Source organism: Mustela nigripes, chromosome 12 (assembly GCF_022355385.1).
Source record: "Mustela nigripes isolate SB6536 chromosome 12, MUSNIG.SB6536, whole genome shotgun sequence".
Lineage (NCBI taxonomy): Eukaryota > Metazoa > Chordata > Mammalia > Carnivora > Mustelidae > Mustela > Mustela nigripes.
In genome coordinates, this window is record NC_081568.1 from 56543645 (window position 1) to 56687823 (window position 144179).

The window sequence follows — 144179 nt, forward strand, 5'->3', positions numbered from 1 at the left end:
CAGTGTGTAAATGCCAGTTCTTTCCATTGCTTTTCCTAGGTGATAAAATGTGTCAACACTGGTAGTAGATGAGGATAGACAAGGACGGCATGGGGGGAGCTGAGAGGGGTTGAGGGTCAAGAGGAAGAAGAATTGCCACAGACACAACAGCTTAACGGTTAGCATACCTCGATGGAAAAGGTGGTTAAAGGAGATGTCCTGAGTAGTATTATGTCTAATGTCTTTTACAATCCAGTTATGACATTGGTCAAATCGGGTTCACTTCCCTCTTCCATTTTGTTTTAAGTGCACGAACATATTAATGTAGACTTGCTAGCATGTATGCATGCTTACTGTGCATTCGGTACTGTGTTAATGCACTATAGAATGGTCTCTCCAAATCTTTATAGTGCTACTCAGTAAAGTGAGGATTATCATCCTCATTTCACAGAACAGTACAGAGAGACTAAGACAGGCTGAGAATTTTGCTCAGGGGTCACGGATAACAAGGGGGATTCAAGCTGGAATTCAAACCCACGTGTTTGGAGTCAGAGACTGAACTCTTGCATATTACCCCGGGGAAAAATGAGCAGACTGAAGCAGAGAACTGAATGTTTTTGCCTCGGACTAGAATTCTGCAGATTCCACCCACCCACCCATTTTTACATATCATACTTAGATTTTAATATATATTCTGGCAATTCCCCATATACTAAAATAATAAATTTTCCATCAATCTTATATTACCAATTCTTGACTATTTCTATAACACCCTTTTATGTGTCAGGCTTCACCATTCTGGTATCTGCTCTCCTGGTTTATAAAACCTTCAGAAATGCTAGAGAATTCTGCTCCTTTTGCAGTGAAGAATGAAAAATGTTTTCTTAGTTTGTACTGCATCTGTGGTGGTTGGGACTAGGTCAAACACAGAATTCCTGGTAGCCTGAGTGTCTATTTTAGATGCAAAATCGAAGGTCTCTCATTCTCCCAAAGGCTTATTTTGCTGAAGGATTGGTCTGAAAATAAAGAGGCTGTGTTTTTATGGTTTAGATATTGTTATTTATTTTGCAGAAAGAATGGAAAAGATTGATATTTGGCTATGGGGCTAGAATGGAAATGTTAAACTTGTGAACTCAGGCTACTGGCCCAGGGGACATGTTCTCTCCCACTTCCACCCACATCCTCAGCTTCTCTTTTTTTTGTAAATCTTGATGTGGTAGACAAGATGGGACATACTTGAAATAATCTGGCTCTTAGTGCATATGGAAATATTCATGAGTGATTTAGGAAATGTGACAGTTGAGTAGTGTGTGTTTTTTTCCTAAACTCTGGGCTGTTTTCCCATGGAGTGTGTGTCACATCCTCCAATTCCCCTGGCAGCTGCAAAGGAATACAAGCCCTCACAGGGATCTTGGATAGGGAATTGCCACACTGTGAGATCTTCCTTATGATTGATGCAAACAAGCACTACGTCAAGACGTTTTTACCTATATGTTTCCTATATGTCTTCCCTTATTCAGAGTGCCGCCGTGCCATATCTTTTCCATCTGAATATTATTTCTTTAGTAGTATATGTATCACAAGCATTTAAGGTTGTTGACATTTGCTTAGCAAGTGAAACTGGCAGGCAGACTTGTTAGAATCATCGAATCGTACGTAGGCATCTAGATGCCCAAGATGTGTGCAGGGTCAGATAACAAATGGATTCCGTGGCTTTTGCAGCTCAAGGCTGTATTCTCTGAAACAACTAACTTTTATGTGAGACAAGTACAAAGGAAAATGGTAAAGACTTCCTAAGAAGATGAAGACAGAGTATGAATAAACAAAGGGAAGAGTGGGCATGACCATTTTAAAAGGGTTTTGCTAGCAGGGTGCTAGCCTATTGGGGATGAAGGGTGGGTTATAAAATTATCAAATAGTTTACCCTCTGTAAGTTCAGGTGATGGCTTCTTAAATTGAACTTTCTGGATTCCAAATATGTAAAACTAACTCAAGCAGGTTTAAGCTGAAATGGGATGATTTAGTTGAAGATTATAGAGGTATCTCTCTGAATCCAGCTGCAGAATTACACCCAGGCCTAGAAGATACTAGAACTAGGAACTGAAAAATTGTGTAGACTTTCCATCCTCTATCTGCAATTGTGTAAACGTCTTCACCCTTTTTTCTTCTGTCACACTGCAAATGGGCTGCTTCTGCATCTGCTGATCTGTGATACATGGATTCGTATGAGTAGGAGTTTCTGATCTCACATTTTCCAGGTATGTACGTCACAGGTCCAACTACCAGAAGATAGCCCTTTGTAATTTATTTCTCCTCTACCTCCAAATATTTCTGTATTCCTGGAGAAGGCACTTTATTCTGATTGGTCCAGCTTGGGTGATGTGGTCAGTTTTGTTCCAGTCAAACTGCAGATACGGGGATTGGGTGACCTTTACAATACAGTTAGTATGGTCTTTCGCATGGAACTGACATTGCAATGAACTTATATTAATGATCCATGTGCTTGGGCTTGGCTCCCGAGGAGTGGGTGAGATCCTTGGAAGGGTCCATGTTTTCTGTCCACAGCATTCAGCATAGTTCCAACTTTTTAGGAGGTATGAAGTAAGTGCTTGTTAAGTGAAAAAGCATAGAGACTGAATGAAGTCAAGTCCCAGTTATGGAATGTCTGACTCTTTTCCTACTTGAACCAATTGAGCCTCTCCTTTCAGCATCTCCTTATTACAACGATCATTTATCATGATTGTGAGATTGCAAATTGTCACTAATCATCTCAAGGAGAGGTGCAAAATTCCCCTGGAATGAATTTTAATTCACATTTAATTTTTTATCAAATCACATAAAAACACTTGGGTATAAGGGAAAGGGGTTAACACAGAAAGAGAGGTCATGGAATTTAACCTTGATTAAGAGTTGGAAAATCAGTCATTTATATTTGAAGTGTCTTCTTACTGGAAATAAAGTTTAATTTTCCAAAGTTGAGATAATAACAAGAGTTAACTTACATCGAGTGCTTTCTAAGTTCTTGAAATTTGAAGTCATTTTTCATATTGAGGAAATTTAACCTGTTGTGAAACAATAATAGAATACACAGAAGAGAAGCAAAAGGGTGTGGTCTTTGTTGGGGAAATCTGGATTTAAAGGCAGATATATGGATTCACATCCAGCCTCTGCTGTTTTTATGTAATGTCAAACTGAGTTTGTTATTTTATTCCTCATCTGTAAAATGAAGACAGGGATACCTGAATAAAATACTTGTGTTGACTGAAGATGTGGGGGATATGAAGTCCCTCATAGGATGCTGTCATTGGGACATTTTCCTTCATATAACTAAAGGGTTTCAGATATCAAGGTTCATAAATGCACGATAATTTGGTATGGAACTCGTGCTTAATGATAAAATGTGAATGTCCCATGATACGTGGATAACCTTTTATAAGTAGTGACAGTTTTCATCCCATCTGCAATCACTTCACCCGAGTTTTATAGGACATGTGTTGCTCTCTTTGTTCTTCCTGCAATATATTTTGAGTTGCCTCTGCTCTCTATCATCAGCTGGTCCTGCCAGCCAAATCAACCTGTTTCTTTTTGAAATCCTGCTGTTTCCATAAAGTGTTATGAAGTTGTATTTGAGTTCCCACAGAAAATTGTACATCATCCTGCTGGTGAATCTGGGAAGGCATTTGATAGAATCTGCTGGCATTCGGTTCTGGTGTGTGCCCTTCTTTTGTTTGCATGTTCATGCATGCCTTTGGTTCTTAGGTATTTTCCTGACAATCCTGACTGCTCAGGGTTTCTCATAACCTCTACTAACGACCAATGTCAAGCATGGGCTTCTTTTCCATTTGCAGAATTAAAGAAGTATATGTCTTTCTAGGGCTTTTGATGACTTCTTTGTGCCTTTCTTCGTCCCCCCACAAGAGTGACCCTCCATTTTTATAATCAAAGACCTGGAAGAAGCTAGATTTACTTTCCAGGCAGTTGTACTAGAACGCAAGCATTTTATAGCACAAGAGATGTTGGTAATTGCTTTGGGAGGGAACATTCCCCTCTCAAAAATCAGAAGCTACCTCTGTATTTTAGGCAGTTCATCACAGCTGTCTCCCGCGGAGGCTTTTATCTGCATATATGGAAGAGTTTACACTGTTGTAACATTTGATACTATATTAGACAACAGAGGATAGTAGGCAAATGTGAGAGACTTTCATTTCCTTGAACCTCTGAGTGATTACACCATTATGTTTCTGGTGAATGGCAGTGCTAATGGCTGTAAAAATATAATAGTATACCTTGAGGGATCATTAGGAAATGCAGAAATGCAAGTACATAATTTTGAGATTGATGTTATTGAGTTATTTTTAAATTTGCACGAAATTTTGTATCAGGCAGACATTTTCTAATCTTTTCTATCAAATCACCTATTGATTTACAAGCAAGCTATAATAGTAAGCCGAGGCTACAAAGACTCCTCTTAATAAAGGTGTGTGTAAATGCTCTCTTAAGCTATTACCCAAATCCTTGCTCCTTACTTCTTGATAAATAATCTTTTCAAGCCAGAAAGGATATGAGCTTCTTTCAGGAGTTTGTGTTCTTCTGGATCTTGAAACTTGAACTATCAATATTTTTGGTCATTTGGTAAATTGATTATCATCTTCTGTCTCATACATGCAGAGTAAGAGAGACCTATAAAACAAACAAAAGAGTGATATAAGAAAATAGTTTGATATCATTATTGGTGCTTCTTATATTCACTAACAAATCTAAATGCCAGAAAATAATTGGCAAAATAATAATTAGCTGGAGCAGTCAAGCAAGAGCTAAACACATATTATACAAAAAGGTCAAATTTCAAACTATTGTCATGAGAGCAGTTAACTACAAGTCTATCATCTCAAGAGATGCCCAGCTTTGGTTTGTAGCCCAAGACACTGTATCAATTTCAAATCAGCAACCTCCTAAATAAAAGCAATTTTCTTTAGTTATATTGTAGTAGTTATTGCTGCCACACGAGAAATATCTTATTTATGTTACTTCCACATTGCAAGAAAATTTCTGGTCAGGATATCTTCCTCTTCTGGGAGATCCTTGGTGAAACATGCTTAGTTTAAAGCTAATAATTGGCCAGAATCCCAAACTTCTTTCTTTTGGTCACTCCCCGTTTACCTATAGCAAGGGCGGGCATACTGTGGTCTGATGGTCAAATCAGGTCCTCTAGATGTTTTTGGAAATAAAGTTTTATTGGAACACAAACATACCCATTCCTTTAAGTATTTTCTATAACTGCCTTTGTACTGTAGTGGTAGTGACTAGTTGTGACAGACCCTAGATGTGGAAAAAATTTACTATTTTGATCTTGATAGAAAATGTTTGTTGACTCCTGACCTAGAGTCATGCTACACCTCTGCACATACTTTCCAAAACAGAAAGATGTTTTAAATGTGGGCTATTGATTCTGACTTCTTGTCATAAGAGGAGCTAGTTCCTACTCCTTGAGTACTATTTTAAAATTTTCAAAGCCATAAGCAATATTTATATTTTGCTTCCTACTGAAAGAAGTAGGGGCATCTTGAAAGTGATCACCTACATTGTATTTGTTTGACAAAGCAGAAGGGTATATGTCACAAAACTTGTATGAAAATTCTCATGTAAATTTTGCAAATTAACAGTAACTTTGAAAAATATGTGCAGAAGAGTTAAACACTAAAAAATACCAAAATGGCCTAAGGCCTTTTAAACATTTATCCCATTTTTTTTCTTTAGATACCTCTATGTAAATGCATAGTTATTTTTAACAGAGTTTTATTAAGTGTTCTTTAATAGTGGTCTCTTCTAGCTCCTGGAGATAGATTACTGACAGGAGACAGGGTCCTTGCCCTCAAGGGACATCTCAGATACAGAACAAAATATTGTCCTTGTTCAAATCCCTTTCTGGATTTCATACCTCATTTCTCATACCATGCATCATTGAAGTAAGTCCTTAATGAATGCTGTCTGCTTTCTCATAGTAGTAAAATAAAATTCTGACTCCACCTCATGCACACATCCTATCAAATTTATAACAAAAATGATGAATGTAGGTTGTGCTGTGAATGCCTCCCCCCAATCTGTTTTTGGGTGAGGGCATGGGGCACAAGGAGTTAACAACACCCAGTTACCATTCTACTCTGAAAGCCCCCAGGGGATAGCTGCATTTTCCACTCCCTCTCTGAATCTGTCTCTTTTACATCCTTCCCTACATGATATCTAGAGTTCTCTGGGTCCAGTTCCTGCTCTTACCTCCTCCCTTAAGGTATTTCCACATCTCTCTTTATTATGTGGAGTACTTTAGAGGCATTCCAATTCTTCAGAGCCTCTCTCTGTATGTCCACCGTCTGGCAGACAACAATTTCCAGTTAGCAGAATCTAGTCTTCTGGACAGGTTGAAGTTCATTATAAACAACAAATCCTTTTTGTGCCATTTTCTCTTTACATGTGTCATCATTTCTGTGATGTACTTAATATGGTCTATTTAAAGTATGGGGCAAAGCATACCTGATTTGCTAAAGAATGGGGTGGTGTTTCATCATCTCAATTTCACATTTTCAGTGGTGGTGAACCTGTTTCATGCAGCCAAGTTTGAATGCTAAATGAGAATATTAGTATCTGTGTGTACATCCTCAGAAAATGCTATAGTACTAACCCTAATAGATACTGTTTGGAATAGTGGTACTTAACTCATACTTTGGTGATTACTAAGTAATAGCTACTATAATTTTTTAAAAAGATTTTATTTAGGGGCGCCTGGATGGCTCAGTGGTTTGGGCTGCTGCCTTCGGCTCAGGTCATGATCTCAGGGTCCTGGGATCGAGCCCTGCATCGGGCTCTCTGCTCCGCAGGAAGCCTGCTTCCCTCTCTCTCTCTCTCTCTCTCTCTCTGCCTGCCTCTCTGCCTACTTGTGATCTCTGTCTGTCAAATAAATAAATAAAATCTTTAAAAAAAAAGATTTTATTTATTTGAGAGAGAGAGGTGTGCACACACAGTGGAGGGGACAGAGAGGGAGAAGAGCATCACAAGCAGACTGCATGCTGAGTACAGAGCCAGATGTGGGGCTCAATCCCATATTCCTGAGTTCAGGACCAGAGCTGAAACCAAGAGTTGGACATTCAACCAACTGAGCCACCCAGGCACCCGCCCCCACCACTATTATAATTTTTAATGGCTTGAAGATATGACGATTAATGGTAGTGATGAGAATGATGGTGATGGTGGTAAAGTCTGCCACAATTTCAACATCTATTATTAGGAGATTCACATGTGCTAGTTTGACATTCTCACATTAACACTTCAGAACAGGCATCTTATTTTCATTGTTCAGATGTGGAAACAGAGGTCTGTCCCTCTCATCTTTCATGAGATTTCTCTTGATGTCTTTCTCCTTTGTTTCCATTGTTCATGATATATAAGAGGTGTTTGCATATATATTGGTCAGCTGATCAGATGTTTTATGTACTTTTCTAAAAGATGTATTTATTTCTTTGAGAGAGAAAGAGCGTGAGCCAAGGGGACAGAGAAAGAGGAGAGAGAGAATCTCAAGCAGACTCCCTACTTAGCACAGAGCTTGATCTCAGGACACTGAGGTCGTGACTGGAGCCTGATCAGAGCTGAGCTGAAATCAAGAGATGCTTAACTGACTGAGCCACCCAGCAGCCCAAATGCTTTTCTTATTGGATACATCGGAATGGTGATGTGGTAGTGAATGTCATGGCATAGTTACATTGGGTTCTCAGACAACTGCAAATCCAATGTCCAAAAGGGAAATGGCAGAACATTCTAAGACTGACCTTTTCTCTGAATTACTAATTTTGAAGGAAGGTAGGCCTCAGAGTCAGATAGTTCTCAGCCCCCATCTCAGCATGAACACCTATTAGGTATATGTAATTAGCAAGTCACTTAGCCTCCTAGAGTCTCCATTTCCCCTTTTGCGAAACATACATAAAACTAACAACAACAACAACAAAACTATGTGGCAGGATTGGGAAATTAGTGATAACTTACATAAAGAGCCTAGCACTTTGTAGTCATTCATGAAATAAGAGCCTGACTTGACAATGATTTTGACTTTGGGGTTTTACCTGGAAATCGGTGGTCCAAGATCCTTTGTACCCTCCATCTGGTGCTACTTTCAGTCTCATGTATAAAAAGGGCACACTCAACAGGATAGGAAGAAGGTGTTCAGTTCTTTCCTTCATTAGGGCTTGAGGCTGCAGGCTCCTGTGCCTGCTCTCCTGCCTCCCTGAGCTCTGCATGGTAGGGAGGAGTAGAGGGGAGGGACTGTCTTTCTGGTTAAGGTAACTTAGCCAGTGCCTAAGGTACAGCCATCTGTTCGACTTCTGATCTCAGGAGACATATAGGAGAATGGGAAGAGAGCAGAGGGGTCTTTGTGGGGGGAAGGTGGAGCTGAGGAGGCAAAGCCTTCACTAAACTTCCGCATTTCACATTGAAATTTTAGCAGGAAGTGTAGCCATGCTGACTTTCTTGAATGTTAAATAGTTTGGACCACTTGAGAGGGGGGAAAAAAAAAGGCACAGAATTGGACTAAATACCAGTCTGGCATAGACTCGGATTTTTCATTGCTATTCAAATAAGGATATACACAAACATGTAAGCTTGTGCTATCATGGCAGACCTCAAGGCTTGTAAGGGTGCATTTTTTGCCTCTTTGTGGTTTTTGTTCATGGAGACTCCTAGCACACAGAATATCTTCTCATTTCACAGTTTATAAAAGTCATAGAGAGCAGATCTTGGTACTCCACTTGCCATTTCCTTTGTACATGATTCCAGGGACCCTAACAGATTCTCAAAGGCAGCAACATGTAGCTCTGAAGCTAGAGAGCAAAATACAATTGTGAATTTGCTTATCCTTTCTTGCTCTGGACATTAACCAGAGTTGGCTTTTTATCCCCAGACATATCAATATAACGGCACAGGGGAACAGAAAGCAAATTGCCTTTGACCTCTTATTTACTAGTGCATTAAATTACTAGGACACTGTCTTCCACTTTTGTAGATTTTAAACCAGATTTTCCGTGGTCTACCCAGAGGTCACAGGGATTTTCTGTCTCTAGATATGTTAGAGTGTATCCATGTTCAGACATTCTTAAGTTTTTTTAGGAGCAGAGACTATAAAAGTCTTTGAGTACACACTCTAGTATTCACACTCTTTGAGAGCCCTATTTCAGGGTCGGGGTGGGGGCAAGTGAATGGGGCTCCAATTCCCTCCCCTATCTCAGCCTTTCTCTCTTTTTTATATGTGAGGTTCTATATTATATTTCATTTGGTACTTTAAATATTTTTATAAATAAAGATTTTAAAATAAATGTCTTTCATAGAAGAGTTCTAATAACACTGGAAATAATAAGAGTTCTAATAAAACTGGAAAATAATCTGTGAATGCATTGTTTTTAGGTTGACTTAGCATTTCTGCTTTTGGTAGTGGGCAAAACTTGCAGAGGAGTTAAGGATAAAGGGATCATGCATTATCCATTACATCTTTTTAAACATAGAAACATGGCTCCTGCAATATTTAAGAAACAAGTAGACAATCCAATTAACATGTTATCGGAGGGAAGAAAGATATTCTACAGGAACTTTCATGTTGAGCTTTTAAAATATATATTTTTTTAACTACAAACATGCTCACATAATGAAACTTTTTATTAGATTTCTAAAGTATCTGGGACACCAGCTCAAATTAGGAAACAAGACTATTTGAAGTTCATGTACTGACTCCCCACTCCATACTAGATAAATTTATTCAGTGATGTATCATAATTTGAAATGAGAAAGAGAGGTGGTCATATTAATCTATATTCAGAATTGACAGAGTTCCAAATCATGTGGACATTTGGAAATGGCTGACTTTCCTGGTAACATCCCTCTCAAAGTTCTGCAGTCAGTTCATGAGACACGCATATTCAAGCACAGAGAAACAATGTCCAAGGTGTGATTAAGGACTAAAGATGTTGAGGGTGAGGCAAGTTTAATCAACTGCCTGCAGTATTAGTTATAACAGGGAAACAGTAGCTCTCCATTGGACGTGCCTAAAATTCACCTATGTATCATTCATGCACACATTTACATACACACACAGGTGCGTTCACAAATACAATAATACACACACACACACACACACCTCAAATACGCTGTCAGTGATTAACAAGCCAACCTCCTTAAGTAGTAGGATAATCTGAAAAGTTAATAGTGAACAGTGTTACAGCTCATAGGATTAGTTAATTAGACAAAGGCTTGCAGGCAAGATCTCTGTAGTCTGTTCTGCTAAAGTGATGGAACCCACTTAGGCAACTGATGAAAAAAGCAGTGTGAACACTCTTCAAGGGAGGAAATGTGAAATGGAACAGAATAAAGCCTCCGCATAGCAGTAACGAGCTGGCAAAGGCATTGCCATCCAGTGATTGCCGTTTGTCAGTGCCGGAAAAAGCAGAGGCTTGGGGAAAAGATTTATAATTTTGGTTACCATCTTTCCTACTGCTTCAAGGCAATTTTAATTACTTTTTAAAATCAGTCTCTAAACTTGCATTTCCCCACATGAATTGTTGACCTTCATTTTCAAGGACGACTATGCAAAGAGTGCTTGTCCATAATAGGAAATACATGCATTTTATTACATAAATGATGGATATTTAACCAGCTCTGGATTAAAACCAATATTCTATTATTTTGGAATTGTCTTAAGGAGGAAAATGTGTTGGCAAATGCTTCTTCTTATACTGTAATTGACTCTTTGTGATTTTTCCCAGTGGCTACAACAACAATATTTCTTTCTTCTTAATACTGGAAGTCATAAACATGACCTGCATTTTCCAAGAAGGGAGTTCAAAGAAGGGAAGCAGACTGGTGATAAAATTAAAAGGATAGTAAAATGATGATGATGATGATGATGATGATGATAATGCTAATAATACTAGCAATGAGTGATCTCACAGATAAGGTATTTGTTTTCATGATGGACTTTGAGCCCAAGTTTTCTGGATTGCCTGATTAAAATTTAAGAAATTAAGCTTTTTACTTGGATGTAACTGAGATTCAGGTACCATTTCAAGAAATAGTACAGAGACATCGCATAGTGCTCTTAAGTCAGTTTCCAATGATGGCAACATCTTGCAAAACTGTAGTATAATATCACAACCAGAATATTGATTGATAAAGCCAAGATACAGAATATTTCTATCACCACAGGATTCCTGGCATTGTCCATTTATAGCCATACTCACTTCCCTCACACACTCATACCCTCTTTAACCCTGAAAACCAGTAATTTCTCATTTCTCTAATTTTGTCATTTCAAGGATATTTTATAAATGGACCACAGAGTAACTCACTCTTGGGTTTGGCTTTTTCACTCAGTATTATTCTCTGGAGATTCATCCTGGTTTTTTTTTTTTTTTTTTTTTTTTTTTGGTATATCAGTAGTTCGTTCCTTTTTATTGTGGAGCAGCGTGTCATATCATGGCTGTAGTAGAGTTTGTTTAACCAGTCTCCCATTGAAGGACATTTGGGTCATTTCTGGTTTGAGACTATTAAGAATATATATTCTTCTATAAACATTTGTGTACAGGTTTTTGTGTGAATACAGATTTTTATTTCTCTGTAATAAATCTCCAGTAGGACAGTAGAACCATGGGTTCTATGGAAGTTGCAAATTCAGTGATTTTAAAAACTACATTTTCCCAAAGAAGACTTATATACAAGTGAAAAAAAATACTCATTATCACTAACCATCAGAGAAATGTAGATCAAAACCACAATCACAGGTGCCTGGGTGGCTCAGTGGGTTAAATATCTGACTCTTGATTTCACTTAGATCATGATCTCAGGGTCATGAGTTTTGAGTCCTGCATTGGACTCTGCACTGAGATTCTGTTTCTCCCTCTACCCATCCCTCCCCTCACTTGCAGGCCCTCTCTCTCTCTCTCTAAAAAATATGAAGATTTAGGGGAGGAGCAAGATGATGGAGGAACAGGAAACCTAAATTTTGTCTGGGTCCAGGAATGCAGCTAGATAATTATCAAACCATTCTGAACATCTACAAACTCAACAGGAGATAAAAGAGAAGAGCAGCAATTTTAGGAACAGAAAAGCAACCACTTTCTGGAAGGTAGGACGTGCGGAGAAGTGAATCCAAGGTGACAAACAGGAAGATAGACCACGGGGGGAGGGACTGGCTGCTGGCAAGTGATAGAGCGGTGGAGCACAAAATCGGAACTTTTAGAAGTCTGCTACATGGCGGGATGGTGCTCCAGTGGCTAAGCAGGGTATGGAATCCTCGCTGGGTCAGTGTGGTCTCAGGACCCACAGGGTCACAGAAAGGCCAGGGGTGTCTGAGTGTGGCAGAGCTTCCAGGTATTGGAGCAGGGAAGCCAGCTGCAGAGATGGAGCCAAGGCGTGGGCTCTCAGCTTGGATTTGCCATAAACTGTGGTTCCCTGCACAGTCAGGCCACTGCTCTCTGAGGAGGGACCCCACAAGTGGTAGATCCACGGAGATCCCTCCTTCCTCCTCTGGGAGGAGCAGTACAGGAAGGCACTGCAGGAATTGGCTGGGTTTGGAGACTCCAAGTGGGGCCGTGAGCCAGAGACAGAAACAGTCAATCACAGGCCAGGTGAACACGAAGCAGCCAGAGACCATGGAGATGGGAGGGATTGACTGCTTTTCTCTGAGGGCGCACTGAGGAGTGGGGTCCCAAGTTCTCAGCTCCTACAGGGCTGGAGATTAGGAGGCCGCCATTTTCATTCCCATCCAGCCAAGACCAAGTTTACTGATCTCAGAGAACTGCAAAACTCCAGTTCTGGGGGAGTATAGCACATAGAATTCATGGCTTTTTTCCCATTAATCTTTAGTCTTTCAAAATTAAGCTTTTTAAATTTTCTTTTTTTTCTTTTTCTACTTTTTTAAAAATGTTTCCTCTTTCCTATTTAATCATCTTATCAATACCTTTTTAGAAGATCGTTTTTAATTTACATTTTTATGGTCATATTCTAGCCCTTCATTGTATTTAACCTTATTTTTGTGTGTGTGCATATATATATATTATATACATATAATATATATGTTTTTCTTTCTTTAAAATTGTGGGAGTCATTATCTTCTAACAAACCAAAGTACACCCAAGATCAAGTGTGTGCCTCTGTTCTATTCACCAGACTGATCATATATTTATTTTTTTCCTTTCTTTTCCTGCCATTTTTAGGTCGCTTCTGATCTGTTAATGTACATTTAGTATATATTTTAGTATATATTTTTCTGGGGTCATTGTTACCCTTTTAGCATTGTGTTCTCTCATTCATCTGTTCTTCTCTGGACAAAATGACAAGGCAGAAAACCTCACCTCAAAAAAAAAAAATGGAAACATGATGCTAGGGACCTAATCAATACGGACATTAGTAAGATGTTGAAACTAGAGTTCAGAATGACGATTATAAAGATACTAGCTGGGCTTGAAAAAAGCATAGAAGATAATAGAGAATCCCTTTCTAAAGAAATAAAGAACTAAAATCTAACCAAGTTGAAATGAAAAAAGCTATTAATGAGGTGCAATCAAAAATAGAGGCTCTTACTTCAAGAATAAGTGAGGCAGAAGAAAGAATTAGTGATATAGAAGACCAAATGATGAAGAATAAAGAAGCTGAGAAAAAGAGAGATAAACAACTACTGGATCATGAGAGGAGAATTCCAGAGACAAGTGATACCATAAGACAAAAATATATTAGAATACTTGGGATCCCATAAGAAGAAGAAAGAAAGAGAGGGACAGAAGGTGTATTGGAGCAAATTATAGCAGAGAACTTCCCTAGTTTAGGGAAGGAAACAGGCATAAAAATCCAGGAGGCACAGAGAACTCCCCCCTCAAAATCAATAAAAATAGGTCAGCACCCCATCATCTAATAGTAAAACTTAAAAGTCTCAGAGACCAAGAGAAAATCCTGAAATCAGCTTTGGCAAGAGGTCTGTAACCTACAATGGTAGAAATATTAGACTGACAGCAGACCAATGTACAGAGACCTGGCAGACCTGGCATGACTAGCATGATATATTCAGAGCACTAAATGAGAAAAATATGCAGCCAAGAATACTATATCCAGCTAGGCTGTCATTGAAAATAGAAGAAGAAATAAAAAGCTTCCAGGACAAACAAAAACTAAAAGAATTTGTAAACAGTAAACCAGCCCTATAGGAAATATTGAAAGGGGTCCTCTGAGCAAAGAGAGAGCCTAAAAGTAACATAGACCAGAAAAGAACAGAAGCAGTATACAGTTACAGTCATCTTACAGGCAATACAATGGCCTGTATTGCCCGTAAAACTGAATTCTTATCTTTCAATAGTTACTCTGAATATAAATGAGCTAAATGCCCCAACCAAAAGAAACAGGGTATCAGAATGGATTTAAAGAAGAAGAAAACAAACAAACAAACAAACAAAAACCAAGACCCATCAATATGCTTTCTGCAAGAGATTCATTTTAGACCCAAAGACAATGCAAGCTTGTGCAACTGCTCTGGAAAACAGTATTTGAGGTTCCTCAAAAAGTTGAAAATAGAACTACTCTACAACCAAGCAATTACACTACTGGGTATTTACCCTGAAGATACAAATGTGGTGATCCCAAGGAGCATGTACACCCTAATGTTTATAGCAGAAATGTCCCAAGAGCCAAACTATGGGAAGTGAGAATATATATTATATTATATTATATTATATTATATTATATTATATTATATTATATTAATTATATTATATATAATTAAAATGGAGTATTATGAAGCCATCAAAACTCCCCAAAATCTTGCCATTTGCAATGGAATGGATGGAACTGGAGGGTATTATGCTAAGCAAAATAAGTCAATCAGAGAAAGACAAGTATCATATGATCTCACAGATTTGAGAATTTGAGAAACAAGACAGAGGATCATAGGGGAAGGGAGGGAAAAATGAAACAAGATGAATCCGGAGAGGGAGACAAACCATAAGAGACTCTTAATCTCAGGAAACAAACTGAGGGTTACTAGAGGAGAAGGAGGAGTGGAAGGAATGGGGTGGCTGGGTGATGGACTTTGGGAACGGTATGTGCTATGGTAAATGCTGTGAAATGTTTAAGACTGATGAATCACAGACCTGTACCCCTGAAACAAATAGCACATTATATGTTCATTAAAAATACATGTTTATCCTACAGTAAAACTGTAGGCCACCCTCACCCTTGGCATTTGTACTGTTCTGGATGAGGCTGCTTGTTTTTTGGTTTTGGGTTTTGTATTTTTTTTTGTTTTGGTTGGTTGGTTGGTTGGTTTTTTTAAATGCCAAAGTCTAATAACAGGGGAGGCCATCATGCTTATGTATGAAATAGAATTTAGTCAAATAAAGATTTAGGGTCATTTAGCATAAATAAATAAATGAAGGAAGGAAGGAAGGGTGGGTGGGCTCTGGGGGGGAAAAAACCCACAAACAAACAAAACCCCAGGATCAGATATCCTCTCACACTGATCAGAATGACAATCAAAAAGACAGTAAGTAACAAGTGTTGGCAAGGACATGAAGAAAAAAGAACACCCATGCACTGTGGGAGGGAATGTGTATTGGTGTGTCTACTATGGAAATGGTATGAGGTGTCCTCAAAAAATTAAAAATAGAACTACGGTACAATCTGTTCCACTTTTAGATATTTATCCCTTCCCCAAATGAAAACACTAATGCATAAAGACACATACACCCCTTTGTTCATCACAGGGTTATATACAATAGCCAAGATATGGAAGGAAACTAAATGTCCCTCAGTTGGTGAATAGATGAAGAAGCTGTGATGTACATACACAATGGAGCATTACTCAGCCATTTGCAACAACATGGATAGACCTAGAGGGTATTATACTAAGTGAAATAAGTCAGACAAAGCCAATGACTTATGACTTCACTATATGTGGAATCTAAAAAACAGAAACAAGACTCATAAAGAACAAACTCATGGTTACCAGAGGAGTGGTGGGTAGGGGTAATGGACAAAATTGGAAATTAATTGCAAAACTTGTTTCCAGAGTGACTTTGCCATTTCATATCAGCAGTGCATTAGTGATCCAGTTTTTCCACATCCTTGTCAGCAGGTCATCTTTTTACTTTTTTACTTATTCTTTTTTATTTTTTTTAGCCATTCTGACAAGTCTGTAGTAATATGTCATTGTGCTTTTAATTTGCATTCCTCTAATGGCTAATGATGAACATTTTTTCATGTGTTTATCATTCATATGTCCTATTTAGTGAAATGTCACTTCTTATCTTTAGCCAATTTTCTAATTGGATTGTTTGTTTTTTTTAACAGTTGATTTTGAGAAATACTTGTGTATTCTCAATACTTATCCTTTATCAGATTATGCTTTGTGGGTAGATTCTCTTAGTCTGTAGATTGTCTTTTCATGCTCTTAACAGGATCTTTTTCAGAGCAAGTGTTTAATTTTGATGAAGTTCAATTTATTAATTGTTCATTTTTTAGATAATGTATTTGATGTGAAGTCTAAAGATTTCCTCCTTTCCACTCTCCAAGTTTTATAATTTTTTCTAAATGTTTTCTAAAAGTTTTATCTTTTATATCTAATCACCATATCCATTTTTAGTAATTTTTGTATTAGTAAGAAAAGAACTCAATTTTCTTTTTTGTTTGTTTTTGCTTCTGCTTATTGATGTCCAACTATTTCAGCACCATTCATTGAAAATGCTACCTTACCTCTGTCGAATTGCTTTGCATTTTTAAAATTAGTGGAGCATATTATCAGTGGGTGTGTACCTAAGTTCTCTATGGTGTTTTCTTTATGTGATGTCTTGCTGCCAGTAACACACAGGGTTGATTACTGCAGCTATAGAAGCCTTAAATTGGGTAGACTGATTCCTTCCTTTCTTCTTATGGAAAAAAAAAAAAAAAAAAAAAAAAAAACTTTTAGCTATTCTATTTCCTCTGCCTTTCTATATAAACTTTAGAATAAGCTTGTCTATATAAATTTTTTTGCTGGGATTTGATAGGAACTTCATTCAGTTTATATGTCAGTTTGGGGAGAATTGATTTTTTGTTTGTTTGTTATGTTGATTCTTCCAATCTTTAAACATAATTTGTCTCTCCATTTATTTAGATCTTTAAAATCTTTCATCAGAGTTTTGCTATTTTCACCATGTAATTTTTGTATGTGCTGTTACATTTCTAAGTATTCCTCTCTTTTAAAAAAATATTAGAAATAGTATTGTTTTGCTTTCTGGCGTCTGTGTTTTCCTTGCTAGTATACTGAAATGCAATTCATTTTTTTTTATTGTGTTTGATGAGCCAACGTATAGTACATCATTAGTTTCTGATGTAGTGTTCAAGGATTCGTTACTTGCGTATAACACCCAGTGTTCATCACAATGTGTGTAATCCATTTTTCTTTTTGTATGTTTATCTTGTATCCTGTGACCTCGTTAAATTAATTTATTCTAGAAGTTTTTTGGGGATTTCCTACATAGAAAACCATGCCATCTATAAATAGGGACAGTTTTGTTTTTTTTTTTTTTTTTACCTTGTAATTTTATTTTATTTTATTTTATAAACATATATTTTTATCCCCAGGGGTACAGGTCTGTGAATCACCAGGTTTATACACTTCACAGCACTCACCAAAGCACATACCCTCCCCAATGTCCATAACCCCACCCCCTTCTCCCAAACCCCCTCCCCCCAGCAACCCTCAGTTTGTTTTGTGAGATTAAGAGTCACTTATGGTTTGTCTCCCTCCCAATCCAATCTTGTTTCATTTATTCGTCTCGTACCACCTTAAGCCCCCATGTTGCATCACCACTTCCTCATATCAGGGAGATCATATGATAGTTGTCTTTCTCCGCTTGACTTATTTCGCTAAGCATGATATGCTCTAGTTCCATCCATGTTGTCACAAATGGCAAGATTTCATTTCTTTTGATGGCTGCATAGTATTCCATTGTGTATATATACCACATCTTCTTGATCCATTCATCTGTTGATGGACATCTAGGTTCTTTCCATAGTTTGGCTATTGTGGACATTGCTGCTATAAACATTCAGGTGCACGTGCCCCTTTGGATCACTACGTTTGTATCTTTAGGGTAAATACCCAATAGTGCAATTGCTGGGTCATAGGGCAGTTCTATTTTCAACATTTTGAGGAACCAACATGCTGTTTTCCAGAGTGGCTGCACCAGCTTGCATTCCCACCAACAGTGTAGGAGGGTTTCCCTTTCTCCGCATCCTCGCCAGCATCTGTCATTTCCTGACTTGTTGATTTTAGCCATTCTGACTGGTGTGAGGTGATATCTCATTGTGGTTTTGATTTGTATTTCCCTGATGCCGAGTGATATGGAGCACTTTTTCATGTGTCTGTTGGCCATCTGGATGTCTTCTTTGTAGAAATGGCTGTTCATGTCCTCTTCCCATTTCTTGATTGGATTATTTGTTCTTTGGGTGTTGAGTTTGCTAAGTTCTTTATAGATTCTGGACACTAGTCCTTTATCTGATATGTCGTTTGCAAATATCTTCTCCCATTCTGTCAGTTGTCTTTTGATTTTGTTAACTGTTTCCTTTGCTGTGCAAAAGCTTTTGATCTTGATGAAATCCCAATAGTTCATTTTTGCCCTTGCTTCCCTTGCCTTTGGCGTTGTTCCTAGGAAGATGTTGCTGCGGCTGAGGTCGAAGAGGTTGCTGCCTGTGTTCTCCTCAAGGATTTTGATGGATTCCTTTCTCACATTGAGGTCCTTCATCCATTTTGAGTCTATTTTTGTGTGTGGTGTAAGGAAATGGTCTAATTTCATTTTTCTGTATGTGGCTGTCCAATTTTCTCAGCACCATTTATTAAAGAGGCTGTCTTTTTTCCATTGGACATTCTTTCCTGCTTTGTCGAAGATTAGTTGACTGTAGAGTTGAGGGTCTATTTCTGGGCTCTCTATTCTGTTCCATTGATCTATGTGTCTGTTTTTGTGCCAGTACCATGCTGTCTTGATGATGACAGCTTTGTAATAGAGCTTGAAGTCCGGAATTGTGATGCCACCAACATTGGCTTTCTTTTTCAATATTCTTTTGGCTATTCGAGGTCTTTCTGGTTCCATATAAATTTTAGCATTATTTATTCCATTTCTTTGAAAAAGATGGATGGTACTTTGATAGGAATTGCATTAAATGTGTAGATTGCTTTAGGTAGCATAGACATTTTCACAATATTTATTCTTCCAATCCAGGGGCATGGAACATTTTTCCATTTCTTTGTGTCTTCCTCAATTTCTTTCATGAGTACTTTATAGTTTTCTGAGTATAGATTCTGTGCCTCTTTGGTTAGGTTTATTCCTAGGTATCCTATGGTTTTGGGTGCAATTGTAAATGGGATTGACTCCTTAATTTCTCTTTCTTCTGTCTTGCTGTTGGTGTAGAGAAATGCAACTGATTTCTGTGCATTAATTTTATATCCTGACACTTTACTGAATTCCTGTATAAGTTCTAGCAGTTTTGGAGTGGAGTCTTTTGGGTTTTCCACATATAGTATCATATCATCTGTGAAGAGTGATAATTTGACTTCTTCTTTGCCGATTTGGATGCCTTTAATTTCCTTTTGTTGTCTGATTGCTGAGGCTAGGACCTCTAGTACTATGTTGAATAGCAGTGGTGATAATGGACATCCCTGCCGTGTTCCTGACCTTAGCGGAAAAGCTTTCAGTTTTTCTCCATTGAGAATGATATTTGCGGTGGGTTTTTCATAGATGGCTTTGATGATATTGAGGTATGTGCCCTCTATCCCTACACTTTGAAGAGTTTTGATCAGGAAGGGATGCTGTACTTTGTCAAATGCTTTTTCAGCATCTATTGAGAGTATCATATGGTTCTTGTTCTTTCTTTTATTGATGTGTTGTATCACATTGACTGATTTGCGGATGTTGAACCAACCTTGCAGCCCTGGAATAAATCCCACTTGGTCGTGGTGAATAATCTTTTTAATGTACTGTTGAATCCTATTGGCTAGTATTTTGTTGAGTATTTTCGCATCTGTGTTCATCAAGGATATCGGTCTATAGCTCTCTTTTTTGGTGGGATCCTTGTCTGGTTTTGGGATCAAGGTGATGCTGGCCTCATAAAATGAGTTTAGAAGTTTTCCTTCCATTTCTATTTTTTGGAACAGTTTCAGGAGAATGGGAATTAGTTCTTCTTTAAATGTTTGGTAGAATTCCCCCGGGAAGCCGTCTGGCCCTGGGCTTTTGTTTGTTTGGAGATTTTTAATGACTGTTTCAATCTCCTTACTGGTTATGGGTCTGTTCAGGCTTTCTATTTCTTCCTGGTTCAGTTGTGGTAGTTTATATGTTTCTAGGAATGCATCCATTTCTTCCAGATTGTCAAATTTATTGGCGTAGAGTTGCTCATAGTATGTTCTTATACTAGTTTGTATTTCTTTGGTGTTAGTTGTGATCTCTCCTCTTTCATTCATGATTTTATTTATTTGGGTCCTTTCTCTTTTCTTTTTGATAAGTCGGGCCAGGGGTTTATCAATTTTATTAATTCTTTCAAAGAACCAGCTCCTAGTTTCGTTGATTTGTTCTATTGTTTTTCTTGGTTTCTATTTCATTGATTTCTGCTCTGATCTTTATGATTTCTCTTCTCCTGCTGGGCTTAGGGTTTCTTTCTTGTTCTTTCTCCAGCTCCTTTAGGTGTAGGGTTAGGTTGTGTACCTGAGACCTTTCCTGTTTCTTGAGAAAGGCTTGTACCGCTATATATTTTCCTCTCAGGACTGCCTTTGTTGTGTCCCACAGATTTTGAACCGTTGTGTTTTCATTATCATGTGTTTCCATGATTTTTTTCAATTCTTCTTTAATTTCCCAGTTGACCCATTCATTCTTTAGAAGGATGCTGTTTAGTCTCCATGTATTTGGGTTCTTTCCAAACTTCCTTTTGTGGTTGAGTTCTAGCTTTAGAGCATTGTGGTCTGAAAATATGCAGGGAATGATCCCAATCTTTTGATACCGGTTGAGTCCTGATTTAGGACCGAGGATGTGATCTATTCTGGAGAATGTTCCATGTGCACTAGAGAAGAATGTGTATTCTGTTGCTTTGGGATGAAATATTCTGAATATATCTGTGATGTCCATCTGGTCCAGTGTGTCATTTAAGGCCTTTATTTCCTTGCTGATCTTTTGCTTGGATGACCTGTCCATTTCAGTGAGGGGAGTGTTAAAGTCCCCTACTATTATTGTATTATTGTTGATGTGTTTCTTTGATTTTGTTATTAATTGGTTTATATAGTTGGCTGCTCCCACATTGGGGGCATAGATATTTAAAATTGTTAAATCTTCTTGTTGGACAGACCCTTTGAGTATGATATAGTGTCCTTCCTCATCTCTTATTATAGTCTTTGGCTTAAAATCTAATTGATCTGATATAAGGATTGCCACTCCTGCTTTATTCTGATGTCCATTAGCATGGTAAATTCTTTTCCACCCCCTCACTTTAAATCTGGAGGTGTCTTCGGGCTTAAAATGAGTTTCTTGGAGGCAACATATAGATGGGTTTTGTTTTTTTTATCCATTCTGATACCCTGTGTCTTTTGACAGGGGCATTTAGCCCATTAACATTCAGGGTAACTATTGAGAGATATGAATTTAGTGCCATTCTATTGTCTGTAAGGTGACTGTTACTGTATATGGTCTCTGTTCCTTTCTGATCTACCACTTGTAGGCTCTCTCTATGCTTAGAGGACCCCTTTCAAGATTTCCTGTAGAACTGGTTTGGTCTTTGCAAATTCTTTCAGTTTTTGTTTGTCTTGGAAGCTTTTAATCTCTCCTTCTATTTTCAATGATAGCCTATCTCGATATAGTATTCTTGGCTGCATGTTTTTCTTGTTTAGTGCTCTGAAAATATCATGCCAGCTCTTTCTGGCCTGCCAGGTCTCTGTGGATAAGTCAGCTGCCAATCTAATATTTTTACCATTGTATGTTACAGACTTCTTTTCCCGGGCTGCTTTCAGGGTTTTCTCTTTGTCACTGAGACTTGTAAATTTTAATATTAGGTGATGGGGTGTGGGCCTATTCTTACTGATTTTGAGGGGCATTCTCTGAACCTCCTGAATTTTGATTGTCGTTCCCTTTGCCATATTGGGGAAACTCTCCCCAATAATTCTCTCCAATATACCTTCTGCTCCCCTATCTCTTTCTTCTTCTTCTGGAATTCCAATTATTCTAATGTTGTTTCGTCTTATGGTGTCACTTATCTCTCGAATTCTCCCCTCGTGGTCCAGTAGCTGTTTGTCCCTCTTTTGCTCAGCTTCTTTATTCTCTGTCATTTGGTCTTCTGTATCACTAATTCTTTCTTCTGCCTCATTTATCCTAGCAGTGAGAGCCTCCATTTTTTATTGCACCTCATTAATAGCTTTTTTGATTTCAACTTGGTTAGATTTTAGTTCTTTTATTTCTCCAGAAAGGGCTTTTATATCTCTCGAGAGGGTTTCTCTAATATCTTCCATGCCTTTTTCGAGCCCGGCTAGAACCTTGAGAATTGTCATTCTGAACTCTAGATCTGACATATTACCAATGTCTGTATTGATTAGGTCCCTAGCCTTCGGTACTGCCTCTTGTTCTTTTTTTTGTGTTGAATTTTTCCATCTTTTCATTTTGTCCAGATAAGAGTATATGAAGGAGCAAGTAAAATACTAAAAGGGTGGCAACAACCCCAGGAAAATATGCTTTAACCAAATTAGAAGAGATCCCAAATCGTGAGGGGCGAGAAAGGGGATAAAAAGAGGTTCAAAAAGGAAGAAAGAAAAAAAGAAGAAAAAAGAAAAGAAAAGAGTTAAAAAAAAAGACAACGAGAAAAATATAAAAAAGAAAATATATATATATTAGATAAACTAGTTAAAAAACGTTAAAAATGCAAAAGGTAAAAGTTAAAAAAAAAATTTAACCAGAAGGTGAGAAAAAAAAACAAAAAATGAAAAATAAAAAAATTAAATTAACTGCAAGACTAAAAAAGATCACAGGGAAAAAGCCATGAGTTCCGTGCTTTGCTTTCTCCTCCTCTGGAATTCTGCTGCTCTCCTTGGTATTGAAACTGCACTCCATGGTAGGTGAACTTGGTCTTGGCTGGATTTCTTGTTGATCTTCCGGGGGAGGGGCCTGTTGTAGTGATTCTCAAGTGTCTTTGCCCCAGGCGGAATTGCACAGCCCTTATCAGGGGCCGGGGTGAGTAATCCACTAGGTTTTGTTTTCAGGAGCTTTTGTTCCCTGAGCGCTTTCCCTAGAGTTCCGGAGGACGGGAATACAAATGGCGGCCTCCTGGTCTCCCGCCCGGAGGAGCCGAGAGCCCAGGGCCCCACTCCTCAGTGCGCCCTCAGAGAACAGGGCCCAGTTACTCCCGTCTGCCTGACCTCCGGCCTTGCTCCGAGCTCACCGAGCCTGCGACCGGTTCAAGGTAACACCGAGCTGTGAGCTTACTGTCGGCTCTGTCTCTGTAGCCGGCTTTCCCGTTCCAATACCCGCAAGCTCTGCGACACTCAGACACCCCCGATCCTTCTGTGACCCTGCGGGACCTGAGGCCACGCTGACCCCGTGTGGGCCTCACCCCGGTTTAGCCTCTGGAGCGATGTCCCTCAGCGGAGCAGACTTTTAAAAGTCCTGATTTTGTGCGCGGTTGCTCTGCCGCTTGCCGGGAGCCGGCCCCTCCCCCCGGGGTCTATCTTCCCGTCGCTTTGGATTCACTTCTCCGCCGGTCCTTCCTTTCAGAAAGTGGTTGTTTTTCTGTTTCCAGAATTGCTGTTCTTCTTCTCTTCGATCTGCCGATGGATTTTCAGGTGTTTGCAATCTTTAGATAAGCTATCTAGCTGATCTCCTGCTAGCTGAAGTAGTCTCAGCCTGCTACTTCTCCGCCATCTTGACTCCTCCTCCAAATAGGGACAGTTTTATGTCTTCTTTCTGCTCTTTAATTTCCCATTCATATGTCATTGCACTGGCTAGAAGTTCCAGTTTTGAATAAGAGTGAGGACAGCAGACATCCTTGCCTTGTTCTCATTCATAGGGAAATGACTTTTGTTTTCACCATTAGTGTAATATTTGCAGTTTTTTGGTTGTTAACTCTTTATCAAGTTGAAGAAATTTTCTCTATCCCTATTTTTCTGAGAGTTTTTATCATGAGTAGGTGTGGGTTTTTGCCATATGTTTTTTCTACATCGATTGATATTATTATGTGATTTTTCTTCTTTAGCCTGTTAATATGGTAGATTACACTGATTGATTTTATAATGTGAGAGCCATTCTTACACCCCCAGAATAACCCTATTTTGTTATGTTATATAATATTTTTATATATTGCTGGATTTTATTTGCTAATGTAAGGATATTTGCATATGTATTAATGGTGAAATACCGGTCTTCAGATTCATTTGTATTTATTTACTTGTTTTTGTTTTTTGGTATTGACTTTGTCTCATTTGGCTATTATGTTAATAGTAGCTTCATGAAATGAATTGTCAAATGTTCTCTCCTCTTTATTTTCTGGGAGAGATTTTGTAGAACTGGTATTAATTCTTCTTTAAACATTCAATAGGATTCTCCAGTGAAATCATCTGGGCCTGGAAATTTTGTGTGTGTGTATGAGTTTTAAAAATTGCAATTTAAATTTCTTTAATAGTTACAAGATTATTCAAATGCTCTATTTCATATTGGGTGATTTGTGATACCTAGTTGTTTGAGAAGTTGATCCATTTCATCTTAGTTTTTAAATTTGTTTTTGTGGTTTTCTTTAACAGTCTTGTTCATGTCATCAGGGTCTCTAGTGATCTCCCATTTCATTCTTGATACTGGTAATTCGTGTCTTATTTATTTATTTATTTATTCTTTTTTAAGCTTGCAAGAAATTTGTCAATTTCATTGAACTTTTCAAAGATAAAACTTGTCTCATTGCTTTTCTGTATTATTTTTCTGTATTCAGTTCCACTGAATTTGGTCCTTTATTATTTCCTTCCTTCTTGCTTTGGGTTTTTTTCATTCTTTAGATTCTTGACATGGAAGTTTAGATTATTGATTTGAGGTTTTTCCCATTTTCCAATGGATGTTTTTAGTTCTGTACATTTCCCTCTGGACACTACTTTTGCAGTTTCTCATAAATTTTGATATATTTTTATTTTCCTTCATTTTAATGTATTTTTTAAATTTCACTTGAGATCCTTCTTTTACTCATGAATTACTTAGAAAAGGGTTGTTTAGTTTTCAAGTGTTTGGAGATTTTCTTATTATTTTTCTGTTACTGATTCAGGTTTGATTCCAATATGCTAAGAGAACATACTCTGTATGATTTCAATTCCTTTAAAATTTTTAATTTTTGTTTTATGGCCCAGGCTGTGTTCCCTCTTTTTTTTTTTTTTTAAAGATTTTATTTATTTATTTGACAGAGAGAGATTACAAGTAGGCAGAGAGAGAGAGAGGAGGAAGCAGGCTCCCTGCTGAGCAGAGAGCCCGATGTGGGACTCGAACCCAGGACCCTGAGATCATGACCTGAGCCGAAGGCAGCAGCTTAACCCACTGAGCCACCCAGGCGCCCTGTGTTCCCTCTTGATATATGTTCCATGGATACTAAAATGGAATAACACCCTTTGTTGGGAAGACCCTGTTGGTTGATGGTGTTTTGGGGATTCTTATATATCCTTCTTTATTTTTTATCTAATTGCATTATCAGTCAGTGGGACTCCAGTGTTCAAATTTCCAGCTGTAATTTTGGATTTATTTTTTTTTTTTTTTAGTTCTATCTTTTTTACTTAACATATTTTAGAACTCTGTTTTTGGTGCATACCTATTTAGAGCTCCTGTTTCTTCATGGAGGATTTATCCTTCTATCACTATATATTTTCCTTCTCTGTCTCCACTAATTTTCTTTCTGTAAAGTCTACTTTATATGGTATTAACATAATCCCTCTTGCTTTCTTTAATGTTTGTATTAAATATAATTTCCTTAGTTCTACTTTCAGTATGCCTACACTATTATATTTAAAGTGACTTTCTTAGTGACAGCATAGAGTTGGGTCATATTTTTTAATTTAATTTTTAATTTTAATTTAATCTGCAGGTCTCTGTTTCTTAATTTGTGTGTTAAATGGTAATATAATTATTGCTATGTTAGGGATAAGGCTGCTGTTTTACTTTCTGTTTTCTGTTTATTCTTTCATTTTATTTTTATTTATTTTTTTAAAGATTTTATTTATTTATTTGGCAGAGATCACAAGTAGGCAGAAAGACAGGCAGAGACAGAGGGGGAAGCAGGCTCCCTGCTGAGCAGAGAGCCCAATGGGGGGCTTTATCCCAGGACCTTGAGATCATGACCTGAGCCGAAAGCAGAGGCTTAACCCACTGAGCCACCCAGGTGCCCCTCATTTTATTTTTTATTCCTCTATTTTCTTCTTACTTTCCTGTGGGTTATTGAACGTTTTTTTGAACTCCAGTTTGATTTATCCACAGTGTTTTTGAGTACATCTCTTTGTATAAATCTTTTAGTTGTTACATTATGCCTACATATCTTATCATAGTTAACTACTTTCATCACTTTACCAGTCTGAGTAAATTGTGGAAATCCTTCCTCCTTTTATCTTACTTTACCCTCCCTAATCATAATAGAATGTTGTAAATATGTTCTCTGTATACATTCAGAACCTCATCAGTGCTGTAATTTTTACTTCAATCACCAAAAATAATTTAGAAAGCAGAAAGCCTATTGTGCATATTCATAATTTGCTTACCATGTTTTTTCTTCCTTTCTGATTTCTCCTTGTATTATTTCTGAATTTTCTCCTTTTATTGTTTCCTTTCTGTTTTAGAGAACTAACTCTTTAATCTTGTAGAATTAAGTCTTCTGTTGATAAAGAATCTTAGTTTTCTGTTTGTTTCCAAGCATTAAAATTTTTTGTTTTGTCTTTTTTTTTCTCTTTTCTTATCTATTCAGTATCCAGTATAGTTAACATACAATGTTATATTCATTTCAGGTATACAATATAGTGATTCAACAATTCCATATATTACCTAGTGCTCCTCAAGATAAGTATACTCTTAATCCCCTTCACCTATTTTATCCACTCCCCCCACCACCCCTCTGGTAACCATCTGTTTGTTCTCTATAGGTAGGAGTCTGTCTTTAGTTTCTTTCTCTATCTCTTTTTTCCCTTTGTTCATTTGTTTTGTTTCTTAAATTCCATGTATGAGTGAAATCGTGTAGTTTTTGTCTTTTTCTGGTTTATATTGCTCAGCATTTACTCTCTAGATCCACCCATATTGTTGCAGATGGAAAGATTTCATCCTTTTTTGTGGCTGAATAATATTTTCCATTACATATATACATACATACACACATTCCATTATATGGTATGTGTGTGTGTGTGTGTGTGTGTGTGTGTGTGTGTGTGGAATGTGTGTGTGTATATGGCATGTGGATATGTATGTGTGTGTGTGTATATACACACACACACATATATAATGTTATATGAAAATATATGGTATATATGATGTATATACGTATATATACACACCACATCTTCTTTATACATTCATCTATCAGTAGACATCATTTAGGTTGCTTCCATAATTTGGCTGTTGTAAATAGGGCTGCAATAAACATGGGGTGCACAGATCCTTTCAACTTAGTGTTTTTGTATTATTTAGGTAATACAGTTGCTGGATCATAGGGTAGTTCTATTTTTAACTTTTTGAGGAACCTCCATATTGTTTGCTACCGTGAGCAAATCAGTTTGCATTCTCACCAATAGTTAACAAGGATTCCTTTTTCTCTACATTCTCGCCAACACTTGTTTGTTGTGTTTTTGATTATAGCCATTCTGACAGTTGTGAGATGTTACCTCATTGTGGTTTTGATTAACATTTTCCTGATGGTGAGTGCCGTTGAGCATCCTTTCATATGTCTGTTGGTTATCTATATGTCTTATTTGGAGAAATGTCTGTTCATGTTTTCTGTCCATTTATAATTAGACTTTTTGGGTTGTTTTTTGTTGGTGGTATTGTTTTAGTGTTGAGTTGTAACAATTCTTTATATATTTTAGGTACTAACCCTTTGTCTGATATGTCATTTGGTAGGTTATCTTTTAGTTTTGTTGTTTTTTTTTTTCCTTTGCTGTGTGGAAGTCTTTTATTTTGATGCAGTCCCAGTAGTTTATTTTTGCTTTTGTTTCCCTTGCTTCAGGAAACAAATCTAGAAAGATGTTGTTGGGGCTGATGTCAGAGAAATTACTGCCTGTGCTCTCTTCTAGGATTTTTATGGTTTCAGGTCTCACATTTAGGTCCTTCATCCACTTTGAGTTTATTTTTGAGTATGGTATAAGAAAGTGGCTGAGTTTCATTCTTGTACATGTAGCTGTCCAATTTTCCCAGCACTATTTGTTGAAGAGACTGTCTTTTCCCCTTGCATATTCTTGCCTCCTTTATCAAAGAGTAATTGACCACTGACCATAAATTATAGGTTTATTTCTGGGCTTTCTATTCTGTTTTATTGATCTATGTGTCTATTTTTTTGTTTTAAGAAACTTTTTTTTTTATTATTTAAAGAGAGAGAAAAGGGGGAGACAGGAAGAGGAAGAGAAAGAATCTTAAGCAGGCTCTACATGCACTGTGGAGTCTGATGTGGGGCTCTATGTCATGACATTGAGATCATGATCTGAGCCCAAATCAAGAGTCAGATGCTTAACCAACTGGACCACCCGGACACTCCTCTATGTGTCTATTTTTGTGTTAATACTATACTGATAAATTAGCTTAGTATTTTTCCTCATCTGAGTTGCCATGTTTCCTCCTTCATTGTATAAGAATAATTTTACTAGATGTAAGATTCTGGATTAAAACTTCTTTTTTCAGCATTTGAAAACCGTTGTGCTATTTCTTTCTTTCATGGTTTCTGATGAGAAATCCATTTTCATTTAAATTGCTTTCCTCTGTAGGTAAGATGTTATTTTTCTTTCACTGCTTTCAAAATTTTCTTAAACTTTTCAGAAGTTTGACTATATGCCTTGTTATGGATACATTTGGATTTACCCCATTTCGTGTTTGTTCAGCTTCTTAAATGAGTGGTTTTATGTCTTTTGCAAATTTGGATGTATTCAGCTGCTTCTCAGCCCTCTCTCTTCTTCCTTTCATTCTGAGAATCTGACATAACCATAGGTCATTTGTTATCATTCTACAGGTCCCTGTGACTCTTTTTCCCTAGGCTATTTTTTTTTTTTTATCTGTTGTATAGTTTGAGTAATTTCCATTGTCCAATTTTCAAGTTCACTTATTCTTTCTTGTATCCCTCCATTCTGCTCTTGAGCCCATCTATTGAGTTTTTCATTTTAGTTATTTATCGGTTCTAAAAACATACCTCAGAGTCTCCTTTACATTTTTATCCATTTACTGACATTCTTATCTTTTTTATGAGTGTCTAGTTTTTCATTTGTTTTAAGTGTGCCCATAATTGCTCACTGAAGAGTTTTATGATGGCTGTTTTAATGTCTTATGTCAGATAATTCCAACATCTTGTCATCTCAGTGTTGGCATCTATTTTTTTTTTTCCCATTCAGTTTGAGATTTCGTAGTTCTTGGTATATGACAGGTTGTTCTGTTGTTGTTGTTGTTGTTGTTGTTGAAATTGAGACATTTTGGGTATTACAAGATTCTATGTCTTACTTAAGTTTTCTGTTTTAATTGGTTTCCTCTGACACTGCTCTGTCAGAAGAGAAATCCACCTCATTCCTACTAGATTAGAATAAAAGCCCTGGTTCCCCACTCAGTCTCTGCCAATACCTCAGGGCAGGGAGCTCCTTATTAGAAGCTGGTGTGTACAGAGGATGGGGGGGAGTTCTGGTTCCCCAGTTGGCCTCCACTGACACTTCACTTGGTGGTTAGGCTATGAGTGCCTCGTTAGCCCCAGTGATACCAATATCTAGTGACCCTGACAACTACCAACAAGAGGCAAAATGACTGGTTACCACTGGAGATAGTGAAACTCCTAACTCCTCCTATACCACTCCAGCAAAGGAGAGTGGCATCTTGTTTTACTACTCCATGGGAGTGGAAGTCCAAGCTTCCTATTAGAAGAAGATGGCCTCGTTATTTTCTGGAAGAGATGAAAATCCTGGCTCCCTTCTTAGCCTTTCCTGAAACCACTGTTTGAGATTGGGAGGCCTTGTCACCTCAGCAGCTTGGAAATCTAGGCTCTCCACTTGGCTTTTGCTGGTGACGGTGGGACTGGGACTATAGGTTTTTCCATGTTGTTTGGCTAGAGGGAGATTGTTACTCTTAAACATTTTCTTTCTTGTTATACTGCTTCTTTGTTCGTCCTTTGGCTAGAGGAAGCCTGCTTTTGTTGGAGCTTTTGTTGTCTGCACCTATTGATATTTCTGGGTTGCCAGTGTCTTTAGCTCCAACTCTGAGATATATAGGGCAAAAAGAAATCTCAGAAACTTGCGTGGGTCCTAAAGGCCCTAGTTGATCTGCTCTCTCTTTCCACCTTTCATATTTTTCTCATATTTGTTTTATATATAATATCCAGGGGTTTTAGTTGTTCCTAGTAGGAGGAATAAATGTTTATTACATCTTTCTGGAAGGACAAATTTCTGGACTACCCGAATTTTCATGATAAACTGGAGATCAAGATTGTAATATAAATTCTCCTATTTTGTCTTTTTTATTCTTGAAAACTAATTTTTAAATAACAAGGAGTCTAAGTGCAGAATGTCAACAATTGCCAACAAATGTCAACATTGCCAACAATCAGGGTACTCTGCTCAGTTCATTAAAAAAGTAGCTTTCTCTGACCAAGATTTTGCATTTTTTTACCTCATTATATATAAACTTCTATCATTTGTCCAGAGATGACATTGCTGACAAATTTAACTATCAAGGGAATAGATAAAAAAGAGGAATTTAGTAAAAAAAGAAAATCACTGGACAACCAAATTAGATGTCAAAATGTCTATCCACTATAGGTCTTGTACTTTATGAATAGGTAATAAGCCTTTAGGCCCCCACTTAGAACATGATTTTTTAAAAATGTATGAAATAAAATCACATACCCACACACAGAAAGTCAGCCCACTTTCTAAAGCACAATTCAAATTAAAGGAGATATAGAATTTTATAAGTCAGGAACACTAAAAACATAAAGTAAAAACTTACAGTGAAGCAGGAGAGAGAAAATTATAAAATTCACTCAAAACACCCAACTTCCCAAAGAAACACTGTGGCTCTTCAGTGTTGGTGTACACAGTCTTATATACATTTAATAGGGGGTGAAGGTCTTCCTTTATCTGTGTGTAGTTCAGTATTGGTATTTATAATTAGAATTTTGAATTCTAGGGACTTATATTATTATTGCCACCCTCTGTCTTATGCACATCTGTAACTACTTAGTTAAGAAAAAAATTTTAATTATTTTAGAGGAAAAAAACCTATTTCTTATAGAGTCCCTACCACATGTTAGACAACATATTAGGAGCTTTACCACAGTAACTGTTTTAATTTTTATGAAAAGTTTATGAAGTAGATTCTGTTATGTTCCATATTCACTGGTTGAGAAATTAAATTTGGAAGTCCAGGACTAATTTTACAAAAACTCTGGCTAGTCAGTAACCCTGGTAAGGTTGGCATCCAGTTAAGGTTTCAGTGGTCATGCTCTTAACCAACCTGTAATATGAATTCTAAAATGTTGAGATCACATGTTGTAAACTAGGAAAGGTGACTTTTGGCATCTAGTAATTGCATTAATGTTAATACTTGGATTAGCTGTGCAGTAGCAAAAATTTCCAGGTCAACACTGAGTATTTGTGTCCTTCAAGCAGGTCCTGAGATCCTGACTCATAACTCGCAAAGATGCTTCTCAGCCTCCTGAGTCAGGAACTGTACGTTCTAGGAAACTAAAGATTAGCTCTTTTATGAATGATTATGGTAGCAGTTCCACTGTGCTTGATGTCCACAACAGGTGTACCCTCTCTTTGATTGCCAATTTTCAAACAAAATTGTCCATGATTATGAGCAGTACTTGAAAAAGTGTACAAGTAATATAAATCAGGAGGATTCATGAGATCCAAAAGGGACTCTTAGTATAAGAAGACAAGGGAAGATAACTTGGCTTCTGCCATCTTGAGACAGATGCCATGCACATTGCTTTGCATACAGGCTAGTTATTTGGTTTAAATAGGCATTCCATTATAATGTGGTAGATGGCCAAAGAAGAGCAGAGGAGTTCACCACAGATCTGCTCACCAAATATTTTCTGACATATTGAGAAGGCTCTGGGTTGTATTTTCCATTTTAATTAAATTTCCTATTTGTCCATTCTGTGTAGGCCCTGGCCCCATGATCCATGCTATTTTGCATGGCCTGTGAAATCAGGAAGAGCCCATCATTTGAAACTTGGAGGCATCTAAGTGATTTTGTTGTATTTGCTAGGCAGAAGGCTAGTGTTTTCTGAGTTTGGGACACACTTTCAGACTCAGGGTGTCAAGTGACAGACTGAGGGGCTCTCTGGTTGCCAGTTAATATGTTAAAGAGGTTCTTTTCCATCAGTTTACCCATTACATTCAGTACTCTTCCCCATTTTTCTTTTCAGCAGTGGATAGCCCAACAGTGAAGCCCAGTAGGCTCAGGTTGGTCATCAGGTGGTTGTTCCTGTTAGACCTCTTGTGAGCAGGATCTCCTGTTGGTAGGTGACCAGGGAAGGAGCCACCTGTAATTTCAAGACACAGATTTGCAAAGGAAAGAAAACTGATTAGGAGTTTTCTCAATATAAATAAAGAAATAAAATCTTAAATATCTCAAATAAGTAAGTAAAATCTTAAAAAACAATCGGAGGAAGATTGTTTGCATGTCAGGAGTGGCTTATGTTACTATTCTCCAGACCCAGCTAGGCAATTTTATATTAGCCAGATGTGACTTGGTACCATTGCAAAGCTTTAGTAGCATATATGTGTGCCTCTGTACAACTTTCTTTTATTTTTATTTATTAAATTTTGATATTTGCTTTACCCCAACTTCTCTATAGCAAAAAGAGAGTGCAATTAAAGTTGGGTAAAATCAGTTTTGCTTTGAACCACTTCATAGTAAAATCTTGTATTAGTGACAGACTTATGTCATTTGTATACATATAAGAAAATCAAAAGATGAGTTATTTTAATACTTTTTTTTCTCAAAATGTATTAACCAGCCAAATAATTAATTTACTGTATCCAGTTGTTCTATTGAAGCTGATTGTTTAAGTATGCATTAAACATTTGCAGAAGAGATTGTGCACTACTGACCAAATTTCCTTTTCATGTTTTTATCTGAGTCAGAGCATGAGTCAGAACTGAAGGCAGCATTTTTTATAATCACAGTCTTGTTCTTTTTCTTTGATGTTTTTAGGTGGCAAAGTGACAAGTGCCAAAACTCAGGCCTCACTTTTCTGAAAGTGTCGACTTTCTGCCAGACCCAGAATAATGGATGTGAAGGACAGACGACACCGGTCTCTGACCAGGGGACGGTGTGGCAAAGAGTGCCGCTACACAAGTTCCTCCCTGGACAGTGAAGACTGCCGCGTGCCCACGCAAAAGTCCTACAGCTCCAGCGAGACTCTGAAGGCCTATGACCACGACAGTAGGATGCACTATGGAAACCGAGTCACAGACCTAGTTCACCGGGAGTCAGATGAGTTTCCAAGACAAGGTAGGTAGAGCTGACCCCACTGACTTGCTCTGAGCCTCCTTACATTCTTGCACTATTGCGCGTCGATCACTGAGTTGGTAAAAACTGAAAGCAAAGCTTGCTGGCATCATCTGCCCTTTAGAGTTTAGTTTAAGACAACAATTCTTTTATCGACCCATAGCAGAATCCTGTGGGAATGACAGAAGTGCCTCTTTTGTCCTGAATGCTGAATTCCTTGACAATTTGGTGGTTGTTTTGGAGCCCCACAATAGTAGGTTTTGATAAATGTAACATAAGGCAAAGCTTTCTCTCGTAAGGGGTATTCCTGAGACCATTATGAATCCCTGTCCCGAGGAACACAAAAGTATCTGTGGTTTTTAAACTATTTTTCTTGAATCACATACACAGACCTCCAAGAGCTCGAATTTCTACTATTTTACGCATTAAGCTTCTCAGTCAGATTCTCTTTGAACAAATGGTATATTGATTAAAACCTATTTGAACCTCCCCTATCCTGTGTAATATATAATTTCTTTCCTCTTCAGATGTGGTGTTAATTTTGTGTATGCATTTGTCTTTTTGTATTTCAGAGCATAGGTGAACTGATGTATATTATTACCCAATTCCACATATATCATTCTCCCTGTTACTTTCACCAAAACTTATTTTTCTTTCAGTATTTTGATTTCTTTGGGGAGGAGGATATTTTTCTCAAGCACTAACAGTTGGCATTCTCTTCATATCCAATATCCATGAAGAAGTTTTTTATCACTTGTCAAGGGTTGCTGTAAATGTATGGACATGTAGACTAAAGCACAAACAGTGCTGAGAGGCAGTATGGCAAGGTTGACTTGCGAGGTCCATGTCTTGTGCTTTGTGTACCAGCCATGTGTGATTTACATGAAAAGCTTAGCAAACTTACAAGAGAATGCACAGAAATACAGGGAATGAACTGGGAAGTGTTCACTCTTCCAGTGCCAAGATTCCAAGCCCTGACTGCTAGGTTATTGGCTCATTTGTTTGTAACATTGATTCTTTATTTCTTGTTTCATGCTCCTGTTCCTGAATATTGCAACTAATTCAATTCCTCTTGAGATACTTTAGCTGTGTCTCAGTTCTTTCTGGCTCTATAACAAAATACCATAAATTGATGGCTTATAAACAATAGAAACTTATTTCATATAGTTCTGAAGGCTGAGAAGTCCAAGATACATGTACTAGCAAATTTAGTGTCTGGTGAGAGCTAGCTTTCTGGTTCGTTGACAGCTGTCTTTCTCTGTGTCCTCACATAGCTGAAGAGGATGGGGGGCGCTCTCTTAATTGTCTTTTATGAAGACATTAAACCCATGACTCAATCACTTCCCCAAAGCCCCACCTTCAAATACCACTGGAGATTAGGTTTCAGTATAAGATTTGGCGTTGGGGTGGTGGTGGGGGTGTAGGAAATCACAAACATTCAGTTGATAGCAGCTTGGAATTCCATTCCTGGTGGAAAACACCACACACAGGTGGAAAACACCACACACATGTATTCTCTATGCGCGCGTGCATGCGCATGCACAGACACACACAAACATACACATCTGTAGTCCATTGTTTATTATAAAAACATGTTCTCCTATGCTCCCAGTTAGCCTAGCTCCGAATTTTATACTTAACAGTGTATTTTTTAAAAATCAGCAGAATACTAAAAAAATAAACATTTTAAAATTATTTTTAAAAAATTATACTTAACAGAATATTTTTTAAAAATCAATAGCTAAAATACTATTTCTCCTGCAGTTGTAGAACCTTGCAGAATACAGTTTTTATTTAATCTACACTCTCCTGTTCTGAGTTATCTTCATGTAAATAAAACATACTTCAAACAGGGGGAGGGTTGCTTGAAAATTGTTCTGTATCAAATGTCTTTGATCTGTGAGTAACTTCAACAGTTGTTTTACTTCACTGCGTTCCTCTCCTGACCCCAAAGTGTATGAGTGAGAATTGGGCTTAATTAATTAAGGGAGTGTTTAAATTTCAAATATAAAGTATTAGGACACTTGTTATTTCCTAGAGTGTCACTAATACAAGGCTCAAATATTTTGAAAGGTGATGCATGTTCAGCAAGGTTGAAAACCTTTCATTTTCTACTAGATTTTTGGTTTTATTTACAGTGTTGCTGCATACATTTTTGTTTCTTATGATTTTCTGCTGAAATGTTGAGCCTTCTTCCTAAGTCTCTTAAAGGTGCATCCTGGTTTCTGGATCATTGTGCACTGAACTGTAGATCCCAGATTATTGTTGAATTGTGGATTGTCCTGTCACCTTTTCCCTTATTAATATTTACATAAAATGAAACTGAATGCTTGGGATTTTATGTTCAAATATACCTTTTTTCTTCCTGTTTAATCTTGTTCCTCTCCATTGATAATAATGGAAGTTGCTTGGCCATATCAAACCCATAGCTTTGCAATTAACAATTCACACATGCCGTGTGTTGTTATTGAGCCCAATGTGTTTGCATGAATTAAAAACTGCAGGCCAAAAGTAGAAATGAAAAGGCATTGGAAAGTATTTGCATATGCAAGTGCAGTTCCTTCTGAAGACATCTATGAATTTATGCATGAAAATGTAGTCAGAGTCTGAGTGGATCTACTTTGATGGGTTCTAAAATTGAACTCAGGAAGTAAATAAGCACATATTTAAGGAGAGGAAGAGCAGGAGATACAATCTGGCAAGCATCATAGTCAATGTGAAACTTAGCCACCACAGAGAGGGTTAAAACAAATTTTACTCTCAGGAATAACAATAATTTTTAAATGTCATGCATTTTCCATTTTATTTTCTTATTCATGAAATCAAAGAGCAGGATCATCTCAGAACTTATTAGCCTAGAGGTACATTAGCAAGGATCATAGTGGGATCATCTCCTGTGGTATTCTTATTTAAAACCCAAGACACTGATCATAAAACAAACATGCTTCTCACATTCAAGCAAGTTTGGCAAACACGGTTGGATGACTCTCCAGATGCTCAGAGTGGAAATGAATTGCCAGCTTACTAAAAGTGATGTGGGGCCAGGGTCAGACCCTGTCCAGTTCCCCTGTAAGTATCTGCAAGTATCAAATGTTGAGAACCTGCCAGATCCCAGCAGGAAAGAGAGGCTGAGTGTTCCCATGGGAAGCTTATGGAAGTTCCCATCAAATTATACCTTCTTTGCCTGCTTTCAACCTAGGATCAGCCTCTGCTCCTAAGAAGAGACAATGCAAATTACCTGTCTGGCCTCTATTATGCTGGATCCTCCTGGTGAGAAGGGAGAAAATTGCTGACCCTAGGTCTGTGGCCATTGGAGTAATTAGTAATTAGTAAATGACTAATGCTGCACTGAATAGCATCCTAGTGGTCTGAGAGTTAATGCACCTGACAAAAGTGACCAGTAGTCTAATCCCCGGTCAGACCCAGCCTCAGTCTAACGTGTGAAATAGATGCCACTTTGAATAATGAAGGTCAGGCAAATGCCCAGGCAGATTGTATAAGCTTGTTCTTGGGGACCCTGAAGTAGGGTATAGAGCAGTGTGATACACAGGACATTCCCCCATGGCTTGCGAGCCTCAAGTTAGATTTGAACTCTGCTTTTGTATTATAATGTGTCTGTGACTCTGGTCTACATTCCGTGTTTCACTAGGATTAGTACACCATTTTCAGATGTAATTAAACAAGAACAACAAAAGAATAATGGCCAACATCCATTGAGCACTTTCTATATGTCAGGTGTCAGTCTAAGCATTTTGCTTATATTAACCCAGGGGAATATTCACAACAGAGTTGTGAGGTGGGTTCTGTTATTACCCCTTTTTGCCGGATAAGGAAACTGAGGCACCAAGAGATTAAATAAATCATTCCAAGGCCACAAATACAGGAATTGGTGAAGACAAGTTTTAAATCCAAAAAGTTGAATGCAAGAGATGTGTCTTGAACTTGAACTACTGTGTTTGATCCCCTCCTGAATAAATAAATAAACAAAAACAAGCCATTAAAGCCCACGTCACAGGCTATGAAGTTCGGTATATAAACCTTTATGGCATCAACTTCTTTAAACACTTCTTACTGTAGGAACTGCACTTGTTAACTTGAATGTCCCATGAGCACTACCACCAGCACTGCTGATTTCAATTCCTATGCCCACCCGTTCGCCTCCATTTCCACAACTGTCTCAAACTCCCTGCAGGCATTTCTACCTACAGTAGTTCTCCACAGCCGCGACTGTAGGAAAAAGCTCCTGCTGTCAGAACGTGTGCCAGGCTGTCACACCGATTCTTTGCCTTCCCCTCTAGTCATCACCTTTTCCCACAACCTCTCAACCTGGAACACTAACCAAGAAAGGTGTTACTATCTAAATGATATTGCTCAGGTAAGCAGAACTGACTGGCTTCTGTGCCAGGCAAGGCCCAGTGGGCCAGAGAGTTCAGCCAGGCTTCTCATGCCTCAAAAAGCCCTTCTTTCCAGTTAGAACTGCAAGTCTCTGGAGAGGGGGCCAAGATTGAATTCTTTCTCTGCACCTCAGGCTGTCTCTTTGGGTCAAGGTTGAGGAAAGAGTTGGGGGAAGATTGGATTTTTGAAAATATGCTTGCTTCAGTTCCCTCAATCAGTTCTAGCACAGATACAACTTTCACCAGCACTTTGATGCACTTAAAAAATACATAAAGACATACACAAACACGCATTTTAGGCTACGTTTGATTTTGGTATTTCATAAATCAGTTTTCACTCTTGTCATCTTTAGAATAATTGAGGCAACATGTTTTACTCTGTATAATCTGGCCTGGCATAAATTTAACCTGTGCTAGAAACTCATGAACCACTATAAGCTAAAGTGTTAACTATAGTCATTCAATCAATATATATAAGAATTGGTGAAATAAGAATTGTGAGCATTCCACCTATATCAGAGTCTTAAAAAACTTACTTTTCCACTGTACCCAAAGCAACAGTTGGAAGGATTCTATTTTGAAAACCACAGCCATTTACCTACAAAGAACATCTTTTGTTTTAGTGACATTCAAGTTTGTCCGGTCAGTGTTTGGAAGGTTAAAAAGTACCTTGAGGAGATTACATTTAATTTATTCTCCCACCTCTAGGCAGGACTTCTTTTCATAACTCAACTGAGAATAACCCGCTGCTTCTAATTCTTTGGTTGTGTTGTTGATGTATTATTCTTCCTATTCCTATTCCTATTATTATTATCATTATTATTATTTTAAGAAAAAGAGACCTTACAGTCTTTCAGTGTAATATGATCCATTGTCTCCTTGCTGGCTAACTTGAATCCTTCTTGCTTCATTTAAGAGGCATATAGGAAAGCAGTTAAAAATGCAGAACCAGGGGCGCCTGGGTGGTTCAGTGGGTTAAGCCTCTGCCTTCAGCTCAGGTCATGATCCCAGGGTCCTGGGATCGAGCCCTGAATTGGGCTCTCTGCTCAGCAGGGAGTCTGCTTCCCCCTCTCTCTCTGCCTGCCTCTCTGCTCACTTGTGATCTCTCTCTCCCTGTCAAATAGATAAATAAATAAATAATCTTAAAAAAAAAAAAAAAGAATGCAGACCCAAAGGTCAACAGTCTGTACCCCAGTACTGATATGTTGCATGGGTGTAAGCTTGATCAAATTCTAGAACATATGCCCTCTGAATCTCATTTTCTCTCTCTGCAAAAGTTCCCACATTATAGTTATAGTTGTTTCTATGATTATGCATTTATCATGGTATGGATGCTATCTTTCTTTTAATAAGGGCTGAATAAATGCTAGTGGTTTTCATCATTGTCATTTTAAGTTTGTTGCCAGCACAAGTGGTCAACATTGGCTCTCCACCTCTCCTAACATTGTATGCAAGAGAATATTTTTTCCTTGGATTAGTTTCTTATGACTCACAAAAATACTGACATCTTCAAATCCAGAATTTTTCTTCCAGTTGTTGATAAAGTATATTTGACTCCCTGTGCACCATACCTTTTGCTACCAAAGATGAACATAACTCACATATTATTTCCCTATTTTTAGAAAAAAGGAAAGATACCATCTAACAACTGTCAGCCAATGCCAACACATTGTAAGAGAGTTGCTAGTCAAACAACTTTACAAGTAAACAAAGAAAAAAGATCAGGAAAAAAAAAAATGCTCTAATGTAGTGTCAATGGATACAGACTTGTTTTAAAGATGTGCACTTTATGCATAAAAATAAATGTAAATTTTAAGGCTCAGTTTGATTAAGGAAAGGTTTTATCCTTATAAACTCTGGAGAAAATTAATCCGTTCTCATCACTCTATAGGTAATAACTTGGAGTCCTTGCCACTTAGTCTTCTTTGGATTTTCTTTGTTGTATTCACTGCCCTTCTGGTATTAAATCTATTGTCAATTCTGCATTCTACTCTGAATCTAGAGTAGAATGAATTGAATTTCTTTCCATTTCAGTAGAATATCTGAATTTCTGTCTTTCTTTTTTTCTTTCTTTCTGTTTTTCTGAGATTCTTCTCTAGTTTTGCCCTTAGCCCCACTTTCTTTTCTGTGGCACTTTCTTTATAACAGTCCATTTCCTATAACTTGGATATTCAGTTTTTACTTTTCAAGACTTTTTCAGTTACAGGTGAAAGTAAGATAATATTCTGACTGAAACAAGCTTATGCAAAATATGTGATGCCTTATCTTACATCACTGGAGGATCTAACAGTACATCTGGACCTACATGTACCATCTCTTATTTCTCATTTTTCTGACTTGGCTTTGTTCTTTGGGGAGATCTCTTTGAAGATCTCTGTTGTTAATCCTACTCTCACAGTCTGTGCCCTCTGTAACATTGTTGGCAAGGGTCAGATCCAGATAGGCCTGACAGGGGGCACATGCTGATGACTCTGTCACTCTGACTTTTCTTGGCCATGTCTTTGACTTAGGCCTGCTCTGTGCTTGGAGATATCTTATGGTGAGTACCTTCTAAACTAGATAGAATGAATTCTGTATTGGAAAGAAAGGCTCTAGTGTTAGAGTGGGTGAGGAATACTGATTGGCCTCATACAAGATGATCCTAATCCTGCTGATACTCAAGTCTAACAAAATGGTATTTCCAAGCTCCATTTCTACTTTTCTAACTGCTCCTGGAGTATGTATTCTTAAGTAGTCCAGTAGAAAACTTAATTGTCTTTTCCTCAAAATCTGTTTCCATTTTTATTTCCTAGCTTTTGGTCTTCCAAGAAGACTCTTTTTTCTTTATATTGATGTTCATCAAGTTATGATGGTTATTCTTTCTTAATTTATCTTTTGTCCAAGTTTCTCATTTCATAGGAAGCTTCCAACATTTCAAGACTGAACAACTGCTTCACCATTTAAATTCTCTCCTTCCCTTAGTCCTTCCCCTGCCCCCCCTTTTTTGTATCATAGATAATCTTGAATTTCTAAAACAATTCCCTATTTTTGCCCCTTCATTCAAATTAATCTAAATGTATTTTGGGGTATCCATGAGACAACTATATTAAGTTATGATGTATAGCAAAGAATAAAGCAAACACAGTCTTGTAACTACACAAACTTGTTATCCTAAAAAGAAAAGATTTAACAGACATGTAACTAGGTGTATGTCTGATAAACACCAAAAAGGGAAAATACCATGTGATTCTGGAGAGGCATCTAACCAAGTATTGTGCATCAGGAATGTCAGAAATCATGACATCCTTTCATACACTTGAAGGATGAGGAGTTGGATGATCAGATTGCCAAAAAATTTTCAGGCAAAATATATAGAATGTGCAGAGGTCCAGAGATGACAAATTTTGGTTGTTCTAAGAATCTGAAAGAAGTTCAAGTTAGCTGAATGTCGAGTGGGGACAAATGAGCTAGAATGGTAGGATGAAAGTGGGTCATGATGCTTTTTGAGGAGATAATGCTGGCTTCAGTTTATGGAACATATTGCAGGGAGAGTGAGGTAGGTTAGGAGAGTGTGTTTCATGGAGACAAGGGAGCTTAGTAGTCGGACTTGGAACGATGGATTTGAAAATGTTGTTAAGCCACAAAGATTGTTGACTTTTTAAGACTCTGTACAAGTGGAGGCATATATATATTGTTCTGGGACTTTTAGGCATTAGGAATTTTACCTTTCTGATGCTGAGTATTTAAAGAGCCAAGAAAGGTCAATGCTTGTAATTAAGCCTTTAAATAGAAGTGCATAGATTGTTAGTTCAAGTTCTCCTGGAGTGGTAACATATGCCTGAGTATAAAAATATAGCATTGTTACAAGAGTTTAGATTTTTTTTCCCCTCAACCTTATTAGTTTCCTGTCTATGTAAAGAGTAGCATTCAGCAAGAAAAATACAGGTAAAAGATTATGTTTTATCTGTCTCTTTTCTGTGTGACCACAGTACCTTGTTCATTCTCTATTATTGGCTTAGGAAATCAGAGACTCTGCATGTATGTGGGCAGGGAGGATTAATGTTGTGTGTGCCAGTGAGTGTGTATTGTATTTCTGCCGATTGGTAGCTTGACTAGCAAAGCTGAGGATGTTTAGAATGTGGGGTCAATACTTTCTGGCAACTGATGGGAGAAGCATGAAGATTCAAGGACTAAAGTTTCTGGTTATGGCAACTGTCTCAGTGTTAGTGCTCGTGACTGGGGTTTGAAATAGAGGACGAGCTGGTTTGTGGGTAAAGATAGGACAGCAAGCGTGGACCTTTTGAGTTGCAGGTGCCCTTAGGCCATGCACATGTAGATATCTAATAGGCAGCGGAATGTACAGGCTTTGAAATTCTCCTGAGAGATTTGAGCTGGATAGAGATTTAGGAGTTGACAGCTAATAATTTCACGGGACTCAGTGTGATCATCCAGGAAAAATGTACAAGGAAAAGAAATAAGAAGCTCACATGGTAACAGAGGTAATCAATGGACAGGAAAAAGAAGAAGATTCTGAAAAGAGAGTGGGGAAAAAAAAAATTCCTTTGCACGCTCTACTCAGTCCCAATTTGACTGCGTATTCCAAGCATAAATAAATCATATAGCTCTGATTTTATTTCCCACTCCCCTACTCAGAGGTGGCCTCCTTTTTATCCCTTAAATCAGAGGTCACAAAGTTAATGCACACAGGCATACGTAGCCCCTAGATATGTTTAGTCCGGCTTACAGATTGCTTTAGAAATGTTGAATCTCGTGCCTGTAGCCAGTGCATTCACATTCCAGTTTGCCACAAGCCACATCTCTTGTCTTTTGTCTTCTCCGGTTCTCTCCTCAAGTCTCTGACTTTATCTGCCCAGCCCCTGAAGGCCATAGCAATAGCCAAAAGAACATGTCCCTTCCTCTGCCCATTTCTTCTTTATAGAATAGTTATCTGCCTATTCTAAATCCCATCTTCCCATAAGGCTTCATGTATGAACCACCTCTTTGGTGAAACCTCCGCCTTCTGAACTCAGGTAGCCCTTCATGAGCTGTTATTGTTACTCTTAGCCTAGGTCTGAGTGAATGACTCAGCATACAGGGCAAGTGGCTTCGGACTCCCGCGAAAAGGAAGATAAACAAAACGCTGTGCAGTTTTGTGCTGTGACTCATGGTTGCAACTCCAAGAGAATTTATTCTTATTAGCAGCATGTTTCCTGTTTCAAGAAGAAGAATTTAAAGCACACCTCAGAAAAGGAACTTAGAACTTAGAACACGTGGGCTGTGTGTCTGTCCAGCATGACAGTATCAGATCCCACACTGTGAAATGCCGACTTGCAGGAGTTTTCCCTCACACACCCTGACATTCATCTATTGCATTAACATTTGCTTTTTGTGAGTACTGGTGATCACTCTCAGCTCTTCTGTGCTGGTGCCACAGATTGCCGTCGTGCCTCTGTAGGGACCTACTGTGTCACATGTGTAGGAGGCCTTTGGTGCAATGTGATCTGTGACAGGATATAATTCCGACCGGGAGCTTTAGAGAAACAGCTGGGAGAGATGGAGTAATTGCCAATGTCGGGCTCACCATGCCTTATGGTGTGGGTCCAGGAGGGGTGCCACCCCACCCACTGATGAATCATCACACTGATATTATCGAAGGAGACATTACATTTTCAGTGTCATGTTTTAGGTTTATAATTTAATTTTCAGCTCTGATAATTCCAGAAGCAACTCTCCAGACGTATGAAGAGGAGGGGGCTGGTGTGTAACCCAAAATGAATTCATGTTCATTTCTTGAGCACCTTAATTGGCATGCATATCTCCCAAGCCCTCTCTCCCTGCTGTAGCCAAACTCCCTTGCACCAAGTTACTCAATATTCCTCCTGCACTGACTGCTTTCCTTTCCACTCAACCTCAAGCCAGATCTACTTTAGCAATAAATCTCTGCTGGGAGCGATCAGAACAAATACGGAGTGTGCGCAAAGATATTAAAAATAAGCGCAACACAGAGTTATTTAATAATGTCCAACAGTCTTTTATAATATTTGGAATATTTTCCCAAAGTTACTATGAGCATTATCTTTAATGCATTTTCTCAAAGATAGAAAGATCTTTTTGGGAATTCAAAAACAACAACAACAAAAAGAAACAGAAAATCAGATGGGCTCTGTTTTATTCGCGGTTGAATCTGTTATTCTCCTTTCTTTTCAGGTCTTTTTCTTTGGCCATAGCCACAAAATGTGAAGCGTCTCTTTGTTCACCCTGATTTATGAATAGTAGGCATTGGGCAGTTGCTGTCCCAGTGGGATGCATTTTATTTTAAAAATAGTTTGCAGCACTTCCTTTTAAATCCCCCCACGTCTCCTGCCACCTTGGCCATCTAATACATGCTTCTCGGTTCGTCCTTGTGCAGGTGAAGTCCGCTTCACGTGTGGGAATTAAAGCACGGAATTTATCTGTAGCGCTTTGAACCAAAACGTGGAATTTATTTAGAGAGTAATTCCAGTGGATTAAATATGTTGCTATGGATCTGTTTGCTGGAACATTGAGAGAAGGGTCTCAATGTTTAATGTGTAATGTCCTAATGTTTAATGTCCTAAATAAAAAAAAAAAAAAAATCCTGTCAACTGCAAGGCAAATATTCAAAGCCCAAACAAATTCCTCTCAAAATGACTGCCAACTCAGGTGATGTTATCACTTAAAGGCCTCTGTTCATCTGACAGCTGTGGGTTCAAATTCTTCTTAGTTCACAATGACAATTCAGTGAATGCTCACACTCTGACCCCCATTTGTATGTGTCGCAAAAGCCCTGCCTGGAGATAACCCACGTCACACTTGGCTGCTTCACGAACTCAGAGACGGAACAGCGGGGAAGCTACAGCAAAGCACTGAGTGGTCTTTGCTGAACAGTGAGGGGACAGTGAAGGTGGCTGTAACCCCATGCCATTTCTGTCTGTGGATGGGTGGCAACTCATTAGACTCTTCTGGGGAGTTTTGAAAAGTTCTCATGCCCAAACCCTGCCCAGGACTAATTAAATCTGAATCATTGGAAGGTTGGACTAAGGCATCAATATTTTTATATAAACATCTCAAAGGATTGAGTGTAACTGGATGAACTCTGTAGAATATAACCACTTCTTTGGTAATGGATAGCATTTCAGACGTACAGGACCTCCTGCTCGGGACAGTGACTTGGAATCTGCCTTTCCACTCAGGAGCCCATAGTTCTAGCTTTAATGGAGCTTCCTAATCTCTAGAGGGTTTTGCCTAATAAATGCCATGTTGCTGGGAGCTCATTATATAGTATTTCCAAGCCAATAATGAGCAGCCATTTTCCTGCATATTTAGTGTTCCCAGTCCCTGGTTGTCAGGATCCACATCTTTGTTCTGAGTCCGAGGAAGCAAGTGGACTGATTCTTTCGGCACTCCCACTTCTTCTCTTACATTCTGCTAAACATTAAATGTGAGGATTTAATGTGAGCATCTGGCTTAGAATATAGCACATAATCAATTAATGATATCCATTGATCTAACATCTTCAACATCAAAGCAGTAATGATGAATTGAAGCCTACTCTTGGAAGAGACACAATCAAATTATGTTTATTTTGGAAGATGAAGCCAGGGAGGAAAGATAGTATTAATAGTAAGTCCCTGCTTGCTTTTCACTGTGAATATTTCTGAAGTCTAGGAGTAGTTCAAGTCAGGGCGAAAAGTCCAACATCTACAGGAGAAGGCAGGTAAGATCAAGGAATGAAACAAGCTGAGTTTTCAGCTTGTGTCGGGGACAAAGACTGTCCCGATTTGGATTATGTAGGTCCAGGTGGTGTCTGTCAGTTCTGGCAGTTTGGTGCCCTTGGGGAATTCAAGACTAGTGTTCTAGATCTCACAATTTATCAAGAAAACGAGAAATTGGGATTTTTTTCCCATTAAAGCCTCAGGTTTTATATGTTGCTGTAAAGTACTCTTGGTGGTCTTTAAGTAAGCTCTGCACAACATGCTGGCCAGTTTTCCTGCCCTGGAATTTTCTGATGATAAGGTGCTAAATGCCTTTAAGGGTGAGGACAATCGAGTGTGTGCCATCCCAGAATCAGCACCTGTGGGGCCACCTTGACCAGTGGCTTTAGAAGCCAGTGCATAGGAAGCTGATGACAAATCCTCCTTTCCTTCATCCTGAGAAACATAGCCTAAGGCTCCTTGGAAGGCCCCAGCCCCATCATCACTGGGTGCCCAGTGGTCAACTCTATCACTCATCCTTATATTGGCTCTTCTCCTGTCCTGTTTTTCACTTTGTCCCTCACTCCTGCTCCTCTGAATCACTTCCCAAATAAAGTATTTATTCACAAAAATTCTCAGCCTCTGCTTTTAGGGCAAGGTGGGCCAAGACCTTTGGCAGCTAAGTCATTTTGAGATACTGTATAGGCCAAAAGAAGACTGTCTGTCTGGGAGACATAGCTCTCAACGATGCCAGCATAGGACTTCTTAGTTGGGAATTGATTGATTTAAAAAGAAGATACTGAACTTGTATTACAGATATGGGTTGGTGTTTACTAAATTTTAGAATGTTAGTGTTTTTTTTTTTTTTTACATAAAAATTATGATTTGTTTGGTCTGTTGGTTGTTTTTTAAGAAAAACAGTAAACTTTTTTTTTTTAAATTTTTATTTTTTATAAACATATATTTTTATCCCCAGGGGTACAGGTCTGTGAATCACCAGGTTTACACACTTCACAGCACTCACCAAAACACATACCCTCCCCAATGTCCATAATACCACCCCCTTCTCCCAAACCCCCTCCCCCCAGCAACCCTCAGTTTGTTTTGTGAGATTAAGAGTCACTTATGGTTTGTCTCCCCCCCAATCCCATCTTCTTTCATTTATTCTTCTCGTACCCACTTAAGCCCCCATGTTGCATCACCACTTCCTCATATCAGGGAGATCATATGATAGTTGTCTTTCTCTGCTTGACTTATTTCACTAAGCATGATACGCTCTAGTTCCATCCATGTTGTCGCAAATGGCAAGATTTCATTTCTTTTATTTACCCTAAAGATACAAACGTAGTGATCCAAAGGGGCACGTGTACTCGAATGTTTATAGCAGCAATGTCCACAATAGCCAAACTATGGAAAGAACCTAGATGTCCATCAACAGATGAATGGATCAAAACAGTAAACTTTTAATTTTAGAATAGTTTTAGATTTATATGAAAGTTGCAAAAATATATAGAGAGTTCCTGCTTGGTTGTCTTTGTTGTTGTTACTTTTAGTACATGTGAGATTTCTCACTACATGCCTGGGAAACCTGATAGTGCTTTTTCCCCTTGGAAAGCCATCACATCAGACCTCTGTGCAGAATAGTGAGCTGTAAATATACCCTGTAAGTTCCTTGAGAATGAAGACAGTGCCTCATTCATCTTTTCATCCCTCTTAGTACCAGCTATAGTGCCATTCACAGAGACATTTAATAAATATTTATTGAACAGGATTCCCATCATACACGAGAATTTGGAGAGATTGCATCTAGTCCCAAAGCTCTCCCTCATCTTCCCTGACCCCCTCCCCGCCTTAGCCTAGGGCATCTGTTTGCCCTGTGTTGTTTCAATTTGGCCCCAGTAGATTGGGAAGGAACATTAGAAGGCACAGTTTTTTATTCAAAGCTGACTCTGCCAGACCCCCTACTCTCTCTGCATGATCAAGTGATCTTTGTTGCCAAACAAAGCCAGAGCTGCTTCTTGGCCGCCCCCGGTACCATGCGAGCTTTCTAGGACATGCCTGTGCGCTGCATGTCAGAATGTATTTTTAGCCAAACCCTGAGTGAAAGCCAATGTGCATTTTGTTTCTTTTTTATAACCTCTAAGCACACATCTTACTTGTGTTCTGGGTGACTAACAAAAACAGTAATAATAACACATGCTGTAATTTCAGCCTCAGATTTCAGAGACCTTCAGGAGGTCTTTCATTAACCCTTTTGAGGAAACTCAAACGGCCGGATCTCAAAGCCGTAAGAGGTAGAATTAATATCTGTGCGAACAACTTACTTTTTGTTCAACATCAATTTACATCTCAGGAGAATGATTTGTCATAGAATGTTTAATTATGTAGCAGCTTAATACCATAAGCTGCTTGCTTTCGGTCTTTAACAGAATTAGAAGGATTCAGCATGATGGAGCAGGGGCTCAGCACCTTTTGTAAAGGGGCCGGAGCAGGGATGAAATGAACAGAAGGAATCCTCTTTCACGGAGTGTTTGTTTGGTTGGTTAATGATAACACTTCCCATTGCATACTTTTGAAGTACCACGTGTTTCTCCGTGACCTTCCATGAATCAACTCAGTATCACCCCCATTTTAGCAGTGGAAAACTGAAATACCGAGATCGTGATCATCAGAGCTAAGAGGACAGTGGGAACTCATTTGAGGATTTTCAGCTGAAGAGCAGTAGAATATCATTATGGTACAAAGAAGTCGCTGACTTCTCAGTGGGAAACGAATCCAAAGGTAGAATGTAAGCAAGAAGAACAGGTACAAGCCATCCAGGATTACTTTAAGGGGAAACAGCATCCCAAATCCTAGAAGCTGGTTCAAGCGTGTCTGACAGAAATTTGTGACATCTCTGAGTTCATCTATACACCGAAGGCAAGAAGTTCACTCCTTGTACTGAATTTGCTAAGAGTTACAGAGGTGAGCAGCGGATGTTTTGTGGATCACGAAGAAAGCACATTTCAGTCAGATCATGACCCATATCCCTAAGTTTTGCTTTCTGGATCAGAACAATGGGTCCATTCCTTTTTTTTTGCTTTATCTTAAACCATGTATCCTCCACTAGCTTCCACCGCTTGCAACTTCTTTTAGAAGGCACAGTAAATATTACCTTCTTGTTTCTCAGTCATCCTTAGTGGGCAGTGATTCCTTGGCTTTTTAAAGGTGATTTAATTTAGGTATGTCACAGTCCTTTTTTTCTTAAGAGAAAAGAACCCCCCCCCCCCTTTTTTTTTAAAGATCAAAAAATCCTCTGTCATACACAAACATATCCATCCTCAGTTCTGTGGAATATTATAGCTTCTCTTTCACAGAGAGCTTTCACAGATGGGTGCAGGAATGCCAGCTAAACTACATGTTGAGGAAACAAAGCAAAGAAGTAGATAGGAGTTCATCTTGAAAATCATTCATTTATGGGACTTCTTTAGCCCCCAAGCCAATTATTCTGAGAACTCTGTCTTTTTGAAGCTTTTTATATATTCATCTAGTATCCTTCATCTATTTCTGCAATTCTTTATCACTTTAATAATCTCCTTCTCTTGTCTAATGCAGAGACAAAAGAGTAGTAACAGTAATGTAAATAGCTAAAGTTTACAGAGGTTTCTACCTTAGTATGTTGTCTCATAACTATGAGCTTCATAAGTGGAAATCATCATTATTCTTTTTTTTTTAAGATTTTATTTATTTGACAGAAAGAGATCACAAGTAGGTAGAGAGGCAGGCAGAGAGAGGGGGAAGCAGGCTCCCTACCAAGCAGAGAGTCTGATGCGGGGCTCGATCCCAGGACCCTGGGATCATGACCTAAGCAGAAGGCAGAGACTTAGCTCACTGAGCCACACAGGTGCCCCCAAATCATCATCATTTTTAAGGGGAACCAAGGTTTTGAGGGGTTAGTTACCCTTCCCAAGGGCAGGCAACTGGTACATAACTGGTGGAAAGAAAATCAAATCTAAGCAATCTACCTTTAGTGCTGCTGTTTTTTGGTGCTAAGAAATGTTTGTTGATTGACTATATAACAACAGTACTTTACTCAATACTTGCTGGAGGGAAGAAATCAAGTCCAAATATTGAGATGGTCTGAACAGACAGCCTGCTGAAGAGCAGAGTATCATTAGAGCTATTAAGACAATGCAGAGGGTTATTTTGGTGCACAGATCTGAGCAGCCAGATGGAAATCGTAGTTCAACCTTAGTGTTGTCAGACAGCGGAGGCTGTGGGCAAAGGGGAAGGCATGGGTGAGTGATTTTTGACTGTTTATCTCGAATGTGTGTGGCCAGTGTCACTCCCATCTCTGATGGCTGTGATTTATTCTATTATACTGTCAGGATTAAAACACCTTAGCAGAAGAAAAATAAAGGGAGAGATACAAATGCTGTGTCATTGATGTGACAGATGCTATTTCTCTGGAAACCATAGATGATGAGGGTACGGTAACTCTCTCAAAAATGCTGTGAACATATAATATCTGAGCCAGACAGACTCTCAGGGCTGATCTGTTTCACACCACTCACTAGACAGATAAGGAAACTGAGGCCTAGAGAGCTTGGGAGGTGGCCGAGGTCACATAAGCTTCCAAGTTCAGAGCTGGGATTCTAGTTCAGAATTCATCTAGCTAAACCACCTGCTGGTCAGGTTCCTTGTTCTCTCCCATAAATTCATGGGGTTGAGTTGACATTGACTAAGGAATCTATTTATATTTAACAAGAGTGAAGCAGGAGACATGGGTGGGGAAACTATCCTTTGTCTCTCCAGTATTCATGCGCAAATCATTTAAACATCAAAACCGTGGTCTTTAGCTGTTCTCACGTGTGTGTGTGTGTGTGTGTGTGTGTGTGTGTGTACTATTTCCTCTCCTTTCTCTGAACCCAGAGGAGATAGTTCTCACCTCCTCACCCCTGTTAAGTGATGGGCTGGACCATTATCTGACTGCTGTAGCCTCCCGCTCCTTGATGTGTCCTCACCCATCTTTACCTCAAGTTCTTCATCCCTGTGTCTCTCTCCTGCTGTTTCCTGCATGAATAGATGGGGTGAATAAGAGCACGTCAGAGTTCCAGCCAGCTGAGAAAGCCACCTCCTACCTCCTGCTTCACATGTGCCCTTGTGCCGATCTCCAGCAACTCAGATTTTCCAGCAATTCAGGGCACAGAATTTGAAGTAGGGAGAAAGAGCTTTGAGCCTCTGCTGGACCATGGCGAGCCACGTGATGCTGGGCAGGTCTTAGACAAAACTCCCTGGGGCAGAGTGTATTCCTCTCTATAGTCAGTGTCCTAGGACCCACTCCAAAGTTTTACATGTGGGGTGAAGTTTATTAATGATGAAATACCCGTTAAGCAGTATTTGTTATCACCAAATTGAGGGGGGTGCAATGCATATAACAGATTTCTTTGTAAACTCCATAACTCTATTTCAAAAATCCGATGTGCTCAGACACATTTATGTATTAACAGAGACCTCCTGAGTATGGTCCAGCCCAAGAGACTAAGCCCAGGAGCCCCCAAACCATGAGATCTCTCAGGTACCAGAGGAAGCTGTGTCCCCTCACGCCTCACAGCCCAGCAGAGCTATTCTCTGTCCACCTGGGGCCAATGTCTTCCCCTCTGAATTCCAATTACCACTTGGTGGTGTGGCAGCATTTCTTGTGGTCCAGATCTCACAAAGTCCCACTTACCAATATGCCATCAAGCTCTGCCTATATTACTCCGTTTCTAAGAGAGAAATCTGCCATGGAGGCTTCAAATTGAGAATCACAGTGTTTCCAGTTTCTAATCGGGGGTGGGGGGTGGGGTGAGGAGTTGGGGCAGACACACAAAAGTAAAACTGAAGGAAACCACTGTGGGGGTGAGAGCAGAGCAGCAAGGGTGGGGCCACTCCTGCTTATAACAGTTTGCACTCATCTCAGACCAACCTAACCACTGAATACTTTTACCTTTAGAACTGCTTTGAGTCCTAAATGATCTAATTTTGTAGGGACTTGAATCTTTGTCTGTATAGGGGGAGGTTTACATTTAAAAATACCTTTTCTAAGAGAATGTTCCTGTCTCCCCTAATAAGCCTCCTCTGTTGTGTCCCTTACTTGAGGCAGGTGAGCTTTTGTGAATGTCATTGCCACACAGGAAAAACAAAGACCGCCATTCTCCCTCTCTCTGATAGCAGAATAAACGCATTCTCTTCCAAAGCTCAAACCAGGATGTATCCCTCAGAAAAATGAACATCTGTAAACAGCTTGAAAGCCTCAGATGCTGTTTGCTTTGTTCTCTCCCCCATGCAAACCTTCGGACTGTGGAAAGGAGTCAGGACGTCAAACCCAGACTCATGACTTTAAAACATGGAAGATCACTCAGTCAACCATCAAACACTTACCTGCGGCCAGCTTTATCCCTGGTATTGTTTAGGAGCTAGAAATAGAGACATGGAAAAAGGTACAGTCCATGCTATAAGGAAACCCACGAGCTAATGTGAGGCCATAAAGAGAGCCATATAACGCTAGTACCACACAGAAACTACCATGGCAAACAGAAGCACTGAGTATTATGGGAGCAGAAGAGAGGTTTCCCAGAAACTACTCCAGGTACAGACTCTGTGCTATGAGTGAGGGCTAAGTGTGCTAAAGGTTTCCTAAGATCCATTTAGGTTTGTTCTAGTGTGAACTAGATTACTAAAATAGACAGAGAAAATAGCATCCCGATATTTAAATATATGATTACCCTTTCTTTATGAGTACTTAGCTGGAAGTGTCTTAGGATGAATACTAAAGCGCCTATCTGTGAATGTACACCATATTGGAAACAGATTTACTGTCCCAAAGTGTAATGCTTACTCAGCCATCTGATGAGTTCTGAGCACTGAACAGTTTGAGAGGGATGCATAGAGCTGTTTTATTGCAAGATGCTGTTATGAGTTATAGCAGCTTTCCTTATGCTCTACGGCTGTCGCCAAACAAGTTACATGAATATAAGCAGTTTTATTTGCAATTTTTTGCTTACATTTTCTTAGCATATTCGGATTATGGCTTCTCACAGCCCAACTCATGCTCCTGTGGCAGTCCCAGTATATTACTTTATTCAGAGCCAAAAGGAGCCTTTAAAAATATTTGTAGAAAGTCCTCCTTAGAGTATGCAGTGTTTGTGTATCTAGATGCTATCACCTGGCACTTGCTTAAAAGAAAAAGAAAAAGAAGCATTTTCACTCTTGCATATCATATGTGTGTTTATTTCAGAGTAAACTTAATAAACATATTAATTAGCCTTTCATTTGATGCAGTTGCAGTGACCCCTGAGTAGGAGGTTTTGTGATTTAGGGAAGAAATAAATAACATTCTAAATTTCATTTGATCAGGACCAAACCCTAAATAACTAAAAAAAAAAAGAAAGAATTAAATTCATGTGAGAGATGTACACCAGGCTTGGTTGTTACATACAAATTATAGGCTGGAAAATTAGTGTTGTCGATTCCCCTTGAATGGGTGAAAGTGAATCAGAGAAATTGATGACGTTAATAAAAATGATAATAACAGTAAATTAGTTTATACTAAATGTAAATAATTGTTACGCTGGGACCTGAATGAACCTTAGACAGTGAGGGACTTAGTTTAAATCCCATTTATTCTTATTTTATTAAGTATCCTTTTAATTAAATTAATTGCATTATTAATAATTAGAGTATTTAACATACAATGCTCAGTACTAGAGTGAGTCTGTCTTCATTTTGGTGTATTTTTAGAAAATAATGAGTTTATTAGTGCCTGGTTTGGCTCAGCACTTGGGGGACCCTGGATGTTTGAATGTGGCCGCATAACCAAGCTTCATTGAGAAAGAGAGTAGGGTTCAGCCTGCTGTGTGGGGTTTTGGATAATTTGGGAGTCAGTCTTTGAGAGTCTTTTTTAAATTACTTGGATTGCATTTTTTTCTGATTATAAAAATAATGCATATCCATTGTAAAGAATTTGAGAATGACAAATTTATAAAGAAGCAAATTAAAACAACTGATTATCTTACCTTGCAGTAGCAATTGCTGTTGTTATCCTTTTGGTATGTTTATTTTCTAGTCTTTTTAGCTGCTTTTTAGGTGCACATATGCAACATTTTCAAAATTGAAGTTACATGAGCTTTCAGTATATTGTTCTTTTTACTTGTGTCATGAATTTTTTTTTTCTTGAAATATTCTTCTGGAATAAGATTTTTTTGACAACTGTGTGTCATTGCCATGTGGCTATATCCATGCTGTCCTTTCTATTTAATCTTTTTATTCCAGTAGAACTTTAGTTTTTACATATTTTTTGTTACTATCAGGCTTCAGTGATCATCATTCTACATAAATCCTTGTGTGTGTCACTAACTTCCTCAGTATAAATTCATGAGTATTTTAAGTGATGCTAATGTAGAAGAAAAAAATAACAAATAAGCTGGACTTTGGTATAAATCTAAATGTTTAGGATATGCATCAAAAATCAAAAATCTTCTTAAGGGGTACCTGGATGTCTCCATCAGTTAAGCAGCTGACTTGTTGTTGGTTCAGTGTCCTGGGGTTAAACCCTGTGCAGTGTACTCCATGCTCAGCGGGCAGTCTGTACAAGGATTCTCTTTTCTCTTCTGCCCTTCTGCCCCACCCCCCGCTTATGCACAGATTTGCATGTGCACGTGAACACATGGGTTCCTGTCTCTCAAACAAATCAGTCTTAAAAAAATACTTAAGACAAAATAAAATTCTCCTTACAAATCCTATCCCAGTACCATATGCTATAATGTATCATTTCTTGTACTGATATTTTTTACTGAACCTCATTCTTGTACTGATATTTTTTAAACCAATTTTAAATTTTATGAATGTAGGGATCCTATCTTATTTCTCTAAGTCCCAAGTAAAGAGAGGTATATAAAGCCAAATGACTATCCCTGAAACTTCAGATTTTTTGCAATAGCATCTTAATTACCAAATCCTACAGCATTGGGAATTGTAACATGAGTATACTTTTAATTTTTTCAATCGACCACGCATATATATAAAGTTATATACATACATAAAGTGCAAAACTATACATATATATGCATGCTTGATAAATCCCATAGAACATATCGCATATTAAACACATTAAAATTTATGTATTTGTAAGTACATAAATAAATTTACATATTTATATATTTCTATTCATGATCATAGACAAAAATCATATATACTAAATATGTGTTAAATTAAAGAGTTTGTGCAGAGAGGTCAGTGATTTGATTGGGTCTAATTGTGGTATATTTTAATCAAATGACCATTAGAATAAGGAACAATAAATACCGTAGGCCATATAGTAATCTGGTCTACTATTAGTCTCCATTTACCCCAGCTGTAAAGTATTGCTTAGACTTATGTCAAAAGAAACTCCTGCATCTCAGTCCAAAACACACAAATGCCCAGAGCAGAAGGATGGAGTCAAGAGACAAAGGCAAGACTTGCTGGATTTTTCTTTCTCATTTTGAATGTGTCTGTGGGCAGCTTTCCACCTATACAACAAATCATCCCCAGGGAGGGCAGTGTCATGATATGAGAAAGGAACAAAAAATGAAATGATGTCTGATTCCCGTGGGAAAAATAGGTCTTATGTGAAAATTAATCTCAGTGTGTTACAACGTTTGCTACATAAACCTGAACAAAAGAAAAAAAAAATGTTGCGTGAGATGTTTTTTCTCTCAGAAGCTATCTTTCATAACCATCTCTAGTTTTGGGTGACACTGCCAAGGTGATACAAGATAAAGTGTGACATTCTTGGATGGTTTTGCAGCTGGGCAGCGAGCATCTACGCTGCCAGACAGGACCCTGGCAGGAGGACAGCACTGTCCTCCTGAAGTCTTGACCTGAACTTGGACTCTGACGCTAATTTACTTTGTCACCTTGACATGTCACTTATCCTCTTAAAGCCTCAGTTTTTTCTTAAAATGAGGCCAAGGGAGGCATGAATGATCTTTAAGATCCATCTCAGATCACTCTATCTCTGCTTCTGTGTGAACTCAGTCCCTGCTCTTCTGTTTACTTGCTAGATCTTTGAAGATGTCCAGTCACATTTAATTTCACATTACTAATACCATAGTTTGTGAAATCTGCTCAGGGAGAACTACAAATGTATTAAATATGCAATTATAAGTGAATGCCATTTGTAGTTAAGAACCTCTAGACTTACCCTGAAGGGAGTGTCTTTCTTCTCTACCCATTTCCTGTCCTGATTGTCATTTTCATACCACCAAGATCCTCTATCAGATTATGTCATCCCCCATTTTTGACCCAAGTGGGTTATGTTTATAAATACTGAGGGACTGACATAGGCTTTCAGTATTACCTTAAGAGTGGCAAATGGCATTGTAAAGACATTGAGCATTTCAGAAAAAAATTATATGGATATTAATTATATGTATATGAGGACTCAAAAATCTCTTTCTTTAAGTTTTTACTTCTTGCACTCCTGAGGAATTGGATGTTTGTTCTCCTATTATGCTTATCAGTAAATTCTTGATTTTGTTAAAGAAAAAAAAATCCAGGGCAAGTGCTTACATTATCACAATCATCTGCTCGAAGCCTGAATTTCATTAAGTAGATTGTTAATAAAATGAGGAATGATATATCACAACTGCAATGCTGTGTCTCCCAAAGTTAATGAAGAGTTATAATTTTCTAGACGACAAATTAAAAGGCTGTTAAAATGGTTGGTAAGACTGTCAACGGATTTAGCAACATTCCAATTAAAATAGGGCATTAAAGAGAATTAAAATCTTGAATTTGGAGAAATAAGAAAATATGTTTAATATGTGATTTAATATAGTTAGGAGCCCTGAAATCTTTACATAAGATGAGATAGATATCATCTTAAAGATGACATGACACACTTAACAAAAAGTGGGACATCACCATCTAATAAAATTTCCTGGGCTTGGTCGATAATTTGCATGCCTCAAACATTAAAATTATATTTTTAATTGTAGAAATAATATTAGAACAATAATAATACTGTAATACATGAAATTATTTTAGTACATAAGTTATTATATGCATAGGACCTGTGTAATATTAATATATATTAATGATATAGACATTTATACAATACCCATTCAAAACAAATTTAGTTTTTATTTTTTCATTTCATTTAACTCTTGTCTCATCCGTCTGGATACATTTTAGCATGGAATAGTTATATTTTTGCATCCTTTTATTCTTCAATTATCCTTCAGACTTATATACCCTCAGTGATTTCCTTTTTTAATCACCAAATACCACACCTTGGATTAATATATGAAATTTTACTTAACTGTTCCATGCATGGTAACTAATTAGATCACTGCTATTTTTTGCTAAAATAAATAAGATGCACTAAACAAGTATATACACATTTAGAATAAGTTTCTAGAAATAGGATTAGTGGGTGAAAGAGAATGAACACTTTTGTGCCTCTCATCAAGTGGCTTTTATCATTTTACACTACTATCCACAATTTAGCTCCAGTTGTAATTCAAATACAAGCTGGACAGCATTAGATGGCATCCCGATTTTACAACTTTTGCAAAATTAATAAGTAAGATGGTACCATATGGTTGTTAACTTATTTTTAGTCAATCTGCCCCAAGATTTTCACAGGTAATTAGAAAACATGACCATTTTTCTCCATTAATTTGGCTTTCTATGTCCTATTGTTTGACAAGTGGTAATATGTAGGGTGACCTGCATATGATGCCATAATTTTTCGTTAACATATTTTTGAGATATTCACAAAATTGTGATTAAGCTTAGTTCAAATGAAGGTACTCATGGTGCTCTGTTGGCAGGGATATTGAACAGACAAATACAAATGCAGGGGCGCCTGGGTAGCGTAGTCAGTTAAGCATCTGACTCTTGGTTTTGGCTCAGGTCTAATCTCATGTTGAGATAGAGCCCCATACGAAGCCCCGCTTCCGGCTCCATGCTCAGCCTGGAGGCAGCTTGGGTGGACTTCCCTAACTTAAACAGCATGGTCATGGATGGCAGAAAATCTCCTTCCCCTTAGCAGTCCATAATATAACCAGAAAGGATCCTTTCTGTAGGCTCATGGTATTTTGCCTTTAAAATCAGTTGATTTTATTTTTGTATTTGATTCTCACTCATTTTTTAACTTTCTTTTTCCTATGAGGCTACATCAGCAGTAAACTGTCTCTGTGGTCATTCTATGCCTCAGCTCTTCTTTTATCCTCCTGTAGTATGGAGAGTGAAAACGCTGGAAGAGACCAGTGAAATATCAACTCATCAACCCTACTATTAATCACAAAGTGAATTCAGCTCTTTCACCATCTACCCTTCTACCAGGAAATGGATCCCTGAGCGTCTGTCCATTATTCCTTTTGTGTGTTGTGCTGAACAGAAATTCTCCATACCTCCGTTTCTGTGACTCTGCTGTCAAGGGCAATCTCTTAGGCACTGCCTGTCATTGTGATTATTGCCAATATCACTGAATTAAGGTAATCAGGCCACATTCATTGCATGCACTTTGAGCAGAAGCTGAAACCACAGGTAAAATTGAAATGCCCAGTAATGGCCATTTCAGCGTCGGTTTCCTGTTCTTTCCTAAAGTGCATTTGCTTTTGCTTTTCCTTCTTGCCTGCTGAGATCATTGTGTGGGTGTGAGCGTCTGAGGGCTCAGGCTGATAAGTTGCAAAGGGAAAGGGGGAAAAAAGGCCACACAGCTTGAATAAATAAATACATAAAAATATATGGTACTCTAGCATGCCCTACTGCCATGTCTCCATCACTACACAAGAATGTCCTCACATATTAACTTCAGCATCAGAATTCTGAAGGCAGGGAAGCAAAAGTAACAGCTGTGGGAGCTCCCTAAAGTGGAGCCGGGCATGACATTCTGAATTCTGAAATCGCAAACCCACAGTTCAGTAGGTTGCAGCAACACAGAATGCAGATGGCGTGTTCCTTTGGATTGTCAGTGTAGTTCTACAGTATATATAAATGGCTCCGGTTCTCTCCTGTTGGCTCTGTCACTGCCTTTTAACACCAATGTGTCAGGAAAGCCATGTTGCGGTGACAATCATATGTTGGTAATGGGGCTCAGAGGAGACTACCTTGGGAAAGTTTGAAATTAACCATTTCAGGATGGAGGAGTCTTAAATGTATTACATGTTAGAGAAATTAAAAAAAAAATGCTTTACTGTATACGTTAGGTGACTCTAATAACATGGGTTCACTTAATGTATGTCATGGAATTGAAGAATAGATGAAGTAGTTCATTATTTTCCTTTCTTAAATACGGACGTGTATGTGTGTTTTTCCCACAGCATGAATAAAATGAGATAAGTGCGCATTAAAACCACCTCAGTGATTAAACCATCTTCTTTTCATCTGTATAATAGAGTCAGAGTAAATATAAGGCTGTAATTAACTTTAAGGCCTCTGCTGACGTATTGTAAAAGTAGGGCCTAACTACTTTTCCGAAGGCAGCTGAGCCAAAAAGACTTCTATTTAGAAATCACGTGTAGAGGCTTCTCCTCTCAAGAAACACTTACCTTCTTTCCCCACACAGCCTCACCAGCCAGCTGAGAGAATTAGGTCCCTGTTTGTGATATCCCATGTTCTCCTGAGTGTCCCCAACTTATCAACTGCTTTGTGACTCAAACCTAACAAGGGGGACCTGTACCTGTGAGACTTATTTAGAAAGTAAATTTTTTTTTTAAATTGTAAATTACATTTTTGAGACTGTCAGCCTAGAGTTGTCTTCCATTCAGTTGAGGAAGAGAGAAGCAACTGGAGAATGAATAAAAAAAGTAGTTTCTCTGTAGAATTATTAGCTATGTATTACAAAGGCATCGTGTCCATTAAGGCTTTCCTTACGGGAAATTGGAATGTCAGTACACACACTGCAGCTGTCTGCAGTGGGGGACTCATATGTACACTCATACATACAAGCAAACCACATCCAGACAAGTTCAAAAATTTAAAGATACTTATTTATCAATCTGTATACAGTTGGTGAATTTAGAGTGATGATTTACTTCATTAAGAACCAAAAGGAGATTAAGACCAAGAGTATTTTTGTGGGCCAGGCAGAACTTTGGCTTCACTGTTGTAAAATACTCTGTAGTTAAGTGTATTTACTATGAGATCAGGTATCCTAGATTTGCTTTTTAGCTGTAAGACTATAGGCAAGTTAGTAAATTTCTCTAAGTTTCAGTTTATTTTTGTTTTTTTAATAGGGATATTAATAATATAGATCTCCCTTGACTTACCATGGGGTTACGTCCTGATAAACCCATATTAAGTTGAAAATATCACTAAGTTGAAAATGCATTTAATACACGTAAGCTACTGAACATCATATTTAGTCTACCTCACACTCAGAATATGCTCAGAATATTTGCATTAGCCCACAGGTGGACATGATCATCTCACACAAATCATATCTTATGTTAGTGTGTTGACTAACTCATTTTAATTTATTGAACGTGGTAATGAATGTGAAAACCAGAATGGCTGTCTGGGTGCAGAAGGGTTGGAAGTGTATTGGTCATTGACCTCTGTGATCATGTGGCTGACTGAGGGCCGCAGCTGTGCCTGCTGCCCAGCCTCATGTGGGAATATTGTTCACTAGCTTGGGAGAAGATCAAAATTCAAAATTTGAAGTATGGTTCCTATTGAATGCTTTCTCACCGTCAAAAAGTAGAAAAATGTTAAGTCAAGCCATTGGAAGTCAGGGAGCATCTGTACTTTATATTGCCTTGTTGTTAGTGTTTAATGAAAAAATACATGGAAAGGCACTTAACTTGCTGCCTGGCATTTAGAAGTCCGCAGACCATGTTAGCAATGATCATTATTGATCATTACATAAATGTAATTATGTTAATTACATTTACCCATACAGCCTAGGAAAGCTACGGAGGGAAAACCAAAAGCAGATTTGACTTTCCCATCTGCATTTTGTAAAGGCCTTACAGAATCTCACTATGAAAATGATTCAGAATTACAGGCAGTTTATGCTAGAAGGAAACATCAAGTGTTAGTCTAACCCTCCTCATTTCACAGTCAAAAAATAAAAATTCAGGTAAGCCCAGGAAGTGACTTTTGCAGTGTCCTGCATCTGTTTGGAGGAAAAGATCCTGTCAGGTGCAAGTTTTCTCCAGTCTGGTGAGATTTGTGCTATTACACACTGTTCTCATAAATACCAACCTAAAAATTAACTGGATTTTTAAAGTACTTTAAAATAGCATGACTTCAGTGTCTACCTCACTTTGTATGCAAACCTGCCCCAAACCTATTAAACGGCTGAACCAAGGGATCATTTAGTGCCATATAACCAGTTGTAAAGAGCAAGGTCACTACCATGGTAAATACTATATGCAACCAGTCTTTAACCATTCATTCTGCAAATAGCTATTAAACCCCTGGTGTATGCCTGGCGCTCTGCTAGTGATAATAATAGTTAATATCTGTTGAACACTTGTGATACTTCAGGCCATAGGCTAAGAAGTTTGATTATATAATCTTAATTTGATTCAAACAGAAGCCCTATGAATTAAGTACTGCCGTTATTTTCTTTTTATTACATGAAGACAAATAAATCAAATAAGATACAAGTCTTTGGTCTAAATCATGTTTGTCTTTTGGCACATACATGATTCTCACTAAAATATGTGTTGAGTGGATAGGCTTATGGTCTATTGGAAATAATATATGTATGAAAATAAATAGATGCATTAAAACTGTTCTATGCAGTACAAGAAATCAACCCACCAATATATAGTTAGGGCTCAAAAAGGAAATGGGCCTCATTCAGGGAAAAAAACCCATTTGAATAAATAGATTCTTAAATATGCAGATGAACCCTGTCTTAAAGCACATCACAGTTCTTGCTGTATCTTTTGGTAGACACAGAACCTGATCATTTAGGGTATAGCCCTATCAGAACAGCTTCTTTTTGGGGTGATTGAAACCTTCATTTTCAAGTATCCCTTTTACTTTTAGAGGGACATCATCCCATAATGACAAAAAGACATCTGGAACACATCTGCAATGCTGATTCCCTGTTTTGCTCTTTTAACTCACTTGCTTAGGATAAATAACTTCTCTTTTCTCATTATTTAGGGCCCCTGAAATAAATTCTCTATTTTCAAGTTGCTATGTAAGTCAAAAGACTTTTATTTTAAAAAATTGATGCTCTTTACTAGAGGTTATATGACAATTCTACCTGTGATCCATATTCTCAAAAAGAAAAAAATACAACCCAGAGCAAAATGCAAACTCATTTATTTGGCCAATGTATCAAAACGGGCAAAGAAAAAATAATAGGGCATTTTGGGGGTATTCGCACCAGCATGAAAAAGGAAATGGATGTCATTCTCAAAGCTTCTCTCTCTCCAGCCTGCTCTTCCCTGTTTTCTATCTGGAGGCTGACAGGCAGGAATCACCCAAAAGTTATACTGAAGTTAATGTTACGTGGAGTGGGGACTTTTCCTCCCCTTCTGCCGACATGAGCCTTGCAGGATTTATCACAGCTCCCGGGGTGAGAAGATTCTTTGCCAGGAATTTGCTCTAACTTTCCTTGACTTTGGTTCCTCTGCCAACTGCTTGCTCCTTGTTTCTAGGCCAATGATTAGGTTGTTAGCTAAGGTAGAAGGGAATAAAGGCAGCTAAGGCTGGGATGGCCAAATTATTCTGTTATCCAAGCCTTCTTTGTGTTATGCTTTCCTCGTATTTCTATTCCAGGTGGCATTTATCAGTTTATTTCCCCTTAAAGTCAGCCTGGACATTGAATCTCTTGCCTTTGCTTTTGTGTCTTCTTGACTCTCTTTGATTTACTTGTCTCTGATGCTCATTCATTCAAGTGCTGAAACACATTTGTGAAAAACAAATAAACACACACACACACCAAAGAGCATCTCTAAACGACCCACCGTGTGTTATATCTCAGCCTCAGCCAGCGGACTCCTGATCTCCTCCTGTTCCTTTTAGCCACCTACACCATGGAGAGATAATGTCAGCATTTTTCTCTTTCTGGGAAATATCATGAAAACACTTGGGCTCTAGAAACAGAGAGATCACATTCAAATTTCACTGCCTTACTCCCTAAGTGACCTCAGTTATGTTATGCAAATTCTCTTTACCTTTTCCTCATTTGCAAAATGAAGATTAAAATTTTCTTCTTCTGTAGCGTTGTGAAGATCAAATACCATGGTTCATATCAAATGTTTAGGCCAGTTCTCAAGAACTATTAATTCCCTTTTCACTTGCTTTGTTATTCTCCCTACTCCTTGAAGGTAGAAAATAAAGCACTCTTGTCCAAAAGAAAAACAGGATGGGATGAAGGATTGGATGGTTCTAGCTGGAATTTTCCTTTTATGTACTTAACTAGTGGGGTCATTCAAGGTACTTCGCAATTTGTTGAGAGAACCATTAAATACCATTAGTAGGTCATCTGCCACTGACTTCAAAACTATAGTCTTTAAAATTCAGCCAAATAGGGAAATCATTTTAATAGCTCCGATCACTTTGATTTGGGCCATAAGGCCATGATGAGAGATGCACTAAGCATCTCATAAATACCAGGGTATTTCCTTTAGCTAGCATAATTTGCAGAATGGAAATGGTCATGTGTTATCATTATGTAATATGATATCATTTAAAAATGCAAAACTGTAGTGGGGGCATTTTGACCAAGTGACCCCACAACTTTAAGCACCTTGTTGAACACCATTCAGTTTGTTCTGGTCTCATCTAAATGACCCTCACATAGGAAAGTGCCTGATACTTGGCCTTTTTCTCCTTCAAATCCTGAGAGGAGGATTTACATCAGTATAGTGTATAGAGCTGGACTGAACTTTTGAGACTCTATAGTCTTTTAAAAGTCCTTTATGAGATGTATGATTCTAACCCAATCTTCTGAATGTACAGATAAAGAAAGGAAGATTTGAAATAGTGAATTTACTGGGGACAACTAAGTGGGGTAAGCAGGATGGGCTGAAAAATGAGCTTTTTTTTTTTTTGTAGGTAAGCGTGTGTGTGTGTGTGTGCGTGCGTGTGTACACATGTGTACATATGCACATTGTTGCATATATCTGTATATAACATGTGTGTCTGTTTGTATGTATATTCTCCTCCCTAGTGCTGAGATGCTGACATCTCTGTAAATGTCACTCTTCTGAGTTTTTCTTTGATTGTTTTATTTTTTCCTAAATGTGATCAGCTTTCTATTTGCTGATAATAAAAATTATTTGTGCTCAATTTTTAAGTCAAATAATTTAGAAGGGTATGACAAAAGCTAGAATTCCCTGAAATTCCAGAGGTAATACCTGTAAATATTTTGATACATGTTATATTGATGTATCTGAAGTGTCATGGAAGTATATATATAAAACTCCTGGAGTAAGACCAGTACTCACTTGGTCTTACTACCAGGATTTACATTTTAATCAAGAGCATAATAGGACATAAGGCAGTGGTTCTCCAAGTGTGGTCTGGGACCACCAGTGACAATACCTCTGAACTTGAGAGAAATGCAAATCATCAGGCCCCGCTGAAGATCAACAGATCAGAAACTGTGGAGATGGGGCCCAGTGTTTTGTGTCTTGACAGGCCCATATGACTATTCTGATACAAGACCAAATTAGAGAACCTTTGGTATAATGGTCAGAAAGATCTGAGTTTGAATTCTTCTTAGCTGTGATCCTATTAGTGACCTCAAGTAAGTTAGTCAGTCACCCAGCTATAAGCGCTAGGTTTTTTTTCATGGTGAAATGAAGACAATATTTACCTTGAAGTATTATTGTGGAGATAGAGATAGATTATGGGAGTACTAAATAGAGTGGCGGGCCCATGGTAGGCCCTCAGTCCATGTTAGGCCATTATATGAGGCCATCCTTAGTTGTGAATGATACAGGTGTGTGCGCTCTAGGAGAGGAGCACACCCCAGTTGGTATTTAGCACTGACGCACAGCAGTGCAGCCAGACCTGTGGGATTGCTTCCTTTTTCAAAATTTGTACTCCTGAGAAACAAGTGATTCTTCTTTGCCAATTAAGTCTCCGTTTAAAGAAGGATAGCTATTTTTTTCCCTAAATATTGTAATGTGTACATTTTGAACTAGTAATCACGGACTTGAGATTCTCCAAGGAGAAGTGTAATTTGATCATAAAACTCTGAACTGCAGATAAGGGAGTGTACAGGATTTCATCCTTCTCTATCTGCCGCATACAGAAAGACAGAAATAGAATTAACAGTTATTAGACTGTTTGGTTATTAGACTGTGTTTGGTTAGAACCAAAGAAAATATTCTATAAATAAATATGAAATAGAAATAAATATGTTAGTTTGTAATTTTATTTGTAATACCTTAAGATGTTAATCATATAGGTATGACAAGGTAAACTGATCTTAAGAAAGATGATTGAAGTAGGTTATCAGATAAAGGAAACAGAATCAACTTAGTAAGATGCCAAATAACTTCTCTCTAGCTCTCCAGAAGGGTTGAGATGGACTGAATTTGACCTAATTTGGCTTAAAATGTCAAATTTCAAAAACTGCTCCTCTCAACCATTATTCAAGTGCACGCCTGGCTCTAGCAGCCTCTGCTGGCCATTAGGTATAGTGATGTTTAGTAACTGTAGAGGTTTCCCTCCCATTTCTGCTCTATGTATTTTAATCACCTTAAATTGAGAATGAATCGCTATTAGAAACTTTCAACAATTTCAGAAAGATTTTAAAAATAAACCAATAAAATGAAATAACGCAATGACAATGTTTAAGTAGGAATATTATGGCAGATAAATTCTTGGAGGTTTATTGCTAATGGCCACTTGACATTTTTAAATAGAGCATTTCAGTAAATCACTGGAAATTAGCTGACAAGAATTTATATTCATCTATTTAAATGATACTTATAAATAAGTAAACATGGTTTAAATATAGTTTGAGTGATGTTGGAGTTTACAGCAGCAAATGTCCTACTGCAGGTTCTTTTTTTTTTTTTTTTTTAAGATTATTTATTTATTTATTTATTTGACAGAGAGAAACCACAAGTAGACGGAGAGGCAGGCAGAGAGAGAGAGAGTGAAGCAGGCTCCCTGCTGAGCAGAGAGCCCCATGCGGGACTCGATCCCAGGACCCTGAGATCATGACCTGAGCCGAAGGCAGCGGCTTAACCCACTGAGCCACCTAGGTGCCCCAGGTTCTTTTTTTTTTTTTTAAGATTTTATTATTTGAGAAAGAAAGAGTGAGAACATGAGAGGGGAGAAGGTCAGAGGGAGAAGCAGACTCGCTGCAGAGCTGGAAGCCTGATGTGGGACCCCTGGTGTTCCAGAATCATGACCTGAGCTGAAGGCAGTTGCTTAACCAGCTGAGCCACCCAGGCACTCTCCGCCCCACCTATTGCAGGTTTTTGTTCTAATTTCAGATCAATTTAATAAGCATCAATTGTAAATTTCCTTTGAGCCAGGAAATGTACTAGTTCCTAGGGACCCACAGAGAAGAAAAGCCCAATTCTGCAAATCTAGTGATTAAGTACCCATTACTAGAGTCCATCACCCTTTATTACCCCAGAAGACCTTCTATCTTCTTTGAATAACATCCCATACAAGGGAACTTATATGACTGCAGGTTAGAATTGAGAATTGTTCTACTTTTCTGTTCTAATTCTATCCTGTAGATTTTTGCTTATACACAAGAGTTGTACATTGGCTAACTAATTATAATACTACTAGTGGAGTATTTTAATTGTGTCTGCATTAATCCATTCATTCCGAAAGTATTTGTTATGCCCATTCAACTGTGTGCCAGACATTGTTCTAGGCACAGAAGATCTTAAGTGAACAAAGCAAGATTTGTGCTGCATTGAATTTATATGCTATGGTGGGAACATCAACCATGGATTTATAAATAAATAAATAAATAAGATAATTTAAGTTAGTGTTGCTAAGGGAAAAAAAAAAGAAATAGAAATCTTATAGAGCACTTTGGGAAGGACTAAGGAAAGGACTCTTTACACAAAGCTTTCTGCAAAGAGCTCTCTAAAATGGTGACATTTGAACTGGAACCTGGAGGAGAAGGAACAGAAGCCTGTGTGGTGGAGATCGAGCTGAAGAGCATTCTGGGTAGGGAATGGTCCATGTACCAACCTTGAGGAAGGAAGGTATTCAGTTCGGGATTAGAGAAAAGCCAATGTAGCTGGACCTTCATGAATGAGGGAGGAAAATTGTGCCACAAAATGAATTTGGTGAAGAAAGCAGGACATATTCTGTAGGTTTCTGGAGGTTCTGTAATTCTAATGGGAAGCCCTTAGATTTGAAGCATGGAAAGTGCATCTACTTTGTTGTTATACTTCTGGAACTGATCAAGAATCTCAGTAATTTTATACATATCCTCTTAAAATAGAATAAAGTCGAGTCTACCAAGACACATTCAGCTGAGATACTGGGAAGCCTTAAAGTTCTATCCAGTCATCATTTCAATTCAAGAAGTATTTATACTTATGAAACTACTAAGCTAGGCTTTTTGAAAGATATAGTTGAGATAAAGTAATAGTTTCTGTCTCTGATTAAGTGCATGCTATTGAAGAAAGAGCTATTGATAATTACCTGTGATATGAAATTTTAATAAAATAATTTCTACTGTAGAATTCTACAGGAGAAAACAAATTCTCAATATCATTTTTCACACATTCTACAAATATTTTTTGATTACCTGTCACATATCAGAAAAAAATACATTAGTGAACAAAACATACAGCTCTTACACTTAAGGAATTTGGGGTCCAGTTAGGACTGTATGAAATATAGTCACAAAGGAGAATAAATGCAATGAGAAAAGAACAGTACTTAGGATAGGATCTGGTACATAGGCACTTAATAAATATCAGTTAAATCAATGAATGAATGGTGTTGTATAATAAAAGAATAGAGAGTGATGGACTTTAAATAGCATGTTCAGAAAAAAGCCTCCCTGAGGAACCATCTGAAATGAGAAGGAAGTGAAGGCATTATCATTTCAAAAGGCTGGGGGAAGCGTTGCCTCTATGTAGGGGGACAACTGTGTGAAGGTCTAAAGATGAGGAAGAATTCATGAATATGTCGTAATGCCAGAGAGATGATACTAGAGAGGGAGAACTTGATGAAACAGAGCAAGGTATTTCAGGCTATGAAGAGTTAAGTTATATTCTAAATCAATAGGTTAGCCTTTGCAGGACCTCATACATTTAACTGTTCATCCTAATTTCTGAAAAATGAATTGATTAAGTGGGGACAAGAGCTAATGATGGAAAACAATTTATGATGATACTGTTTTAAATTAGATAAAAAATGATGGTGGTTTAGTCTAAGCTAGTGAGAGTGTAGATGGATAAAAATGGATGTATCCCAGGTTTTTATAGATGCAGTCATTGGATGTAGTGGATGTTATATTTTCATTCTTCTAATGTTCAAGCTAAAAACTGGAATTATCCTCATCTCAGCATCAAGTGTAAATATGGTCTAAAAAAAAAAAAAAATCAGGAGCACCTGGGTGGCTCAGTCGATTAAGCATCTGCCTTCAGCTGGAGTCATGATGCCAGGGTTCTGAGATTGAGCCCCACATCGGGCTCCCTGCTCGGTGGGGAGCCTGCTTCTCTCCCTCTCCCTCTGCCTGCCTCTCTGCCTACTTGTGCGTGCTCTCTCTCTCTCTCTGTAAAATAGATCAGTAAAATCTTTTTTAAAAAAATCAGTCTTATTCCCCTGTTAAAAGCCTTCCAGTAGTCTTCCATATCATTCTATAAAATATGTAAAATCCTAAGTATTATTTACAAGCTCTTAGATGTTCTTCCTGCATGTGAGTCCCTGAATCAATTTCCTACTACTGTCCTCCCCTTTCAGTCTTTGTCTCCAGGATTTCAAAACACAGCAGTGCTTCCACCTCCTGCTATTCATTTGCCTTTGCTCTCCCTTCAAGATGCAATTCCATAGGTAAACACCTGAAGCAGTCTTTCACCTTCTCTGGCTCTTGACTCAGATACCACCTTTGCACTGAGATCTCCCCTAGTTGTCTACCTACATGTTCAAACTCTTCTTTCCAATATACTATATCTTTTCTCTCTTTTTCTTCTTAGTATTTCTCAGTATCTAACAAGGTGTATATTTTACTTATTTTTTAGGTTTGTTTTTTTTTTTTTTTTTGCTTGTTTCTCTGCTAAAAGAGAAATTCATTAAGAACTGTGTCTCTTGTTTTTTTGTTGTTGTTGGTTGTTTTTTTTTTTTTATCACCATATCCTTGTTGTCTCTAATTATGATCAGCATCTGTTGGTTGAGTGAATAAACAAATGACAGTAGTTGCAGAAAGAGTTATTGTCATTCAGGATAAATTTTATCACAGCTAAAGTTTAGTGACCACTTGAAATACCAGGAATATGAGTTTATGGACTTTGTGCAATTAACAGTCTCTCTCAGCATAAGGATATGGATAAGCAGATTTGGGACTCCTTAAAGAATCTTAAATGGCTTGTCAAAAGGCTTAGACGTGGTCCTATAGATATTTGGGGTTCAAGAGAAGGGAGGTGGCACATTCTGTCCTGTGTTTTATGTTAATATTTTGAGGAATGGTGGGAAGGAGGAAGTAGAAGTGGGTAGACTTCGGAATTGGGAAAAATCTATCAGGAAATTACTGAACTAATCAAGCTATGTGGTATATGTCAAATGTGAAAACTTCAGTTTTCAAAATGGAAATGGGGAGAAGAAAAAGCAGTCTGGAGGATGGAAATCATGGGTTCTTATTGAGAGTAGTGATCACGGTTGGTTTTAATGAGCTTCTTCCTCGCTAAGACAATTTGTTTCATTTTTCCTACCCCTATTTCTCACAGAGCATTTGTGTCAGTTAGTTATTTGGAATATGAAAATCTACCTTAAATCCCGTGATACCACTTATCATAGAAAACAAAACAAAACAAAACATGTTATTTTCCTGGTTAAAACACTTGGAATTTTCCTAAATTGTTTCATAATGGCAAAGTCACTGAATTTTTTTTTAGGATTTTATTTATTTATTTATTTGAGAGAGAGTGAGAGCAAGAGAGATCACAGAGAGAGAGGAAGAAGCAGGCTCCCCACTGAGCAGGATACCCAATATGGGGGCCTGATCCTGGGATCCTGAGATCATGACCTGAGCAGAAGGCAGATGCTTAAGACTCAGCCAACCAAGCACCCCAAAGTCACTGGATTTTTAGGATATCTCAGTTCTCACTCTATTTCTATCATTAACCAGAGATGTGATCTGGAGCATGTCACCTCTCTAAACATTGTTACCTGATGGTATAAAAGAACATCATGGAAAGAAAACACCAGAGAGTTATCTTCAAGATCTGCATTTAACCCAGTCTCTCTGACTGCAGATCTCATTCTCTTGATTACATGGGCATAATCTATGTGGCTCCTGGGGTAGAAGAAGAATACTCATATAGTTCCAATTCCATGCAGGGAAGAATTCTCCAAATGTGGAGAGGTGGAGCTGTGACTGAGTGATTTCACTGTCATAAGAGAGATTCAAACAGAGGTGGGGCATCGTGGGCATGTAGTACATCCAGTCACCAAGACCAACAAGGTCCAAGACAAAATAATAGCTGACTTCTATGGTTTAATTTTTTTCATGCTCCTAAGTGTGAGAACAAGGGGTCAGCAGCAGTTCACAATTCTACTATCCACCGTAATTGCTGTTTCTTCATCATTCCTGCAGCTTTAAGGTCCACAGCGTCTTTCTGGCACTTTAAATTTGGCGTTCATATGTTTTTACCTATGTCTCCACATAATTTTGAGGGCAGGGATTAGATTGCATTCTTCTTCATCTTCTTCAATGTGTACACCCAAGCTTTGCTCACAATAAGCATTTAAGTCATACTCTGCATTTATTATATATTGAAGGATATTATGAAAAAAATAGCATAAAGATATAAGACCAATAAGACCGCTCCCTGCTGTAGGAGTGATGACATGGGAGGTCTACACCTCCACAGCCACACCCGAGAAAGATTCGTTTCAATACAGAAAGTTCTGTCCTTACCAGATAACCAAAAATTATCTTTTTCTTTGTTGGGAAGAAAAGAGAGTGTATTTTGTTTTGGGTAAAAGAGAAGGAGAACCTCTTCCCTTTGAAAGATGTGTTTTTTAAGCATCTCTGAAAACAGTGGATGTAAGTGTAACCAGCAAGGGAACCGTGGTTGAAATAAATGTGGTAAAAGTGAGACCCTTTAAATGTGAGCACCACTGAGTCAAGCTACATATAATTATCATAGAAGACAATACCCAAGCAGAGAATGTTCTTAATGACTTGTTGGAACTCAAGTGGTGTGGAAAACAACATGGAGTGCATTTACTCCTCCTTTTATGTAGCCTATCACAATGTAAAATTGAGGGGGCACCTGGCATTAAATACTGTATTTACAGAAATGCAGTAAAAAAAAAAATCAAGATAGCATTTAGTGTATTGTTCTTATACAAAAGAGAAAGAAGGAAAAAAATTGCCTTTATCGACCAACATATTCCAATTATGATGTTTTATTTAAATAATCACAAATGGGCAATTTGTTCAAACTTATTTCTGTATTCCCAGCATGAAATAATTCCCTATCTACTCAAGTTTTTCTATGAATCTAAGATGGGATAAGTAGAACCATAATTACAGGAAAAAATTGGGGCGTTGCAATTGCAGTCCAAAGTGTTGGGGCATTTGCTTTCATGGCCTCGGCGGTTCATTTGTCTTTGTTGAGGCTCTATTTTCCCCCTCACTTTAGCTATGGTTTCCTTATGGTATTTTAAATTAATTATCAATACCTTTTATGCTTTTTTATGTTGTTGTTCTACATTTGTATAGATAGCTCTTGCTATTCTTTGTCAAAATTGCTTCCTTTGCCTCTAGCGCGTCTAAACTGCACTTGAATCACGGTGAGGGCTTCCTTTGCTGGTAGCTGCACCCGCCTCAACAGAAACAGGCTTTGTTCCCCAGAGAACAGCTTTGTGGCAAGGGAACCGGAGGCTTCTGTATTGCTGAGGAGGGGGTCAAGAGACGAGAATTCATTTTTTCTGGCACTGGATGCTTGGCTTTTCCCCAGTTTTGTCCCCAGGAGTAGCTTGTGTTCATTCCATAGGATGCTTCGTGTGACCTGTCACCTTCAAGAATATCCTGTGCAGTGTGTTATTTGCCTGTGCTGGGTTGAGTTCATAAATACGAATCGCAAAAGAACTCGTTAGCTCAGCAGTGAAAATGGAAGCACTGAACATCTTACGAATGATCTTTCAGGGTTGTTGATTCAGTTGGTTATCTTATATATTTCATGTCCTACATATTGCAGTCAAATAATAATATTCTATAGAGACACACTTATCAAGGAAGCCAGGAATAGAAGGTCCCGCATATAGGCGTTATGGCTGAGTCCCAGACTGAGGAAGCAACTCATCTTCTGAATGACGTGCAAACACAAGTGTAAAACCGGATAAGGAGTTTGTTTCAAAGGTAGTATGAGGCTGAGGAAGAGATGGATGTGAATTTAAACTCCAGAAACAATTGTGCATGCAGTGGTAACTCCAAAAGAAGCAATAGATCATTAACAAAGATAAAATAAACCTTGTGTCAGTGATAGAGGCAGTAAATAAAATGGATGAAGAGAGGAAACATAATTGGAGGAAGCCTTTCCTGGGGAACAGGAAAACTCAGCTGGATTCCTAATGGATTCTTTTTTTCTTTTTTTTAAACATATAATGTATTATGTGCCCCAGGGGTACAGGTCTGTGAATCATCAGCCTTACACATTTCACAACACTCATCATAGCACATGCCCTCCCCAGTGTCCATAACCTAGCCACCCTATCCCTACCCACCTTTCCCGGCAACCCTCAGGTTTTTTTTCTGAGATTAAGCGTCTTTTATGGTTTGTCTCCTTCCCAATCCCATCTTGTTTCATTTTTTCCTCTCCCTAGCCCCCATGATCCCCAGCCCTGCCTCCCTAGCCCCCAACTCCCCAGGAGTTGACTATGGATCTCTCTCATATCAGAGAGATCATATGAAAATTTTCTTTCTCTGATTGACGTATTTTGCTTAGCATAATACCTTCTAGTTCCATGAACGTCGTTGCAAATGGCAAGATTTCATTTCTCTTAGAATCTATCAAAATCCTTGAGGAGAACACAGGCAGCAACCTCCTAATGGATTCTTGAGGCAAATCCAAGAAAATGGGAGAGAGAACATTTTAGTGGCTTCAGGGCTCTGGTTTCCTCAATTTTGAGCAGTGGCACCCCCAGAACTACTCACTTATCTTCTTAGGCTTAACTTCCCTGTGTGTAAAGAGGGAGTAATGGCACATCACCTCATAAGCTTGTTTAATGAGGTAACCTTTACATAAATGTATTAAAGAAACACCTGGTGTATATTAAGTGGTGGCTGTTGTTGTTATTATTAATATCACCACTTATTTTCTGTGTCTTTGGGTTAGCAAATATAGGACACAGTTTTTTCGGGCTGCATGGCAGTGCTGGAAGTAGGTAGAGTGCTTCTAGGGGGGGATTAGAGAGAGATGAGAGAGAGGTGAGAGTCTGTTGCTTTCTAGTTTGTGTTTGTGTGGAAATGTTTAATATTCTTGCCCCCAAAGTCAAGGATATAGATCCACCTGTATAGTGGGGAAGATAATGTCCTTAAAAGAAAGAATCTAAAGAACAAGGCTGGAATAACCTTGGTCTCTTAAAAAAATCAAGGACCTTTAGAAAATCTTTGTGAAGGTACAGCTTCTAGACTTAATAATCCAGTGGTTTCTGTAGCTTCACTCTATAAAGTAGCAATGTTGGAGAAAATAGTTTCAATGGAATTATAATAAAGTCATTAAGTCAGTGGTACAGTCTGCCTTATCTGTAGCTAATGAGTTGATGTTTATACATATTTTATAACAAAATAAATAGCATTTAAAAATATTTGAATTAGAGCCCTGCTAATAATTACAGCTTATATTTATTGAGTACATACTATGTGCCTACTATGTTAAGTGCTTTTATGAATTGTTTTATGCATTACTTCACTAAAACCTATAATATAGTATACTTTAATTATCACCATTTGGCGTAAGAAAACTAGGCTGAAGATAGGGTAAGTAGCTTGCAAAAGTTCATATAGTTAGAAAAGAATGGAGTTGACTATGGAAAACAGTATGGAGATTCCTCAGAATTAGAAATAGAATTACCATATTGTCTGGTAATTCCACTAGTGGGTATTTACTCAAAGAATATGAAAACACTAATTTGAAAAGATATACAGACCTTTATGTTTATTGCAGCATTATTTTCAATAGCCAAAATATGGAAGCAAGTGTCCATCTACAGGTGAATGATTGAAGAAGATGTAGTGTGTGTGTGTGTGTGTGTGTGTGTGTGTATACACATAATGGAGTATTACTCAGCAATAAAAAAGAATGAAATCTTGCCATTTACAACAATATGGATGGATCTACAGGGTATAATGGTAATTGAAATAAGTCAGAGAAAGATACCATATGATTTCACTCATATGACAGATTTAAGAAACAAAGTGAATAAACAAAAAAAATAAATAAACAAAAAGACAGACTCTTAACAATAAAGAACAAACTGGTGGTTACCAGAGGGAGGTAAGTGGTGGAGGTAGGGAATTGGTGAAACAGGTGAAGGGGTAATGTATGGAAGTATTGAGTCGTTCTATTAAATATTTAAAACTAATATTACAGTGTCTATTAACTATACTGAAATTAAACAAATAAGCAAAGGAATGGAATTACATTCTAGCCCAAGAGTTCTAGTTCTGGCCCCATGATCTTAACCAAACTTAAAATAACAACTGTCCCTAAGTAGATCAGTGGTCACCATCTAGATTCAATGGACAGTGAAACTTCCTTAAAATTCCTTAAAGGTACTTGATGAACTTTATAGTATGTCTTCTCAATGTTAATATTAAAAGTTTGTCTTTTGAAAATAAAATCATTTATGTCCAGATACATTTAATGGCATAAAAATATTAAGTAGCATATGCATGAACCTCATCCCTTTCTCTCAGAATTGATGTTAAGTGGCACTTTTTCAACTTGGCCAGACAAGCAATGCACTTCCTATTCCAGGAATTCCCATTCACTAGTGCATTCGCCTCTCCTTCCTTTCCTTCCCTCCCTTTTTTTTTTCCCTTTTCACTTCTTTTTTTAATTCCTTTCGTCCATTGTGCTTATAATTTCTTTCAGACCTGTTAACTCTCTGTTAACACGCTGTAGGTATTTTTCATTTTAACAGTCTCGATTCCCCTTACCCTGTATTCTTCAGCTTGCAAGTCATGTTATTTGCAGTGGCAAGCTCTGCTGGTACCTTAAAAAGACAATGAATTGAGGCTCTGATTTGCAAGCATTTTGCAATTGTCACCAAAGCCATACTCGCCTTTTGAAATCAGAATTCGTGGGGGGCTTAGAGATTTTAAATTTAACAGAAGAGAAAGGTGACAAAATCCATTGTTGAATAGAAATTCAACTCATGGGTGTTGCCAAATTGGAGCCTTTCAGGTTACTGTGAGCAGGGCTTGCCTATTTTAACTTGGTTGGCTAGCAACCTTCTGCTCTGTGACACCGGTTTTATGAGCATGCCCACTCCCTCCTACCTCCCTCACTCCTACAGCTTCATTCTGCATACGACATGAGAAAGTCTGGTTTATCCCAGAGATTCAAACCTTTGTGCAACAGATGAAACCAATTGCTTTAACCCTTTTAAAGATGAGGGAACCAAAGCGGAAGAGTGGTTTGTGAAGGATAATATCACTGCTTAGAGGTTCGGCCATGCCTCAACTTCCATCCCAGCGACTTCCCCCATATTATTACAACACATCGAACTAGTTAAACTATTATTAGTTGCTAGTGTCCTGCCAGTGGTGATTAACAACAAGGGCTCGGATCCTGTGTATTGCTCTCAGGGGCCAAATAACATATAAGCCTCAGTGGGAGTGAGGTATGAGCTCTGTGCCATGTCCTGTGTTCAGGTATATCCCAGTGAATCAACTCAGCATTACTGGGGATCTATCACGATCCCTTCACCTTCATAAATGAAGAAATGAAGGCTTCTTAGGTGAGGTAACTTCCTGACGTTCACAAGTGATGGCATTTTTTTTAAGTCCCTGTCTTCCTGATGCTGACTTCTGGGCAGTGCTGCCTGCCCCCTGAGGTGTTTTCAATCCATTTCTCCCCGCTCCCAAACCTGGAACATGTGTAAACATGTATTTGTACCTACAACAGTCTCCCCATACTCTCATCTGATGTCAGTCCTTTTGGTTTCTCTTTTTTTTTTTTGTCAGAATGGGGAACTAGCATCTAGAGCAGGTGCGGTAATCTGCAGTTCCTCTGTTTGTGCTGGCCACTGTCGCCGGCTGATCTGGACCATCCCTACTTGGGAGAGCTGCTTGGAGGGTGAGCCAAGTTCAGGCAGCCCCAGCCTTTGATTAAGAGCATGAAAAGGCATCTCTGGTCTCTGGCGCTTTTTTTTTCCCCTGCTTTTGTTCTTGCCCACAGGAGTGGTAGAGATGGAGAATGAAGAGGTTCAGTAAGCTGGCTGTGAAGAAAGTTGAGGAAAGCTCCTTTATTACCTAAGGAATATAAATCACATCAGAAGTTTGCAAAGGGAAATTTGGACAGGACTGTAGAGACTTCTAAGACCCCTTATATTCTTTCTAATCAGTGATTACAAAGCATAGTCCAGCAACCTAAAATGCTAGTATACCTAAACATCCTGTGTTATTTTTTTCAAGATTTATCCCTTTATTTGAGAGAGAGAGAAAAAGCATGCAGGGGGATGGACAGAGAGAGAGACAGGGAGACAGAATCTGAAGCAGACTCCATGCTGAGCCCAGAACCCGATGGGGAGCTTGATCTCAAGGCCCTGCGGTCATGACCTGAGCTAAAACCAAGAATCAGACACTTCACCTACTGCACCACCAAGGGAACCCTAAACTTCCTGGTGTTACAATACCTTTATAACAGAATAGAGACAGGAAAAATAAAGGCAAGGAAGCTGACAACCTGTTTCCCTTTGATGATTTAAGAAAAAAAAATTAAACATTATGAACATAAGTATCCTTTGTTAAGTATCCAGCATTTTCAGGCAGAAACAATTTATAATTTGACATTTTCACCCAGTCATTCAACAAGTATATTGTAACTACATAATACAGCGAGAGATGTTTTCAGCTCACTTAGAATTCAAAAATAAAATGAACAGACACATTAACAGGTAAATTATAATTAAAGAGAATAAGTGCTATAATAAAGGTAGGCATAAAGTGATTTGGGAATCTAGAGGAGATAATTGTTGCTAAAGATTTTGGCCAAGATTTTTCAGAGCAGTTGACATGTGGGTGAGTCTTGGAGAGTGAGTAGTCGTCATCCATATGGGAATGGGGGCAATGAAAACTTCAAGGCAGAGGACGCCCATTGTGTAAAGAATCAATGTTACAGAATAATCTGGTCACAGAGGGAAAGGTGGGTTGCTCGTCGTCGTGGTGGGGTGACTTCAGAAAGTGGCAATGAGGAAGGAGACTAACTGTTAGCCTTGGGAATATAAAAGGTTGAGTTAGAAAAGGTTCACAACAAAATATGACCAATTTGAAATGTCAGTCTCAGTATATTTTAGGATGTTTTATCATAAATAGAGTAAGATTAATCTTCTGCTTACCCTTATAAATAATAAAGACTTTGCAAATAATGTTCAACAAGACTGGATGAATTGAAATGCTGTTCCAAAATTATCTTGGATCTGGAAAATTTTTTGTAAAAATGCTAAAGCCTAAAATGAAATGTTATGCTTTCTCAGTAGATTACCAAGTCAGTTGGTACTTAAGATATCTATATTGTTACAAAGGTTAATACATTTTTAGGTAGTATTGAATCTCTAATATATGCCCAATGTGGTTCTTCTGTGAGCTACAACGGAGCGTTACAAAGTTTGTTCTTGTTTGTTCTCCTTTTTCCCTCCTGTAGGACTAAGGGTTTTTTTGTTTTGTTTTGTTTGTTTGTTTGTTTGCTTGCTTGTTTTACTGTTTTTTGTTTTACTTTTTTTTTTCCCCCTGAAGAACTAAGTTTGCTATATCAGCCTTAACAACAGAAAGTCTCAGAGACTTAAAACAACAGGTGTTTATTTCTAGCTCAAACTGTATGTCCATTGTGTGTTGACTATAGGCTCTTCAGTTCTCATTGTCCTCACTCAGACAGAGAGCTGATAAAGACCTGACCACCTGGAACATGCAGGTTGCAGAGGCTGGAAAAACAAGACATGGAGAATAATGTCCTCTTTCCTACTAAAGATGCTTGCTGAAATTGGCAATGTCACACTTGCTGACATTTCACTGGCTACAATATATCCTGTGGCTTTGCCTATTTATAAAGGAAGTTTAGGAAGTACAGTTTTAACTATATACCTTGAAGGAAGAGAACCCCAGTTGTATGGGGGACACTCTAAACTGCCATATTGTTAGTAAATACTGTCAAGATTTATATCCTAAAATATGCCTGTATAGGCTTTTTTTTTTTTAAATTATTTCAACAAGATTCCAGAAGCAAGTCAGAAGGATGTAGAAATGGGAACTCGCTCAACTGTCAATTCTCATCTCTCCTCACTTCCCCCTCCGACTGCAGAATGGAGGCAGCTCTGCTGACATGCTGCAGATTCTTATTCAGTATGAGGCCGTCCTTGAAGATACAGTCAGTGAGCTTCCTGGGTCTCTGCTCTTCCTGTCTGGGTCTGACTTCAGATTGGTGATAAGTGTGCGCGGTTTCCTCACGGTCAGGTCATGGCAAACTCACCTCACACGGTTTTATTATTTTAACTCAGTATTTAACTGTTAGTCATGGGCTTGTCCTAAGAATAAATTATTTTTCTTCTCTTGCTCCTGCTGAAGTATTTTTTTAACCCCCCCACCCATGCCAGGATATCACTAGATGTATGTATTTGAAGTGTTTAAACTGAATCATCTACCTATTCAGCAAAGAAAGATTCAACCGATTCTTTTTTGTTTCTTTTTTGTTGTTCCTTAATTTTTCTGTGAACATTTCAGTCATCTGGTTACTACTGTGCTGTTAAATGATTCATACGAAGGCAGTACAGGGTCTTTGAGGAAGTACTTCTCATTTAAGGTGACTGAAGGAACCTTCTGTTATAAATTTCATGAAGGAGTAATCGTGTGTCTATGTGTTGTTAAGATAACATGTAGATCTCTTATTCTTAACCAAAGATTGGCTGTTGTGCTTGGAGGCTAAGTAATGAGACATAATTTGGCTAAGTTAGCTGTGGTGAAAGAAAGAAAGAAAGAAAGAAAGAAAGAAAGAAAGAAAGAAAGAGAGAGAAAAGACACAAAGTAAAATTTATATTTCACCAGATAGTTTCTCAGCTTCATCTCCCTAAATACTGATAATTTTCCCCTTTCTTGTCACTTCTCTTCTTTGTTTTTCTTTTTTTCTGAATGGGATGAAGCTGTAGAGCACATTTGGATGAAAACTTTTAAATAAACTTTAATTTTAAAAGAATTAAAAATTTTTAAATATTTTATTTTACAGAATTATTACAAAGACAGTACAGAGAATTCTTCTATACCCCACACCCAATTTTCCCTGTTATTAACATCTTACAACAGTATGGTATTGTTACAATCAATAGACCAATACTGATACATTATTATTAACTAAAGTTTACGTTTAATTCACATTTTCTCCATTTTCCCCTCCATGTCCCTTTTCTGGTCCAGGATCCAATGCAAAATACCACATCACATCTAGTCATTGTATCTTCTTTAGCTTCTCTTTGGGTGTGACAGTTTCTCAGACTTTCTTGTTTTTGATGACCTTGGCAGTGTTGGAGAGTTTTGGTCAGGTGTTTTATAGAATGTCACTCATTTGGGATTTGTCTGATATTTTTCTTCCTGATCAGAATGTGATAATCTTTTTAGGAGGAGGGCTACAAAGGTAGCCTTATATCCTTATATCATCTTATATCCAAAGTGCATTCTATCAACATGACTTACCACTATTATTATTAACCCTGATCATCATTTTACTGAGTTAGTGTTTTTCAAAGTTCTCCACTGTCAAGTTGCTGTATTTATCTGCCTTTTGTAATGTGTTTTTAGAAGTCATCACTATACACAAATTTCTTCCAAGTGTTTAGAAGAAAGTTACTTATACTTGAGGACTGAGGAGTTATATTCCACTTCATTGAGTGCAGAGTATCCACATAAATGACTGGAAATTATTCTGCATGAAAGAGTTGTCATTCTTTATATTTATTTATTTATTCAGTTTTTCAATGATATCAGCATGGTCTCAGGATATTTATTTTATACTTTGGGTTATAAGCTAGTACTACTTGATTTATTTTGCTGATCATATTGTTCCATTTTGGCCCCTGGGAGTTCTTTTTAGTTGGCTTTTGGGTCCATGGAGTATACACACATCATTGTGGGGTTTTATTTTGTTTTGAGCACTTTCTCACTTTCTAGAGTTACAGGATACTCCAGACTCTTGTATGGTTTCTGTTCCAGTTTTAGAATCAGCGATTTCTTCCAGGGGACTGTTTTTTTTGGTTTGTTTCCTTGTTTCTTTATTTGAGAGTAGTATTAGAAACCAAGATCTAAGTATGATTTGATATCTTCCGTTCTCTCTTTTAATTTAGCTTTAATACTGACTGGCCCTTGAGAGCTTGATGTTTCTCCTACACAATATGGAAATGCGATATTTTGTTTCATTCTCATTTATGCACTCTATAAATTTTAGATGTTGTTTCCAGATGTTTGCCTTTATCTACGAGGACCTCTAGAATCAGACTGATTTAACTATAACAAAGCTGTGCTTTTGTTGTGGTTCAAGGGAGCATAACTTTCTTCTTCAATCTACCTAGGTGTGAGGAGGATATCAGAAATCAAACTAGAATTGATAACTAAATGAATCTATTGAATTTTTAAAAATGAATTAATAAAATGAATTTGTTCCTTAATAAGATCATTGTTAATTAAATCAGTTGTCTAAGATAATTATATTTTGGTTTCATTTTTATTAAACCCTATGTTATAATGATTTGCCTTTTAGCAAATCTGTGTAAGAAACATCGTATTGCAGAGGGCATGGGATTGTAGTATCATTGAGGCAAAAAATACTTATCATAACAATTACTGTCATCATAAATATATTAATTTTAGACCTGAAAGGAATCTTAAAACTATTCTTTAACTGAATCATCTTAATATTAAGTAAAATGACTTATGTAAACTCATCCATTTAGGTAGATGCAAAACTAGAACTAGAATTCAAGTGTCCCAGGATCTAGATTCTATCTAGAATAGAAACAAAAAAGTAATTACTTTAAGAATATTATGTATATATATATATATATATATATGTGTGTGTGTGTGTTTGTGTGTGTGTGTGTGTGTGTGTGTGTGTATAGAACTTTGATGGCTGAGGGCATAACCATCATACGCGCACACACACACATACACACACATATATATATTTATATATAAAATATAGCACTTTGGTGGCTGAAGGCATAACCCATCTGAATTATATTTGCTATTTTTGCATAAGACTCACTGGGTAGAATCAAGAAATTTTTAAAAGAAATTTATCTCAGCTTGGAACTCAAATATACAAGGGGAAATTCCTTATGATTAATGAATTATTCCTTTATTTAAAGGAAAATAAAATACACAGCTTTTGATGATTCACCAAGAATATATCACTTTGAGTGACACTAAAATGAACCTAAAGATTTTCTTTTTTTTTTTTAAAGATTTTATTTATTTATTTGACAGAGAGAAATCACAAGTAGACGGAGAGGCAGGCAGAGAGAGAGAGAGAGGGAAGCAGGCTCCCTGCTGAGCAGAGAGCCCGATGCGGGACTCAATCCCAGGACCCCGAGATCATGACCTGAGCCGAAGGCAGCGGCTTAATCCACTGAGCCACCCAGGCGCCCAGGCTCCCCGAACCTAAAGATTTTCTAAAGAAAAAATTAATATGATTGTGTCGTCTTTACCTTTCCAGGCAATTGGCCAGGAACTTTGGATCTCGTAACTCAGTTTCTCATTCCTTCCTATTCCCTCTTGCTGATTCTTGGGATTGGTGATGAGGGAGAACATCAAGGAAGGCAGGGGACAGCAGAAACTTGGAGGGGATTAAGATGTCATGCCTGTTCTTTAATTTCTTGGAACAACAATCCTCAGTCCCTGAGCAACCAGAGAGAAAAGGAGCATTGCAGAGGAGACGTAGGTAAATGATGCCCATTTTGAGCTTCCAAAATCAGCCTGTCACAAGTCTCCTTTGTCCCCCTGGTGGCTGAAACCATGAGACAGAAGAACAGGAAATGATGTCTCCTTTGAGGGGGAGGAGCGAATTTCAGCTTTCTTCAGCATTTTCCTTTTTACATTGTTGATCAGCATTTCACAAAAGACACAGAGACTGGATTCCTCGAAGCTGTTTCTCTTGGCTTTAGAGTTAGTCGTTCAAAAGCAGGCATCAATCAGAGCTCCGCAAGGTGAGCAGAGAGCCTGTAGAGTGGTAGGTGCTAGTGTCACTAGTACATAAGAAATCAGTGCTCCCAGGCCCTACCTCCATTTGGGCTTTAGAGGCAGCATGTACGCTTTGTTGTTAGGGGACTAAAGTGTAGTCATAGTGTCAAATAACTCCCCTTCAATCATTTATCAATTATGTATCAATTATATTGGGTTTGGAGACCATGAACATAGGCAGATAAAAGAAAACTGGAATTAAAATGAAGGAATTTGTGTACATTTAGTTTCAATTTTTTTTTTATTATTTGCTAAAGGTTTGAAACTGCTTCTTTAGTAGAAGAGTGAATTCTTGAAGCGAGAGATTCATACAGACATTGCCTTTGCTAGAAATAAGGTTTTTCAGTGACCTCTAAACTTTTTTTTGATGTTACTTTTAAAAATTGATATAAGCCCCAGTACTGGAAAGGAGCAAATATTCCTGATTTCTTTAAAAACTATATTTGGACAGACCAAAAGAGGGTGAATCATAGAATCTCAACATAGGAGAGAATATTATTTGGCAATCCACTGACCCTATTGAATTCTTGTTTTGTTTTGTTTTTTTGCTGTTGTTGTTTGTTTTGAAAAGAAACTTTTTCTTATCTGAGTATAGCCTGATTGGCTCTGATCATTTAATTCAGCTGATCAAAACATGGTAGAAAAACAAGTAATCAATTAAAGATAGCATAACATGAGTTTTACCAAATATCCCGTTCTTAAATAGATTCTTCCAAAATAATACAACAGTAAATGTGGCCCAAAGAAATGTTTTATGAAATTTTGTCAGAGGTGGAACAGAAAGATACGTCTTAGTTGTCAAGGGACTTCTATCCAAATCTGTCCGCCCTTCCTTCCATCCTTCTTTAATCCATCCGTCCGCCTATCCGTCCATCCATTTACATGTATATATGATGAACCTTTGGTCTACATGCCCAGCACTGTTGTAGGTGCTGAAAAACAAAGAAGCCAGTTAGACAAAGTATTCCTTTTTTGGGGCCTAGATTCTAGTCATCAGCTCCCATGCATATGATGCTGTAGGATTATAGCAGATTGAAACACCAGTGCTCCATGAAAGAATCCATCCCAGTAACTCGCTATATATTTCCTGATGCCCTCTTGAGAACATTTGAGAAGATAAGAAAGATTACCTCATCCCAACTAGTAGCACGCAAGGAAATTTCCCCATCTGCCTTTTAAACTTTTTAGCAGACTGGGGGTTTATTGTTCAGGAATAACTCCACTATGCTGGTCCCACTTAGAGTTTGAGGTAAAATTGTTCAAATTATATAGGAGATGGTTCTTTGGAAGCCCCAGCTAACATGAAAAGAATTAAAAAAAAAAAAAAGATTTACAATCTGAAGCCAGACTTAATAATACATAACAAATTGCAGCTCTTTTGGGGAATCTCCCTAGGTACCATTCCTAGGGATTCCAAGTGTTTAATTGAAATTTCTTTGGGGACAGTAGTAATCATTCACTTAAGCATTATATTTCTATTTGTGCATGAAGGAAGGAAGTCAAGGGGCTAATAGACCGAGTGAGCACAATGGCTGCTTTTCAGCTGCAGGCCATGACGAGCTGGCTATTCTCGGAGGAGCGCTTATCCTGGAGACAGCTTGCTTACCTTGTCCTCTGGGGACTGTAGGAGGAGGACAGAGATGTGACTGACAGCTGTTTTTTCCTGGACTGAGACAGAATGCATGATCCCAGTGCAGCCTGTTTAATCAAACTATTTTCAGTCTAGAGGATTAAAACACCTCAAGATGGAAAAGTATTCCGGTATAGATTTATTCTTAGAAAGGCTATTCTTTTTACTCTCATGGTTAGCATGGTGTTTTACTCCCAGGAGAGCTGTGCCTTCAGGATTTTCAAAGCAAAGTTAATGAGTGACTATTATTCTAGGAATATTTTAGCCGCTAACATGTGTGATGGAATCAAAATAAAAGTCACGCTGTTACAATAACTCTGTTTCTTTGCATAGTCAGAGACCCTACCTCCTTTCAATTCATATGAGAATAGTAGATTAGCTTCAAATAGTTCTTTCTACATTCTGTAAATCTCAAGTGTTGACTCTATTGTTGTTTTCTGGGTTTTGCAGGTGCAGTTTTCACCTACATACATAGAAATACTTGCATACAACTGGCTTAATTTTTTAACAGCTTTATTGAGGTATAATTTACAATCACAAATGCTCCCCTTTCACATTTACAGTTGTATGAATTTTAGTAAATTAACAGAGTTGCACAACCGTCACCACAATCCGTCTTTAGAACATTTGAATCCTCCCTAAGGGATTTCTTGGGCTCATTTGCTTTCAGCTCCAGTCCCAGGCAGCTCTGGTTTAGTTGTAACCTAACTTTATTATCATGGTTTATGATCATCACCTGAACATCTAGGTTTAGTTTCCTTGGATGTGGACATTAGTCTTTATATTTAAATACAGATAGGTGTTTAGATTAAAATACTCCTTATTTTAGAAATGAGGAAATGGAGGTTTAGAGAAGCCGGGAAATTGATGCCAGATCCCAGAGCAACAAAGCTGGAGGATTTGAACTTCATTTAGTCTGATTCCAAAGCCCCTTTATACTCTCTTGCATGTTCACTCTTGGTTTGAGAGTGAGCTGATTGTGTATGTTAGTAGAAGTTGGAGAAAAATCAAAGATGATTCTTTGTGTGTATCACTTTGTGTATATCACTTTGCTTTTCTAATTTTTATTTTCATTACTATATATATATAGTAATGAATATATAGTATAGTATATATAGTATACTATATAGGCATGTATTATATATATATACATAAACATATATACTAGCATATATCTTTTTTTTTTATTTTGGGTTGTATTAGGGTTTGATGTCTGACAATTTTCTGATGCTAACTTATGTGATCATTATCTTCTGTCCTGTTAAAAAATTGTGCTAAAAATTCTGCTATTATCTCTTTTCTCATATGTATGAAAATCGCTCATAAAAACATTTTATTGTTATTGAAAGATAACATTGCTGATATTGGAATATACAGCATAATGTTACATATTGACCAGGTAGTTCTTTGTGTTCAAATGTTTACTTCAAGGTATTTGTATTAGTCAAAGCTTTTTTTTTTTTTTTCAAATTTATAATACAAAAAATAAGAGATTTAATATCTGACATATCAGAATGATACTAAATTTTATTATGTTGGACTGGTAAGGATTTTAATAAAATCTTAGTCACCAACTCATGATGCCGCAAAAGAAATTAGTGTAGGCCTACGAGAACTTTGTGGAACTGTCAGAATCTGAGTCCGAGTTCCTGCTTTTCCTGACCAGTTCCATGTCCTTCAGCAGGTCATTTCATTTTCCTGCTCCTACAGAATAGCTCTAACTAAATGGACGTTTATTGTTATTAACAAGTTCCCAACAGGAAGTCCATGTTTTATCTTTTGAATCACATAGTCGTGTATGTTTCCTATAAAGCACCACTTCAAACAATTCAGTATTGGCTGATTTATTTTGGTTAAATCTAGATGCTGGGACAAAGAAATTCAAGTGTATAAAAAGGATCAGCCCCAATCAAAATTACTTTTTTTTTGTATTCCTGTGAAGCCAGAAATCAGGAATGCTGATGACTGGGCTCTTCTCCTCCAGGTAATGACTCTGAGATCACAGTTTTCTTTAATTGATGGCATTCCTGCCTTGAATCTATCATTGCCAGATCTTCTGCATCACAAGGCAAAGAGAACATGGAGGGAGATCATTTGCTTTTTTGCTTTTCAGTTAAATGACACACATCACTTCTGCTTCACTCGATTGACAAGAACTAGACATGTGGTCTGACCTAGATGGCTTGAGAACAGAAGTGATCATTCCTGACTGGGCAAACCCCTTCTATACCATGGAAAGCAAAACACTAATTTTAGTAGACAGGTCTCTGTGGCTCTCAAGCTAAATCTCTAGGCAGAAAATTAGAGGTAATCTGACTCTGACATGTAATGGAATCTCAAACTCTGGGCGAAGGAGGTGTTGGTAGGGGAATGGTGGTAAGTAACTTGGTAACTCTCAGATGAGGGGATTGCCCCAATTAGCTGTTTTCAAAAATATCCTGGCCCACATCATTGTATTAAATTTTTTTAAAAGTGGCACTGCTCTGGTTAAAGGGACTTTGGGAAGGGACAGCTCTAAACAGGTCCTTCTCACTTACTGCAGGCTCTCAGCAGAATCCCTACAAATCCTAGAAAGCAGAAGAAAACCACTGGGTAGATTAGGTCAGATCCCTTCCTCTCTCCCCATTTTCTGATTTAAGGATTTTATTGTCTATCCCTTCTCTTTTATTTCTCAATAAAATCTTCTTTAAATGATCACTCTAGAAAGTCTGGAGTAGGAACTCAAGACTGGCAGCCCAAAGACCTACTGTATTTGAATTACATTTTTTTAATTGTATTTTTTGGCCCTTATTTATAAATAAATATTACACAGAGTCTAGATTTCAGGCTTTTTTAGAAAAAATGTAAAACCAGACAACGTTGGTTCTATCTTTGTGAATGGCAGATATCTACTGGAGCTAACAACTGCCTTATCAAAACTTACTCATTTTTCTACAAGCCCCCACTGCTCCTTATTGCCCTTTATACTGCATGACTTAGCTCCTTTGTGTTAACTGCCTAGCTTCTGTAAGTCATTTGAATTTACAAAATGCGATCTAGTGGAAAATTCTATGACCTCACTGAAAAATTTTTTTTTTTTTCAGGCAAGCAGATAATTATTAAGAACTTGTGAGCAAGACTAAATTGAATCTCCACTTAACAATTGTTCTTCAACCTATTTTTCATAGAAAGTTCTGCATGATCCTCTCCTTTTTGGAAGACATTTATTTATAAAATGAATTTTCCACAATAATTATTCGCCATTGCCTCTGTTACTCCCTATAGCCTTTCGGCTTACAGGATTTTAGACTTCTGCTCTGAATTCATTTTAGTAGTGATTTTCTCTTACCCGACAAAGGGTCTATATAGCAACAATATATGTGACAAAAGACATAATGGCACTTTTTTTTTTAATTTGGCAATCTTTTTCTTAGAGTTGTAGCTAATAATGTCTTTTTGAGGATGTGTAGTGAAACTCTGACATATGTCATGGTTGTCAAAGTCAGCATTAACACAAAATAATAAGTTATTTAATATAGGATTCAACTTTATTATTTTTACAAGTAAGCTGTCTATCACCAAGTTCTAAAGTGGATTTCTTTAAAGTCTCCCTGTCTCCAGAGAAAAGGGGAAAAGGCAGTGTGTCCCTGGACAGGATCTATGACTCATTATGTCAATCAAACCCCACTTCAGAAGGGAATAAAGAGATTTGTATCTCAAAGCTGTGCATAACGACTCCTCGGCTTTTCATTTCATATTTATGAGCGGTTTACTTTGAAGTGTTTATCAGCCAATGCGCAGAAACATGAGGGAGCCTTGCCTGAAACCATGCTCAAGCGTCTAATCTGTGAAATGCTTGCTGAGCAGACTAGTTCATCAGCACATGCCATGCAAAAATAAATACATAAATAAACTTTTTGTTATTTGAGGTCTTGGAGCCATGTCTTTATATGAACTATAAAAAAGGGATAAATGGTGCTGAACATTTTGAAATTGGTGTAACACAGGAAACTTGGCTCTATGATGTGCAAAAGGAAGGGAGGGGTGGATAATTTCTTGCTTGAAATAAAACCTGGTAGAATGCAAAGAAATAAAAATACACAAATATTTACATATACTTCTCAGACGGACTGAGGCTTTGGGTCTGTCCAAGTGACCACATGATAGCAGTGAATGGTATAGGTTGTTTTGTTTAAAAATATACATCCAGATAATATACTTTTTGAAGATAGAATTCTCAGAATGGTTAGAGAGATGGCACTGCCAAGATGTCAAAAGCACTTAACAGAACCTGTTTTATGTATTTTATCTGTATCAGTGCCCCATGTGTATTTTAAGTTGTATAAAATAGGTAGAAGGAAAAGTCAGAGAATGTGAAGAAGGGGGTTGCAGAGAATTTTTTTAAAAATGCGTACATTCTTGATGAATGACACTGTACATTTTCTCTATTTTTAATCTACCTCTCTTTAATTAACTCTACAAACGTTCATTTGAGCATTCAGATGTTCATTGAGCAACTACTACACTCGATCTTGGTTTTCCAGTGGTAGTGATCAGCCAGTGTTGCTGAGAAGGATCAGGCATGTCGAGCAGGCCTGACAAGTTGACTCGCTAATGTTACTGTCACACATCAGTTCCTTACTGTGACCAAGGGATGCTCAGTTTTCTACTTCTTGACATCGGATCCCCTATGTTTGTGCTTCCTTCTCAATTCTTTATAGCAAAAAGGGTGCTTAAAGAAACAAGTCTAGCTCACTTTTATAAACTACAGAGTATGTCATTGATTTGAACACTTGGATGGACATAAAGGATGGGAATTGAGAAGCCATTCTCTTGTAAAGGAGTTAGTTTCCTGTTTTGTCCTTTTTGTGCAGATTCCCCTCAGTATTCAAATTGGGGAAAGTGGCTCTGATGCCTAGACTCTAACTAGAAATATCATATAGTCACTGGAGTTTAAAATGAAAGTCTTAAGACTCAATTGGAAAGCATAACATGTGAGAGAGCACCCAGGCTTCATAGCCAGAAGGAGAAATGAACGAATTGGGGCTATTCTACCTAGTCATCACATGACCTTAGGAATGTTATTATGTCTTTTGAATCTAATAGCTTCCTCCTCATTTTGTCTTGAGGATTATAGGAGATTTCACATGTAATGTGTTTATAACACAGTCTTGACACATACTCCACAACCAGTAACTATTAAGCTATAAATGTTTGTTGAATGACTAAAGGAAGGATGCCAACCCTTCTGACCCACCCTTTTATTTTCAGAGAAAACCTGAGGAGTCAGAGGATTAAGGGGGTTACCCAAGATTATATGTTTGCCACTCAGAATCAGGCTCTCTAGAGAAAAAAATAGAGAGTAACCTCCCCTGCTGCATGTGCCTTCTCACATCCACCAACGTAGGTAGGGTGAAGAATAAATTCGCCAGGTATACAACATGATATTGGCATTGTATATATATATACACGTTTATCTTGTTTGTTAGCCTGTGGAGATTGCCCAAAGCAGGCACACCAATTTTCCATCTCTGTGTCCCTGGTTGGTGCCCAGCACACCTTTTTGTCTATTTGTAGAACTGCATTGAAATAATCAGTTTGAAACATAAACAGTGGGTGCCCTCGGGCCTGTGTGAGCCTTATAATGGCCATGATTCTGGGGGAGAGAGTACAGAGAAGCATAAAAGCTGCCAGATATATAGGAACATCAACCAAAGCCTTTGTGGGGTGTGTTCCTGATAATGCTGATGGATAGGTTTTCTGAAAAGACTATTTTGATTTTCTTATCCGAATGGAGATTGAGTACACTGCACACAAGAGAAAATGATTTGGAGCCAATTCTAAGAGAGAGGAAATTGAAGGAAGAAATAAGTGTTTGAAATAATAATCTGCTGCTGATCCCTAAACAACCTGAAATGAGAGCACAGGAATTAATGAGGCTCCTAACCCCTTGTGACATAGGCATGTGGGACTTATGCCAGCGAAGCAGCAATTTCCCTGGTGGTCTGTTCATGGGGCTCTGAGTGAGCAAACAAAACCAATGTCCCCTTTGAAAGCAAAGCTATCTTAATAAGGGAAAGGTTCTCAGAGGAAGGCTCACAAAGTGCCAGGTAGTGCAAATGTTTTTCATAAAGCACCTGGAAAAACCTCAGCAAAGAGAAATATCTCAGTAGAGAACAATTAAGTGTCACGTTGGACTTCATTGCCCATTATTCCAGAGAAGTAGCAGTTTTGCTAGGAAAATTTGGGTTTCTATGAAGGAAGCTGTCTGCCAGGAGTGACCACTGATTTTTTTTTTTAAAAGATTTTTTATTTATTTATTTGACAGAGAGAAATCACAAGTAGACGGAGAGGCAGCCAGAGAGAGAGAGAGGGAAGCAGGCTCTCTGCTGAGCAGAAAGCCCGATGCGGGACTCGATCCCAGGACTCTGAGATCATGACCTGAGCCGAAGGCAGCGGCTTAACCCACTGAGCCACCCAGGCGCACCCCCCCCCTTTTTTTTTTAAGGCAGGGGCATCTCAGTTCTCAGCTCTGTCAGAGATGTGCTTTGTGGTTTCTGGAAAGCTCAGGAAACTCCCTGCTTTTCTGATACTTGGGGGAGGTGATTCTTGCAACTTTCCATGGATGATGTTGATTCCTAAGGCAGTTCGCTTTGAAAATCTTCAATAAGTGTGCTCTCTGAATACTAAATAGAGAAGATAGACCATATAGTCACTGGAGATTCTGGAGATTCTGGGAGATATTTTGGGAAAATGAGAAACGCCAAGAAAGTTGTCTGTAATGACTGAACAGTTGTTCTCCTAATTAGAAGAGGCAGGATGATATTAACTCTGGGCATATCTTTGCCAAAACACCTGAAAATGGAGACCAGGCACTTCTCCTGTGCCTCCGGAGAAGCCAAGTGGTCAGAGCATTTGATGTCTGTGCAGGGGAAGATGTTCTTTGTGCGTTTCAGGATGAAAACACTATTAGAGAACACAGTCTGCATTTCATTTTAAAATCCTTTGAAGTTGATGTTTTGGTTCACTGTGATTTTGGCCTTCCATATCTGGAAGGATTTCATGGAAGATGTGGGGCTGTACCATAACTTTCATGGACCTTAGGCACTTCTGCCTTTGTTGGGCCCCTCCTCCCTAAAAAATATTTAGTATTATAGTTTACAACTATGTAATGTAAAGACAAATTATTGTTAAAGATTAAAACATTTTCTACAAATGGAAGGGTTTTTTTCAGATTTTTAAAGACATTAAACCATTTCTGTGGGCCCCCAAAGGTATTAATGGCCCTAGTGACCGTGTCTATTGTGCCTACCGTGTAAGTTGGCCCTGGGTCTATTGAAATTGACATGTCTTTTTGTCACATTCACTCATGGATATAAAAAAGTGAATTTCAATGTTTTGAGACAAAGGCTTCTTGTCTGAAAAAATGGCACAACCGTCTGATGAAAAGTAGAAGTTTGTGATATAATATGAATTAATTTCTATGGATTCAGAATTTATAGTTACCATTTACACATAAGGAATAAATTGGTCCACATATATAACCCATCACCCTAATTGCTCTGCCTTTTCCCCTAACATAAGAACCATTCATTTTAGGAACAGTGTTTTTACATTACATTTAATATTTTCTCATTTTTAAGAACTGAATATAGTCACCATAATTTAATTTTTTATGTGAATCAAAGCAGCCCTAGTGAATGATGAGTTCATTGTTACATGTGCACTGTAATAAATTTGTCCTAGAAGTTTTTGAAGTTTATTAAATTTCAAGTGGTCCCTCAATTCTGCTCTGCAGTTGTACTAAACTCTGATCTCTGCATGGTCTCACACTCTTAGATGTCAGCCTCATCTCCCCTGCACTCTCCTAAACCTCCAGCAGCACCTCCCCATCCTCAATCAGTGGCAAACTCCCAAATCCTCATCTGTCATCTACCCACTCCCACCAGCTGCACCCACAAGCTCTGCCTTCCTTCCTATCACTATAAATGAACGATCTCAACTCTTATCCCAGATGAAACCCCCACTTGTGTGCAAGATCAGCATCCCACTGATCTACTCAAGAAGGTTGCATCAAGAGTTCTCCACCTCTCCTTCCTAAATGAACCATCCTTTCATTCCTACCAGCATAAAAAACAGACCAAGACCTTCCCCAACTTCTCTTCTTTTCCTTTTCCCACCAGCTACCACCACTTCACTCCTTCACACCAGCTTCACTCCTTATTGTAGCACATCTCAGATGATGTGTTTGTGTTCTTGCCGCTGATTCTTCTCCCCTATTTTCTTATACACAGTCCCTGCAGGTTATCCCTAGAATCCCTAAATATACCCCTCCGCATAACTGTTTCTGGTTTCTGTTTGTTTGTTCTTTGTTTTTCATCAAGTCACCCAGTGATTACCATGTTAGCTATACCTTCACATCACATTCTTGGTTCTCATCTTAGCAGTCTATCAGCAGTGTTCGAAACAGTTCGTTGCCCTTCCCTCTTTAATACACGTTCATTACTTGGATTCTATTCTAGCATATGCTCATGGCTTTCCTCCCACTGCACTGGTTGTTCATTTTCATACTCCTTTACCTCTTCCTCCTCTTTGCTCCAAACTCTGAATGTAAAATTGACTCAGGTCTCAGTCCTTGATATTCTTTTCTATGTAGAGATATTCCACAATGTGACGTCATCCAGCTCCATGGCACTAAACAGAATCTACATGCCAATGCCTCCCAAATATATAGCACTTACATATTTATATCTTTTATATATCCAACTGCCTACTCAGCATCTCCATTTCTATGTCTAATACATATTTCAAACTCAGGTATTCAGAAATGAAATCTTAGTCCGTGTGTGTCTTCCCCATCACAATTAGTAGCAACTCCCTTCTTCTAATTTTCAGTTCAGAAACATTGTCACATTCAACGTTCCCCTTTCTGCCATATCTTACGTGCAATCCATTAGGAAATCCCACCCAGCCCACCTCTTTGCTCCTTACAACCAGAATAGGCTGTGATCATCTCTTACAAATGCATTTTGAGTGGTCTCTTTGATTCTGTTCTTATTCCTCTCCTTCGGTATTCTAACCTAATAGACCAACCTTTAGAAATGAAAATTAGACAGTGTCGACCCTCTCACCAAAAACAATGCATTTGCTTTGGGTTTCACTCTTAGTAAAGATAAATGTCCTTAAAATCCCTCTCAAAGCCCTTTAGAACTCAGCTCTCATTAACTCTTTGACCCTTTCTTGTAAGATGGCATCTTTGTTCACTGCTTTCCAGCCACAAAGTTCCTCTTGCTGTTGCTGGGACATGCCAGGCACACTCCTGCCTGGAACCTTTACACGGATGGTTTCCTTTTGCCCCAGGTATTGAAAAGGTTGACTCTTTCAACTTCTTCAAGTCTTTGTTTAAATGTCATCTTCTCGGGCCTTCCTAGATCAAATTATTCAAAATACAAAGGGCTGTCCCCACTCTATTTTCTGTTTTCTTTTCATAGTACTTACCACCTTTGAGGGTACTACACACTTATCCATTATGTTAACTGTTTAACATTTGTTTGCCCCAGCTAAAGATCTCTTGTTTTCCGATATATCCCAAGCCTGCCCAACAAGGTTTAGCAGTTAGTAAGCACTTACTAAATATTGATTGAATAAATGAATGAATGAATGAATGAGGCTCTTTATCTTTGTTCTACTAGCCTAGATTCCCTTCTTTTAGGTTTATGTCTCTTCTCAGGAATCCATGTGTCTGTTCCCACATAGTTAGTTGTCTCCACAGCCTTATGAATATAGATATATCAAACCTATTTTATGGATATGGAGACTGAAGATCAGGGGTGGAGGAATTAACTAACCAGAATATCATCAAACCATAAATGGTGGAATAGGGATTCAAATTCTGGATTACATGCTTCTGGTCTGTTCTTAACCACAAAGATCTAGAGTCTTTCTCCTAGGGAGAAAAGTACATGAGTTTCCTGGTGGTCATCCTGTCATGGAATGAATTGGTTGCATGTACTTTTTAAAAAAATTTAGGGCTATTTTTATTAGAGCGATTTTAGGTTCACAGCAAAATTGAGGGGAAGAAGCAGAGATATACCATATGCCTCCTTACCCCCCCATGCATAGCCTCTTTCATCATCAGCGTTCCCTACCAGAGTGATGAACATTTATTACAACTGATGAACCTGCATTGGCACATCAATATCACCCAAAGGCCATAGTTTACATTACATTTCGGTCTTGATGCTATAAATTTGATGGGTTTGGGAAAGTGTAAAATGACATGTGTCCATCATTATAATATCATAGAGAGTATTTTCACTGCCCTAAAATTTGTCTGTGTTCCACATACTCATCTCTCCCTGCTCAATCCCTAGCAACCCCTGATCATTTTATTGTCTCCAAAGTTTTACCTTTTCTAGAATGTCATTTGGTTAGAATCATACAGTATGTAGAGTTTTCAGATAGGCTTTTTTTACTCAGTAATATATATTTAAGTTTCCTCCATGTCTTTTCATGGCTTGATCACTCTCTTTCTTTTTATTCCTAAATAATATTCCATTGTATGGTGTATCACAGTTTATTTATCCATTGGTTACATTTACTTTTGCTTCATAATCTTACTCCTTATTGGCTAGAAGTTAAAGAGACATGCAAGTGGAGGTATTTCTTTGTAGTTTATTTCAAAATGTAACCATGAAAATGTTGAAAACATGACTTAATAGAAAAATTATGATTTTACAAATATTTTTAAGCGATAAAAATAGACTGTCCAAGACTTCTATTTTTCAATTATTTTAATTTTTAGAAAAAAGTTTAACTCACAGAAAAGCATAAAGAATAAAGTATACAGTATTCATCCCCTATAATTAACAAGTGTTAATATTTTGTCAATTTTGTTTCAAATCCTCTTTCCTTCCTCTATTCCCTCCCCTGTCATTGCGTTCTTCTCTCTATATTGCCAGAAATAATTGCTATGAAGAATTTGGTGTATGTTTTTTTTCCAGTTCAGACTTATCTTGCTAATATTATGTATCAAAAACAACATATAGAATTCATTATACTTTTCTTATTATGCTTTTGTAACTTGACGTTTGAATGTTGAGGTCTATCTCTATTAAGATCAGGACAGTTATTTCTGATAATTCTCTACCCATAAAATTGCCAATATGTGGCAAATGGCAACCAATATTAAAGATTTGGACCACCTCTTGTTGGTTTCTCAGGAGACTTATTTCCTCCAAAAAGAAGCAGTGTATAAACTAACCTACTTGACATATCTAACTTTGGTGACAGTTTTGAGTGGGTAGTGTGAAGATCTTGTTTTTAAAGAGTTCCCTGTTGATGCCTCTATGTATGTATGTTAAAGTCCTTGTTAAGCTGTTGTCTCCATTGTATGTGAGTGAATCCATCACTTATTAAAAGCAATGCTTGTAAGGCCCTTTAGCTGATGACTCTAACCACGTCGGGAATGGTATATTTTAGTGGCAAGTTAGTCTCTGGTATTGCTGAAACTAATTAGTTACAGCATCACTCATACCATGAACATAATAGTGCTGATGGTAGAGTATTTCAGCTGTGATGACATAAGATTTTTTTACTCCATTGAGCAAGCTTTTGCCTTCTATTCCCGAATTTCCTTTTGACTTTGACTTTATGTGACTCAACAATTCTCTGTAAGTCAACAGCTGCCAGATGCTAAATGTAATTAAGTCTTTACATGTACTTGTAACCTACGACATGTGTTTGGAACACAGGAAGCAAGGTGGGAAAGGAAGAAAAGGAAAACTCTTGATTCAGTTTCAATTATCCTCTCCCTGTTTAATGATGCTATAACAGGCACTAGGAAACTATGGTCTTGCCATTCTCTACAAGCTCTGTGCCTGGATGCTTAACATACTTTTAGACAAGTATCTAAATCCTAGCAATAATTGGTAATGAAGCAGTTGATTTAAAGGAATTGATTTACAAACAAGAGTATATCATTAACATTTCTCCCCAATATTTGTGGTTACAGAGTAGACTCTGATTAGCTGCTGAAGCAAAATGTCTGCTATACATATATTCACGTGGTGATAGACTGCCATCCATCCATCTCACTAGATGTCAAACTGTAGATTAGTTAATTAACTCTTGAGATCCAGAATAATCCTTCGGTGATGGGAAAGTCAAAATGTTTTCAAAATACCAAGTGCATCATAGAGACAGGGACTTTCACGAATGCCAAGAATGCAAATGTCATGTCTTTGTCAAAATTTTAGTTAATGTTGGTAGCGTCTCTACTGACAAATCAAATATTCTCTGTTTTCTTTTAAGAAACTAGAATGTTGGGGCACCTGGGTGGCTCGGTCATTAAACATCTGCCTTCAGCTCAGGTCATGATCCCAAGGTTCTGGGATCAAACCACACATGGCCCCACATCGGGATCCCTGCTCAATGGGAAGCCTGCCTCTCCCTCTACCACTCCCTCCCTCACTTATGTTCCCTCCCTCACTGTCTCTCTCTCTGTCAAATAAATAAGTAAAAATCTTAAAAAAAAAAAAAAAAACAGAAACTAGAATGTTACCTTAATTAGTGGAGTAAATGTTAACTCTATCCAAATATACACAGTTTAATTGGAAAACTATACTGTTTGTGTAGAGGTATGAAAAACTAGAAAAGGGAATCATGTAGATTATTTTGTATTTTTGTGCTTTTTTTTCTAATAACATGGTAATAGTAATATTAATAATAATAGCTAATATTTATTGACTTTTGACTTTGTCCTGGAATATTCTAAATATATATATGCTCTGTGACACAATGACCAGATGAGGCAAGTACTGCTATAATTTCCTCCATTTTACATTGAAAAAACTGAAACATGGGAGTATTGAATAGCTTGATCAAGACCATATCTCCTCACAGTAAGTAAGATAAATCTCCAAGCAGCTAAAATAAAACAAAATAAAAACCCAAAATGAGCTAAAGCCAGAAATCTGAAGATTGAAGTACAGGCTTCTGGTAGGTCTTCACTGAGAGCAAGGACTGATATTAGACCTGCATTTGGGGCATTCGACCTTGGATTTAGAGCAAGAGGGACATGGAACTGAGGTTCTTGCAGTAACCAGGAATCCTAAAAGAGATATGTGATTAATAGTACCATATGTCTTAGACAAAATCAAACACAAATCTTCATCTGAGGCCCTTGTGATTTTTGAAAATTAAACCAGTGTCAGCTAAAATAAATATAATTAAGTACATAAGAAAACAAACCTTCATAATTAAGAGCAAGCAAATCAACAAACAACCAATTTTCATCTCTGACGTCCTAAAACATTATAATTTACAGGATCCATACTTCCAAATGTATAATATGCAAATTTAATAGAAAAACTGAACAGAAACACTTAAAAAGCTATAAAAGTTTTATAAATGAAATACATAATTGTTGAAAAAATAACTGACTTCATACAGTAAATATGAGATCGGGCACAATTAAAGAGAGAATTAGTCAGCTGGAAAAAATAGCAAGAAGAAATTAGCAAGAGACAGAGAGAAAAGAGATTAAAAATATAATAGAGACATTTAGAGAGAAGAATAATACTTAGTGTAACAGTATAGAAGTAAGTAAATATTAAAGAGGCAATGACTGAGAAATGTTTAGAATAGAAAAATGATGAATGCACAGAAATGGAAGGAACAGTATATAAGATTAGAACTATGAATAGACTGACATGACATACATATTATAATCCCTAGAGAAACAACTAAAAAGTTATTTGAGGAGATAACTAAAAAATCAATAGAAAAATTAAAATGAAATAAAAAAAATATTAACCCATGTGAAGGTGGGAAAGGAAAGATAGAGAGGAAAGGAAAAAGAAAAGAAAAGAATTAGTACCATATAGAGGAATTGACCACATAATTAATAATTTGGTCTAATTGACATATTTGGAATCTTACACTCAGTAATTAGAGAGCATGTGTTCTTCTCAGATTCATTGGTGAAACCAACCAAAGAAAGAAAATACATACATCTATTGATGGGCATCTAGGTGGCTTCCATACCTTGGTTTTTATAAATAATGCTGCAATAAACATAGGTATGCGTGTATCTTTTCAAATTAGTGTTTTCATTTTCTTTGGGTAAATTCCCAGAGTAGAATTAATGGATCATATGGTATCTCTAATAAGGAAGATGTGGTACACACATACACACACACACTATATAGCCATTAAAAAGGATGAGTTTTTGTTTTTGTTTTTTGCCATTTGTGACAATGTTGATGGCTCTAGAGGGTATTATGCTAAGTGAAATGGGTCATACTGAGAATACCAAATACGGTATGATTTCACTCATGTGTGGAATCTAAAAAACAAATGATAACAAACAAAAAGCAGAATCAGATCTATGAATACAGAGAACAAACTGATGGTTCCCCCCCAGGAGGAACAGGGTAGGGAAGATGATCAAAATGAAGGGAAGGGAGTGGGAGATACAGGTTTTCATTTATGAAATGAGTAAGTTGTGGGAATAAAAGATACAGCATAGGGAATATAATCAGTGATATTGTAATAGTGTTATATGGTGACATATGATAGTTACACTTGTGAGCAGAACATAACGCATAGAGATGTTGACTCACTGTACTGCACACTTGAAATTAATGGAATGTGTGTCAACTGCACTCAAAAAATTTTTAAAGATATTTTTAAAAAGAAAGCACAAGTATTCCATTGTGTATATATACCACATCTTCTTGATCCATTCATCTGTTGATGGACATGTAAACCTGGTGATTCACAGACCTGTACCCCTGGGGATAAAAATATATGTTTATAAAAAATAAAAAATTTAAATAAAAAAAAAAGAAAGCACAAGTAATGTCAAGAATGAAAATAAGGACAACATGCTATTAACCTAGCAGAAATTAAAAGGATTCAAAAATACTTGGATAACTTTGTGCCAAACCATTTGAAAACATAGATGAAATGAGCATAGTCCTAGAAATATTGATTGTCCCCAGTCAGCTCAAGAGAAAATAGACAATGTTAGTAATTGCAATTAAATACAATAAACTGTAATTTAAAAATATAAACTATATAAATTCAATTACAATAATTATAATTTAAAAATAAAGTTTCTGCATCTGTAAACTGATGATCATCATACTAGCTATGTTTGTTTTAAGGCTACTCTGTGGCAGACAATGTTCTAAGAAGCATTTTTACCTGCCTTGTCTAATTCATTGCTCATAACAACCCTATGAAGGCGGATGCTATTTTTATGTTTATTTTATAAAAGAGTAAATGGAGACTCATCAGAAGATATAATTCTAAGAATTTATGGTCAAGTATTTTTAAAACAGACTTTGGAATTCCCACGTTAACCCTAGCCAATATAGTGACAATTTTAGAGGGCTGTTGTCCTCATTAATTTGAAAACTGTACCTGAAAGCATTTAGACCAGTACCTGCCACACTGTGAAGTCCTCAATAAATGTAAGCTAATCTAGTAGCTGTTCTCAAACATAGGACAGCTAGACTGTTGCAGCCAATTCACTATTGTTCTTTTATTTATTTTTTTATCCAAATTTATTTTATTTATCAAAAAAAAAAGGTTTTTTTTTGAAGAGGCACAGTCCCACGTGGTCAGATGACTCTACACTTTGGTAATGCTGTTACACAGGGTAACTGATAGGTATAGTTTTTAATACCAGAATTCAATTTTTATCTTGTTGGAATTTTCATCAGCAGAAAAGAATCTCCAGCTAGCTAGGTTACTGGGTATTTCATTTCTATTTATGAATTGGCAGTTGTTCAGCAGAACCTTTTGTTGTGGCTGCTTTGGGTGTTCCAAATCGGTCTTTGTTCAGGCTGGAACAGTGAAAATGCCACCATATTGTAGGAGAATGCCACATTCACCTTTCTCTTTGAAGTTAGAAAGCTTAGAGAGAAACCAAGGATATTGGAAACTCTCCTGTCGTCACTAACCATTTTGATGTTTCCTTGATTTAGAATGTGTTTATTTACACTGGAAAAAAAATTGTGAAAGTTGTGATCTATCACACCTTTAGGTAGAGTTTAAAATAATCTGAAAGTTTAGAACTATCAAAATATTAGTATTTTAGGAACTATACATATAAGAAAATTCTTATTCTTAAAGTGAATTTTTGAAATATAAATGTTTGGCTTAAGTTTTTATGAATAATAATACATGTACAACTCCTCTGTAGTTTTTAAGCCACAGGAGTTTTCATGAACAGTCTTGTCAGCATTTGGAAAAATATCTGAATATGTAAAATCAGATGAACTTTAGAAGGGCATTAAGAAGGAGTTTATATGAAGAATTTTAATACACACAAGCATAAAAAATTAGAATTCATAAGTAGTTTCTTCAGTGGTTTTCCCAAAATTGTTATCAATGTATTTATAGATATATAGATCTTAGATTGTTTAAAAATAATATGTTAGATAATATTGGTAAGTTTTTGGTAAGTGATCATTTTCTGTAGCTTGTACATATCAATGATTTCTCAAATTTCAAGATAAGATATCGAAACTAAATACAAGATAACAATTTGGTGGTTTATTTTCAATCAATCAAAAATAAAACTTATCTTTTATCACTTATAATTGCCATATTTTTCTTGATAACTATCTGCTGCAAAAACTTACTCCACTTACTGTGATTTAAAAAAAAAAAAGAACTATACTATTATAATTGATACCATTTTCTTAAATACTTGCAGGAAAATTTGGAGTTCATACTCATTTCTGACTTAAAGGTGTAGACTCTAACATTTGCTCGGGAAAATTGACCCATGCTTATATACAAGAGGTTCTCTTTGTCTTAGGATAATGATGCTAGAAAAAGGCCACTTAAAAATGGAATCAGTGTTAAAAAAAGAATCAATATTTCATATCAATTAGTAAAAATAATTTGTTCTAACTTTATCTTCCAAAAAGAACATTGATTATCAAAAGTATATTTTAATGTTTAATACAATTTATTATTCTAATTATGCTATAATTATGCAAAAGGATAAAGAATAACAGTTTTTGTGCAAGGCATAATATACATTTTACGGCAAAATTGCCTGAACGTACAATATATCCTTCACTTTATATTTGAATTTCACAGCATGATCACAGAGAGTTGTATTTTGCAAAAAAAAAAAAAAAGGATGAATTCATCAATTTTCCTAAGGACTATTCATTAACCTTTTATTTAAATAGTTATCAGTCCTCATTCAAAGTTGAGATTTTCCTGATTCTTGGTATGATGAGTGATTTTTTTATTATATCCTGGCTATTTGAAATATTGTGTTTTGAAACTCTGGATCTCATCTAAATCTTCTGTTGCAGCAAGCTTCCTCTGATACCCAGCCAGTAGGAAAAATGGGACATTGAGCCTTCACTGCCAGATGGAGGTGAAAGTCCCAAGTTTCTCACTTGGCCTTCTTTGACAAAGCAGGGCCTGGTGGGTAGGGGAGTGGGTGGTGGAATGGATTGAGAAAGGATGCTCTCTTGCTGAGCCAAGTTGGAATTTTAGACTCTTCACTGGGATTCTGCAGACACCGGCGCAACTCAGAGAGAGAGGGACACCTCTTTATAGCTCCCCCATGAATTTTTCAGCGGTGGTAAATTTCAATTTAACATCAGTTCTTCTCTGACACCATCAGGGAGAGGAAGGGGTGCTTCATTACCACTGGGTGGGGATGTAAGTCCAGGATCATCTCAAGGCCACCAATGATGCCTTCCTGTGGGATGTCTGGGAAGGCTCATTCCTATTGGATGAGGATGAAATTCTACCCTGGCGTGTTTATGGACGTAAGGAAGGACCCTTAATTTACAGTAGGCTTTACTCTAGGCTTATTTTGCCCGTTTCCACTGGTGTTTTTAATTTGCAGATTTCTCCAACACCAGGTCCGGAATACATAAGGCAAAAGTAAACCCCAGGGAACTCACAACTATGTCTTTTCTCAGGTCCCAGGATCCTAATAGCACTGTCTTCTTTAGACACCCTTTAAACTCTTTCTAAGTAGTTTTTCTATGTACTCCTCAGGGGGAGTTAGCTGTACTTAGTGGGACAAGTAGAACAGCATGGGAAATTCTATCTTGATCCAAAACCAGAAGACTGTCATCTTTTGAAGAAACCGTAATCATGCCAATATGCATTTCTATTTTTTTTCCTTGTTCACAGGTTAATTCTGTTAGATCATGGTAATTATGTGGCTTTGCTTATGATCCTAGTGTTTCTTAGCATTACTTGTATTGACTTCATGGAAATCTGCATCTTCACAAGCTTTACAACTTAGACTTATATTGGCACTATATTACTTTCTGTCATCAACAACTAACTAATGATACAGATGTTGATAGGTTGGTTGATATGAGCAGAGATTAGCAGTAAGTGGGTTGGTATGGTGGGGATTAATTTTAGAAGTGATCATTAGTGACTGTTTTCATGTTGTAGCAACTTTTGCTCCTGTGTATAGAATTCTCTCTCTTAAATTCAGGGGACTCACATAGTGAACATTTAGGTAATACAAGTTTTCTATATTGTACTCCCCTATTACTACAGTTAACTTTTATCTTCCTGCCCTCCTAGTAGAAAATCTGTTCAAATGCTGACATTTCCAGTGCTATTTGTATTCCCTGGTATTACCATGACATGATAATTCTGACTTAGCGACATATGTGCTTCTCCTAGTTAAAGGTTATTTCAAAGTGTGAGAAGTTGGTAAAAACTTAGAAGATAAAGCCATGATCACAATACGCTGCCATATCTTTCCTTTGAATTGTGTCCCCAAACAAAACTAGTTGGTGAGAGGCTGATTTTTTATATCTCTTGCAAAATTTCTCTCAAAAAAATTCTGAAAAGGATCTGGGTTATACACTGAAGTTATGGCCAAGAAAAAGTCCACTCAACGACAAAAAGATTTACCAAGAGAATTATTTTTAAACACTTGTGTTCTGCTATCCTGGTCACCTAACAGTTTTAGGAATTAATTTTATCTCCCAACATCCTAAATTATACTCACACTCTAAAATACGGATATGGATTTTTAAAACAAAAATAGTGACCTTGGCCTTGATGATGTAACTTGGGGCCACACTGGGCAGTTCACTGGCATCGACCATAAAACACATACCTGAGATGAAATAAGTTTGAAACATCATCCACATCCACTTTAATACAGTATCAGAGACACTGGAGGCAGATAGAAGGTAAACATATGTTTCGTGGATACTGAGATATGATGACTCTTTCTATCTTCTTCAAGAAAATAAAGAAGGAAAGAAATGTTGACTGCATTCCACTAGAAATCTTAGCTTGGAGAATCACACAATGACTAGTCTCTCTCTTCCATTCAAAGCTGCCATGGAGCTTAATAAAGACATAATTATACAAGATGAATTAAAGCAAAATCAACCTTCCATCAATGAGCAAAGTAAGTGAAAAACAATAAGTTGACATGGTATTAAAATTCCCCTATGCTGTTTACATTCTGAGCAGAAGAGTATGACGTGAGAGTTTTGTGCTGTGAGATAAACTACGTGAAAAATGTTTGTCTGAAATCAGTGTATATAGGGGAATGTTTGGGAACAGTTTGGAAAGAGCACACTGAAGGGGGCCTGAGGACTTCCTGGAGTAAATTCAGAGTCCCTCCAAGTAGTAAGTCTACTGCTAGATGAACATCTGCTGGCCAAGCTGTGAAAGGATGAACGGTCGGACCAGTAGATGACCTTTCATGGCTCCTTGTCCTTTTCCTATATAGTATTTATCACTGTATAAATTGTACTTTGTTTATGGGATTCTTTGATTAATGTCTCTTTCCCAATTAGACTGTAAATGTCATGGGCTCCATTTTTATAAGGCTTACTGTTATATCCCCAATGCCTAGCATAGCACTAGGAACGATAAATATTTGTTGAATGATTTAATAAATGATAGATCCATTTTTCCTTTCCACTGTGTATGTGGCTTGCCAGCTTCATATGTTAAGCCAGCAAACTTGGAAATGGCTTGGGCCAGAATCTGTCCCAGGTACTTAGAATAAGATTACTATTCTTTTGAGTTAGTTGAGGACAAAAGGTACCAAACTAGGAGTTGTGAGGAAAGGGTGGCATTGGGAGACCATGGTCCTATTGGAAAATGACTATAAGGAGTTTAGAAGGTAGTATTTTTGAGGAAACTTTTCTGAATTTAGACTAAAACCTGGCTTCCTATAAACCAGTGTAAACATAGTTAATTTTCCCAATGACTTCACTACCTCATCTCCAATTTTCTGTAGAGTGTTGCTTGTTTGTGGCTTATGGGGCCGTAAGCTTAAAGTTGAAACTCTTAAAGTATGCTGTTTTCCAACATTTGCAGTTACTTTAAAAGTTGTGCTAATTTTAAATGATTTATGATGATTTTAAGTTTAACAGAAAAAAACAATATTTTAATTTCTTATCATCAAGTAAATTTGATAACCAAAGAAGAAGACTGCATTTATTCCATGGCTTTCCATGCCCTAGGCATATTGCCTGTTACTTTGAGTACCCAGATTGAAAAGCACATGGGATGCTCTGAAAACTGAAGCTTCCTTTCCTCACACAGATGTTTCTCTTTTCCCGAGGAGGTCTTTGAAACTAGTTCCAGATAATGAGATGTGGGAAAACCATCAGGAAAGTTGCCTTAATACATACACACTCCATTTCAAATGGAATCGTATAGCTAAAAATTCCCACATGTGGAATAAAAACATGTGTGTTTTCGTTTGACTTGTTTTCATTTATTATAGGAAAAGGAAACATTATATTTCCTGCCTGTCCAGAGCAAACATGAGCTCTAGAAACAAGATGGGAGAATGCTCATATTAAGTGACTCTTCATTTACTGAAGATGAGAAAACAAAAACAGAAAAGCATTGTAACATCAGACATATATGAACTTAACTTTCATTTTATAGACTACTGAAACTAAAATAAAAATTTTAGCGTACAATTATGAGAAAATACCTAAGTACCAAGGATGTTAACTGGAACAGAGTACCTGGACAAGGGATCTCAGACATGATAAAATATGTACAGGGAATAAGTAACAGCACTGAGGACCATGCTGGTGGTGGTGAGGACTTCCTCTTCCGTGCCCAGTAAGCAGGAAATCACCCCATCCCCACAGGAAGTTTTGCTTGGGTTAGCTCTCCAATGAATAGGTTTCACTCTGCAGAAGCAATTATGTATAAAATTGGGTTTGATCCCATTTACACAGCTAACTAAAGAAGACTGTGGAACTTCAATGTGTGGTGAAGTTGGAAAGTAGAACCTCAGAATATTACAAATTAAAGTCACACTACGTTAATACAAACAGTTGCAAACACTTTTTAAAATAAAAGCTGAGAAATGATGCCATGTATGTGGAGTATCATAGAGTAGTCATGTTATGTCATAAGTTTGGAGATATGATTGATGGGGAATGACCCTAATATAATAAGTATATACAAAGTAAACCATGGATGTGGTGTTATTTATAAGGTTTTCCTCGCTAATAGCATGGAACTGCATTTCTTCACTGCATTTTCCCCCATTGTCTGTAACTTAGTTAAAGACCAAAAAAAAAAAAAAAAAAAAAAATCAGCTATATATGTCAGTAAATAGAATGTACCACATGATTTCATCTAATTTGCATTGAAAGCTTAAAATCTCTTATAAGAAGCTGTAAGAGTGAAGTACACAGATAGAGCATTCACTGTGCCAAAATGTTGCCAGGCTGGTTTTTGATTCAGAGCATTTCATATTGTAGAATGAGCAGATGCTTGGAATCTGCAGATTCGAGGTGTATTGTGGATCTGCCACTTGCCTAGGCATGACCTCGGAAATCGTCAACACCTAAACTGCTGGGCTATTATGATACTTAAATGAGATTTAAAGCCTATACACTGTCTGCCCATGCCCAACATATGGTAACATAAAAATGGTCAATAAAAGTCTATTCTCTTCCGCTTCCCATTCATGCACACATTCACTCTCCAAACTACTTGTGGTTTTAAGCTGAAGACATTGTTTGATATCATTTAAAAGTGTAAGGACTGACTTTTCATCCAGAGGATGCTAACTTAAATAATACATTACATAGTTTATTAAAAAAAAAATTGGTGTATATTATCACATAGAAGATACACAGTGATCCTGAGAGGAATTTAAGAGATTAATACCCAGATTTTACAGATGAGAAAACTGGGGCTCAAGGAGTAAGAGACTTGCCACAATGAGACTTACCAGTGGGAAGCTGGGACCAGTACCCAGGTCTCCTGGCCACCACTCACATTTATTGGAGGATTAAGGTTCTTTGACATGAAGACAGACTGCTCAAGGATCAGATCCATGTTTTGCTACAATCTAGATGTGTGACCTTGGGTAAGTCACTTAAATTCTCTGTTCCTCTGTTCCTCAGTTTCCTTACAAAATGATTACAATAATATTATCTTCTTCATAAAGTTGCTATAAAACTTAAAAACATAAAATAGAAGTTGCCCAACCAAAGATGCCCAGAGCAAAGTAAGCATTTGGTATATATATTAGCTATTATTACAAATCCCATGTTTTTTTCAGCTACATGTGCTACCTAGACAGCAGTAAATGCTGTAACATTTTTTAAACAAAATCTGAGCATTCTGGCCTAGGGTTAAAAGTAATCGTAGATGTTTACTTTTTTGCTCTCAAATTTACCCCAATATCCTAAATACTCTTGCTCATATATTCCTGTATACCATGGAAATCTGGTAGATTTTTTTTTTTTTTTTTTTTGGGTGGGAAAAACCACCTGTATGCTCTTTGTAAGAATAAATTTCCACTTTGTAAGGCATTTCACAATTTGTAATCAGTCTCTCTGTTGCTGTCACCTTAGGAACTAACTTCACCCTTGCGGAACTGGGAATCTGTGAGCCCTCCCCGCACCGAAGTGGCTACTGTTCTGACATGGGGATCCTTCACCAGGGCTACTCTCTGAGCACAGGGTCTGACGCCGACTCCGACACAGAGGGAGGGATGTCTCCAGAACACGCCATCAGACTGTGGGGGAGAGGGATAAAATCCAGACGCAGTTCCGGCCTGTCCAGTCGTGAGAACTCAGCCCTTACTTTGACCGATTCTGACAACGAAAATAAGTCAGATGATGAGAACGGTAGGCCTGCTTCTTAAATACCTTTTCGTGTTCTGGGTACGGCACATTATGGCGTTTGGGATGCCTGTTTTTTAAATAAAGAGGAGTATAAAACCATTCATTTTCTTTTAAATCAACCATGTCTACCCACTCCGCGCTCGGGAAAAATAAACCAGCAAACCTCCAGCACACAAGAAATGAGGAGAGAATTTTAAAATCATATTTTGACGATAACACAGTATTCAGGTATAGTTGGTTGGTCTTATTAGCAAGTAAATTACATTGCAAAAGAGGCAACTTGATAAACTATGACCTATACCTAGAAAATGTCCTCTCGCCACAAGTTTCTAAGTCTTCGTATTGATTTCCCCTTCCCAGTAAATGGCAACCTAGGGTATTTTTTTTTTTTTTTCCATGAAGATCTCTTAAGAATCCTACCTTATCTTAGACTTTCATTTCCAGGCGGCAATGCCTCATATCCGTATTGAAGATCAAACCTGGAACAGATGCTCTAGAGTTTAATAATGACAAATAGGAAGAGACTTGTCTTCAAAAAAAAAGTATTCTCTTCTCTGTTTACTTTTCTCCTTGGTACCTATGTAGGTTAATGGCTTCCCTCATCTTCTATCACAAATCACTATTGCTTATCCATCAGCTTCGTAGATGGGTTTTAATGAAACTTTGAAAATTAAATGCTTCCGATCATTAAGCAGTAAATATAGGGAAGCCTAAGCAAGTCATTAAAGAGATAAGGTGCTTATTTGTGGATTTCTTACCGACTCAGAGCTGTGTTTAGTCAAAAACATCTTTTAAAAGATAAATTGCATTAGGTACAGCTGATTTATGAAGAAAACATCAAATGCTGTGTGGTTTGTTATGAATATATTGTGTGTTTGCTGAAAGAATTGCCATTAAAATGTTTACAAACAGATCAGTTAAGAATGTTTATATAAAATATTATAAACTTCTACTAGAGCAGCTTTAAGTATTTTCTTGCATTTAAAAAAAGAAAAAGAAATTTGCAGGCGGACAGCTTGTTGTGAATGCGAAAGCATAGCTAAATATCATTTAATCTCAAAACTATGTTGAAAATACATCATTTCCTGGGTAAGTCGCATATATCCAAAAAGATGTCACTTTGTGGAATTTAAATTTGTGTTTAATTCTGAAATAATTTATTCTACTGTGGGGACAAGGAGATGTGTCTTACTTATGCCTCCGTTCATGTAGCTAATCAAGGTGTACTCTCAAGGAAAAATCTGTACTTGACTCCTTTTGAATTTTAACAAAATTCTGACACTTGGCACATTCAACACTCTAAGGTACTTATTTGATAGGAAATTACTTTTAGAAGTTTTCATAAAGGCATACATTGAATCCATTTACTGATGTACTTTTTCAGCTCCGAGTGTGTCAGATACTATTTAAGTGGTGGCAGTATGATTGCCTAATAAATAAAATCACTTGCAATCCAAGAATTTATGGCACATTTTAAACAAGGTATTTTGGCAAATCTTCCATGGTGGCATTCTCACTGGTCTCATGGGAACCATCTGTACAAAATTTATGCAAATTGATAGAGTCCCCACCCTCTCTTTTTAAACCTATATACATCTTAAAAACTTAACTGATGAGGCGAGTTTTCCAGTGAAGCAAAGGGAGCAAAAAAAAGCTCGCCTTGATTTCACCTGAAGTGTTATGGATAGGAGAGTTTCAGAATGAATGATGTGTTGGGGAGACCAAAAGTAGTCTCTCTTTTTTCCAGTATTATTTAAAACATCATCCTTGAACAATCTTCACCTCTGAGAAGTCTATATAAATCCCTATGTATGGAGAGGAAATAAACCCTTAAATCTAGTGTCTTGATTTTTTCCTGCAACGCCAGTTATAAAGCAGGCAGAATTGCATCAGGAATTCTGTACTAGGAAGTACTGAGGGACTCTTTCTCGTGCCTGCATCTGGCCGAGCATGAAGGAGGTAAGGAAGCAGAGTTCAAGCTTTGGTGCTAGCTGGTTATTTTAAAATGTACAGATAAAATGTGTTTCATTTTCTCTTTTCTTAAATGTTTCAGTATACCACATATTCAGAAGATGTACATAATGCATGTTCTCTTCTCATTTGGGGCCAAGAGTAAAAATAAGGAATTTGACACGTCACATCGTAAACTCTTCAAGAAAATAAAAAGGGAGGCGCGAGTCACTCTGCAGGCTGAGGTGTTAACTTCAGGAAACTTCTTGCTCTTTCTCTTTGACAAATTCGGTTTGGCTCACAGAGAAATCAATGCATTTTCACATCACTGACTTTATGAAGTTTGGGAATGTATTATCATATAGATTGACAGTTGCCCCACTGGTTCCACACCACAGCGTGGACACTTACAAAGCCGTCATTAATTTCTCACACTTGTACCCCACGATGGCTTCCTCCATAATAAACACTCTGTCCTTCAGAACCCAATCAATAACCTTTTAGGCATGCCTCTCTTGAAGAGGAAGTTAAAGAATCTGTACTTTGAGAAGGAAGCTCTCCGATTCAATTTTAGACTTTAAAGCTATATGCTCATAAAATGCATCTTTGTGTCCCAGATATTTTCATTTCATGTTTATGGTGGGATCTTGGGGTGCCTCGATTTTCCCAGGGCTTATTCAAAATTGCCCTTAAAACATTCCAGTTGTGGTTTTGCTAAGCAAGGTTAGAATGTGAAGGCAGATCCAAAAACCAAATTCTCTTTCTGTGGTGTAAAACATGTATCCAGCCGTCAGACTCAGGTAATAAAAACCCTGACTGCCAGCAGTTCTTCCTGCGTGAGCCTGTGACACAAATGACCTACTAGGAACTAGTAGAGTCCCATCACACTGAACACATGATAAATATGTCCTTTTTAAAATCTTTTTCCTTCACACCTCTGCATCTTACACGCACTGTATGTATGGCCACCAAATTAACATTGTGTTGGCTTTGCTTGCTTTAAATAAATACAGCTCTCAGGGTCAAGTGGTTTTATCAGGTCGTTTGACTGTAAGTTAAAGATGGCTTAGTTAGAAATGGCAGTGAGTTGAGAACAGCTAGGCCAAGTTTTTGCTGCTGTGTAATTTGACGCATCTATAGAAAGAGCTTCCTCGGTGACTTTAAATTAGAATCATCCCTTTTTTGGGGTAATAAATGTCCCACTTAAAATATGTCCTCTTAGACGCCCTTTGTATCACCTGAGTTATGGAGAAAATGGGGCAGTTACTAATACACAAGAATAACTAATTGCCTCTTTAAAAATGCAGAAAAGCACACACTGTAAAAAATCTGGTCTATGTATTCTTGACTCCCTTAGGCGGTTGCTTCACCTTGGGGACTTAAAATATCCTTGGGTGGTTTTTTTTTTTTTTGCTTCCCCCCCCCCCCAGCATAATTCTAGTTTTAGTTATTTTGTTAGAAATCCTGAAACAAAAGAAAAAAAGAAAACACAAAGAAGAAGAGCTTGTCTATGGAATAGAGAGCCAGAAATTATAGAAAACTAAATCTGTCCTTGGTAAAGAAGAAAATTAGCCTTTCCTTACCCTCTCTGCTTTCACCCAAAGTAAATAAGGACAATGTTCATTTTCATCTCTTGTCAATTGGGAAATTTACAATTCTCATAATGTACTTTGAGGTTGAAAATATAAATGTTGGGTTAATTTCATTGCATTTCACAAAATGCATTTATAAAACAAGCTGGCTCTTGGTACATAATGGATTCGTGTAAAGTATATTTGTGGAACAGAGATTCTATTAGATTGTGAGTCCTCTTGGCTGAGGGCTGCAGTGTTCCTGCCTCTTGAGGAGGACATGAACACACCCAGGTACTCAATGCATGTTAATTGAGGCATGAGAAATGAACTCTGAAGAAGGAAGGATTTTCCTTAATATCGGGGACAGTATCTATAGGTTATTGCCACCAACCACATTGCATTCACTTATTTGCCATGTCAGGTGAGTTTCTTGAGTCTTTTCCCCTTCTCTTCAAAAAGGAACCTATCAATAAATTCATTAGAGTGCTCCGTAAATATGCACATCCAAGACCTGCTAGTGGGTTTCTATTTCTGACCCACTCTATTATACTTACATAAGCTTAAGTTTATTTTGTTTTATAATGCACTCTACTCCTTTCTTCTTCCCCATTTTCTCACATGTAAAATTTACAGAGAATGCCTGGAACAGGTATAAAGACTTACTATAAGCACCAGATAATTATAGCCCAGGGCTCGTAATTTTGCTCTTAAAGTCGGGAATAAGAATAGTAAACAAGCTACAGAAATCATGCCATAATACTCAACTGTACTTTTGATGTTGATATGGGGATGATTTCTTTACCAGCCAAACTTTATGGCAAAAATTCCATGGAAAGAAAATACTGTCTCAATTCCTTAAAAACAAAACAAAAAACATGGAAGAAAACAAAACAAACTTTAAATCCATTTTGATGACAATTTTTCAAGTGGTATTTTTAAGCTTTATTTTTTTTATACTTTCAAATTTGGAAGAAAAATATTTGTAAGGAATGTTGAATGAGTCATCATGGATTGAAAAGTTAAAATCATGAGGAAAAAAAAAAATCACCAGTCAGAAGGTTCTCATTCTTGTCTGTTCCTAAATGAAAGGATGATATGATTTTAAGAACTGCTCCATTTCCTAGAAGTTCAGATATTAGAGGCTACAGACGCCCCTTATTTTACAAAAGGATTGTTAACGAGGGTCTTAAATCTATCATCATTGCAATGCTAAACTATAGGTGATAATAATATAGAACCCGATGGAAAATTTAGGAATATCACATTGTCACTTGGCTTGGTACATTAAGAAGTGGAAGGATAGATGTTTTGCAAAGGAACCTGTATAAGACTTTAGAGATTTAGGTTTTTGGCAAATGAAAGCAATGCTTACATTACTTGAAAGTAGAACAGACAACTTGAAAGGGTGTCAGTACTGCAAGTTCCAGATTATAAACTTTAGTGGCATGGTTTTTAGTTATTTATATATTTCTTTCTTTCCTTTGGTGGTTTCTTTCATGTTTGTTAATGCTCCCGGGGGCTATCAAGGAATGGCTCCATTCAATAAATACAATAAATAAAATGAAGCACTAAGCCTTACTTTTGGCAAGGGCAGTCTGATTATTACACGTGTAATCTCTGGGCCTTCAGGGAGACATTGGGCTTGGTGGATAATCATTTGGTTTTAAGCTGCTGAGTTCCTGATATCTGTACTTTCACTTCAGTTAAGCAGCAAAGGCAGTAACCGGGTGAGAGGCAAACTGTTTTCTGCTACTTCACCATTGGAAGTCTCTTCACTCAGAAAACTCTCTACGTTTTTGCTTATTGTTCAGTCACTTTTTAGTTTGGTTGTTTTTGTCAAGGATCAAATTAAATTTAAATCTTGGAGAGAGACACAATCAAGTATTAGAGCCATAAATAAAATGAGTTAAAGCTAAGGAAGTTGATAGTATAAATTTCCTATGGACAACTGCATCCGGATGAACCTACACAAAATAAAATATGAGGCTAAAAAGGGATTGCAAAGGCACATGATAAGTAACAAGATACTTCATTTACCTATTCTGAAACTAGGACACAGTGAGGGGAAAGAGAGAATTTCAAGTAACAGATTTGTAAGTAGGATAGAAATTATGGTTATGTAGGTATTGTAGATAGGCATTCTTATACCTAATAGTAAAAATGTTACTTGTAATTTCATGTTGAGTATTATTTAATTTGTATTTCATGTCGAGTATTTAAGGCTAGCCGAAAGAAGTACCTTGAAAATTGCCCTTCCCAGTTTCCCTAAATTCAGTTTGAGGGATGTTAAAGCCATCCAAGGTCGAGAGAAGAGATTCATAGAATGGTCATTAACATAGAGGCTGTGAACTGTAGTTCATGAGTTGTTTTATTTGGTCAGTCCCGTGTTTAAAAAATTTGACATTACGAATTAACATTTTTAAGTAGAATTTTTTTATTGTTGGCTTCTCTTGAAATAATACAAGATCTAGTAGCACTTGTCCAGCTTTCCTTCTGGACAAGTTTGGTTAGAAATAGTCACCATGGTAGTTCTAGATGGGCCCATGTCACCTGGTTCCCCTGAGCTCCCTTCAGTCTACTCCACTCATTTCCAGTCTGCTTAGCCTTGTAGCATTTGAGTTACCAGCCTTGACCTGTGTGCCCACTTCGGGGAAACCACGGACAATAAAAATGGTAGAAAGAAAGCTAGAAACCAGCACTGTTAGCTTAATTTCATGTGTGTTTAAAATAGTGATGTTGTGTGCATTTTGTTAAGTTTGACTCATCGGGAGGATGGGCTTAATTTTGCTAGACCAAATTAAAAAAGTAATTTTAAGGTGTTCTGATAAAATTAAATCAAATGAAAATCAATTTAATTTGGAGATTAGGAAAGTAGTTGTATGTGTGGGGGAGGGGGATGGTAAGTACATGATTCACTAACCCCATCTTCAGCCATACTAAGAAGTTACAGTCAGAATTTTTGATTCCAACACATATAAGCTATTTTAAAGTAAACGTATCTAGGTGGACTTTTAGGAAGGAGATGGAGGGAAAACCTACTTTAAAACTTTAGCTATTTCAGCTGATTGAGGAAAACCCCAGGGCTTTTTAGGAGGAAGCCATTTAAAGAGGAGGAAAATGACTTTGTACTAATTATGTTCAGTTTTGATCAGGCAAAGGGTTTATGGAGTCTGTTACAATAAAGGAGAAGACAATAAAACAAGGGCTGGAAGAGGAAAATGCAGTGATCTACAAAAGGCCTCCAGTGTCCTAAGAGAGAAAGACTTGGAGCGATTCTGGATAATGCTGAGCTGGGAACAAAAAACTGGAAACAGTGCTCCACAAACTGAGAAATGCTCCTCTGAAGTGGATAAGCAGGATCCCTGAGAGTTATTCAGGGATGGCTCTTGCTCAGAGTGTAGTATACTCCCAGTTCTCTTAGCATCCCAGGGATATTTGCAAAGGAGAGAAAGTAATTGAAATACAAGCATGTTTACTAATGGAAGGGGCTGAAATACCCAAGTTGGCATTCTTTGGGAATTCCATTCATGGAGGCTTGCTCTGGCCTAGAGGGACGAGGGAAGACTGATACTACAGCAGCATCTCTGCTTGTCTTAAGCATAAAAACAAGGGGCGTGGACTTACACAGAGTCTGGGCACAAGAGGAGGGTTGGGAAGTATTTCTTCATTTTATGCAAGAAATACATTATCATACATACACTGATGCAAAAGGATCTTTGAAGTTAGTTTTAAAAAGAGGAAAATTGGTATTCAGAAAGTAATGCATATTGGTTAAGTATGCATATTTTAAAAAAACACATAACATGATGCTGACAAAACTACTTTCCTCTTTATTTAGAGTTGATGAAAAGCAGCTAAATAATCTCAATGAGGTAACAATCTAATTTGGAGGATCCCTCTTTAATTTCTGAAAAGATTTAAGGAAGGGCTGCTGGATGCGCAGCATTATACAAAACCACTGTGTGTGTCTCTTTTGTGTGTCTGTCTCTTTTGGGTTCATGGAGGTAGGGGGAGTTCAGCTGGGAGGAGGGCTATTATTGAGAAGGATAGACATCAAGAAATGCAAACTGATCCAAGTCCAGGTAGATGATCACTTAAGATCATACACTAAAATGCCAAAATGAGTACTGTCAACATTTGGAAGTATAGTTTTAGGGGAAGCAGGGAACGGAGACATGTGCTGACCCTTGACTTGAACTCCTATGGTCCTCTTAGACCAGGGAGCATTCCCTTTAAAGCATCAAGCCACTGTTCAGTGATGCTCCCATCCACTCAAGTCAGAATGCAGGTAAAAGGACCCACTTTTCTCTGTTCCCACCCAACAATTCTTCCCTCCTGGCACCTCTCAACCAGTATGAGTCTGTCAGAGATACACTGTTTGATGTGATGGGGAGGCTGATTTCTTTGCAACCTAAAATATATTCTTCTATGCCCTTCCTCTCTTCCGAACCCTGATCTCTGCCTTTAGGACTTTAGGCTCAATCACTGCATCGATGAGATAATTTCTTTATTATTTCATTCCACTCTCTTGTTAAGATTAGTGGGATTAGGTTTTCAGAATCTGATTTGAGCATCATGGTTCACTGGGGTGCAAAAAGTATTAAAAGTTCTATTTATATTTACTTTTCTGTACATTTATCCTTTAAAATTTCTGAGTATGTTTTATCCTGCATATATTAGTATATGTGCACACACACATATATGATAGATTATGTAAATGCAAAAGTGCATACCTCGGATGTGTCTCCAAAAGTTTTATATTGATATAGGTGTGTGACAAAATGTTAAGTGAATATTGTTTTAGACATTTTATTTCCCAGGAGATGAAGTCTAAGCAGCTAGACTCTCCTTGGAATATTTGGAGAATCCATTATCTTGTGGCAACCTGTTAGATTGTCTTTCTTATCGTTCATAGCTATCTTTACTGATCGTGCCTTACTATTTTTTTGATGCCGTTTCTATTTTCTTCTCTCAATTCCCTGTGTCAACTTTCACTTCTTATATGGAGAGATAAAAATATGTACTTTGCTGTTTATTGAGGAAAGCAAGAACCCCTATACATTTATAGAGAAAATTTCCATCTACTCTCAGTAGGGAAATAAGAAAATAAACATTACCCGTGTCAGCAGACTGGTATAGTAGGGGCAGCTCTGAGGAGGTGGAGTTTTAATTAGGTTGTAAATTAGGGTTAGAGTTTAAATGAGAGGAAATGAGATGATGGATATTGCAAATGAAGAAAAAACAATGTGTATGATGGCTGGAGGATAGGGAGGTGTTGTAAAAATGATGATGATGTTTCAGGAATATTACTTTCCATCAAATTCCAACTCTAGTCAGACTAATGGCAACATAGTGATTTTTATTGGACTGTGGTAGAAATACATCAATAGATGTGTAGGTCCTAGATAGCCAAGAACTTTGACTTTCTTCCTAAGGAAATAAGGTCTGACCAAGAAGACATGAGAGAATTACTAGAAGTTTATTAGAGCAGAGATTTTTATGTTTTAGGAAGCATCCAGTTAAAATGCACATGTACACAAATGCGTGTTTGGACAGGAAGCTAACAAAACTAAACGTAGTGGTATCAGAGAAGGCAACGATAATCCAGGTAGGAGGCCATAAGAAATTCCTGGATTACAGAGATTCTGGCTTCTGCTTTTTGGTGTTTCAGGAGGAGAAATTAACCCCTGACTAGCATATGAATGGTGAATATAACTAAAATACTAAAATTTGAAAACCATCTAATTTGAAGCTCATGGAGTACAGGGGATATTCCTGACGGTTGTCTGTGATGCTTACACACACAACACAGTGTTAGAACAGCTAGATGCAGAATTTCTACAACTTAACCAAATGATTAAATAATAGCATCTAGGGGCACCTAAGTGGCTCAGTTAAGTGTCTGACTTAGGTTCAGGTCATAATCTCTGAGTCCTGGGCTGGAGCCTCCTGTTGGGCTCTGCACTCAGCAGGAAGTGGGATTGTCTCTTTCCCTTTTCTTCTGCCCCTCCCCTGTTCTTGTGCTCAGCTCACTCTCTCTCAAATAAATAATGTCTTTTAAAAATGTAAAGCATCTGATACTGTTATATACAAGGAAAACAGGTCATGATGTTATTCTTATAGGAACAGTTAGTGTGTTGTAGTAGATTAACGATTTCTTGAAGATTCTTTGTTTCTGTACCCATTTTGCTTCTTCTGGAGTCATATATTTCGTATACTTTTTTATAAGTTCTCTTTTTAACTTATAGTGAAGTGATATCTGCTTTCTCATCCCTAAACTTGTGTTTTTATTTGTCAGATGTTTTAAAGTCAGGCTTGACAAGAATATATTTACCTTTCTTTCAAGCTTTCTACGTGTCTTTATTTTTCTTTTGCATTAAGTTCATTCTTTTTTTTTTTTTTAATTCTCTCACTTTTAACTTTTAGAGTATATTTTATTGTTTTTGTCTAGTCTTTTAATATGAGTACTAAATTTTGGTACTTTCAGTCTTCCTTATTTAATAAGAATAAATATATTTGCCAGGTCCTAAAGGATGTAACAAGAAGTGGTATCCTCTTGAATGCTTTCTGAAGAGTCCTAGCCATCTGGACCCCCGAAATAAATCCCATTACTGATTTTTCACTTTACTACTAATAATTATTAAAGACCACACTTTTTAATCAATATTTATGATGTCCAGAGTAAGATATATATATATATATAATATGGTTATATAGATTAACATATTAATATATAACAAATATGTACATACACATGTACATATGTATATGTACAAATATATGTATGCATATGTACATATGTATATACAATTATACATATGTATAAAGTACATAACAAATATGTAAAGAGTATGAAAATATGTTCTGTATGATATTAATATTTTTATAGAGCTGGCATCATGATTTGCATGCCCTACATAGCCTTAATTTTTTCAATAAAAATGAACATTTTCGTATAGCATTAAATATTTTCTGCAGTAACTAAGGGATACACAGCGCTCCTTTAGCATACCTTTTTTCCAAATTTATTTTATAGGACATTTATTTTATTTTAGAAGGAGTAAAGAACAGTGTGATGAATAAAATCCTTACAGCTAAATTCCTGTGCACATTCCTAATTTTCAACTTATAATAAATTCATGAAAAATTTAGACATACATGGCTATGCAATATTGTAATTCTTTTCAACTAGTTTCTTGTTAGGAAAGTTTATGCTTGTACCAGCACTGTCTAAACAATCATGTGGGACCCACACTGGTGCTCAGGAGTCACTAGAAACTATCTCAATATATTTTCTGTTTCTTGGTGAAAATATATTTATTCTGGTTTTCATTTATTTGAGTATGGGTGAGGCTGAGCAACTCTCCATGTGTTTATTAATTGTTTGTATGTTTTATTTTATGATTTATATTTCTTCTCCAAGTGAGAATATGTTGGAATATTCTTCTCATTTTTTAGTTTTTTTTTTAAATTATTACAATACCCAGAGAATAAGTCCTGTTGTACTTGTTATCTATCCATAGGGTTTAAAGTCTTCATTTACAGATCTGAAAATCACTTGGCTACATTCTTAAAAGTATGCAACTTGTTTCCTATAGGATGGAACACTGTATATACATGAATGCACATGATACACACATACACATACATATATACATACATTGTCTTGACTTGGAGAGCTCAGAAATCCATTTACTCCATGAGACTAAAGCTAGAAAACAATTTAAAATGGTTGCATTTGCCAAAGAAAAATAATCAGCTCTTCATAGGATAAAACATTTTTTTCCATATTAAATATTTCAGCTGTTGTTCAGAATGCAGGACTTTATTTCAGATTGTTAATTTATAACAAACCAAGGATAGAATTGCATTCCACATGATGAAAGGAAATTCACATCTGCTAAGACAATCTGCAAGGCACCTTGAGGAGATAGAATCGAGTAAATGATGTATTAAATATTCTTAAAACTTTCTCCATCTATATGGTGCCTTTGATTCAATGAGGATAGTAATCATAAACACAGTGGTATCCCAGCTATTGGTATTTTTACAAAATAGGTAGTTTTCATGCAAGATAAATATCTCAGTACATAAAGAAAAGTCCCTGAAAATAATCATGTGGAAGCAATTACTATTATAATAAGCATATGGCTCTACTAATATAGAGTGTTGCTTAATAATTGATGTTGTAGAAATAAAAGAGTAGAAAAAGTTCTATATTCTGGGGCATCCCTTTGTACATTCAGAATGGAAAAGACCCTAGTGAAATGCAGAACAATTAAGAAAATACAGGCTGTCTTCCACTTCCGCTGATACACATTTATGGCTATGAGCAAAAAGTCACATTGGGAAGGCAGAAAGTATACAAATCAACTTAATCTGTCCCTTTGTGGTATTTCATGCCCTCCACAATATAGTCCAATTTTATGTTTTTAGCCCTTGCTCCCCCTTCTCCTCTAAATATATTTTCAGTTCTAGCCCATCTGGGCTACGTATTTATTCCAGAGCATACTTTTTGCTCCTCTGTGTCTTTTTCTTTGTACTGTTGCCTTTGCTTTGACTGCTATCCCAAACCCACCCATCTATAATATTCCTATTCATCATTCCTATTCATCATCAAAGAATTATCTAAGAAGATGTCAAGTCCTCTTAGACTTGGACTCAAGATCATTCTGATCTCTTTAAGGTATTTGAACTCCTACACCTTTGGATCCTTTAGCATTTCATTTATCCATTTATTTTGGAAGTTGGGGGAAGTGGTATAGCTTTTACTGAGGTAGAGAAGGAAATGATTTCAGATTCATTGAGAGATAAAATGTACAGAACTTGGTGGTGGTTTGAATGTAGGAGATGATGAATAAGAGCTGTCAAGGATTTCTTTTTTTTTTTTTTTTACTTTAATGTTATTTTATTTCTTCTCAGTGTTCCAGAATTCATTGTTTATGCACTACATCAAGTGCATGCAATATGTGCCCATGCAATATGTGCCCTCCATAATACTTACCACAAGGCTCACCCATCCCCCCACAACCCTCCCCTCCAAAACCCTCAGTTTGTTTCTCAGAGTCCACAGTCTCTTATGGTTTGTCTCCCCATCCAATTTCCCCCATCTCACTTCTCCTCTTCATCCCACAGTGTTGTCCGTGTTATTCCTTATGCTTCACAAGTAAGTGAAACCATATAATAATTGATTCTCTCTGCTTGACTTATTCCACTCAGCATAATCTCTTCCAGTCCCTTCCATGTTGATACAAAATTTGGGTATTCATCCTTTCTGATGGAGGCATAATACTCCATTGTATATATGGACCACATCTTCTTTATCCATTCGTCCATTGAAGGGCATCTTGGTTTTTTCCACAGTTTGGCGATGGTGGCCATTCCTGCTGTGAACATTGGGGTACAGATGGCCCTTCTTTTCACTACATCAGTATCTTTGGGGTAAATACCAGTAGTGCAATTGCATGGTCATAGGGAAACTCTATTTTTAATTTCTTAAGGAATCTCCACACTGGTTTCCAAAGTGGCTGCACCAACTTGCATTCCCACCAACAGTGTAAGAGGGTTCCCCTTTCTCCATATCCTCTCCAACACTTGTTTACTGTCTTATTAATTTTGGCCATTCTAATTGGGGTAAGGTGGTATTTCATTGTGGTTTTGATTTGAATGTTCCTGATGGCTAATGATTATGAACATTTTTTTTCATGTGTCTGTTAGTCATCTGTATGTCTTCTTTGGGGAAGTGTCTGTTCATGTCTTCTGCCCATTTTTTGACGTGATTATCTGTTTTGTGTGTGTTGAGTTTGAGGAGTTTTTTATAGATCTTAGATATCAGCCCTTTGTCTGTAGTGTCATTTGCGAATATCTTCTCCCATTCCGTGGGTTTCCTCTTTGTTTTGTTGACTGTTATCTTTGCTGTGCAGAAGCTTTTGATCTTGATGAAGTCCTAAAAGTTCATTTTTGCTTTTGTTTCCTTTGCCTTTGGAGACATGTCTTGAAAGAAGTTGCTGTGGGTGATGTCAAAGAGGTTACTGCCTAAGTTCTCCTCTAGGATTTTGATAGAGTCCTGCCTCACATTTAGGTCTTTTATCCATTTCAAGTTTATCTTTGTGTATGGTGTAAGAGAATGGTAGAGTTTCATTCTTCTATACATAGTTGTCCAATTTTCCCAGCACCATTTATTGAAGAGACTGTCTTTTCTCCACTGGATATTTATTCCTTCTTTGTTGAAGATTGTTTGACCATAGAGTTGCGGGTCCATATCTGGGCTTTCTACTCTGTTCCACTGGTCTTTGTGTCTGTTTTTGTGCCAGTACCATGCTGTCTTGGTGATCACAGCTTTGTAGTAAACCTTGAAATCAGGCAATATTATGCACCCAGTTTTGTTTTTCTTTTTCAACATTTCCCTAGCAATTCAGGGTCTCTTCTGATTCCATACAAATTTTAGGATTGTCTGTTCCAGCTCTTTGAAAAATGCCGGTGAAATTTTTATAGGGACGGCATTGAAAGTATAGATTGCTCTAGGCAGTATAGACATTTTAACAATGTTTATACTTCTGATCCATGAGCATGGAATGGTCTTCCATCTTTTTGTTTCTGACTTTAGCAATTGAATGGATACCTAAGTATTCAGATGGGGAATCCTTGGAGAGGATAGAATTGAGGGGCTGACCAAGATTTTTGTTTTGGACATTGCTAAGTAACACAAGATATTCAAGTAGAAAGGTAATGTGAATAACTGTGTAATTGTTAGGAATGGAACCTAGAGGAGAGGTCTGAACTAGAGACACCAATTTGAGAATGAACATCAGTACAGTGGTTTATAGATATCTCTGGAAGTAGATGAACTCACACAGGGAGAAAGGCAGAGAGAGAGAAGAGTAGAGGACCAGGGGCAAACTGAATAGCCCTTGATACTTGGATAGAAGACAAAGAACATACAAAGAGACTGAAAGCATACTGGCTTGCACATAGTTCTGTATTCATTTTTATGTAATTTTCATTAGGACTTTTAATGGGTTCCAGTTTGGGTGTGACTACATAATCTCTGAACCCAAAGTCTTCTGTTTCTTTTTTCGTCATGACTGTTGTTTTAATTAAAGGAGGCAAAACTGGATGAGCTTATACATTTCAGGGGAAGAGAGAAAGAAATTAATTTAAAAAGGATAGTGGATCAGGAACATAATTAAGTGAGATAGACTTCCCCTATGAGTGATAAACTGGTCTCTAGGGTAATTTAAATGTATTACATAATGAGTAACAGCAACATTTAAGTATATATTCTACTGCATTCTAAATATTTATTGAATACCTACTATGTATTATGCTTAGGAAGTATCAGTAGCAAACTAGGAAAAGAGTCCCACCCTTTTGAAACTTTAATTTTACTTGGAGAGATAGACAATAGAAAATGTATGAATGAATGAATGAGAGAGAGAGAGAGAGAGAGAGAGAAGAAAAGGGAGGAAAGGAGGAAAGGAAAAGGGGTGAGTAAAAGAGAAAAGGAAGGAAGGGGAGGAAAGAAGGAAGGAAATAGAAACCATAAAAAGTGCTGTTAAAACACTATGAGAATTTAAGGCAGTTGGGAGTCTGTATTTGACTTTTGCAGAATTAAACAGACTGAGGGGTGTCAGAGAAGGCTTCCCGAAAAGCCAACATTTGAACAAACCAAAACTTAAAGGATTCAAAGAATTCAGCTGTGAAAGAATATTGACTATGCAGATTTCTGGGGATATGGCATCCCAGGCAGATGGAAGAGGTAATTCAAAGTCTTTAATGCTGGAATATTCCTGGTGCGTTCAAGGAAATCAAGGTGATTATAGCAGAAAGCAAACTGGGAAGAATAGTAGGACATAAAGACAGAGGCAAAGGTGGAGGTAGGTCACATAGAGCATCATAGATAATTTTAAACTACAACCTTTATTCTGAGGGAAATGGATATCCATGCAGAATTTTGAGCATAAAAGTGACATGATCTGACTTGCTATTTGGAAATATCATTTTTGCTATTGTGTTTAGAATAAAGTGAAAGAGGCAGTGTTGGAGAGACCAGTTAGGAGGCTAGTACAGTAACCAAGACAGAAGATGACATTATCAAGGACCAGTGGATGTGGTGATAAATGGTCTGATTCTCAATACATTTTGAAGGTAGAGGTAGTAGTATTTGCAGACATATTGGCTGAGAAATGTGTGAAGGAGAATAGCCAAAGATGACTCCCAAGTCATCTTTGTCTATTTTGTAATTGACTTACCTGGATTGGTTTGTTTGGCAGGTTGGTTTTTTGTTGTTATTTTTTCTATTGAGTTGCAGGACTTCTTTATATTTGTTTGTATCAGATATATGACTTGCAGATATTTCCTTCCACTTCATAGACTACCTTTTCACGTGTTGATAGCTCCTTTGCTGTACAGAAGGTTTTTTTTAGCTTGATGTAGTCACATTTGTCTGTTTTGCTTTTCTGCCTGTGCTTTTGGTGTCTTATTCAAGAAATGATTGCCAAGACTAATGTCATGACTTTTTTTCTGTATATTTTCTTCTAGGAATTTTACAGTTTTAGAACTTATCTTTAAATATTTACTCCACATTAGTTGATTTTTATGTCTGGTGTAAGATAAGTGTTCGGTTTCATTCTTTTGTATGTGGATATCCAGTTTACCCAACTGCAGGAAGGTCAAGAGAGTTCCTTTTTTTCTTCCTAAATAGGAGAGAACTATATATTTGTGTAAGGGTGAGAATGATCCACTAGAGAATGAAAGATCTATTGATAAAAGATGAAAGGATAGGATCTCTTTCATAAGTGCAAGAGGATGGAAAATTCCTCTGTTGTAAAGGAAGAGAGCAGATTATGGAAGATGGTTAGATACATGATGGAACCCTGTGGAATTTCTCCAGTGATTGCTTCTGTCTTTTCGGTGTTGTGTGACCTGTGGTCATCAGCTGAGACAGAAGATGGAGGGGGAGGTGTTAAAGAGAGAAGTGTGAAGAAGTTACTAACAGAGTGAGGCCACTATTCTTCACTACTCTTCATGGTCTGTGTGTGTGTGTGTGTGTGTGTATTTTGATCCATATTTTATTAATAAGTGCAGGCACAAAGTAGGTAGAGTTTGATTAATTGGGGCTGTGGTTTTTACCAAGCCAATACCAAATACCAAAAAGCTGTAGTGAGGCAAGTGAGTAAAAGGAGTAATTACAATGATTATAGTTCACCATGAAAGTTAAGCTAAGGGTGAGAAGGAAAACATGATGGAGTGAGAGATGGCCATAAAATAAGTTAATCAGAGGTGCCAGTGGGTATCAAAAGACTAATGAAGTCAGGGTATGTCTCTCATACCCTGAGCTAGGAAGGTAGACAGTGGGGATTAGAGAGTGGGTTGAATAAAACTGAGATTGAGAAAGGATTGCAGTTATCATCAATGAAAAATTAAAGACCATGAACATGCGTAGCTGAGTATGGATGGAAGATAAGAACAGTGACAAAAGCATTTCAAAGAAATGAAAGCAAAGATATTAGAAGATGAATACTGTTATGCTGAAAATAAATTTTAAAAATTTTTAAAAAAAGAAAAAAAAGAGAGCACTTAGATGAGCATCAGGTGTTGAATCACTCACTTGTACCCCTGATACTAATATTACATTATATGTTAACTAACTGGAATTTAAATAAAAACTTTAAAAAATCCAGGGTAAAAAAAAAAAAAAAAAAAAGGTATTAGAAGATGACCTACATATGTGCCGAAATAGCCACCACAATGATAAGTGACAGAGAGCCCGGAGCTGAATTTATCCATACAGAGGAGGAATAATGGCAGGGCTGAGATATGGTTTCTGTGAATGAGGGATAATATATGTTATGATCAGATGTCCAGAGACTAAAATTTGAGGATATTTGCAGAGCATTGAGGGAGTATGGTCTACCAGTGACAAGGGTAATTCCCTTTTTCCCATTTGCAGTCCTGGTGGTCTGAGGGCACAAGAAGAACAGCCACCATCACTTCAGCAGATTTCAGGGGGGAGAAGTGTCCTTAGAGAGAGCAGGTTTTCTGTTGGAGCAAGAATGTGAAAGAAGCATTTGGGGAAATGGTTGAGATTTTTTTCAGTGATGAAGTACATAAAAAGGATTTAAGGTGAATAATGATGGCAAGGTTTTGGATGTTATGGTAAGGAGAGGTAGATCTCTTGAGCTTCTCTTAACCCCTGATGATGGTGTTAGAAGGATCAGGAGAGGTGTGGTTTAAACCCAGTGTGTAGATTTACTATTGCTCTTAAAGAAATATTCTCGATTTATTTCTGTCATTTAAGACAGTGGTCAACTTGTGATGCTGGAGAAGACATCCCTTATTCAAAATAAATGGTTATCCTTGGGAAGTACATGCCCTTTGTAATACTTCCTATCGTAAACTCTGTGAGTCTAGAATATGTTGGGGGCAGGGTAGTGTGGCTGTTAAGTACAGAGTTCTTAGAGTCAGATAGACAAGGGTCTGAGATTTAGCTCTGTTGCTTATCAGCCCTCACCACATTACCACTAAGTTCTTGAAACCCTTGTATCTTTTTCTGTAAAATGGGAATAATAGTTGTACTTCTCCCTTACTCTTATAATTACTAAATGAGATGAATTCTATCACACAGTTAGCAAAGTGCCTGGCACATGGTAGACATTCCATGCCTAGTACTGATTATTCTTATAATAGTGTTTTTAAAACAGTTTTCTTTGTTGCCACATTTAATCAATTTAGCCTGCCTTTTAAGTTTATAGATTTATCACATCCAAGTTATTTGACATGATTTCTGATGTCTCCTTCCTAACCCTTGTCTATCAGGTCATTGGACGGAAATGTAAATCCCTGTTCTTACATTGATCCTGCAGTAAAAGTGATGGGGATTAGATCATTTTCACTTAGAGGGGCCATCCTCTTTTTCTGGGAACCTGTCACAAATGGAAGATCTGCCTTGTATATCAAAAAGGGATTATAAAAGGTGATTTCATTTGTGCTTTCATTTTGTTCTTCAAGAAAAGGGAGTTGAATATTAATTAAGAAGTCTAATCCAGTAAATATGGAGATGCAACCATCCTAGATTCACAGAATTTATGATAAAAGGAGCTGTGAAAGGGATCAAAGCCAATAGTAAGCCAGGATAAGCAGAGTGAGGGGCAGAGAAAGATGTGAGATGAGATCAAACCATGCAAGATACCCAATCAGAGGCTGCAATGCTAAGTACCTTTACCTCCAGGAGAGCACGGCAGCACTGCTCCTCCTGAACGCAAGTCATCAAACATTTATTGAATATCTACTACATGCTGGGAACTGGAAATACAAAGATAAATTTCACATAATCCCTGCCCCCAAGTAATTCACATCCTGGCAGGAAGAAAGAGACCTAAATGGTGACAGGAGGTGGGAATAGCACAGTAATTAAGCACATTTCTTTGAAATGAGACTGACTGATTTAAAGCGCACTTCTGCCACTTCCTTGCCTTTGGGACTTGGAAAATTACTTCATCTCTCTGAGCCTGAGTTGCTTTATTGGTACAATGGAGTACCTACCCATGGATTTGTTGTGAAGAGCACATGAGTAAAATGTTGAAATGGACTCACTGCAGCACTCACTAATACGGGCAATAATACATACTATTATAAGCAGTAATACATAGTTTTAAGTGAGTAAAGATTTCACAAAGAAGTTAATATTTGCACTGGGCTTTGAAGCTAGAGGAAGATTGTTCTAGTCAGGAAAGAGAGTGGGTAACATCTTGAGCTGAGGATGCACTAGAACTGTAAACTCAGAGGTGTGACTACACTGATATGGTTAGGGAATGATGAATGGCCTCATCATGGAGAACAGAGTAGTGGGCTGGAAAGAAATTGTAAGTGAACAAAGAAAAGACTGGCAAGATCACCATGGGCCAGCTTTTGGAAAACAGAGTGGTATGGCAAAGCATTTTTACTTCACCATATGAACAGGTAGGGGGCCACTAGAGATTATTAACAAAAGAGTGACTTCTTTAGATTTGTTCTTTAGAAACACCACTCTAAATGTAAAATCTATATTGGGAGAGGGAGGGCTTGGGCCAGAAAGAGGAATGAGAAAATGAGAAGGCTGAGTCAATAGTAGTCCCACCTAGGGCACTGAGAGTGATGGGAAGAAAGTGTGGAAGCAGAGTTCCCTGATCTTAACAGTGGCCAACAACTGACTGGAGTGGGCAGAGCTGGGCCAAGGGTGGGCTGATTCAGGCACAATTCAAAGGACAACAGCTAGGATAGGTGGGTTAGGATAAAGTGGGTAAATGACACAGACGTAGGAAGAGGAGAACATCTGTCGGGGAGACAAGTTCAGTTTTGGAAAATACCGAGGATAGGTTTTTCTTGCACTTCTGTATGAGGATATGAAATAGGCACTTGGAAGAGTTTAATGGAAGGAAGGTGGAGTGTGAAGCTGGGAACAGAGTAAGGAAAATCTCACACTCTCTCAACTTTCAGCTCTAAGTGGGGCTGTGTCGGGGGGTAAGCTGTCTGAGACAGGAGATATAGAATGACTAGAGCCAAGGACAGGAATTTAGAAATGCTGTCTTTTAGGGAACAGTTCAAGGAAGATGAACCAGCAAAATTGATGGAGAAAGGATGCTCAGAAAGAAGAGTGGGTGAATCTGTTCTCTTTCTGGAAGAAGAAACTATCAGGAAGAACAAGGTCAGCTCTGCCATACATAAGCTGCAAAGTGTTTAATTGGGATGAAGAATGAGGAGAGGCCTTTGGATGTGACATTGATGATATTTGATGGGAGCATTCTGGAGTGAGGCAGTTACAGGTCCTTGATTGGACTGGCTAATGGAGAGAAGAATGTAATGTTGCCATTTGGAACCAGAGAGTAGTACTATGCTAAGTGAAACACGTTAGAGAAAGACACCTGCCTTATGATTTCACTCATACAGGGAAACAAACAAGCAAAGGGAAAAGAAAGAGAGAGAAGCAAAACAGACTCTTAAGTATATTGAACAAAGTGGTGGTTACCGGAAGGGAGGTGGGTGCAGGTTTTGGGAAACCGGTGAGGGGATGAAGGAGTGCCCTTGCTATGATGAGCACGGGTGATACATGGAAGCCGTGGACACGATACTGTGCGCCTGAAACTAATATTACGCTGTATGTTACCTATACCGGAATTTAAAGAAAGACAAAAAATAAAAAAAAATAAACTCACTAACAAATTACTTTTTGTTGTAGGTAGTTTTGACTTTTTTCAGTTCTAACTGGAGCTTATATTTGTCATTTCCCTAGTGGTAGAATAGAAATTAAGGTGGACCTGCGTGAACTCTGTATAGAGTATGTTATCCTTTCCATTCCAGTAAATGCATAGTTAGTGGCCCTTCCCTCTTTTTTTTTTTTTTTTCTTAAATAGAACATGCCCTCTGTTTTTACAGCTTTTCAGTAATCCCCCTAGAATAAGATAAGATTGGCGGTACCTTTTTTTTTTTTTTTTTAAATAAGAGAAGTAGGTAAAATAACACAAAATGTAAATACCAAGGTTGTTGTGGGGATTATATAAGCTAGTGCATTATATTGTCATTGTATCTTCTTAGTCCTATATTCAACCAAGAGGTAACATCGAAATCATATATAGAAACAGTCATCCCTGAAAAAACCCTTAAGCTGGCTCTAAAGTAAAGAAGACCTAGGTTTGTGCAGTACGTATAATATTTTAATGCTTACAATAATGCACAGCATAAGGATGTAAACATGTATCAAGCATGGATATATTTAGTGTATCGAGACACACATATGGTGAGCATTAGGGAGAAATGCCATATGTGACGTATGAGCTGATTCATGTCTCCCATCCCACATTCTCTCTGAAGCATAGATAATACTTTCTCCTTCTCCATTCTCCACCAAAAGGGAATTCAGTGCACATAACAGAGTACCACTATGAACCAAAGGCATACTACAGTTCCTAGCACATGTTAAACACTCAATAAATAGCCATTACTATTATTCATGCCTTTTGTTCTCCTAACAGAAGAGCTTTCCGAACAAAAACTGCTCTCTAGCTTACGCAGAGTCTAAAGAGCCTCCTTCTGAGCCAGCTGTATGAGAACTCTGAGACAAGCAGCCTTGTTGCTTAATCCACCCTTGGCTGACCAAGCTCAGACAATGCAATGCTGCAGTGTGGTTGGGCTGCAGAATGATCATTTGACTTAATTTTGATCTCTCTCTGAAATCTTCTGAGAGCCTCATAAAAGGAACATTTCCTTAAAGCTAATGCAAAGGAAAGCCTAAAAGCTCCAAATTGTGCAGCTTTTGGTGGATTTGAGGTAAACCTTTTACAAGGAACAAGGGAGAATGGATTTGGTCATGGTTCTAGTGCCTTTGCTCAAAGAAGATTTCCCAGCCTAGACATTGCGTGTTTGTACCTGCCCAGGCATGTATGCGTGTGTGATGGCTTTTAGCTTTGGTTAATAAAGTTGCCTTAGAATAATACATATTTGATACTGAGAGAATCATGCTATGACATCTGGGTGGTTTGTGACTGCTTTCACAAAGATGCTTTTTGGGATGCCAAACCAAGCTGAAATATCTGCCACCCTTCATTTGGGAGAGTAACGAACATTTTTAGAAGCACCCTAAAGACAGCAAGATAAATCAGTGTTGTTCCTGGCTTACTTATGCTGTGTTAATATATTTGCCATGGGCAAGAACTACTTCTAAATATTAAACTAACTTTAAACCATTAGTTTAAGAGTCTGGACGTTCCTTCTAATGATTCCACCAGCCTAAGTTTTGTCTTAGGTTAGATAGGTCTTCACATTTTGCACCTGAAGGTATGTGTCATGACAAATAAACACAACAAAAAACTTTGATATTATTTTTTTTTAAATGGGAGTCGAAGATCTTAAAACCTTGCTTCGTGCTCTGCTGTTGATTTCTCTGAGGAATAAAATATACGTGGCAACTTCTTCAGAAAGAACATATTAAAGTTGAAGTATAAGGATTTTTATATCAAAAGGATAATGATTTTTTAAAATCTTTACTATGTGATAAATTATTCTGAAGGCATTATAAAGATGTACAAACTTGAACCAGGGAATAGCACAGAAAGTTAGTACTGACTTTGAAATTAGTATAGATGTCATACTAACCTCCTCTCTCCTTGGCTGAATTTGTTTATCACATGATACTGTTACTGTTTAAAGCAAAAAGTCATTTTCTCATAAAAATTTTTTTCGTTTTCATTTTTAAGCAAAATTCATGAGAACAGCTGCATGTTTTAAAACATGTGAAACAGAATGCCCTCGCCAACAGTTTCCTTCTATTTAAAAATAATGGTTTCATAGAGCATTGTAAATTATTTCCATCCCTTACTTACCTTTCATGAAGAAAATGACACCTAAATTTGAAACCAATTTAACTCTCAAAATGTACCATCTGTGCCTTTCCTCTTGTCTCTAGGCCAAGAGAAAGTCATTAAACTTGAAGATGGGTAGAAGAGAGGAATAGCGGGAGAGGCACTATAGTGTTCGAGAGGCATGAGGGGGAGATGAAAGGCCTCTGAAATTGGAGAATTTCCTGGTGCATTTCCCTGAGAAAGAACTAATGATGGTGATTTGGGGTTATGAAAAGTGACTGACTATCCATCAGCATAGGGTAAGATCAGAAGATGCTGTCATTACAGCGAATGCAGGATTCCTGCAGGCAAATATTATGCTTGACTATCACTTGGGCCTCAAGCGGGCTGAGTTCAAGCTAGTGAAAATGATCAAGCTCTGGTATAGCCCCTTCAGGAGAGAGAAACCTTTGAAGGAAGTCCTTTCAACCACTTTGGTCAGCAAGGCCACAGGGACCCCCCCCCCCCCCCCAAATTTTGTCACAATCGCTCTTGCATGAAACTATGTATTTGCACCACATTCTCCAATGAAGGAAAACCCAGTGCTGTTGAGTGTTGCATTGGATAGTGACCCTCTGTATGGGTGTTGGGTATTATCCATTCACTTCTTGGTGCCCTTTAGCAATCGCTCAGCTTCTTTACGTTCCACTTTTACCTTTTTTTTTTGGAAACAGCATTATTGAAATATAATTCACGTGGCGTAGAATTTATCCACTGAAAGTATGTAATTCAGTAGCTTCTAGTATATTCAGAGTTGTGCAACAATTGGCACAGTTTTAGAACATTTTTATCACCTCCCCAGAAGAAACCCAGTACCCTTTAGTAGTCACTCCCACTACCTCCCCCACACCTTCCAGAACCCTGAGCCATTTGCAACCATCACTCTACTTTGTCTGTATGGATTTGCCTGTTCTGGATGTTGCATATAAATGGAATCATGCAATTTGAGGGGTTTGTGACTAGCCTTCTTTCACTTAGCATAATATTTTCAATTTATTCATGGTACAGAGTATATCAGTATTTCATTTCTTATTGTTGACAAATAATATTCTATTATATGGTTATGGCACATTTATTTATCTATTTGTCAATTAACCAACATTTGGGTTGTTTCCATTCTGGCTGCTTCTGTGATTTTTGATTGTTGGCATCATGCATGAGTTCTGAATGATTTGGTGTTAAGAGCACAGGGTTACCTGCACTTGGGCTCAAAGCCTCATCTGCTGCTGATTAGTTCTGAGTTCTTGGTCAAGTTGTATCACCTATGGGATCCTTCAATTCCTCATTTTGTACAAATAGGCATCTGTGCCAGACTCTTCGCCACTTTGGCTTGATGTGAGGATTAAATGAGATAACTGTTGAGCAGTTACCCATTTCTTGAATAGGTAGTCACATATTATGAGCCTCCCATGGAACTCTTGTATGTTTTATATAAAAGTAATCTGAGTAATGCCAGGCTATTACACTCTGTTGTAAATCAAGCAAGTGAAGACTTCAGAGACAGCTCATGGTATTGATAGTGTCCTCTGCAAAAGACTCAGCAAATCTCCGTGAGAATTGTTTCTGCTCATCTTTTCCTAACTCATCTTCACCCTATAATTCCAGGAAGTAAACCCCCAAACCCCTTAAAGTGCAATTCACAAAAACTAAATTGATGCCGAAAACCAGCCTAAAAGAGAAACTGGTGTGGGTCTTCCCATTTCATAGCATTATCCATTGAGGCCAAGATAAAGTAATTGATTCACTAAGTAATCCAGGATTTAAAAACCCAAGAGCTAAGTCTTTTTACATCTTTAGACCTAAAGTGTTATTTATCATGTGCTGTTAAAAACTCTCTCATTTTAATTTCAGCCACAAAAGAATATATGGGATACAAATGGGACCCTTAAAGGAGTATGAAAGTGTGCCTAGGGTTTCTTTAGTAATTGAGTCAAAGATAGTGGCTCTCCAGCTCTTCAAGTAGAAATGCTGGGCCTAAATAAATGCTTCTAAATGAGGTTGCAGAAAACGAATAGACTTTTGTTTAATTAAACTTACTTGTAAAGTTTGCTTAGAGTGTATAGTAATTCACCTTGTCAGTTCTCATCCAGGATGTTTAATGATGGGTTTGCTTTAGTTTCCAAATCAAAATCAGCTTCTCCTTCTTTACAACCTGACATTAGGCAGCCTGTGGAAATTTCATTATTCTCCACATGAATATTCATAGAATTAAGTATTATCGATGGACTTAAAGAGCTCAATTATTTTTTGCAATTGCATGCTTAGTTGCATATGCTGAAGTACAATAGACTGAATATTTCAGGGCTTGGTCAAATCCTTGAAATATAAAAAGAAAATGAATATCAGCGGGAAACCACCATCCTTGCTTTATCAGTTGGATTTTTAAGACTATTACCATCAATATTATTTCTTGATTTATAGCTCACAAAATGTCTTAGATTATAATGAGCACAGTCTTTTCCTCATAAAACTGTGAACAAAAAGTATTTTACAAATGAGGAAACTGACTGCCATCCAAGAAGGATGTCTTATCTATGATCACACAGTTGTGATTACATAAGCAAGGTTAGAATCTGGACACTTTTGACTTGTTCTTCATTACATCTTCTTCTCCCTACTGCCTGGGGGATGCCGTGTTTCCTGTAGGATTGAAGGTACCTACCTACTTGAGGTTTTTATCTTAGCTTGTGTGTGTATATGTTCTGGTGCTGTCAATTTAATTGCCAGGCCACTGAGCAACATGGACATTTGGTAGTGGACAGAATGCAGCATTTCCTGATGCCAGGTAAATGTAATTCTTGATTAATAATTTAATAAAAAAATAAGGTGTTTGTTTACAGTATTAATTAAACATTCAAGGAAAATACAGACGAGCAATTCATTTGAGAAAACACTGAATGCAAATAGGCAAACAAAAGAAATGAAGATAGGTTAATTCTATACGCATTTGAAATACATCACCTGCTCTGCCCTTGTTTCTGGGATATTCAAGTTCATCTTGTTTTCCAAGATTATTGTCATTGTGTTGGACTGTTACTATCGCAGTGATGGCTGGTGGTGAGTAGTTTGTAGAGCTATAGGGCACTTGAAAACAGTAGTCTCAAATTCAAATGCTTATAGGAAGCAGGTAGACGATATTATATGACTATATATTGCAGTTGTAGACACGGATGCTGCATGTGCTCTGCAGGTGACGGGAACTGTAGAGAACTGAAACACGTGTACTAGTTAAAGGAGACATACCTTGCTCTGGTTGGTCATTGCCACTTTGACATTAATATCTGATTTTTCCAGGTCTTATAATTTTCAAATAAGGACAGAAATTAATATGGTTTTAAAGTCATAAAGCCTCTTAATATTTGAATTAATTAAATTTAATGAAAGGGAGTTCTTTGTAGGACAAACAAAAAGCACAAACTGGCAGACATTGGCCCAAGGGACATTTACTTTCAATTTTAACCTAACTGAATCTTCCCCCTGGAGAGATAACACATCCCCATTTAATACTGAGGTGCTGTAAGTGAAAAGATTGTTAGTGCTTGCATTCTGATCACTTTGGTATTCAGAAATTCGGACAAAGAATCAGACTTTATCAAACCTTCATTCTTTTTCTGGGAAAACACCTAACCTCCATTGAATCCCCTTAATTCCATTGTGGCCCACTGTGATTTCCTGTAATACTCATAGACATCGAATCTAACAGATTTATCACAAAAACCAAACATACGGGGGAAAAGTAGAGAAGCATAATAGAGAAAATAAATTAGTTCCCACCAAAGTATAATCTTTAAAATTGTTTCCACACTCAAAATCATGGAGAATCTTGGAACTAGAATTGTTAAGGAATGTACTTGGAAAAAGAAATGCAATAAATATTGCTCTTTCTCAAGAATATATCTGTATGTATATATGTGAGACTTACTTCATGGTTTGAGTCTGAGTATTGAATGAACTTGGGATCTTTTGGCAAGAAGCTTTAGTAGATGAGTAATCCTTACTTTCATTGTATTTCTCAAGGAATGCCCCTACTTCTTGATAACATTTCTAAGGTGCCAGAGATTCAGGTGACAAATGACATTTTTATTCCTGACATGCTACTTTTTATTATATCATTGAGAATAAAGTTCAATAAGTGACTTCTGATAATACTTTACTGCAGTCTTTATGAAAGATCGATTCCATTAAGTAGGTACATTTCAGTTGCTATTACTTCAAGTGATGCCATAATGTACTTGAAATGCAGTCTTTAGTTAATAATAGCAAGCTTATTGAGTGTGTTAGAGATGTGCTTACTTTTGGGCCAGGTATCAGCCAAGAAATAGTATTTTAGACCTCTATGCTTTCCATGTATTTTTCCAAAAATCTAATGCATATTAAATTAAACAAACAAGTATATATGTAATTATTTTATAGAGCATGTGATCACTTAATGTAATGAGGTAATTTCATTGAATAGAACTTGAAATCCAACTTTACTCACAAGTCATTTAGGAAATATCTTCATGGTCATGCTACTCAAAAAAATGAACTCACATCTACCTACCCAGGTAGGACCTCAGAGATATTATTTGAAAAAGCAGTACATAGTAAGAATAGGTAACTGAACCAGTTCTATTTTTTCATTAATTAATTTTTTTAAGATTTTATTTATTTGATAGGGAGAGATCATAAGTAGGTAGAGAGGCAGGCAGAGAGAGAGAGAGGAGGAAGCAGGCTCCCTGCTGAGCAGAGAACCGATGCGGGGCTCGATCCTAGAACCCTGAGATCATGACCTGAGCCAAAGGCAGAGGCTTAAACCACTGAGCCACCCAGGCACCCCTTTGTTAATTTATTCTTATTACAAGGAGTAACTGTTGATTGTGTGTGGTGAAAAAGGGTGTAACTTTTAACTTTCAGTGCTCAATAAAACAAAGATGGGATGCCTGGGTGGCTTAGTCAGTTAAGCATTTGCCTTTGACTTGGATCATGATCTCCCCACATTGGGCTCCCTGCTCAGCCAGGAGCCCGTTTCTCCCTCTCCCTCCACCCCTCTGCCTGCTTATGCCTACTCTCTCTCTCTCAAATAAATAAGTGAATTCTTAAAAAAGAAAAAAAAATAAAACAGAAATGTTTAGGTAGAACAAAGTGGACAAATTTAAAGAAAAGTTATAAAAACAATACGAGAAATTTCATATCCTGAAGGGGCAATTTTAAAAGTAATTGTGAAATTTTAATAATATAGGGAAGTGCTTACCCATCTATTGCTAAGTTAATAAGCGGTCTAAAAATTGCCATGCACGTTATAGAACCAATTAAGCTCCCCCCCCCGACCAAAAAAAGATAAACTTGTGTAAAGCAGACTAGAAACATGAGTTTGAAACTGTTAACAGTGGTATGCATACACAATAGGATTATGGATTATTTTCCCTGTGGTTTTTTTGTTTGTTTGTTTCTCTGATATATTAAATAATAATATAATTCATTTATATAGAGGGAACATTTTTAAGTAAAATTATAAGAATATTGGTGGTACTAAATGTACTTATGCCATTTTTTAGTCAAGTAGGCATCTTTTGCTGTTTGTTTGTTTTAGCACATTGATAATAAGGGAAATGCTAGTTGTGTGACTGATCCTTGATGAAATCTCTAACACTGATGATGACATTTCCTAATGGAATTTTCTTATAGTTCTGAAATCCCTCTGCTTTGGTTGGTATTTTTAAGTTCAAAGATTAGGTCATAAGGAAAATATCAAAGAATACTTTGGGAGTTGAAAACTTATAATTAATATTAATTTCATACCTGATTAATCAGTATAAATCTATTGTTTTGTTAAAGTGCATTGCTTTAGTATGGTTTCTCTCTTCCATTAGGAAATAAAATTCCTACATTTTCCTTTTTTTAAATTATGTATCTATGTCTACAAGTATGTATTTTTATTTTTAATTCCACTATAGTTAACATACAGTCTTATATTAGTTTCAGGTGTAGAATGTAGAGATTTGAGAATTCAATACTCAGTGCTCAATAGTCAGTGCTCATCATAAGTGTACTCTTAAGCCCCTTCACCTACTGTCCCCAACTCCCCTGCCCACCTCCCCACTGGTAACCATCAGTTTATTCTCTAGAGTTAAGAGTCTATTTTTTGGTTTCTCTCTCTCTCTCTTTCTTCATTTGTTTTGTTTCTTAAATTCCACATATGAGTGAAATGATATGGTATTTGTCTTTCTCTGACTTATTTAACTTAGCATCATACCCTCAAGATCCATCCATGTTGTTGCAAGTGGCAAGATTTCATTCTTTTTTATAACTGTAAAATTCCTACATTTTCAACATGAAGTGTGTAGAAATATTTGTGGACAGCAGGAAAGTCTTTCAGTAATGATAGCAGCAAACATCTCCAAGATATAATGTCAGATCTGGTTAATCAGTATGGTAAAATATATTAGAATTGGTCTTGATTAGGAAAATAGCAATCAAAGCATTCGACTCTTTTCACTTGTTGGGACAGATGGCCCATCTTTATGAAGGCAAATATCCAAAAACAACAACCCACTACCTTATCTTTCAAAATATGGTGCTCAGAATCATCTTGGAAAAGAACTATTTAAGCCTAATAAGCCATATGCTCAATGAATTGATTTATTCCATTCTGGGGTATAGACATACGAGTCTTCTTTGCAATGTCTTTATCATATCTGCATTCTCTGCAACTCAATTATAAAAATTAGCGAAGTTTCCAAATAAGAAGTAAATTATTCTAGAGAATTCAGCTTTTGTGTTGGGGGGGTGGGTGGTGGGTAAAGTTAAATGCGTTTTAAGTAAACAGTCTCTGATTTGCCAAAGATTCTCCCCAGAGAGTTCACAGTATGTTTGAAGATCAGATAAACTGACAGCTTCCTTGATATACATAAAGTAGGCCTAAAATTATTCTACAAAGAATCCCTGAGAGGAATGCAACTTCCCTATCATTCTTACTTATTTAAGTTAGAGGTTGACCATGTGCTCAAAAGGAATTTACAATGTTTCCACGTTCTTAAACAAGAGAGTTCATTAATTTTTAATTTTCTGTATTTTAAAGTACACTTTTAGTGCATTGTGTTTAAGATTATAAAGCATGGCCCACCAAAATAGGCAATTGCTTGTGTATATGATTGAATGGAGACTGTACCTGTATTGTGTTCCCCAAGAGAATTCTTTAAAAGTATAAATTCCATGAAAAGGGAACTTGTTTAGTCAATTTAGGGAAGTAGTGGTGTGAAATGAGAGCGAGTGGATGACAAAGACAAGATGGATTCCAAACCTCCATCCACCATTTGCTTAACTGTGTGATGCTGGGCAAGTTACTTGAAGTCTCTGAGGCGGAGAGAGTGGAGGAGGCAGAGAGAGTGGTCATGTAAGTCATCAAAACTAAAGTAAAATTATAAATTATATTTCACTTTTATGTGTATAAATGTATATTTACATAAATGTGGCTATTTCTGATAAGATAACCTAGGGAATTAGGAGGGAAATTAGTAGATCAATTATTCATTCCTTGGCCCCTAGAAACAGATAATATTTGAGAAAATGTTTCTTTGGCCTTTAATTATATAACACAAACAGAAGTCTAAGCTTTCTGGAGGATGTTCGGTCTTTAACTGAAAGAGTTGGAGTATTAGTGTCAGAGGCAAGATCAAGAACCTGATCTAAATTATTAGTTTTGGAAGGCTACCATATTTGTTATCCCGTTTGTGTCTGTGTGTGAGATAGATGCGGGGGAGACAAAAGGGGGCGGGGGAGGGGAGAGAGAGAGAGAGAAAAAATGAATGATTTCTCCATGAGGTTTCAGGAGATTTGAAGAGTCAAAATTATGAAATAATCTAGAATGCATTAATGACTCGCTGTATCTGTCTACTAAATTATGTTACCAGAACTCAAACAATTTGGCAAGAATAATCCTCAATGTATAAAATGCATCTGAAAACATGAGGAATTAACTTTTCATGGCTCGATTATTAGGTACTTTCTTTACAATATCCACATGTTTATAATATGTTCATATTTAAATGCATCTGTTTTGACTAAGTTACCATTGATTAAACCATATATATGTGTGGAAAAGGACAAAATACAGAAATGTGAATATCAGAAAAGCATTTCGCTCTTAAGTGTATTTTCATTAAAAGACATCACTAGAAGGCTAACCAAGAAATGTTTTGTGGGTGCTTGATTGGTACATAAATCTCCGGCCACAAAATTGAGTATAGTGGGATTTGAAGGTTCACCTGGAAACTATATTGAAACTGTATTTAGCTCTAACAAGTGATCAGAGTCTCTCCCGGTCAACAAGTTTTTTGAATTTCCAAAGCTCTTACCGCTGACCAAATTTTGTTTTACAAAATAGCCCCACAGAGGGAGAGGAGTTGGAGTTACTGGGAAGTGTTTATAGCAGTGGTTCTCAAAGTATGGTCCACAAGGCAGGATGCATCCACTCCAGACCTCCAGAATCAGAAACTGGGGATGGTGAGGGGGAACGGGTAGTAATCTGTGTATGAACGAGTGCTCCAAGTGATTCTGATACTCGCTCAAGTTTGAGAACCACTGACACAGTGTCAGTCCTGTGAATGAAATGCAAACTTTGCAAATAAAGCATGGGGTTTTTTCTTCTTTCCAGGCTATTCTAAAGATCACTGAAAGATAGCCCCACAAAAAGCTTCATGGATAGACTTTCAGTAGGAGAAGTGTTCATTCACTGGGTGACTTACTCCTCAGTTTGTATGTAAGGTCAGACACTTTGTCATAATGAGATTGTCTCATCAATTTTGGAAGCAATGGAAAAAAAAATGAAATACTTTTTAACTATGTTTCTCCCATGAATTGGAAATCAAGGAAGTTACATACCAGGAAAAATAGAAAGGTCAGGCAATTTATACTTCCCAGTGGTTTGAAAAAAAATAGGGACTGTTATGTTTCTGCTAAATGGTGCTAAATCAAAATTGATCAAACTTTTGGCCCAGGCTAGCATCATTCCCTCTGAAATGTTTTGTCACGTCTGTCAGTTTAGTCATAGTTTAAGATGTTACATGTTTAACTTAGGAAGATGAGTGCAGAGTCTGAAAATATGTCATCAAAAGAAAAAAAGTGACTTCAGTCTATGATAAAAATATAGTAAAGGGACTAAATAAGCATCTTCAGAGAGGATGAATATTTGATATCTTGCCAAATGTTCACCATTTACAGTAGAACTAATGGTTAAAAATCTGCACTGGACTGATTGATATCTGTCACATAGCTGAGGAATACCGTTTATATAAAAAAAACTTACTATATTAAATTTTGTACCATTTTGGCATCTTTAAAAAAAACGTTTTTACCCTGGGATTTTTTTTTTTTTAATTTTACTGGCTTTGATGCTCATTATTGATTAAATTCTGTCAGTTTTCTACATAAGAAGTTGTTCTATTAGAGCATTGACCTATTCTAATGTTACAACCCATTTTATGGTTTCAAGGAGGTGATATTGGTATCTATTCTTGGTTTTTTAAGCCCAAAATAAGGTAAGGGTGTTAAATTAACAATATTATACAACTCTCTCTGTCTCTCCTAATGAGGTCCTTCCCTTTACGTTTACCCAGGTGGAGCTAGATTCAGCTCATTCACCACAGAGTAAGGACCACGAACTTGTAAGAGGTCAAGGCCCATGCTAGTGATGGCACTAATGTAAAAGATTGCCAATTTGTGACACCTTGCTATTGCATTGTTATCCATGCCTCTGAGGCTGGTTGCAATGAGTTGTCTAATTCAAATTTTCTGAACCATGCCTTTAAAGCTCACAGACCTCAGGTATTTATCCAAACACACTGTAGGTTTACCTCCCTCAAATATCCAGCCATCCATCCATTTCCTTCTGAGCAGAGCAATAAAAATCAAGCCAGACCCTATGCTTCACGTATGGAACGGGTATGATTTACAGCCAGGCTGAGTATAAAATCATAAAACTTTCAGTACGTGGTTAATATATAACCATCAAAATAACAGAGTGCAATTCTAAATTTATGAGGCTGAACTTAACACTGAATATCAAATAAGAATCACATTGATCTCTGTGGCGGAGGACTTAAAAACACATTAGGTGGCATAACTGTAAGACAGTACATTGATTTAAGCATAAAATGCATAGCACTCAATACTTTACCACCTAACGCTTCTCAATAATGAACAAAGCTGTTGTATATTGATGAAAGGAAAATTATTTGTTTTGTTATCTCACAGTGCTCATGGAGATGCCTCGCATTTAGGCTAGGCAAACATGATTTGAATCACATTTAGCGGAGGGTGACATTGGGTGGACATTTTACTGAATTTACACTTGTTTCTCAAAATAGCTATACAGAAGCATTATCATGATGACAGTTTCTCACTTTTTGTTTTTTAACAAAGAGGAAAGATTCATACAAGGTAGGTACTGACTTTCTGTAGAAATACATTTTGCTGCAAATTTTCTGATACTGATAAAAGCAATCCCACATGGATTTTTAAGGTCGATATCTCTAAATGCTTGAGCCTGTTTTATAAAATTATCATCATAGTAAGAAAATCTAAAAGGATCTTTGAAAAGAGAGGTAACAATCTTATGATAAATACATGTTTTATAAACATCCTTGTATTAGAAGAATCTTTAAAAAAGCGTGATTGGCTTGAGGAGAATTTGGAAATCTAGTAGCTGCAGGACTGAAGGTAATGTAGTTGACATAAATGGATAAACTTATTTCTATATGAGATGAATAGTGGTAGTTAACAGTCAGCTTTTGGTTTATGGAGTCCTTTTGGGGGTATTAGAGGGTCCTGGTTAACTGGAGACTGAGTGCCCCACTTCGCGGCTCTGCCATAAAAGGCAGACATACAGAATTTTACGTGAAGTCTCTTGATTTTTAGCTACTAAAAGCAAATGGAAATGCAAAATAAGGGGTACAGACAAAATTTAACTGATCCTAGGTCCATACTCAGGATACATGCTGTTGGCTTATGTTGTCTTGTCTCAGGGCCTTTGAGAACATTGCTGCATAGTGAGAGGCAAGAGCCATCCTTTCTGTTGGTGGAAAAATCAGTGGAAGGATCAGATCTATTCCTATTCATAACTTACAGGGGAGATACTTCCTTGATATGGTATCAGTCAGTATTTTACTAAAAACACAATGTATTATAAGTTTCCATCAAGTGTATGGTAACTTCCTCACTCTCTGGTAAGAAAAGCTTCTTTGCCAGCTGATTCTTCCTTACAAGCCTGTACAGGTAAAGAATATCAGCAAGACAAGTGAGTAGCATTTAATTAATCCACATGTTAATTTCAAAGCAAATCTAGATGCAGTGTTGGCTGGCGGACCTACCACACTTGAACTTTTCTGTCAATCACTGTTCTAGCTATAGGAGAGCTGGGCAACTTCCTTTTCATAGAAAGGTGTTAAAGGGAAATCATATTATTCCTTTAAGTGTTCTACAAAAATACTACAGCTTTTACTGTACACTTCAACAAGTAATCTGTGGATACTTTTAACCCCTGGGGATAAAAATATATGTTTATAAAAAATAAAAAATTATTTTAAAAAAATCACTTAACATTTATTTTACCTGTTGTATATTTTCTAGCATTTTCAGGCTATTTTTCTTCATAACAAATTAAGTTATTACTCTTCATGACATGCAAGATGGACTGTGATGTTAAAGAATAATGTTTTCTAATTATCATTGACATTTTCAGAGAAGATTAAAATTTAATAAAATTAATTGTCCATCCTTGAATGGTTCACTTTGCAGTTAATCATAGAACTCTGATTTCTCCTACTTAAATGAAAACTTCTGAGTTTCATGTCTTATTATTTCTCAAAATAAACCCTGCACTTAGAAAGAGTTTGGTTTTTTTTCCTGTTGACTTGGTTAATCCATTTTAGGCCAAAAAAAAAAATTAAAAAATTAAAATTAAAATTTAAAATATATATATATATATATCGGTTTTGAAAGAAAATTATGTGGTTGTGATTTCCCGACTGAACTATTCACAGATAACCTCACCTACCTTATTAGGCCAACCTAACTTCTGGAGGTTATGTTGAATGGCAAGGAATGCATCCTCCTCACCAAGGTACCTCTCTAGTAATATAATTTGAAGTGCTAGGGCCCCTTGCATCCATTTCTGAATCTATTATTAGTTGATTAAATTAACTGGCTGGATCAGTACAGTGAGAAGAGACGCAGTAATGATATTATAGAATTAGTATGCTATGATGAATTGTCAGGAGAAGTAACTGTGACAGCCCTGTGGCCATATGCACTTAGCCATGCAATTTATAGTCATTTGGAAAGCCAAGGACTTTTCAGTTTGGGTTAGGAAATTTGTTCCTGCTTTTGACATCGTTTGAGGGATATGTGCGTAAGAGTGAGGGGGTGCTTGGTGGCAATTCAAGATGAAATCAAAAGTCTGTTTAGACACTAGCATTTGGGTAGTTTTCAGAGAATAAACCACTGTGTATGGATGTCTTTACTGTCACGGTGCCAATTCCTTTAAATAGATTTATATGATAGTGCAGTTTCTTTATGGTTGCAGAAGATAATGTTACTTTGGGTAAGATAAAAGTAAATGCAATCTGGTATCACAATTTCCCTGGTTATGGAACACTGTAAATTCTCATCTATGTATTGCATTTACAGCAATCCTGAAAACATTGCTGGGGTTGTTTTGATTTAGATACATTTGGGGCTCCTAATTGCAAGCAGTTTTTAAGCAACTTAAAACATAACATTACGTTTTTGGGTTGTTTTTTTTTGTTGTTGTTGTTGTTTTTTGCTTCACAACGATTTGCAAGATAAACGGACTGTCAGATGCCTCTTAAAAGCTTATGATGACAGTGGTTGGCAGTGTAAATACTGGCACAACACCACATTAGGCCAAATTTATTGCAGGATTACCAAAACATGTACAACTGTGAAGTCGCCTCGATACCACTCTTGTATGAGAATTATTCCCTAGCTGTTTTGTTTTAATGATTACTGAGATCACATCCAATAGTACAATAAAATTGAGTACTCACATTCCTACTCCTAACCAGCTTCATGCAGAAAACTGCTGTCTTTTTGTTTAAGTGAGTTATAGAAATTTGCCATGTGTAATTAATCCCTTTTATTTGTCAGGCAGGATTGTCGTTTGATCACCAAGCATAGTGTTCATTTTTGCTTCTCTTACAGTCATTGTTTCCACCGACTGCTCAACCAATCTCAAAATTTCAAAGTAAATCTATAAGAAAATGTGGTCTTAGTGTCTTGATTTATGCCTTAGCCCCTTCACCTTGTCCCTAATTTTAATTAAGTACAATTATGAGTTTAGAAGAGCTTCTTCTCGATGACACTATCAGTTGGGTATTTGAAGTTGAAGGGAATAGGAGGACACGCATCCATCCCTCCCTTCTGTCACTGTCAACAGTGTTCTTCTAACTCCCTAAAGCTCTTATCTGGGAGTTACTGTCTATTCTCCTCCTTCACTTTCCATGTCCAATTTATCACCAACACCTGCTAACTGCTTCCCAGCAGAGTCTCCTAGATCACCCCTTCTTTCCCATCTCTGTAGCTACCATCCCTGGACCCTTCCATCATTCTTCTGCACCTACAGTACTCTGCTACTCACTCTCCCCATCCATCTTCCTGCACCTCTCTCCCCACGCCGGTAGAGCCTAGGCATGTCACACTGCCAGATGGATCTCTTAAATACTGATTATATCCATCCACATTGCCTCTCCACGGCACTAGGTCTTTTGCTATTCCCTTTTCAGCCTTGTGCATACTTCTTCCCCCCTCTTCCCCTTTCCTTAGCGCACATAATTGCCTCATTATGTTTGTCATTTATAATTTGGGGGGCCATACACTGTGCTAGCGCTCTCCATATATTTTTGTTTAGTTTCCCAGAATTCCTATAAGATTAGTGGAATGATTCCCTTTTAACGGACAAGGAAAGAGGCTCAGCGATGTCAACTCCCCCCCGCAACACACAGCTAGAAGAGGGAGAGCCCGGTCCAACGTAGGTGTGTCTGACTTTGCAAGGATGTAGTCAGCAACCATACAACACTGCCACCCTTGCAGGATGTGGTTGTACTGCCATCACCATTTTTTTTTTTTGAATGTGCATTCAGTCCTCATTTT

General features: G+C 37.4%; 1 protein-coding gene across 1 annotated transcript; it reads left to right on the top strand.

Annotated features, from left to right (window-relative positions):
- The first annotated feature begins 23305 nt into the window (after positions 1-23305).
- Positions 23306-107169, top strand: LOC132028394 (teneurin-2-like). The gene is made up of 3 exons (XM_059417316.1): positions 23306-23457; positions 33411-33710; positions 106862-107169. The coding sequence occupies exons 2-3, from the start codon at positions 33485-33487 to the stop codon at positions 107152-107154; spliced, it is 519 nt and encodes a 172-aa protein (XP_059273299.1). The 5' UTR covers positions 23306-23457; positions 33411-33484; the 3' UTR covers positions 107155-107169.
- Positions 107170-144179: the final 37010 nt, after the last annotated feature.

Bases quoted from the DNA above. Each gene is read 5' to 3' on its own strand.
- LOC132028394 (XM_059417316.1), top strand. From the start codon at position 33,485: ATGGATGTGAAGGACAGACGACACCGGTCTCTGACCAGGGGACGGTGT. The intron at 33,711-106,861 runs GTAGGTAGAGCT...CTGTCACCTTAG, and splicing joins AGATGAGTTTCCAAGACAAG to GAACTAACTTCACCCTTGCG.